The sequence below is a fragment of the Microchirus variegatus genome, assembly GCF_963457635.1.
Source record: "Microchirus variegatus genome assembly, chromosome: 15".
Lineage (NCBI taxonomy): Eukaryota > Metazoa > Chordata > Actinopteri > Pleuronectiformes > Soleidae > Microchirus > Microchirus variegatus.
Genome location: NC_139816.1, coordinates 15,905,568 through 16,049,489, shown reverse-complemented (window position 1 = coordinate 16,049,489; position 143,922 = coordinate 15,905,568). Strand labels below are relative to the sequence as shown.

The window sequence follows — 143,922 nt, the reverse complement described above, 5'->3', positions numbered from 1 at the left end:
TCAATGCGGGCTGTGGTTACACACTAAAAGGACACTGGCATGATTCAACATTTATGCAAAACAACAGCTAAACTGTGGCATAATATCTTGGCTGGTGCCATTCTCACTGTGGAGCCCCATGGCTACTCGAGTGATGAGAATGGATAGAGCTTCCATTCACAGCCATCCATGTGTGCCCAGTCGCTCAAAGCATTGAGGAGTTGCCCAGTCATTCCCCCAAATGTGACAGCACAACTCTGAGCAAGCGGCCGCTGTTCTACAAATGCTGATATAACATCAGCTTTTACCCATGCTGATGATGTGCAGCATCACTTTCAAAAGCTCTTTTGCCTTCCAGGGTGAATGTAAAGCAGCCATAGTTGCAGGGCTACATGGTACAAATCCACGATGGACAGACTTGTTGGTAGAGTTCTGTTTAGTTATTGCTGCTATGTATGTATGAATGCATCAACTTCTCGGTGTAACATAGTCAAGAATTCATTTTATGCACCGAAGACGCCAACTAGTTCACCTAGAGCGCTGAGGAAAGGGGATTTGGCATATTGTGCCTCTGAAAGAATACAGCACTACTCCAAAATTCAGCAGCCAGCTCCTTGCTCTGCTTTGTGCCTGACTGTACCCCATTCACAGGCGGAATCTGTGGGGGCTCCATCAGCCTGATGAAAATTACATTCACGCCCGCCTATATAGCCTACATTATGCAACAGATGAGCACTGGGGCCAGTGTGTCCATGTTTGATAGCATTTCTTAAGCAGGATCAAACTGGAAGCACAGGAGGAGTATTGGCAGTGATGTGAATTTGATGAGTTCAACAGTAAAAAATATTCACTTTCTCTCGAATAATGAGAATGACAAACCCGTTCTGTGCCGGGTTTGACTTTTGGAGGCTTTTTTTTGTGGGGGGTGGCTGGTGGGTTGTGGGATTCTTCATTGCAATATCATTATGTGGGGTAAAATTGATATAAAAATGAACTTTTTGGAATAATTGACTCGATGCTCATAACGAGAGCAGATCCCATCATTTGTTATGAGCCAAATGTATGCTACAATATAGGAAATCCAGTTAGGAGGAAAGTGATGAGTTTCAGGAAGGCACTGAAATCTACATGCAAATGCATAATAATCACACATCTACAATATTGCAGTGTTAAGAAAAAAATACCTTGAATTCAATTATCATGTGGGCTGGAATAATCATAATGTTATTGGAAACTCAATTATGGAGGCAAGCCATGTCTGGAAATTAGCTGAACTTAGCTAAGGCAAGTCAGCCCCTTGAATTCATCAAGTATGGATTATCACAATATTACATGTTCACTTTGATTCTGCTGTCCAAAGACAAACATTCACAGTCACTGCTGCATACTCCCCACGTTTGTTTTATTCATGAACTGCGCTCTGATCTATTATACATACAAAACTGATTCTATGCCGATCGCCTCGGGCTAACAGGCTCAGACATAGAATTAATTATATTATATACACATGCAAGATAATTGTGTATGATTCGGTCAAAAGCAGAGGTATTTCTCTATGTGTGATTACCGAGGGTTGCTTCAGCGGCAATTATTTCATTATTGTTGCTAATATTGTCAATGTTATTGTTTTCTCATTACAGCATTTCTCTGGGCTTATTTTTTAAGATATTAAGATGTATGTGACCGCTACTAAAATAAATCATGGCACTGGATGATGAAGCCCGTGACATTAATACCTATTCTGCATGCTCATACACCAAGAAAATTACTTTGAAATTAAACACAGTGCTACTACAGGTCGGGCACAGGAAATAGAGATAAGGGTACTAATTCATTAAAAATATTAATGAAATATCCTCCTTTATACAGTGTTCTTTGGAGACAACCATTCCTTTGAATATTGCAGCACAAGAAACTATTTCTTCTACCTGATATGAAGAGTAGATCTTTCTCCTATTATTAATAGTATATTGGTTGATAGCCTACTTGTGCTATGTTTTCCATGCCTGAGCACAATTGAAAATATAATTTGGTTCTGGCAGTGTCATGCATGGTTTGGTTATCAAATCCCAGCATACACTGCGAGGTCCAATATGATTCTGCCTCTCACTGTAAATTGTCCAAAGACATTTACAACAAATACACACGGCTTATATTGAGATTTATATGGAGAGAAAAAAAAGTGGTAGATCCATGGAGGTCAATTGCATGCTCAGGTGGCATTTCTAATAAGCATAATGTATTAGGCATAAGGCATGGAGAGTGTAAAAATTGATATTTGCATAAATAAATCCACCTTTACAGTAGGTGATGATGGAGTATAGCAGTGACATGTTTGTATGAACAGTACATGGAGGAAAACGTATATTGTTATTTACAGATTTAGTGTGAAAGGGTGAATTTAAAGATGTGAATGGGACAAAAAAAAAAAGAAGCTCTCCAGCATTCGTGATTCTACTAATTTACAAGCTGCTGCTCGTATTATTCCGTCAACTTTGAGAGTTCCTCTCAGTTCACTCTGTCACCGTGCCTTACCCTTGTTTTCCCCCAGTACCGCTGCCTGCCATGGCTGAGCTGGGGAACATGTAGCCTCGCTCCGAGACGACTTCAATCCCCTATTATCAGAAGCGTGCACATTGCCGCTCACAAGGGTTTAATTTATTTGTGCCTGTTTCAGCCCAAGATTAAAGTTTAATTGGCACTGACTGGCAGCTCCCAAGTTTTGACTAATTCTCCTTATCGGGAATCCTTACCGAGTAGCTCTGGGCAATATGAGGTCTGCTTGCCTGCCTCCCTGTGTGCATGGCAACAGTGCCCACACACACACGAGCACACATGCACTTATACGTATACACAGAGACGTACACTAAGATGCAAAGGTACATGTGCAGTCAACATGGAGTTGGTGTTGTTGATGGGTACCTGTGATATGTATTATAGGTGTGCGCATGAGAGCAAATGTGATTTTGCATTGATATACATGTGTGTTTGTGCTGTAATGTATGTCTAAGATCCATTGTCAAGGCCCCCAAAAGCTTCTAGATTGTTGTGTAATTAGACATGCCTCCTATTATTTATTCCAGACTTCATAATTGATTTGTGAAGGTGGAAACATCATACTATAGAACACACGCCGCTCCTGTGTTTCTAAAACACAAATGGCGCCTTTGTGATTTCACATGCATGTGTGTAAGCAATATTTCCCGGTCACTTTTTTGCAAAACGAGAGAAGAAATGCCAGTTAAAAAACAACAACAACAGCGTTGGATTGTGGCTTGATGCTGCTTGTGTTGCCGTGTTTTCCATGAAGTGTTCTCACATAAATCATTATAAAGTGAATTACTGCAGAGGGATTGCATTTCCATAAGTGCGTCTTTATGCCAGAGCGATACACAAGCATAAATAACGCTGATAATCTCAGCCTGTGTTTCATCAGCCAAATCTGAATCTGAGGATGCAACCATTTGTGACCTGTGATATTAGTAGCAGCTATTAAAAGCTGTGGAGGATTTGCAAAGCTTCATTTAGTCACTCGGGGACATGTGCGTGAAATAGCGTTCCTTTGGTCGTAACTGATGTTTCTAATTCTAATGAGTGGAGCTTCAGCGTTGCAGCCATGCGCTCCTAAACTGGGAGCAAATGGACTCGAGTTCAAAGTCGGTGCCTTTGATCAAGCGGGGTGATGATGAACACACACGGTACAAAAGCTTGTGACGAATGAGTCTGCTGATTTATTTTGAATATGTGGCTCATCAACACACACACTTACTTTCATCCCGCTACAGTAACAAAGATGAACCAGAAATGTTACAACATTTTCATCAGCATTTTCAATCTTATTTTTGTATATGTCACATTTCTCAGAGAGATTTGGAATTAAAAAAAACAAATTAGTAATCTTCAGGTTATGTCCCCTGCAACATTTGTTTGGAAAAAAAAGAAAGAGAGGGGGATGCAGCATAAGAAATAATGATTGTGTTTCTATGAAGAAAGAAAGAAAATAAATAGGAGGGAGGGAAAATATGTCGGTGATTGATTTTGTCATTTGAAAGCACTTCCTCATTGGCCACAGCAAATCTCGGACAATGCCAGAAATCACACGTAACATGAGAACTCTGTCTCTCCAGCTGGACAGACGGCCAGCTCCCCTGTTATCCAAATCATGTGGTAATATATGCTATCCTTCCATCATCCATGTTACTGTGCAGGGATATGTAACGAAACCTGTCACCACTGACTTGATGTGCCACAGACTGCTTCCCACTTCCCCTTGGCCCTCGTCTCCAACTCCTGCTCACTTCTCCCAAGCCATGTCCACCTCTTTGTCTTCCCAGATCTACCATTCAGAGTGTGTCCAGATGTCTCACGACTTTTGTTTTCTTTCTAACTTTACATGGTATTTTGGCTAAATGTGCCTCTCTGCATTCACCTTTGCATCCCAAGCTGTTTCCAGCAACATTACACGATGCCTGTGTGACTAGGGAAGACAGTAAAAACACAATCCTATTTTGAGGGAGTGCCATCTAAAAGCCTGGAATACAGTATTGGCTATAAAGACGATAAAATAAAATAAACAACTTAATTGAGAGTCTAAAACAGCTCTTTAATGTCCCGCTTCTACATTTAGAGCAGTGGTTGTCAAACTTTTTAAACCAAGTTCCACGTGAGATAGTATTGAGCTCTCAAAGTAACAGCATTATCACCAACCTTAAAATACAGTGGTGTAAATATGTCGAGCAAGGCAGCTACAGACTTTTCACATGAGGCAGATTTATTCTCATTACATCTTCATCTTCCTCACATGTACCTTAGACACTGGTATAGTGGATTTAGATTAAGCTGGAGAGAGTGATTATTATTATTTAATTTATTATTACTTTTTTGTTTCACATTCGAAGCACTCCGTTCAGATCCACTCAATCACATACCCTTGTATATACAGGAAGAGTATTTCTGATTCTGAATAGAAGTACCATCAGAGGTATCTTGCGTACCACTCGTGGTACATGGACCACAGTTTGAGAACCATGGGTTTAGAGAATTGCCCTGCTTTTCACTTTAGACCGTTCATTTTGACATGTAACATTTGATGTAGAAGCTGGAAGCTTGAATAACCGTTGTCTCATAAGAAACTGACCCACAATGACTTTTAGAAATGCTGTTGCCATATGATCCGTCACATTTTCAGAGAGCCAAGTGAAATAAATTGTTAAAAATAGTTGCAAACTTCAGATCAGATTAGGGTCAAATTAACATTTACTAGTTTGGGAAATTCTAGTTATTTATTAAGGACATCAGTGATTATAAGATGCTTTATTTTGCTGTGAGTGTATACATTGTTTTTGTCACCTTTGGCACAATATTCAAGCTGTCACTGTTTAGTTAATAGGATGTTCCAAATCGACAATTGAAGAAAATCTCTGTCAAACTGATGAAACCATATTGCTGTGTGCAATATAGTTCATGAAATAGCCATTGCATGGTGGATAATTTTTAGCCACCAAGATCTGCACATTTATTTTTTTTTAGATAAGGATGCCATTGAGCTGTCCTCAAATGTGGAGTGTGTTGAGCCTGTGTCCAGTGCAGCTTCAGATCTATTTTGATGGCGAACAGTGTAAGAGTTAGGCCCCTGCATAATATTCTCATATTTTATGGTGTGAAAAATAACAAATTGCACCATGTGACTTCATGATTGGCTAATTGCATTAATCAAGCAGGAATTCAGGGGTTTCTAATACATTGTAACCCACCATCCCCACTGGAGAGGTTCATACTTTTGACACTTGTACCGTGTACAGAGAGAGGGATACATAAGGCTGTCACACGCATGCACTGATAATACATGTACTTATGAATGTACAGTGGGGGTCATAATTTAGAGCTGCAGGATCAGACAGGGATGACGTGTGTCTGCTGTGTGTGTGTGTTTGTATGAATGCGTGTCAAGGGTGTGAAGGACTGTCAGTGCACTGAGATGGGAGGGGGGAGGTTGTCCCTAATGAATCTTCCAGGTCTGAGGGTCCTTCATTGCTGGTTGCTAATTTCACCTGACACGACAGCCTGGCAACCAATCAGCACACATCAGTCTCAATCAGGGGGAGATGCCCCTTCACCTCCTCTTGGGTGTCCATATTCTCACACAGAAAAACACACCACTTAATTCTAATAAAAGGTCAGGACTGCAGATCACTTCCCCAAGGTCAGCAGTTGAGCTGGAGCAAAAAAAAAAGAAAAAAAGATGACATTGCTGGCTCTGTCTTCACCTGACCTCCTGTGCTAAATACAGACATGACGTGGTCGTCACACCTGAGGCAACAAGAAATGTGTAGAAATGTACGCTCAGGGTCTCTTCTCTCAAATCACCTTTGCTGATTCTGACCTTTTGGGTTTGTGTGTGTGTGTGTTCTTCTATGGGTATCTTTGTGAGGACCAACAAACTTATAAACTTTTGAGAGTGAGGACATTTTGGGAAAGTGAGGACATTCTTTCACCCCTTCTAAATGACTTTTTGCAGGTTATGACTTGTTTTTAGGGTTATGGTTAGAATTGGGTTTAGATTTGGGTTAGGTTAAGGGCGTTAGCTGTGTTGGTTAAGGTCAGGGTAAGGGTAAGGGACTGGGGAATGTATTGTCAATGAGTGTCCTCATTAGGAATTCTGCATGTGTGTGTGTGTGTGTGCGCCACCTGTGGAGTGGCAGAGTGAACTCCTTTCAAGCTGAAGTCGGGCAGCACAAACATCCAGCACCCACTTGACAGATGGTGTCACACTGCTGAGCTGAGGCACAGCTAATGGAGGGTGCCAGCTCTCGTGTAACTCCTTCCACAGAAAGTGTGCACGTCAGTGAGTTTGTGCATGTTTTGTGCACATTAATATTCATAGAGAGTTTCATTTGTCAGAAGAAAATTAACATGCAACATGTCACCAAAATAAAATCCTCACCATTTAATTTTAATGTTGTTTATAGATACATCCCAGAACTACAAGCTAATTTATTTATAATGAAATGTCTTTTTTGAAGAATCAGTTTAAAACAAGTTGTCGATGACGCATTAAATCTCATGTATTGCATGTACCAGTCTTGCAGACACCTCTTTGATTTACTCATGGACTTTATATATTGTTTATTTGTCAGTTAATTTTTTATTTATAATAATTTCCAAAAAATCCTCCAAAGTCGGCCAGAAAGGGACCTTTTTTTTATCTCAAATTCTAAAGCAGGCAGTAGGCTAATACATGTACAAAAGATTTTAAAAGATTTCCATGTCGCAATATTCAGTTTTGTCTGAATTAGAAACTTTAGTGTTTTTTGCAGTGTTTGGGATCATAGTTGTGTCGGAAAACCTCCACCATGTTAGTCTGAGGTAGGTTGATTGTTTTTGTGGCCCTGTGATGGACCAGCGAACTGTCCAGTGTTACCCTGCCCTTCGCCCTACATGTATGAAAGCTGTGACCCTCATGTGGAGGACCCTCATGTGCTCTTGTTTTTGCTTTTATTTTATTCATATAGCCTTAAATGAAATAATAGATCCAATCCAATTTGAGTGTTGACAATGTTGCATTAAGGCTGCACTTTTTGTGTATTTAATGTACTCCATCTCACGCTTTGTTTTTAATTATGAATGAACTCAAACAGTCTACATTTCGATCATAATTCTAAATAAATACTAAATGATGTAGCATAACATTACAATAATAGTTATGGAAGGTGACCTCTATGTTGTTGTGTAAAGTAAGAGACACATGTTGGCAGTCTCTGGTGGTCAGCTGTGCACCAATCGCTCAGCGAGCACATCTTTAATTCATAAATGTTACAAATGCACAACCGTCTTCTGCCTTAATCATCCTGCAACCGCTCAGCTTTTACCTTCCTTTTTTTTTTTTTGTTCCAAGGTTGTTTCTCTGGGGCATGAAAATGTTTCTTTCTGCTGTCCAGTGTTGAGTTATGGTGAACAAGCGAGGCAAGATTTGTTTACAGGAGGAAACAAAACAAGAAACAGTGTTGGGGAAAATGGTTGTATCACTAACAGCTTTTGCAAAACAATTAATGTTGCGTAAGGGGGCAAATGTGTTCATGGCCCAAAAAAAACCATCTCTCTGCCTCTGTGTTATATGTGTAGTCAACAGTCTCATGTTTCTCAGTGTGTCAGAAAAAAGCTATTAAACATTGACTTGTACAGATGAATGTGAAGAACAGTGCTTCATCAACAAAAATGCACCTTTTTGTTGGACTCAAAAGTTGAACGAGTCGTTATTTTCCTTGACTAACGAACCTCGTGAAACGTGAAAACTTCAAGCTCTTGCTATTGCTTCACATTGAGATAAGGATTTATGTAACAAACAAATCTGGGAGCTGCAGGCCAACATGATGCTTTGCTGTAGAGTCATGTTGACAGCACTATTAAGTTGTGAGTTGGACAAATCTTTTCGCTCTAACCTTTTTTGAAACAACTAAATGAAGCTCAAAAGGGTTAAATGGTGACAATGGAACCTGTTGAGGCACTTTTGTACTTTTGTCATCTCATGATTTCCTGTTTGGCTGTATTGCATTATGCTGAAAAACTTATCCTGAGCATAACGACTTCAAATGGCCAAACATCCTAAAGTAATTATGGGCAAAGTTGTATTAAATTGTCGCACACCGAAGCCAAGAGAAATGTCACACTCAAAAAAAAATGTCCAGACACAGCATGAAATAAATGGGCATATTGTAGATTCAAATTAAAAAGCAGGAATATGATGAGCTTGTTTGCAAGTTTTACAATAAATGAAAAGTGCACCAAACTACATAGCCCCAGAAAGGAGCGATAGATAGATAGATAGATAGATAGATAGATAGATAGATAGATAGATAGATAGATAGATAGATAGATAGATAGATAGATAGATAGATAGATAGATAGATAAAGTTAGAAAGATATTCAGAGATGCGAAGGCCCATGATCAATAACATTTTAAAGAAATGTATGAACATTTGAAGGAAACGCATATGATACATTGATATATATGTGTACAGGGACCATGTATTATGAAAATGAGGTTCTAGCTTATGATTCAAAACATGTCTCGCATGTGTTTCAACAATATTTCGGTTAAATGTTATTGATCGCAGAAGTTCATAATTGTGACTATCTTTTCTGACTTAACGTTAGTCTTCAAACGATCGATGCACTCCATTCTCCATTCTTACCCAGTTGTCGAAACCAATGGACTTTTCAATCAAGAGGAGTTGTGCTTGTTAACAATTTAATATCCAAATTAGAATATTACTATAGTAATAACAATGACTACAATAAGTCTGGGGTTCACTAATGTCTTACATAGTCTGAAGTATAGTTTGAAAATGGCCTGCAAAGGTAAAGGTTCTGACATAGTTTTTTTTTTTTTTCAGATTTATTATATGAAATATTTTTTTCTATATTTTGTTTTGGGGATATTACGTGTAATCCAGCCATGAAGCAGTTTCTAGAGGTGAGTCAACTGTCTCCTCTTTTATACACTCGCAGAGAAACACATACATAAGTGCCCCTGTCATTAGTGTTCCGATTACCTCCAACAAGTACGTACCTGACAGCTTCTCCCAACCATGTCTGCAAAGACAACACAACACGCGCTCACACCGCTCGCGCTGAAACGGAGACCCGCAGAAGTTAAGTTCTCCTGCGCCTCGCTCTGGAGCTTGAACTGATGTTGCTTGACACCGTCAAAACAAAGCTCAGCGCTTCTTCCCTGCTACGTTAAGCATGAAGGCTGGCACACAAGGCCTTTACCTGCTTCCTGTTCGGAGGCTCCGTGGAAACCCATTGTGACGACGCCACCTGGTCAGTGTCAGCAGAAGTCAGGGTGAGGAGAAACAGCGATGGGGGAGGAAGGGAGGTTGGGAAGGAAGGCGCACCATATCTTCATCCCGCTTAATCTTACTGTTGTGAAAACTGTTGCTATAATGAAGCAACCATACATATGTTCTGGCTACACTGACATATTTAAAGCATGTTTTTCTTAATCCCAATGGATTGCAACATTAAATAAATGTTCAAATATTTTAATTGCATAATTGCAATACTCCACCCATTAAGATAGATTCTTCTTCTGCGGTCTGATAGTTGCATTTGAGGCAAGTGAGAAATTGCCATGGCTTCGGGTTATTGTTTCTTTTATTTACCATTTTAAAATGTAGCATACATTAAATGTATAAATGTATCCATTGTGTCAGCCCACAATGTATTGATCACAAACATTCTGCTACATGCTTGCATTTTCTTCAAACTTGAGTTAAAATAAGAAACAGCGCATAGGCCTTGGATAATACTCTCTCGTACAGTATGTATATATATATGCAGTAAATATCCAGTAGTGTTTGCTGGTCTTTGAAACAGGGGAAGCTCAGTTATTTAGACATACATTCTTACATAAACATTCTGTCAAACTGAAATGCTATAATTGTGTTTACTCAAAACTGTGAACTAATACAACTGAAAATAAGAAGGACGGGTCATGCAAAACAAGAGTTATAGTGTTATCAGGCTACACTTTTAAGGTCAACACAGTGCAAGGCGATGCAGCGGGTTGCAGAATTCAGCTGGCACTTGCTTCTGGACCTCGTAGATGTTTGTGGCAAGGTCACTGCAGGAAGAGTAAATGGAAGTTGATGGCTCTGTTGTTCCGTGTCATCGGCCGCACTCATTGGTGGAGACGGGACTAGTGAGTGCAGCTGACGTCTTGCACATGTATGATCGCGTATGCTAAAAACAGCGTGGCAAAGAATAGAGCCCAGCTCAACACAAGCTTCATTTATCCCACACAATGGGAGGACGGGATGCAATTGATGCGTTTGCTGTCCTCAACCCGAGAGAGCCTTTCATGCTGGCTTACACATCTTTGTTTCTCACTGCATGTTAGAGCAATATTTTTTATGTTAGTATTTGTCGGCTATTTTTCCCTCCTTTTTTAAATGGAGTGGGATAATGGAAATTCATGATGAGAGGCTAGAGTGGTCCTGATGCTTCACTCGCCCCTTTTTTCTACTCAAGACTTTTTTTTCTCCTTTGCAGATGCATTGTTTTACTGCAAATTATAACCATAAAAAGACTCTGATCACCCATTCTGTTAAATTAATAGAATTACACAAAAAATGTAATGATAGCAATTAAGTCTTGAAAATGCAAATTTTATAGTCAAGGACGATTACCTCATTTATAGCATGTGCTGGAATGATGCCAGACGAAGGTAATTTAGATCCGGGTTGCTCACGGTTACATCATGATGAATATGAGACGAGCGGGGCCTCATCACGCACCTCCAGTCACCCAACTCTCAATCAAATGGGGAGATGGGGGTGGAGTTTAGGGGGAATGAGGGATATGGGAGCTGTCAGGGACAACACTTCTGCAGGAAAGAAAGACATATACCAGGACAGCAGATGTATGTCTGACGCATGTGTTGACGGGACTGAAGGAGTATAAGGATATAAACAGCAGAGATTTTCCAAAAGACGTCCTTTGGAGATTTAAAAGAGCTCCAAAAGTTACTGACCGTAAGCACCTAATGGTCTGTTCTTGATATTCTGGACTGCAAATGTTATGCATCGCAATTCCTTCACACAGAGAAAAGCTGATGAATTTTACATCGAATGCATTCTATCGCAGCCATTCAGGACGATTGCGCGCCACCTCCTTCACCGAATGCCCCGTTAACCTTGCAGTGTTTATTGCCAGGAATTAAAGATTTACATCGAAACTCGATACCCAAATGACATTTAAATGCAAGGATTTTCAAACCATAACTGCGTTTGGCTGAGTTAAATACTCACATTAGTTAATTATTTGAGAAAAAGCAGATGTAATGACATGAATCTTTTATGGGGTCCTGCCTGGTGCCATGATCTCTAATAGCTTAACATTTCACTTTAGCACTCTCTCCATTCTAGTGCAAATGAGGACTCTTCTAATCAACAACTGTTTTACGTGCTGGACTACGATGCAAGGGGGCAGGATGACAGTTTGTTTAAAAAAAAAAAAAAAAAAAATAGGGAAAAGTCATTTGTTTAACTGATAACAAAAAAGGCTAAGTAAAGAAAAAATACTCATTGAGAATCAACATTCGCATGAGCTCTTCATATATATCCTAAAGCGGTCATAAAATGACATATTACATGATTTAGTATGATATCACCTCTGAGGAGATTTAATAGTGCAGAAAGCACCACAATAGAATAAGAGAAATAGCACAAGTATCCCTCTTGTTTCTTTTAAAACTGGAAAGCTATTTAACTAACATTTCACCCCGGCTTGGCTATTACACAGTCTATTGACACATATTGCACCTGGGTTGGACTCTTTCTCAACCCCATCCATCGGTCACACAGATTGTCCCCTGGTAGGCAGAGGCCTGCTACGTTAATGGAAATGGGGCAATGCTGGGAGCATAGAGCCTGGAGAAGCCTGGATGATCCCTCAGGCCATGGCTGCCATGGGATGAAATAGAGAGACTATTACAGTGGAGTTGTAAAACCCCACACGCTCCGCACACTATCATAATAGAATATTGATTCTATCAGATGCCAGGCCCCAGCCTGTCCCTGCAATGAAGAAAAGAGCACTAAAGGTCATTGTGTGAAAGAAGAGAGTGGGGGGAGAGAGAGAAGAGCGGAGAGGAGAGGAACAGAATCGAGTGGACAGGGGGAGAAAGAATATAGTGCTGCTGTGATACCAAATTTCTGTAATAAGAGAACGTATCATGCCGTAAGAGCGCACTACAAAAGTATAAGAAAAACTTGACGACAAGTGGAAATTATTTTAGTACCATATGAATAAAGTTGAGCCAATCTTAACTCATTTTTGCGGTTCAATTAAAGTCTCCTTTTTTTTTTCTTTTTTTTTTTTTTTTGCATTGCTACATCTGTCTCCACAGCCATAAGTAACAGAGAAGCAATTTCAACCATTAATTGTTGATCAAGGCGGTTGGGAAAAGCGCCAAAGGAAAAGGATGACAAATAAGCGCCCACCATGCGAACAGCAGTACAAATTACACCACAAGCAGGATACGTTTATGCTTGATTGGAGCAATTTAATGTTTTCTTACAAAAAAAAAAAAAGCCTCGCAAATCCTGGGAGGACAGTTAAGGAAATGACTTTTTAATCATCCAAGGAGCCGCTGTGCCTTGTCTCCCCTGATAGCCCCATATTGAAGACTTAGAGCCATTAGGAGAAGGAGTTCATTGATGGGGGCCATTCTTCACAACTTTTAGGATGCATCTAGTCCGACCTAAATATGAAGAGTTTCAACTCAGGGATGCAACTGTGAAACAACTTAAGTATTTAATTTAGATACAACAAGCACTACTTACAGATGAAGATATAACTTATTTTAATTACATACATACTGTAAGTGTAAAGAAACTGTAAACCCGCTGCCATTAGGCTTGACTGAAGTATATAAAATAGTAATCAGGCCTGTAAATGGTTTTAAAAGAGACCCACATTTAGTGTAACATAGGAAGTCATTACAGTCTGTCTGCAACCGTCATACTGTGCAACCAGCTCAGGGGGGGCATAATGTTTAACAATGCCACAGTTACATGCACAATACATTACAAGGGATTGACTAATCTTTGCTGTGACATTATGGCCTGTTCAAAAGTCATGATAAATTCAGTTTTTCCAGGGCCTTTGGAAAATATATTCATGAAATTTCAATTCAATGTCCAATGAAACAAGTCATCTTTTTTTTTTTCCCAGAGCTTGACTGCGACATACCATTCATTTCTATTCCAGGAAAGAGGTTTGTTTTAGTCAAATATAAACCCATTTGTCTTGTTGTATTTCTTTTTTTTTTATTATTATTCACACACAGCCTCTGTAATTGAACAGTAGTTGTTGGCGAGGGCCCCAGCAAATGAAACTGCCATTGTAGCATCAAAAATAATCAATTTGATGAGTCTTGTATATACTCCCATACTCAAAGTAATGTGATATTGATTTGGTGCTCTGATTTAGTACTCCTTTCCTGCACCAGAATGATTATTGGCTTTTGACAAATTCCAGCACAATCTCCAACCACCCCCCACCTGCATGCTGCCCGGCCTCCTCTTTTGTCTCCAAGCGCTGGTGCCAGAGCCCTCGACTCCAGTTCCACCTGCAGCCTGACTTGGTGTTTATAATACAAATGAACAGCGAAACAACTCTTTCCTTCAATGCTTAACAGCAGGGAACCTGGTCAGTGTGCATCAGGCTATTTCACAAACTGAATTTGCATCTAACAATAGAAATGAATGTCTTTGTACTATAACTCTTATATTTATAAGGTTGCCATACTGCATTTACTGAAAATACATCCAGACCATTATCCTTAATCCGATAATGAAACGATGATAGTTTCCAGAAATGCTACAATTTATTGTCTTTTTTCTATTTATTACAAACAAAGACATCATTTTTTTTTATACTGCTTATGCCTCCTCTTTTTGCTTTTACTCTCCACGATGCCAATGACCTGAGCAACCACATGGAGTGATAGATGGAGCGTAAGGTGAATGCGAAGGGATAGGGATAGCGATAGGGGAGTGAGGATGCATGGATTGTTGGGTAGATGGAATTCAGGAAGGAACTAAGGAATGATATGATGAAAGAATATGAATGAATAAGTTGGTGGCAGAGAAAAAGGGATGACGGAGGGAAGATGGACAGGTGGCAGGTCTCACAACAGGCCACTCTGTATTGAATAGTGTGTGTAATAAAGAAAGGAATACACTTGGCCCCAGAGAAGACATGGCTCACTTGGTGTCTGCTTTGACAAGTAGAATACTGTTTTGTGTGTGTGCGTGCGTGCGTGCGTGTGTGTGTGTTTGAGATCTAAAGCCACTAAATATGCCGATGCGTGCATTTTACACAAAGAAATGCCTATGGGTGTCTGTGAAAATGAATAAATGATGTATGTGTGTGCACCTGTGTATGTGTCTGTTACATTGTGTCGGACCCTGTACAGAGCAAGTGTGTGTGTGTGCGCGTGCTCACTGCAGGCTGCCTCCCCTATGTGCCTTGCATGAAAACACCTCACACGCACAACGGGGGCCTGCTCATAGAAAAATCAATATGCTGGTGGTAGAAATATGCTAGAATGTTCTCTAGGTGAGAGATTGATCTGAGCTCCACAGAGGATCTGTCCAAAACCAAATAATGGTTAGGGGCCAGCGACCTCCACATCTCCACAGAAAACAATAATTATAACTGGGACTGTGTATGTGAGGACTAAGCATAAAGGCCGAGGTCAATGAAGGCTAAATGCTAACAATGCAATGATATTTCACCATTGGGGAAAAAACTGGAGCTTAAAAAAAAATTTGGTCTACACTGACGTGTGATAAAGCATTTTATTTCCTAAAATGATTTATACAAAAATATATTTTTGTGGATAGTTATTTTAACAATGACTAAGCAACAGAGTTAGTAAAAACTGACTACATAAAGTAAGTAACTGATTATTTAAGCCAAATCATCTGGGGGATCATCTTTACAATAAACTTGCTGCTTTAGCGATATAAATTGAAAGTACCGTCGAGCCCATTTCAGTATTAGTAACAATCAAATACATTCTACAGCTGTATAAGTCTGTAAAGGTCCCAAATATGTGATTAAAATCTTCTGCCGAATATGTTCAGCCAAAGCACGTCATGGTAATTTCCCACCTGAAGCTGTGCGTGGTCATAGAATGAATATTCATTTTGATTGGTTGCATTTCATGTTTGCTGTAGCATCGAGCCACGAGTTAAGTTACTCAATACCTTGCACGCCATCAAAAATAAAGTAGGGCATGTTTTTTTTTTTTTTTATATACAGAAGATGAAAATCTGGCTTAAACCATCAATATGGCCATCATGTGAGTCTTTCCGCATGGATCCATGGTTTCCTTGGTATTATTGTTGGCAGTGCCTGTGTCCAGCTCTGTCCTGGCAGGTGCAGTAATAGCAAGCAAGCAAGCAGCCACACACAGAGAGAGAGAGAGGGAGAGCCAAGCTGAAGCTTTGTGTTTGTGTGAGAAGATTTAATTGCACTGTGCGGCACAAAACTTGGTCCAACAGTCATTATCGGGAGTTGCTGAAAATAAAGTTCTTCAACTTTATTTTGTCATTTTATCAGTAGAGTGGACGAGATGTTTGTCGAACAAAAACACGGTGTTGTTAAATAAACTGCTCACGATAATCCTTCTGGTAAATGGTAGTAAATTTTTAGAGAACAACCTGATAATACCTAGCCAGCTTATCATCTGCACAGCCACAGTTTGAGTGATGAGTCTCCTACAGGAACCAACAGCTGTATGTGCAAATCATGCATATAAATCAATTACTGGGGCCCTATGTACTTTAAATGCACCCATTAATTAAGCAATGTCAGACACAATGAACCGTGAAGTTCATTACATTTTTAGCATTCAAACCCAGGATTATTTGAAGAGTGCATGTGAGAGAGAGAGAGACTGGTTTACCTAATGATTAGCCCCATAGCTCAATGTCAGGCAGACGCCAGCGGAAATTTCAGGAAAGCTGTTGAGAGAGGAGTCGGAACACCAGCAAGCTGTCTCGGCAAACCACAAAACATGAAGGGGCTGATCAAAATGGAAGCCGGAATCATACGACAACAATGAGCTGTGGCTACTTTTGAACTTTAAACTCGGACAAAGATAGATCCAAAGTCTTCACAGCCGTCTAGCTCTACCTGGTGGATTTATAAGAGTCAGTTTAATACAGTCAAATGGTATTTTCCTCAAAAACAGTGCACACACCATTGTGTGTATATACATATATGCATATATGGTGAATAATGACATACAAGAAGTATGTTAACTGACATTAGTGTAAAGACAAATAATACTATATTTAATTTGTCTTTAAATTTCTATAAAGCAAGAGATCCAATAATTATTTCTTAATTTTCTACGTGTGGTGAAATAAAAAATAACCAAAGTGAATCTACAAGGTAGTGTTTGCATGTGTTGCCTCATGCCAGGCTGTAGTTTGGTTCAAGTTTCTGTGAGATGACAGGAGAGGTTGTGTGTGTGTGTGTGTGTGTGTGTGTGTGTGTGTGTGTGTGTGTGTGTGTGTGTGTGTGTGTAGGTGGTGGTGGTGGTGGTGGGTGTGCAGATAGAGGAAGCTGTGCCCAGATGACTGGCATTAAACAATGACCTCTGCATAATGAAAGATGGCGACAACATTTCCCACTCATTACAAGGTTCCACACTGTGACAAAATTTGCATATTCATATATTTTTTGCCCCACTCCGCTCCACCCCCTCCTCCTTCCCCTCTTTTCATCGCAAATTATTATTTTTTTCCCTGTGAGCAGGACATCTGCCTCACTGACACTGCTCTGGAAGAGGGGAAATAAATAAATATGTGCGCAGGGAGGCACATGATCTGTCCAGATGCCACAGAAATATGGCATAATGTTGACATCGCACACCCCGAACCGTGTGTGTTTTTCACGGCTTAAGCACCAGGAAATCCTGTTCGGGGTCAGTGGAGAAGAATACAGCTTGGACAGAAAAACTGACAGAGGTCTGGAATGTATATCTGCTTTGCATATTATTGTTCTGCCACAGTGACATATAAGCTGCTGCCCCTAACACTGGTGCTGCAGGTTACACACAGTTGGGGCCAACTATAATTCATGTCACAGAGGAGAGGATCATTTGATGAGTTGCTGAACTAATTACATCTGCTTTCTGGTTTGGTATCAAGCAAACTTTTAACATTTGTTAACATACCCAAGCTTTTCAAACCACAACATAAGCTGACATAAAGCATAATAACATTTAGATTTAATATTTAAGATGATAGTTTTCTTTAGAAAATGCTCCAGGTGTACACATCAAAAAAAACATCAGAACACCAAGCTCTTCCAGCCACTGCAAGACATAATTACATTTCAACATCAAACACAACAGTGCCATAAATAAGGTTGGGCAACAGACATGTATGCAAAAAACAGTGCATGTATAAACTTTTTCATCAAAAGAAATGCTATTGGTTTCTTGAAAAAAAAAAAAAAGAATTAAAAAAATACAGCCAGAAAAGGTTTGAACAGAAAATAAGCGGCACAGGTGTGATTTTGAAGCCATTTTATTTCGCTGGGTAACTTTAATTCAAATGAATCCGTCTGAGCTGCTCATGCAAACTGTGCCCGAAGAGTTGCCGATCTCAACATGTAGCATAACGATCACCGCAGCACTTCTCCATACAAACTGTTTTATGTGAATACCTCAAGCTGAGGGCTATATAAATATAGAATTAGACAAAATGTTGTTTTTTTTCTTTTTATGTTTTTTTTTTTCTTCTATTCTCACTCTCCAGCAACATCCCCAGGTTGGGTTGGCTCTAAGCAGATGCAGGCACTGCAGTTCCCTTATGATACTTCTGCAAAAAAAAAAAAAGGTTTTCTTTTAACTTAAATCAGCAAATTGTGGAGCAGAGACCTTAGGGCATGTTTCTCTCCCCCAGAAATACTTGCTCCCAGGGATCAATTTGAAATTTAAATTGCGGCGGAGTGGTGTTTGTCATTAACAATCAAATATTTGATCCTTTGAAATACCTTGCCCCTTCTGCATCTGCTCCCTCTGCCCCATTTGGAAAAAAGAAAATTGCACGGGGCATTGTTTTGATGATGTTGAAACCTGTTGAAAAGGTGGTGATGCTCTCAGAAAATGTTGCACAAGAGGGAAAAGCGAGAGAAATGTTAGCCATTCCCTCGATTGTACAGATATATACATCAAAATATTGAAACAATTGGGAGAGCTGTAGAATATTCATGCATTTCAGTTGTGTTGATGTTGCTCTCCAGATCAATGTCGTGTCTCATACTGGAAAAAAAAAGAAGAGCATAAGCAAAAAGAAAGCCAAAGTGTTAGGGTTAAATGAAGGAGTCAGTAAGGTAGAACAAATGGAGAGAGAGAGAAGAGGTTCCTGTCATCTCTGAGAGACAGCGTCTCTGCTTAGTGTTCATTAAAAGGCTGATTGAATTGGGGGGTGTAGCACTGTCACTGTTAATGGAATGATCTCTAATTGGGGCGCATTAGCTCTATAGGATCTGGCTAGTGTCAAAGAGTGTCACAGAGGGGAAGATTGCAACATGAGATCAATTCCGAAAATACACCAAAATAGACCAAATGTCGTTATTTGATGAGCATTAGCATATACTGTTAAATGGGTAATTAATTCTCAGTAGCGTTATGACAACACATGTGTTTTCCTCATTCTATGTCATAGATGGGCTAGAAATGTAAAGTTCCTTTTACTTTTTCCTCTTATTTTTTTTTATGAGGCGCTCAGGGCTGTAAAGAGGCCTCATCAGAGATCAGAAACTTAAGTGTTTGGTGTGTGTGTGTGTGTGTGTGTGTCCATATACACTGTTCACCACACCTCAGGGCTAACCATGGAGGTGAGGTGCAACTTCAAGGCCAAAGTAAGGTGTATTCGTGATAATGACGAGCACAAATGACCGCTATCGCCGTCCAACAAGACCCAGAACTTGATCAGTAATGGCCGCCCATAAAGGAGAATCATCATCAATGAAAATGACAGGTTATTAAGATCCAATTTTAGGAGGGCTACGGCTTTAGTATGATAGGTTAGCCATCTATAAAACCTTTACAGCCTGGCCCTGAACGACATCAGTCCCGATCCCCATCTCCCTACGCCTCGTGCCAGAGACACATGCTAATAAGCTCACAACCTTTAATTAAGCAATATGTGTAAGTTGGTGGTCATTATGACCTGATTTGTGTGCCACTTCATTACACTGAGCACCAGCTAGCAGACACATATTCAATACAAATCAAGCTGGCCTGAATATTATCCTGCTTAATGTGAGGCCAATATTGATATTTTATCACTCGTGTTCTGATTAGTGACTTTTAGAAGCTGCATTTCTCATTGTGTTGGGGGCAGCGCTGAACACCTGCCTTTATTACAAGTGTTACCAAACATTGCTTAGTGTATTACAAAGATCGCTTCACATGTGTTTATTACAGATGCAATTTTATAGCCATCTGATATACTCTACTATTTCTGATGAGTCAACCATTATGTTTCATGTACCCTTTGAATTTTCTCCCAGCCGCTAAACGGTTAAGCTCTCACAAAGTATAATACAAACGGAAAGTATTCGTGGAAAGCAACAGCTACTTCACAAAAAACCGCAGAGTCCTTAAGTCAAACAGACGGTTGACAAAACTTGCATCAGTTTAGGTTTTAACCATATCGGCCTTGGTTTTGATGTCATTGGTTGATGTCTTGCAGTGCAAAGCTGGAGCCACACCCGCTTCCTCCTACTGGCTCAACGCGATGAGACCCTGAGGGAACGAAACACTTGATGAAACTGTAAATTCTGCTAAGCAAACAGGAGGCTGGAAAACTTTGCACAGGTAAGGTGTCACATGAGAGATAAGGGGAACGGGGAGGTTTTAATGTGCGTCCTGATCTGTGTGTGTTCTCAAATAATGGTGAGCTATACGTAAACAAACACAATCAAGGTGGTCAGGGTAACACTCACGGCAAAATAGTTTCTTCCTTTTCCGTAGCTGGTGCGGAGCTCTTGCGCCTTGTTTCCCTTCCCTCTGATTGGCAGAGCTCCGGCCTGGGTATTGAGTCATCCTCGGTGCAGGGTGCACCTCCTCTGTGTCAGCTAACACCTTCAGAAAAACCCAATGCAGTCAGCAATGCTCAGCGAGGCAACATAAATAGGACACTTAGTACATGAGTGATAAAAGCAACAGTTTCAGAGGAGTCTGGGGCGATATGTGTGAGTGTCTCAAAGTACACATTCAACTTGGGTGATAGTGACTGACGCTGGCAAGGGAAATAATAATTCTCCTCAAGGCTTGTGAGTGTTGTTGTCATGCATGGTCTCTGCTTCTGTCCTGGTGCTGAGAGTGAACTTGGAGCAGAGGCAGAAATGGAGACTCACTACCTCCTGTCCCAGAGGGGAAACGGCACTCACAACTCTGAATTGGCCTACTTAGAGTGTGTGCAATGATTGGAAATACAACCTAAATCTCACAGGTACAACCCGTGATGGAATTATCTACAAGGAATTTGGTGATGCCATTAATATACTAAAAACGTATATGTAAAAGAAGATAATATATGTAGTTGTACCGAATGATGAGTGAAGAAAAAAAAAATCCTTAAATTCTGTGTCGTCATAGTGGCATCAAGTCACAAATATTTACACTGGTGTTAAACTTGAAGACACACGGAAAAAGAGGATGAGCCACAGAGTGCTTCTTTGTCTGAAACTAGTACAAACAGGCTATATAATTACATGCGGTATACTTTAGAGGAGTCATCCTCCTACTAAGCAGATATGGCTGCCAGGGAGGCATTAATCTGCTCATGAAACATACTACTCTAGATAGCCAAGGACATCCGCCCCCCCCCCCCCAACACCCACAACCCCTGTCTCTCCCTCTCTCTCCTCTCTCTGTCTCTTTCTGTTTGTCACTCACAGCCACACACATGCCATATGCAGAAAAAGATACACACACACAGCGAACTCACTTCCTGTAAAAATCATATTCATATTTCTGAGGGCTGCCGATGACCTCATGGCAAATGAAGCGTGGGTCCTCGGCTCCGCAACGGCAATCAAAAGTGCGGCAGAGTAATTACAAAAGAGGGGTAGGAGGGAGAATTGATGTGGTTTGTCAATTAATGTTGCTGCAAGGTGTTTTTTTCCAAAGGTTAACTTCTTCATATTCTCTGCATGGTAAATTAGGTCAATATTGGTCCGGCAAAGAGTCATGTGCAACAGGCAAGCCGAGACGAAACGTGGAATATTTGAGAGCATATCATGATGACGGGCTCACTGTCTTTTTCTAACTGTGCACATTTGCTCTCTTTTTTTTGTATTAGTGCGGAATCATCATCAGTATTTGTCAGTTATAAAAATCCACTGCTAATTCTACATGATACAACACAGCCACTCAGTGATATAAAACTCTTCAATGAAAAACAGCTAAGAACTTGCTCTGTGAATAAACTGCATGTCTTTTGTTTCTACAAACAGTTAAGCACATCCCCAAAAAAAAGGGGGGGGAGAGGGGAAAAAAAAAAGCACTGCTGAAATTGCAGAGAAAAGTGTTTTTATTTATAGAAGTCGCTGGAGATGCTCATCATCAGCGTTTTTTCCGAGCCATAAATAATTTGTGGAGAGAGGTAATATTCAAGCTGGCAGAGCCTTAGTTGTGCATCTTTAATGGAAGTTTTACAGAAGCTGAGCCAGTTCTTGCATATGCTGCTGCCTTCCATATGGAGGGAAGGAGACAAAAGGAGCACAGTTGGCTTGTCCTATCTTTTCATAAGTCCATCTACACTTAAATGCTAGCCCGGGAGGAAAAACGACACAGGGGGACATAAACCCACTGTGGTTTTAGGAGGGAAGATAATGACTTTCCCTGCATTAATTTCTTCATCAGCCATCTTGTTTCTCCAGACAGAGCGGTTACGAGGCCCTCTCTGAAGGTCCTAGGTTATATGGATGCATTTTCCTGCGTAATTTCGGCCTGAACAGTTGTTGTCAGCAGTGCATTTTGCGAGTCGGCAGCTGTGGAACATCTGTTTATAGGTAATGAGTGTTTGAAAAGCTGCACCTCGCTCTACCTGTAATGTCTTTTATTGGAGCACACTGATGGGAATGTAGTTTTAACTTTTTTGTATTGTTGCGATTCAGCCAGAAGATTCCTTCAATGTGGTCAATATTACAGATGCCTGCCTCGGGCGACCACGCTGAATGAGAGCACATGATGGCTCATTAATATTAACTTTCTTTAAACCGAATTCAATATGCAAGTCAATAAAGACTTCGTTATCATTACATTTTTTACTGCATACCCACAACATTCAAATTTTACGTCTTCCTCATGCCGAACGATACAACACGCACAAAAAAAACTTTCAGTCAACATAGCTAATTCAATAATAGCTGTTTAAACAACAGAAATACAGTATTTAGTTTCTCGTGACTCTTGTTCTGTGTCTCACTCTCCGGCAAATCAAACAGGACACACCTTGCTGTTCTGTTCCTTCCAAACAGTGTCTAATAGTGTCTATAGCTCAGGGCACTTCTTCCAGGACTTGCTTTTTAAGGTGTTCGTTTAGACAAATTTTGCGTGTAAATGTGTTGGTTTTATGCAAAGCTGTCGTCCCCTGAAGCTGTGGTCATGTTAGTCTAAGGGAGGAGCAACTCCTCGAGGCATTGGTGTCCAGGACACCGCCTGTAAAAACACAGCGCTTTAAAGGAAATAAACCACTTGTCAATATTTCCTCAGTAAATTGAAACAAACTTGTTGAAGTAGCAGGATTACCCTTTTTAGAATGAAGTCACATTATTAAATTCATCTTTTTTTTTTTTTTAGTCAAGTCATTCTCTTTCTCTTTCACCGATGACTAAGATTTCAAGATTGAAAAGGGAAGAACGTGTCTGTCTGCTATACTGCTAATAATAAAAACTGCCTTTTTATAATAACGCATTTACCGTGCATCAGCATTTCTAGCTTCATGTTAAACAAACTACACTCGTTTTTATTACATACACATAATTCAGGCTACATAATACTTGATATAACATAGCAGAGTAACCACATCACCATAAACGGTGCTATTATATGGATACGTAATAAGCCTACATTGGAAAAGACCATAACATTTCTTTAAAATGTCATAAGAACAGAGAGGGAAACAGAGATGAACTTCTTTGCATTAGTGCCTCTTACACTCCAGCATTCTACATTATATTTTAAGCTATTTCATTTTTGTATAAGTGGCCTGCATGGATGTTTTTTTCTCTCTCTCTCTCTGAGGAGCTGTCACCTTACATCTGAAGGCAGTTTGTACACAGCACCCCGTCGCAGTGTGTATGCCGCTGCCAGAATTATATAAAGCACTAATAAAATCAGCTCAAGTGTTCTTCCGAGTACTGGGGATGCCCTTTGGTGATCCCTGGATCTTGCTCTATACATAAAACCAGTCTACATATTCAGGGGAGGATTAGTTTTGAATATGTAAAGTGGGGGTCTCTGTGCTGTGAGGCGAAGGGGATTGGCGTAGTGCTCTCTCGGCGGCTCTGAGCACCGGTGTTATCGCTCCCCACTACCAGCGATTGAAAGAGGATGCCATCGGCATCTTCTGCTACTGGAGGCCCCTGCCTGTTATGTTGCAAGGGACAGGCAGCAACACCCAAGGGACACAGTGGGTGTGAGAAAAGAAAGCAACAGTGAGCTTCGCTGAGAAGGCATGTGTGTGTGTGTGTGTGTGTTTTCCAAGGATAGGGTAAAACCTATATTTCACTTAAGGTGGCCTCGATGATACTCCCTTCACAGATTAAAGAATAGTGAATTGGCAGGAGCAGAAATATCAGGAAGTGACTCACTTTCTCTCGGTAAACTGAGTGTGTGTAGATTATGATAAAATATGTGTAGGCACTGGCATTTGCGTGTCTCTGTGGTGTGTGTGTGTGTGTGTTCTTTTGTCGTAGGTGAAGAGCCCTGTGTGTGTGTCAGTGTGTGTGCATGCTATATAAAACTCCCCAGATGTCTTCTCAGCCATGCACAGGTCTGGAGGCCACACACACATACACACACACACACACACACACACACACACACACACACGCACACACACGCACACAGACAGTAATGAATGTGCCATGCTATGTGTTTACTCACATACGCTCACCATCACTCAAACTGTGATGGAGAACCATTAGAACACAACAGTGCCTCAGAGCTAATTGTTTGTTTCTCCTCTCAAACTTCAAAATATTAATTTTGTTGGGATGATCCAGGTTGCTCTTGGGGGACTGACAAAATGATCGAGGAAAGTGAAGCAGCAATGTTTTTTTTTTTCTCCCCTTCTTCTTTGCCTTCGTAAAATACATTCATCATAAGTTATAACACAACGGAAAAGAGGATTAGTAAATAAAACTTGTTGAGCTTGTTACCAGCTGAAGAGAGAGATTAGATGGCACGTTGTAAAAAGTAATATGTTCATGTTGCATTAATACTAGTTTATTTCTAAATAAGTTACCTGTAAATATTTTGTCTTTCTTTTCTAATAGTGCAATACTTTATTTTTTGTCAGCATTATTACATTGTAGAGAATTTCCCTCTTCAGATTAAATGAAAATAACTTAAGAAAGTAATTTTTTTTTAAACAACACACCTCAATGATAGCTCCATTTGATTGTCGGAGGAAGTGTCTGTGTCTCTGTTTCAGTCCACTCAGGTACAGGGTGGATATTAGCACATGTGTGTTGGTCTCGCCCTCTGGTAGAGGTGCACCTTGTCTTGATGGGTCATCACCGGAGGAGACACAACTTGGAAAAGAATCTTCTGCTGTCCAGATATCATCATAGACTGCCACCTAAAATAGACAAATATATATACAAATATGTGTGAGAGGAATTAAAACATAAAGTCTGGCCTATAACTCACATTCCGTGTAAACACTGTTTTCACCCTTGGCTACAGTGTAAATTGTAATTGAGCGTTTGCCAGTCACTTTCATTTTATTAAGGCTCAGGTGCATCACTGTAAAAATGTGTCTGAACTTGACCATGCTGTTCATTTTAATTACACACAACAGCAGCTATACCAGATAAGCACCACTGGTGTGCAGTACAACAGCACACTAGTTACTAGCAGCGCCTGAGTCCTGTGGGGCCTGATCTGTGGCAGATAAAGACAGGTTGTTTTGGTGATCATGCATACACATGTATAATCCTGGTCGGCTTTGTTCATGTGTGTGTGTGTGTGTGTGCACGCACAGGGGGCTTACACACCTGCAATGTGCTGCCCTTCTCTGTTATGATGAGACACAGGTAGCAAGTGGACCATATAACATGTTATATATAGGTCATGTAACTTGAAGTCATTCATGTATGAAGATCATGGAAGTGCTCTCTCTCCTGCTCCGATACTGTCTGCTGGCAGACACTTTGAATGTTGAATAATCAAATGCATTAGGAGGCGGTACACAGAGAGAAAATAATACATCGACAGAACTGGTTTGCTCTCAATTAATAAACCAAATTCATTTTTGCAGGCTGCTCTGCAAAATGTAGGTCCATCTTGCTTGTTTTAGGATGTGATAATTAGCTGCAAGTCCTCATACACACCGTCGCATCTGTAACCTCTTTAATTTTGCTTTCATTTTTGACTTTCAGACACAATGATGAAGCTGCACACTGTGCCCACATGGGAGCAACCATGACTCTAGTGTGTGTGTGTGTGTTCACTGTAGATGCAACTTTTTAAATGGATTTCTGACATCAGATGTGTGCATGCATATGCATATGGAGGAACATATAGGCCATATTGTTAGCTTGAACTCACACACCACTGACTCAGAATTGCAAAAGGCTTGCTCCCACACACATCAACTCTCTCACACACACACACACACACACACTGATTTGGAGACCGTTTTTCAAGCAGTTTGTAAAACTCAAGGTGACCCTCTAATTGGCTGAGCAATTATGATTCCTGTCTAAAAACACAGGAAAAAGGAAAAGGCAGACTCATTCAGGAGGCTATGAGTGGCAGGGTCAAGCTGAAGGAGAAGTTTAATTTAGTGGTGTACTGTGGATGTCACCTCACACGTATAAACAGTTAGCCAAACACAACTCTAGGCACTTCGGTGTGAAAACAGTGGTAGCCATTATCGCGCATGTAATTAGAGACGTTTGCGTGCACTGCAAACTAGGCACCCCCCATTAGCAGGAAAGACCTCACAGTCCAAATGTCAAAAAGTCACAAAAAAGATTAGCTGAGAACCTGTGTGTGTGTGTGTGTGTGTGTGTGTGTGTGTGTGTGTGTGTGTGTGTGTGTGTGTGTGTGTGTGTGTGTGTGTGTGTGTGTGTGTGTGTGTGTGTGTGTGTGTGTGTGTGTGTGTGTGTGTGTGTGTGTGTGTGTGTGTGTGTGTGTGAATCTGTGTCTGTGTGTATGTGTGTATGTGTGTAAGAGGGGGAGGAGGGGGGCGACATCTCCTTAATGCTAATTCAGCCGCTCATTAGTGAAAATCGCCTCAACTGTGCCGTGCCTCTAGCGCGGCTTTGGTCCATGCTATAGGGGAAAGTGATCACGTGATTTCCGTTAGTAATCAGCACTTTGGCAAGGCAGCAATCAGACTGTTTGGATAGTGTGTGTGTGTATTTTGATTTGCTGCTTTTTTTTATTACTGTTATTATTTATTATTATTTCTTTGAGAAAATTCAAGCAGGAGAGGGCAGAAGAAAACATAGATATTTTCCAATATTGAGGTGCTCAATTTCTTCCTGGTACAGTTTTTTGTTTATTTATGCATTTATTATATGCATTTAAAGTCACAAAAAGGAAGTGTGTTTATCTGGCACCAGTCCCGCATAGAAACTCCATGGGTTCAGCCTGTGTACTCTTGCCCTCTGCATGTGTGCTATGCATGAGTATGAAATTTGGGTTGCATAAAAATATACCTTTTTTTTTTTTTTATGTTCACCAGTGCTGTCATCCTATGCTATTCAGCATGTGAAATCTACTTGACAAGACCAGACAAAAGCCTGAAAAGGTGTTTGTTCATTCACTTTGGTTGATGCCATTTCATGTGATGCACCATGGCTCTCGGGATGCATCACTGCTGAGACACAGAGAGGAAAGAGCATTAGAGGCCCGTCTGCTCTCCGCCGCTCTGTTCTGGTCTGTTGTGTTACGTTATGGTACTAGCCTGGCTTCTCTTAGCTTGAGTGCTCTCTCCACTCCACTATTGTTCCATGCGATAGCACTAAGTGACTGATTTAGCTTCAATGCCTGCATGGAGCAGACAGGCCAGCTGTGGGTTAAGCAGATAGCATTCAACTGAGCTAACCCAATTCAAACCCAATCAAGCTGGGATTTATTGTTGGGGTCTGTATTTAGAAATCTGATAGAGTCTGCATCAGTCCCTTCACTTACATCAGAAGAGACAGGCCTTATGTCTTTTTGCGGATAACTATAAATGGCAAACCATGTTTTCCAGCAGGGATATAAATTTCAGGATTTGAAGACATTACTGCAAATGCACATGGCAAATTGGGAGGGGAGGGACATAGGACAGGAAGTAAGGATGGCACAGCTGCAGACATGGTTCACAAATATAGTCTGTGTCTCTCTCTGGGAGAAGATGCGATTTCACACTTACCAAATCGTACCATGCCACATATGAATGCAGAATGAAAAGAATCGGTGCTTAATACAGATGCCTGTGGAAAGGTTTTGTTTTTAAAATATCCACTGTGACTAGCAATAAAATGGGATAGACCTGTCTATCATTTTAAACAGGTGTGCTCAGTAGGGGTGCACCAATCTGAATTTCTTCAGTCTGATGCTGATAACTAGGCTTTAGTTATCCACTATCACCATGCAAATCCATTATGTTTGTGTGTGTGTAACATGAAACCTATTTTAACTAGTTACCCGTTGATGTTTGCTTCCTCCATGCTACATTAGTTCTTCATAAAGCAGAATGTGCTCGGTCTACCTTCTTGTCACTGTTGTGAGACATAGAGCCTGCATGTAACTAAATCATAACTCTGAATAGAGATCAGCCCTTGTCAGTCCTGATTCAATGACTGTTGAGTCACTGTAAGATAACCAGTTTTGGAATTGAATTCTAGCATAGCGTGCAAATTATGTGTGAATTTGGGAGTTCTGTCACCAAAATTATAGTTTGCGGTTAAAAGAAAATCGGCACCACTGCCTCCGAAATAAGGATTAATGCACTATATTCTAAAAAAAGGATATCCTTTTGTGTTATATTTGAAAACTGACCCATATCCATACCTCAATTAAGATCTAAGTTCCAGCTTAAAAGAGGGCAGACAATTTCTGGGAATTAAATAGTAATTTTCCACTGAGTGACACACTGGTCTACTAAAAGCTAAGTGTGGGAGAGGTACACTATATTTTAGATTTTTGTCCTTGACTGCCACAAATATCAGTGGCTAACATTTTCATCTATTTGTCACATCAGATGATAACAGCTGAGTTTGATTTGACCCCACCCCAACTCATATGACCCCATCCTCCATGTCTCTGGTGACAACCAAAACAGAGCGTACAAGCTTCACTTCTTACAGAAAATGTTGCTATTACAACTTTTCTGAGGGAAGGAATCGCACGGTCTGGAATAGCATTCGAGCAGTAGTCCAAAAAAATGTTTTTTTCTTAAATACTGCCATAAGGCACAGTGCATCACTGATTAATAAACACAACAACAAGGCTCCAGAGTCAGGTATCCATGAGTAATTAATATGGAGCTAAAGTGTGGTTACACGTGTGTTTTCATATCGTTAACGTTTGTTTGCATTTATATATGATATAACAGGTGATACTGTATGCTCCTGTGTGCCTGTGTGAGACTGAGACTGGGGAGAGGAGAGAAGGGGAAGTCTCTGTGGGCAGGCAGGCTGAGCTTGGCTGGCGACTGTCCAGGGCAGGAGCCTTAGGCGTGGGTACAGTACGTACAGGCCCGTCATTCCCCCTGATCCTGAAATGATTGATCCAATCTAGATAACCACCATCACAATTTATGCATCCTCTCCTCCCCTGGTATCTTTTCCTCTGTGTAATTTTACCCCCAATTTTCATGTTCCCATGGACTAATTAAATCTTTCTTTTCTCCCTCTCTTTGTCTCTCTACCTTGCTCTTTTTGCTTTTCTATGACCGTTGGTATGAAAAATAATGCAGCACATTTTCTGGCACATTACTATGTATGTATGAATGTGAGGGCATGATATATATTCCAGTTGGTTGAAGTTCTCGAGACCCTGTCTGTAATGAGCACAACACAAGTAGTCTCATTACAAAGTCACTGTGAATGATATGCCTCCGTTTTCTGCCCACTCTGTCTCCCTTGCTATCTCAAATCTTAAAGACGGAAACGACTGACCTTCCCTCTGTCTGCCCATAAACCTCATATATTTTTTTTCCCCACTTTCTTTCCCACAATTCATACATAGGAGGGCTATGGTTTCTTCCTGCCACTACTATGATCCTTTTGGTTTGTAATTCTGTCCCACTTGGCTTTAATTTACAGTGGGAAAATAATTAGAATCTCACTTTTGCAAAGAGTGGAGTGAAAATGTAAACAATGCTTCCCTGCGGGCGGGTGCTTCATCACTTTGACAGGTGCATTTGAATTTGCCTGGGTGGCGGACAGGCTTGGTTATTTATGTGTCAGTCGCACATGGAAGCCCCGGCTGTGGCTGGGACTATAGTTGGGACTGAGACTAAGGGAGAGACGGGAGTAGAAGGACGAGAGCTTGAATTTCAGATTGGAACAGGGCTGCAGCTGATTCTGGCATAAGGCCACATTGGGAATGAAGCTTGATGTACTCTAGATGTTGTGTTATGATGGAGGAAAGAGCTTGTGCTCCAATGAGGGGAAGAACAACTATTAGTGATACCTATAGGAAACAGGATTTGGAGCATGGGAATGAAATATAGCTGGGCATGGGAATTAGAATGTTGCTAGTGTTCGAGTTGGTTTAGAAATTATAACTATGCATGGGCTTGGCGTCATGGACTGGTATGAGCATGTTATAATAATGAGGAGAACATCCAGTGTAAAATAACTATTTCCAAGCACAGCGTCTTTGAAATGTCTGATAAGCTGCCAAATCACCTGGTTATTAGCCAACTTTTTGAAGAGTCAGGGAATCCAAATATGTGTAGAAACTATCTATAGTTTTTGTGAAATGTGTGTAATTTGTCATCGTTGTTGGTGGTGGGGTGCAAACAGAGATAGCATTGGGAAGTGGGCACTCTCATATTATAGAACTTTTAAGTTTTCATTCCAATCCATAAACTGTGTTCCCATAATTGATCTGCATTTTCTTGCATAAACATGTACTCAAGTTACTCAACTTGTCATGGCAGTGGATTATGTCTAATTGTGTCCTTGATGCCTTTCATTAATGAGTGTACATGGTAAACCCACTTTATTGTGCAGCTTTGAATCGTATTGTTCAGTTAAGTGAAAAGGGCTTAAAGTACAGAACAACACCCGCGAGTCATGTGGCACAACTACTATATAACTATGAGGTGGCGAGAGCTACTGTTGGCATGATGAGCGCAGACGATGGCAAGCACATTTTTTTGTAGTTTTCATGTTTGTCAAATCCTGTGATCATTTGTATTTGCCTTGAAATTATGTGACTCGAAGTGAGGAGTTTACCACGTACAACATGTGTATTTAATGCTCAAGTGTGTCTTGAATAAACCTGTTGTGCTAAAGTAGGACAAACACAGGTTTTACCAGTGAGGCTTTCCACTCCAGTGTTGTTTACTTAAAAGACATCCATGTTTTCCATGTTTCCTGGATGTGTTCCAGTAAAGTGATTGAGAAATAATTATAGTACGGTTATTGTAGAACAACAATTCGAATGGCGGCCTCAAACGTTTGCACAGTAAAGTATATATTTCAAAATATCCTCAACATCCACAGCAAGGCTGCTTGATATGCCCCAAGATACACAAAGTGGCAGCTTCTGCTGAAGCAATAGAGAGACACCTGACACTGAGGTAATCAATGTTCCCATGCAATACAGGGGAAGATGTTCCATTTGTAAAATCTAATGATTCAAGAGGTTGAAGGGGTTAAATCAGGGATTTATTTTGATACCTAATAAAGTAGTAATATGTCCTGACCCAGACTACATAGCTAACTCTGCACCTGGTGGGTGTTGTTGGTGGTATTTGCACTCAAAGTTGTAATGAAGTATAAATTAAGTGGATGCACTTTGTTGTGGTGAGACTCAGCAGTATCACTGCGTGCAGTTGTTGTGCGGCTCCTGGTTGACAGGCTTAGTCAAGCCCAAGGGCCTATGAAAGGATTAAATTGCCCCTGAATAGGTGACTGTATGACAGTTCAAAGGCACTTCAGAATGTAAATGAATTCATCAGCGTTAACGCAGGCCTATGTCTCCAAGTTCAGCAGTTAGTTTGTGGTCCATTATGTTAAGTTCAGTTCTCAACTAAACTCGGTTATACACACACCGCACATAAGGTTAAGAGCTCAGCATCCCCATTATTGATGTAGTTATCACATGATTACTGTTTGTTTGTGGCTTCCCTGGTCTTTCAATATGCATTTCATGAAGAAGTAGCATACTGTGAATCATAGCAGAGACTAAAAATAGGGTCTTAGTCACTCGTGAGAGAAGCAATGTCGGTAATTATAAGGCTTAAATTTACAAAACAGTGCCTCATACAAAGTTTCCCCTAGAAATTAAAAAAGAGACAAGTATTATATTTCTGGCGATTGTTACAGGATTATAATACCATATTAATTATATTTACAGAATACATATTGTATTAGAGAGTGTGATTTGGGTTATTTGCTGTCTCATTCTGTTGCGAGTCAATTCGGTGTAAATATATAAATATAAATATTTATTACTGATAGTAATAAATAGTGTTATTCACTACATGTCATGTAATGTTCAGTTTCAAACATTGCTGAACTGAACGCATTACACTCATAAAAGATTGGTGAAAGAACCATTTTTTTGAACCAAGAAAATATAATGTTCGTCAAATTACACATAAATACCACAATATTGAATAGACAATTCATTCATCATGCCTCATTGAAATGTCTTATTTCCTCATGATAACTTTATCAGCCACTGAATGGAAGCTGTATCTCAAACAGACAAACATTGCTTTCATTTACAGCATTATTAATTTTTTTGTGTGTCTTTTGGAGCCACATTGTCTACGTAATTATATAATGTGTAATTTCCAAAACTATTGGTCATCACAATATTAACATTAAGTGGACATGCAAGGGTGGAAGAAAAAAACATTACTGTGTGAGAGGGTCGACATGGTTAGTTCTTTTGTCCAAAGATTGTCACGTACACACGCGCACACACACTGCAACGCTCATCTACATGCGACACACACACACACACATATATCCACACTCACAAACAGACAAAGCCTCACACAGTGAGGCAACGCATGCATGCATCTCCACCGCCTGCAGGCACTTGGGGCTAGGCAGCAGGGAGAAGGAGGAGGGTTGTGGGGAGATGAGGAGGAGGAGGAGGAGGGAGGAGTGGAGTGTGTACTGTGCAGAGGCTCTCTAAGCTATAGAAGGTCAATCCCTCCTCTCCACCACTACCACCACCACACTGTGTATCGGAGCTGGCCCAGGTTCAAGGCCTGTTTGTTGAGCTTTGGGCTTATACCACAGACGCAGAATTTATGCAGGCACACAAACACGTTTGCCAACTCAGGCTCATAGACACATGACCCATCACATATGCTTGTGGATCACACAATCACATACCAGTTTGAATGAATGGGCATGTACACTGATGTATGGATGCACGGATTACATACATCGTGGGTCACACTGCGCAAGTGAACATGCTCATTCACAGATATGTGGAGGTACAGTATAGACGCACAGTAAAGATCCAGTAATAGCCAATAACTGGCTTCATGAAACACACACGCAAAAAGTCAAGACAGGCCACAGCACATCGCATGGCCGGAAAAAGGACCAAACCACAAAGCATAAAGGACTGAGATATACATGCATGGGTAAGCCAAGCAATGTCAGCCATTAGAATGGAAATAGATATGCTATTATTGTAAATTTGGCCAATATGTGTTCGGTCAGCATGTATATATAATTGGAGCAGCTTGAAAATGGCATGGCTGCACACTGTTTGTGTTGAGCCCGATTTGGCTGAAGCAAAGGTCCGTGTCTGTGTAAATGCACCGCTGGACAAGACAAGCAACCAATTCACATTTGCATGCATGAGCACAAACATACTGTATGCACTGCATACTGACAAAACAAAGCATGCTATAATATTTCCCCTCCACCCTGCCCTTATTACCGTGCATATAAAGCAAAGATCACGCTCTATAAATATCTCAAACTTGTATAATTGCCGTTATAATGTAATAAAACTCTTTATCCAAAAGTAGCACAGGCTGAAAATGAACGTCAAGAGAAGATAAACAAGCAACAATGACTATATTTACAGTCAGAATGAACAGAACAATTTTAAAAGAGATTATCCCGTGATAGTATCTCTGAGTGCCTAAGATAATCCAGAAAATAAGATATGCATAATTCACTGTAACTAATCTCCTTTGCAGAAAATAAAGCCTACTCTCAGCCTATAGAGTAAACAACTCAGACTTGCAACCCATATTTTACTTCTAAGCAAAGTCTGACTCACTCTGGGCCCCAAGGAGATCACTTTTCCAGGTTTGTTCTGAAGCATATTGAAGTTTACCTGCAGCTTCATTTGACAAGGGAAACCAAGTCCAATCCATTTTTTTAATGCGTCTGATGTTGCCTGTTAAGTGAGAGTCAAGGCATCATATACACGGGTGATTAAAACATTGAACACATTAAATTAATGACTACACCTGTAAATATGTAGCCTCAAACCCGCAACACTACACACATACGCTATATTCAAACTAGTGAAGGACTAACACAATTAAACCATGTGCATCCACTGGCATCAAAACACATGTGTCTCTATGAAATTATTCTGTCTGGCAAATAAGTACCTTGTAACCAGGGGCAGTTGAGAAAAAAAAAAAAATAGAGTCCTACACCTTTGTATTATCAAAAGCCAAACCAATCACATCACTTCAGTTTATGTGATCCTTTTGTGGAGGGCAAAAGCTCACTCACTTTCACTCTAGGTGCATGAAAAAACACATTTGGAGATGTCATGCTTTGTGCTAAAAATTTCTGGAGACCAAGCATCGTATTATGATGATGCAGAGAGATGCCAAAGTTGAGCGCTGCCTTTGATATCCAAAATTTGACTTGGGATTAACTTAAATCTAATCAGGCCTTGGAGGCTGAAGGTGACAAGTATCCAAGCCAACTGATGAAATGGTGCTTTCTCTCTCTCACACACACACACATAAGCAGACACACACATACACAGCTTTGTGCAGCTATTCTTCCGAGGACTCTGCATTGACATTCATTTAGACAGCCTAAACAAAGGGTTATCCCTAACCATTTAACGCCTAACCTTACCACAATCCAAATCTTAGCCATAAACCTAATCAGTGTTTAAGACAGAAAAGGTCACACACCTCTCTGTCTCTTTAAGATCATGAGAGAAAACCCTTATTGTAAAAGAAAGAATGAACTTCAAATGTCTATCTCTCCTTGGGATGTCATGTGGGGCTGTTAAGACGCGACACCTGTCACAGTCACCAGACCTTCCTCGTACCCTCCAGGCCACTGGAAAAAGGCAAGGTCAAACTCTTTAAAGGAGAGGATGGGAGAGAAGGGGGAAAGAAGTGACTAGCGACGGACGGACAGTCACAAAGGATCAGACCTGTCAAGTTCAAGCTGTGAGTCAAAGGCTGCATATGCACTTTTGTCCATGGTGGTTCAGTGTCTGAGTGTGTGTCACAAACGGAATCAGACAACAATTTAGTTGTCTCACAGGTCGACACATGTAACCCTGTTGTTCAGACAATATTCTGCACCACAGACACAGACGAGCCAGGTGGTGGTCGTAAAATGACTTAAGATGAGCCGTCTTTGTTGAGTCAGTGGTTGCTGCTGCTGCAATCTGCAACTGACCAATTTGTCACCTCCTGTGTCATTATGGGATGGCAGGTGAACACGTCAGAACGTAGGACTTTGCCTCTGGAAGATGAAGAAGTTATGGGATTTGATGATGATGGGGAAAATGTCAAAGGTGTGAAAACCTGGTGGTTTAATCACCTTCATGTGGACGTGTTGTGACAGAGGATGCGTGAAGCTTTGTGTTGTGACGCTGAAGGAACAAGGGCCTTTTCATTGTTGGATTCATACGAGGTATTGGAGCGATTTCCAAAGATTTTAGCTTGATCCTTAATGTGACACACAAGTTGACCATTTATTGGCTGTTAACCAAGCACCTTTCCTTGTTTTGACTTGCTATTTCCTTATCAATTTCTCATTCCCTCCCTCCTGTCTTTCTAACAGAAATGCCTGCCCAGGCCCATGCTTTGATAGATAATGACATCCTCTCCCTGGATTAATTGTGAGGGACACATTAAGCAATGGGGCTGACACTCCCTGTAATTAAACTGTTCACACCGACGAGTTCATACTGGAACACTTTCTCCTCTCTCTTTATCTACTGTTGGACTAGAAATAGTATATTACTGGGATAGGGATATCGTAGGTGTGTTTGTGAAAATGAATCGCCGTGAAATTTTAAATTAGAGGATATGAAAGGTGTCATGTGCTTATAGAAATAGAAGGATCAAATTATTTTTAATAGAACTGCTATATACAACTAGATAGAATGGACAATCGGATTCATGATAGATTTGAGAGCTTCACCACCATTTCCACTTTTTTTTTTTTTTTTTTTTTTTTAAACAGTACATGTTAACTCTAACTTAACATTATATTAGCATTTAGTGCTTCTAATGATCCGTCCACCTCTAAGTTAACCTTTCAAATGAGCTGTAGACCGTGGCAATAATGCTTTTTGTGTCCATGTCTGCACATGCCCAGGTATCTTGAGGAAGCTACTATGTTTGGGGCAGGATAGGAACATTTTTGCACCAGCAGGTGCTAAACGGAGGTCAAAGAACAAACGCATATATCATGAAGAACAATGCTGAGAAAGAGAGCTAGACTCAGAACAACAGAAAACAGCCTGTCCCCTATAGGTTATTCAAACCAGAGTCCAAAATGAACCCCAAAGCATCCATTAGATGCACTTTCATGAAACAGATAAGCTTATCTAAATGTTAATGCATGACATTGATGATTGTCAAAGAGGTTAAGTGATAACGCTGAAAGGAGCATGTGTGAAATAGTTAAGATTGACCTCATGGTAATTTATTTTATCTACACAATAGTACTTGTTTGATGGGATACAGTTCTTATCCAGTGTTACCAACACTGACACTGGGACAGACATGTGACTTGATGGCATGTTTACAAGTTACTCTCGTCAATTAAATGTTCACTGCTGATTGTCACAGAAGCATTGAAGCCTGAAAGTGGTTTGTTGTATCCCTAGAAATATCATAGTGGTATATTCATATATAATCAGAAAGGATTGCATGTCTGTTTTTTCTTGCTTTCCTTTTTTTTAACCACAATGCACCACTTTCACACATGACTGACCAGCAAAGTCCATGTCCTTTTTTTCGGGAACACAGGCATGTAGCCTTTGCAGTCATATCTCATATTGAGCTGCCTAATGCTCAGCCTGTGGACGCTGGCTTTGCTCTTATGTCACTTCTGTCCTTGCCTGCCAGCTTGTTATTGCCTCAGGCCACTGGGGCCCTCAGCAATGTCCACTAAAAACAAAACCATTTGCTGTAATTGAAGAAGCCACTCTAATGTGACATGCACATGGAGGATGAACACGAGGATGTACACATGTGCACATGGACATACTGTGTGAATAAACTCTGTATGTAGGTTAACAGCCTTGCATTCATCCGCATTCAGTGCAGCACATGAATACAGATCTACGCATGCACGCACACTGACCACTTTGGTAGAGGTGACTGGGGGGTTGGGAAGACTCCGGTGACCTCACACACACACACAGATTTCAGATGACCCCTCCTGTGCCACTGAAGCACTCAGCTCCTCTTCTGCTGTTCCTGTGTTGCTGTTATGGGTTCCTGTTCAGGAGCTGAGGGCTCTATTGTTACGTGACAGCGGTTCCTGTGTATTCTGCCATGGCCCGCTGCTCCCTCTGTCCACCTTCCTCTCAGAGCTCCATCTTTCTTTGCACAACTTTAGACATGTGTCTCAGGTGGCCTGAAACTCACTTTACTGTATTATTTGCACAGCAAGACTGTTGCATAAACTAGATGTATGCCGTTTTATAGTGTGTATTGTCAGGGAACTTTAGGGTCAACCAGAGTTTATGCCAGTAAATATTTTTGACGGCCCATTATGGCCGTTAACATGTAAAAGATTCAGCCATGCATATTTAATGTGCTACATACAGTATCCTTAAATAGACACACACATGCATTCACACCCAAAACCCTGCACGCAATCTAAGATTTTTTGAACAAGGTCTTTTTATTTAAGACTTTCACAACACATAAAACACACTTACAATACAAACAATAACTAATCCCTAATCACCACCCACCCACCCACCCACCCACCAAACCTGTACCACGAAATCAAAATACAGTCATTATGCATATTTGTTGACAAGGCAAAAATAATAAATAAATAAAAATGAATAAGAAAAAACACATGTACCAACACAAATAGGAGAATCTGTATTATAGAGCCAAATTTTCTGTTTCCATTTGCTCCACAAATGTCAGGAAGGGCTGCCATATTGCATAAAATTTCGACACAGACCCTTGCAGAGAGTATCTTATTTTTTCCAGCTTCAGATATTGCATAGTCTCTTTAATCCAGTGGGAGTACAAAGGAGGAAGAGGGTCTTTCCATCCGAACAGAATCAGTCGTCTGGCCAGCAGTGTACAAAAGGCCACCATATTGGATTTGCTACCTAAATTCACAACCTGTGGAGTGACACCAAATAAAGCAGTAAGAGGGGATGGATCTACTGGTTGCATTAATATTTTAGAGAGAGTGTCGAAAATGGACTGCCAGAAGTGGTGTAATTTTGGACAAGTCCAAAACATGTGTAATAGAGTCGCGGGGCCTTGCTTACATCGATCACAGATAGGGTCAAGCTCTGGTCTGAATTTAGACAGCCTAACTTTCGACCAGTGAAGTCGGTGTACTATCTTAAATTGTATAACACAATGTCGTTGACAAACAGATGATGTGTGGATCCTCCTGATAACTTTCTGCCATACTGCATCTGGAATCTGTTCGTTTAGATCCTCCTCCCATTTGTGTTTAAGACCATCTAGAGTCGATAACTGAAACAAATTGAGAAGGCCATATAGCTTCCCTATAACCTGCTTCAAGTCCTTCCCTAGCTTAAAAATAGACTCCAACAAAGATACCGAGGGGCAGAGGGGAAAGCAGTTGGAATGTGAGGCTATAAAACTCCGCAATTGCAAATACCTAAAGAAGTGGGATCTGGGGATATGAAATATATTAACCAGTTGTTCAAAAGACGCAAAGTTTTTATCTACATAAAGATCCTGTAATGAATGTATCCCACTACTGAGCCACACACCAAAGGCTCCATCCGACATTGAAGGAGGAAACATATGATTTTTCGTTATCGGAGCAAAAAGGGAGAGGCTGTTAAGAGCAAATGATCTTCTGAACTGAGTCCAGATTTTAACCGAATATGCCACAACAGGGTTAGCGGTGTAATAAGACATGGGTTTTACTAGTGGGAGCTCAGTGCACAGTAAAGCTGACAAGGAAGAGGGTCCACAAGAAGTATGCTCCAAAGTTAGCCATTTAGGAGTATTTGAGTTGTCAACATCTGACATCCAAAACAAGAGCGCTCTAATATTGGCTGCCCAATAATAAAACAAAAAATTGGGAAGTGCCATGCCACCCTGGAGACGCGGTCTATGCAATATGCATTTCCGTATGCGTGGATTTTTATTGTTCCAGATAAAGGCTGATATGAGTTTATCTACGGAGTTGAAGAAGAACTTAGTCAGAAATATGGGAAGGTTCTGAAACAGATACAAGAACTTTGGCAATACATTCATTTTGATGGTATTGATCCTTCCACTTAAGGAGAGAGACAGCAGATCCCAACGTTTAATATCCTGTTTCAGATTATCTAACAGGGGCAGAAAATTTGCCTTAAATAAATCTTTAAAGTTACGTGTAACCCAGATTCCCAGATATTTGAACTTTTTTGCATTTGTTTTAAAAGGGGTTGAATTAAAAGAGATGTCCTCTGCAGATGTGTTGACTGGCACTAATTCACTTTTCTGAAGATTTATTTTATAACCTGATATTTTGCCAAAAGCTTTCAATGTGCCCAGCAGAGTAGGGAGACTTGACGAAGGGTCTGAAATATATAACAACATATCATCTGCGTAAAGCGATACCTTACACTCTAATCCCCCTCTGATAATTCCCTTAATAGTAATATCCTGTCGGATAGCTAATGCCAACGGTTCAATTGCAATGGCAAATAAAAGCGGGGACATTGGGCAGCCTTGCCTAGTGCCTCTTTGCAGTTTAAAATAGGGAGAGAGATTATTGTTGGTACGTACTGCTGCCATCGGAGAGGAGTAGAGAGCTTTAATCCAGGATACAAATTTTGGACCGAAGCCAAATTTCCTAAGTGTGTAAAAAAGGTAGTCCCACTCCACTCGGTCGAAGGCTTTCTCAGCATCAAGAGATAATAAAATCTCTGGAGTGTCGGATGGAGAGGGACTATACAGGATGTTAAGAAGGCATCTAATATTAAAAAATGAATATCGGTCTTTCATGAAACCTGTCTGATCAGGTGAAATAATTAAAGGGAGTGCCATCTCAAGACGTTGAGCCAGGAGCTTCGCAAGAATCTTTACATCTGTATTTAAAAGGGAAATTGGGCGATATGAACTACAGTGGAGGGAATTTTTATCTCTTTTTAAAATAAGGGAAATGGTTGCCTCACGCATTGTTGAAGGAAGTGAATTTAAAGAAAATGACTCCTCGAAGACAGATATAAGGAGAGGGGCAAGCACTGCTGAAAATGTCTTAAAAAACTCTGACGGGTAGCCATCAGGCCCCGGAGATTTGCCCCCTTGCAACTTCTTAATCGCCTCTGTAACCTCTGCAATGGAGATTTCATCCTCTAGCACAGTGGCTAGCTCTGGGTCTATTCTGGGAACATCGAGATTGCAGAAAAACTCGTCTAATGTCGACTCATCCTCTAGTGATTCAGAGGTATAGAGGCCGGAATAGTAGCGAAAGAAGCAAGAATTAATCTCCAAATGATCTGTATGTCTTAGATCATTTTCATCGCTTACCTCGGATATGTACTGACTAGCAGTCTTCTGACGTAATTGGTGTGCTAGAATTTTCCCCGCCTTTTCTCCGTGCTCATACGAGCTATGTCTGCACTTTAAAATTTGATTTTCTGCTTGGCGCGTCGAGAGGAGGTCAAACTCTGTTTTAAGCAATAGGCGTTGTTTAAGTATATCATCCGAGGGCGAGTGACTATATACCATATCCAATTTCAGAATATCATCTGTCAGCTGCTTAAGACGCTTGGTGTTGGCTTTCTTCCGCATTGCACAATAAGAAATAATCTGCCCCCTTAAGTATGCCTTCAGCGACTCCCACACCATAGAAAATGACATTCCCGGTGTCTGATTGTGGGTGAGATAGAATTTAATTTCTGTGTTGATAAAGTTTACAAAAGTGTCTTCTGAAAGGAGTAGCGGGTTAAGTCTCCATGGACGATAGCCACAATCCGCAGCGGGAATGCGTAACTTCATATTCAAGGGAGCATGGTCAGAAATAACTATGGACTGATATTCGCAAGCAGCTACTATTGGAAGGAGTTTCTTATCAATAAAAAAATAATCTATCCGTGAGAACGTTTTATGTACAGGGGAGAAGAATGAATAGCCCCTAGACTTAGGATTGAGGAAACGCCAGACATCGGCTACACCATAAGTCTGGAGAAAGAGCTTGATTGTTCGAGCTGACTTTGATTCAAACGAAGTTTTAGAGGAGCTACGGTCCAATTTTGGGGAAAGTACACAATTTGTATCCCCACCTAGAATTAAATGATGTGAATCCATGTTAGGGATGCGAGAGAAGGTATTAATAAAAAAGGCATGATCATCCCAATTTGGGGCATAGATATTAGCTAAAATAACTGGGAATCCGTACAGTCTGCCCGTCACTATAACATATCGCCCTGCAGGGTCCGATACTGTGCCAGACGCTACAAATGGAATATTCTTACTAATCAGGATTGCTGCTCCCCTTGCTTTAGAGCCAAAATTGGAGTGATACGATTGTCCTATCCAACCACCTCTCAGTCTATGTATATCAGTAGTGCGGAGGTGAGTCTCCTGGAGGAATGCAATGTCAGCTTTAAGATGACTAAGATGTGTTAATACCTTCCTGCGTTTTACAGGATGGTTCAAAGATTTCACATTCCAACTTATAAAGTTAACCATGCACCCCGAAATCGTTCCTACGTTACTCGTATTAACCATTAGTGTTCATAAAGGACAGTATTCCAGTAATACACCTCGAAACGTCAACAAGACAGAGTTTAAAACACAGAAGACAGTCAAAAATACAATAAAATAGCACAGGTCTGGTGAGTTCCCACCCCCTGCCGCCTAACTGAACATGGCGGCTGCAATACCCTTCGTAAACAAGACCACACATTAAGTGGTGGTAATGGGGAACAACTTAGTGTAGTAGGCCGCTTCCTGCCTAACCTCGTATTTAGTAATGGAGCTAGATAGCGCAATGAGTCTATAGTGACTTTTTAACATCCCTGAAGCAATATATCGTGCAATAAAATTAAACAGATAAGTAAACAAATAATAATCAAAAAAAAAATAATAATAATAATAATAATAATAATTATACGAAAATATATGAAAAAATATTCACCATGAATAAATAAACCTATGCTTCTTGGCACGTATCTGTGTACATAAAACTGAACAGAAATATATGTGGGTACCACTTAACTGAGAGATTGTCTGTACTAAAACAAACATTAACAAGTAAAAAAAGAAAGAAAAAGGTATTCGAGTGGGATTAACAAACCTTCCACAATATAGTATCCGACCATAGGAAAAGAGATGAGAGCAAAACCGAAAAAGGTGTCCTCACTTCGCAACTTCCGCTGCTGGGATGACAGTCTTAACGTAAGCCATTGCCTTCTCCGGGTCCAGGAAGTCTTTGTTATCTCCATTGTAGGAGATGCGGAGTCGAGCTGGGAACATAATCCCATAGCGGATGCCTTGTCGACCACGTAGTAGGTTCCTGACGTTGTTGAACGCAGCCCGGGCCTTTGCGACGCTCGCGGTGTAGTCCGGAAATACGGCCACTGGATCTCCCCTGTACCTGAGTGGGCCTCTCTCTCTGGCTCGACGCAGCACATCGACGCAATCTTGATAGTAGTGCAGTTTAGCAACAATCACACGTGGTTTTCCATTAGGCTTCCTCTGTGCAGGGCCTCTGTGGGAACGATCCACCAGAATGTCTTTATCCAGATGCAGAACTTCCTTCAGTAGTTTAGAAACTGAAGCAGTGGAGCTCGAGTCAGGCTCCTCTGCAATCCCCACAATACGAATATTGCACCTTCTCATCCGTCCCTCCATGTCCTCAGCCTTCTCCCTTAAATCAGCCAGCTCCGTTTTAAGGTCAGCCACCGTAATCTGCAGCGCGGTAACTTCACCTGAGCACGCTGATAAACCTCCCTCCACGTCGCTGATGGCGGCCTTCATGCTGTCTATGTCAGAGCGGATAGCTGCAGCGCTGTTAGCGATTTCAGACTTAACTTCTTTCAGCTCATTCCTAATGAAGTCAAAGTCATCACTGAGTGCAGACTTTAGTTCGGCTCTAATAATAGCAGATATGTCCGCTCCCAGCGAGGAGATAATGTCCGCTTTCAGGTCCGCGGGGTTCATTTCTGCCGCCGGCTGTGTGGGCGTCTGCTCACCGCTGTTCTTGTCACCTCGAGTCGCGGAGGCTTCGGGCCTAGCGCTCGAGGGGCCGCTGAACTTATATTTACGGAGTTTGGACGTCATTAAAGTAGCGTGTGAAGCTCAAACTTGCTCCAGGGTATTTTGGTCGCGATAGTCAGGGTTTTTTAGCAACAAATATGCAGAAAACGCGCTTTGAAATAGTATTTTTGAAAAAGTTAGGCAGGAGCTCAGCACAACAGGTCTTACTCCATCGCCAGCTCACTAGCGCCCCCCCACGCAATCTAAGATTTAACAAGTTTTCATTGCATCCTGTAAAACAAACCGTAAACTACTTTACATGCTTATCACTTGCATAAACTTCGAAATAAATTATGAAAATTGGGGACACCTATGAAAACACATGGCTCGGTCCAAATGTCATGATCTTCCCCAGCTTTGCACAGCCCTGGATTTCCCTAAAATCCTTTATGACTGTTTCAGAAGCAGTATGGAAATTCAACCCTCCAGACCCACACAGAACTGTCATCAGTGGCACTATCCAGCCATTCACTAGGATTGACCTAGCACAATGACTCTGTAGTCAGTACCTGGTGATATCTTTGGATATTGTGGGTCAACATGTTTACTATATTTGTGACTTACTATGTTAGATAACCATTTTTGTAATCCAAAATGTAATCCGGTTTATAACTTTGTGTTTTTCACAAACTATATCGAAAAAATCGCTTTCAGGAGACAGAGTTTGGTGAGAAAGAAGGCTCCCCTTGACAACCCAAACTTTTTTGTACTTTACTCAAATATGTTTGTCTCAAAGAAAATAAAGAACAGTTTAAAATTAACTATTGTAATGAAACTAAAAGTATGCTTTATTATGTCCTTGGGTAGTAAGAAGAAGAAAAATGACTATGATATCTGTGTCTGGTCAGGTAAATACCATTATGCCACTCTTGCAGTTTAAAATTAGAACACATTTTATATGATTAACAGCCAGACGCGCAGGCTGATCATCAACACTCCAATCTGTGCTGTTTGACTCTCAACAGGTTTACTCCCCACCAACCACGCTGCTGTTGCAAAGCACCTTGGGTGTTCCCAAACTTACCCGCTGGTAACCCATTACCCAGACATATGGAGACAAACAGCACGAAGGTACGCAAATGTTCAGGTTGCGAAAACATCTCCAGGGCCACCATACCAGCCCCCTCTCTCCTCTCTCCTTCCTTCACCACATCTTTTAATCGCTCCCTCTCTCTTTCAATTATCACAATGTCACCACCACCACTGGGAAAGTTTCCTTTTGGTGAATTAACGGCATTTTCAGAGGGTAAGCTGGCACTCTGTCATTGTCATAGTGGTGGCTCTGACAAAACAGTTTGCATACCTGCTTAAGTATTACAGAAATTAACACCTCCCTTCCAGGTACAGTAATCAAGAGGGTGACAGGAGACAATTAATTAGGTCTATCTGCATCACTGCCTTTACATAATTAATGGGGCTCATTACTGAACCCCTAGTATGAGGTGGAGCATGCTATCACTGGCTCAGAGCACCATGGCACTATAAGCAGGAATAACATGAATGATTTTTGTTATTTGTTTTATTTCAGCGGATTTGGCCTCAAACTCTTAAGTCATTTTCAGTTGCTCATTAAAATCCTTTTTGCTTTTCACTGGGATTTCCCACATGTTTCGTAGCCTTTAAGTGAAACCTGTAAAACCGTGACACAAACAATCAGTTAGCCCAACAAAGCCCCCTCAAGTTTAACACATTTTGCTTGTCTAGACCCTTGGATATAAGCCATGAGTGCACACCAGTGACAGGTGAACTGGACCTTTGTTTTCATAGTAACTACTTAAAACACAGTAGAGTAACACTGACAGTTTTTTGGCTCAAACTTTCAAACTGAAGGCATATTGTAATGGCAATAGAAAGTGGCACAATTTTTGTTGATCTTGATCCTTGCTACGCTCAATTTGCATCTGTTTTTCTTCGGTAAAGCTTTGCCCGATACTTTGCCAAGATACATAGTGTGACGTTGTACCAAGTACGCCAACAACGTAAAATGACATTGAATGCGATACAACAGACAACAGTTTTTTTTCTGCTCAGTTTTTAGCCGTTTCACAAGATGTCAAGCTTTGTATGAGAATAAACGGAAGAAACACCGGTCGCAAGGTAGTGACGCTTTTCTGTCGCCTGTACCATTACTATGGTAACAGTTGGGGCTGGTTAATTTGGTACTATTCCTAATGTAAACACAAAAAATATGTAACATAGAGGACCTTTCCTCACACCATTACATTGTCTGCTGTCTCTTTAAGTCTTGGTTTGGTGAGGTTCTGTCACAGAAACTACTTGGTTAAGTTTAGGAAGAGATTATAGTTTTGGTTGACTAATTTCTTCAGGACTGTTTTCACACTACTTTCCATTGTCAATATATCTCTGCATGTTTTTTACCATATTGGCAAATTCACAAGCTATACAGGAAATTGTGAGGTCATGCTTTTGGAAGAAGCTATAACTGCTCCATAAACCAGTCCCCTTCTCTCAGCTTTTCACCTGATCGCAGGAACAACATTTGCCGCTAATGGTTTTGGATGGAAACATAGGTTGTTTTCCTTCCTTCCTTCCTGAAATTAAAATTAAATTAAAGGGGACACGGATACATCTTTGAATGGTACATCCGCTTTGCAGAGCAAGAAAACTGCACTGCTACAATCTTAACCTGAGTGCAACATTTAAACCTTGAAGCAACTCAAATAATCACATGGCATTGAGGAAACTCTAATATAAAGTTAATTGGTGAGAAAGTAAAAATTAGATTATGTTTAATGACCACCTTGTGAAAATTACAAGTTTGATAATAATAGGCCATTTGCAGGTTAGTTATTGAATGTGGATTCTTTTTTATTTTATTTTATTGTTTTAGTGCTGGAGGGAGATGCAGCTTTAGAGCTTCTTTGCTTGGTACCACAACACATCCAGAAAACTAGTGATAATGTAATTGATCATCTCTAATTGTGTTTCAATTGCTTTAACTTTCGCTGAAGTAAAACTCGGTAATATACACATTAGGGAAATCTGTGATGCTCCACTGAAAATACATTTCCTCCATTAATGTTACATGTTATAACCTGTTTCGCTATGTTGTCATGTTATTAAAATCTGTTCCGTGTTACTGTGTAAATATAATGAATAGTCGGGTTGCTCCATTAGCTTGTCTTCTTTGAATAGTAAACAGTGGAGGTGATGATGGTGATGATTCCAGATATTGAAACTTAGGGGACTTACAAACACAACACTTTTATACAGTCTTACAAAAGAGGTTTTAAAATGACTACTGCATGTTATAGTCTACCTTAAGCATTAGATTAACCTTTTGCTTGAGATTCTCCAAATGATTTTCCATTTTCAGTTGCCCTGTCTGGCACCTGACATACAACTGGTATCAAATTAGGTTAAAACACACACAAGAGATTTGCAGTTCCTGTTTACCCCAGATCTGATTTGTTGAAAGTGTCATTCCGTATTCTACTGTTCAATAACTTTCCAAAATTGGCTCAGTATCACACCGCTGCTGTCCCTGTGAGTGGCTTGTTTTTCGACATCACCATTCCTTCTTTTTTCTTACTCTGCTAATGAAGGCCTAGTGGTCCACTGTTATTAAAATTACGCCCTTGCCTCTGATATTAATTGGGTCCATAATAAGGAAAGCGTCAGATTCATTATTTAATTGCAAGGGCACATTTGGAATACAGTTTCTGAAATGTATTTTTAATGAAAAACACTACATCCTGACCTAATCATATCAACCTTATTCTATCTAATTAAGGATGCAAAAAATCATTAGAGTTGCAAAATATTAGTTTCAGCTCTGTCAGGCTGCTGCTTTGCTTTCCTTCATGAATATATATTTTTTTCCTGTCTTTGATAAATAGTTAATGAGGGAAAAATGACAAAAATTTGCATGTAGGCAAATTAGTCTAATCAGGGTATGTCTTTGCTGAGTTAGGAAAGTGACCCTTTTTACAGGAGAAAGTGTTACAATAATTATTAATTAATGGCAAGAGCTATCTTATTGTGATGACAAATGGCCCATTTGAATAATGTGGAAACTGCAAGAATGCAATAAACTTTCATCATGCTGGAGTACAATAATAAATCTGTTAACATTATATCAGTTTTAACAATACCAAATAGGGACATCTTGGTTTGTGCTGCAGTTGTTGCTGTGGAGGCAGTTATGCAGTAATGCATGAGCAGTGTCACCACAGCAACAGGCCATTAACACTTAAATCGAGCATTTTCTTAATCACAAACTTTGGTATAGTTTCTTTCGGAGTCTACAAACTTCATGAGATTCAATTTTCTTCCAATAAACGGGTCCATCTCCTGCCTATTACATACAAGTTTAGTCACTATCCAGGGTTGCAGTTGATTAAAGCTTAAAAGACAAAAAAGGTCCCTTGGAAAAAAGAAGCCAGTGTCTTTATGTAAGTGTTACTTTTGTGAACAAAAATTAATTGAGGATATTTGACAGGCTCTAACTTTGTGACTTGAAAACAATGTTTGAGATTGAAAAGTTTCTGGGTAGAATTTGATGTTGGAAGAAGGCTGGACTTATAGGCACCGAGTTCAAATGGGGACTGAATTTACAAAATGTAATTTATGTGTTGTTAATAGGGGTGTCACGATTCTCCAAATATTCGATGAAATTAGATTTTGGATTTTAAGATCACGACTCCATTTGCACTCATTCTCATTTTCTCTCTTTGTCTTTTTTTTTAAATATTATTGTCAATTAAAATTGTCTACATGGTGTCATGACTGATTTAATGTTATTTTAATAATGTATTCACAATATGAATGGAACAATAACCAGTCAATTTGAAACTGTAAAAAATAAGAGAAGTCAGAGAGTCATGCACATCTGTGTTGTTCTGTAAGACCAGTAATCTGTTGTTAAGGTCACTAAATCTGCACTGACCTCCAATTATATTTTGCTTGACATTATCATTATGATACATGTAAGGCAACACCTTTGTGGTCATATGCGACCTGTTTGGCATTTCGTAGCATGGTTGTGGTACGCTAATTAAATGTTTAAATCCAGGGTGTGTGTGTGTGTTTTGCTCCAAATGAGGACGGAAGAGTTGTCTGTGTTAACGGAATTGTTGTCGTAGTTATGTCAACGTCCTTATGGTGCAAGCGGAGGTGTCCTGTGCTTTGCTATACACGCATATATGCATCGCTCACACACTGTGAACAACGCAAACAATGTTGACAAGAAATAGAAATACTAGCAGCTTCAAGTTAGGGGGACAAGTAACGTGTAGTTGTGCTACAGTGGCTACAAGCACAACACTGTGTTTTTAACTTTTTTTAAATCATTTTAACTCTGAACATTAATGTGTTTTGCCAAGTGTGATGTAGAATTAGATTTTCCCAATTAGCAGCTCATCACACATAAGTGAAAAATACTTTAAATGTGCCTTTATTGTTTGGGCTAATGAGGTGTTGTTGGTTGGTGACGGCCCAGTGGCATTTTGTTTTTTCTCTGAACTGAACTGTTTGAGCCTACCTGACCAAATTCTAAAATAAGAGCCAATGATATGATGTAAAGTATGTTCGGTTAAAATAACAGTTGGTATTTTAGCAATAGAGATAATGATACATCGTACGGAGAGCTAATGGCAGAGCAGATCAACCCCCAAGCAAAACCAACTTGCACACACGGTTGAACTGTGATCATTATTTCCAGTTTTGTGAATGATACATGAACAACACATACCGCTGTTCATGTCTATCAGTCAATCGATCAATGTGCATAGACTGTGTGTCACTTTCACTTGTTCACACACATTATTTACACACTGTATCGTGATGTCTTGCTGTCTTGAGGAGCCAGAATTGACTCACGGACATTGCAAATACCAGAGAAATGCTGGACTTCCTTCGCCTTGACACTCTACCAACTCGTTTGGATCGATTGCTTTCCTTTCAGTTAAGTTGTGTAGAGTAGACTTCAGTGTAAAGACTCATCTGCTTAAATGTTGAGGTTTCACAGGAGATTGAAGTCATTTGGAAATCGTGCAAATGTTTTTTAACTGCAGAAAGCTTGTGTTGGTGCTGGTCTTCACACACCCGTAAAACAACATGGTGCATCAGTTCCTGGCATTCATGTCCATCTTTCAGCAGAAATAGAGAGCATTATGTCATTTCAGATTAAATTTTTTTCTCTTTGGCTGCACAAAAACAAAAGTGCAAGGAAGTTAATGAACACCGAGTGATGTGTGCTACTAACAAATCCAAATGAAGTGGTTAATAGTGATTTAAAAAGGGATATAGAATGCAACTAAGCAAAGATTTAACATCACAACTGACCTACACGGGGCAACCTCTCCTGAGCGATAGTAATTTCACGGCAAGATGCATTTATGCTTATTTGAACCCTGCTTCCACCGAAAATGAAAGCCTCCAAGATGAGAAGCTGTCTCTAGAGAGACGGGAAAGGCTACTGCACAGTGCCATGCTTACCTTGCGCCTCTCCCCATTAAAGCCTCTCCACTGTTCTGCCTTCTTGACAATGTAGCTCAGTTCCTGATTGGACAGCTCCAGATCTTGAGGCAGGAAGTACATCCCTTCTTTGGCCGTCAGCCGCTGAAAGACGTCCAGCATGCAGCCGTCGTTGTGGAATCTTGAAGGCACAGGGTGAAGAATAAAGTGAGCAGAGTTTAAGTGGAAGCAGGAGTGTTGTATATTGATTGACTGTCTCTGCCATGTAAAGCTTGTGAGGGGTTAAATGCCAAAGCAAAGACAAACTTGCAGTGCTGCCTCGTGTCAAAGATGCTAACTGGAGACGAATGTGTCCATGGCTACCTTTGTGCCAAAGAGCCTCATTCTCTGTTTTTTTTTTTTTTTTAATGTTGGTTGGCTCTTGTGGAACACGCAACCCTATACAAATCTAATATGAGAATTCAAAGACAATGAAAGAGGAAAAAAGAATCAAACAAATTGGCCTGTGAGGGGGAAGCATTTTGCAAACACAAGCTGAGAGTAGACATGTCTGTCTATACTGGTGCATCTGTGTGGTTTTACAATTGTTAATGTGTGGGAGTCTGATCCTGGGATGTTTTTTTATCCCGTTAATGTTGAGCTTCAAAGATGGCAGATGCAATGGACAGGCAGGATGCAGATGTGTCTAGAGAGACCAAACTGAGTCACAAGTAAAGGTTCAGCACAGCAGAAAGCATATCGATTCACACCACCAGATGAGTGCACATCACCAAAGTGTTATTTTTCTTTTGCCACACAAGGGTGCATGCAGCCAACCTCTTAAAAAAAATCAACATGTCTGTAAACAAATTCCTTGGCTGGCCATCAAATCCAGCAGACCTTGTGCCCTTCCATAGAGATTCTAGCCTGTCAGAGGGTAATCAACTCTCAAATAAAACCAACATCAAGGAGACAGCGATTTACAGAAGAAGCTGGTACAGAGCTTTGAACTCAGCATCATTCCCATCGCTCCTGGGAGAGGAATGTTTGTAGAATCCTGACCTCAGACACAGGAATAGCACGCATTCATTTTCATCCTACATTTGAATTGTGCTTCTCATTCATTTATGCTGCTTTTCTATTGAAGAAATTCACCATCTTTGCATCTCTGTGCTTAAAAGCAGGCTCATTTCTTTGGTGTAAATGTGAGCTTTGACCTTCATGATGAGGCCCAAATAATTTCTTTTAAGTATAGGGGTCACCGTAGCAACATGTATAAACTTACAGAATACATTAAACGGAATATGTATGACGATATGATCATGGTGGGTAAAATGTAAAAAGGAAAACCACATTATGCATATAACTAAAGTAAATGTGGTTATACAGTGCATATCATTTCATTCATTGGTATTTAAAAATAGTAAATCAATGTTTTATTTATAAACAAACGTAAACAAAGAACTGCAGTGATTTCATGCATGATACTCTCGTATCAGTGTGAATAAGCATATACAGTGTAAATAGCTGTGTCTGTTTGTGTGTACGCCTCTGATATATATTTATTTTCGTCAAGCTTTGAATCGTTTGGTTTTGAACCACACAGTGACGTTGGTGTTTATTAAGTTTCTAAGAGGACAGAGGTGTAACACACAGCACACGTATATGTATTTTGCAGCCAATGAATAAAGACTTCCTAAAATGTAATTAAAAAAGGATAACAGTCCATTCTATCTATACATATAGCCCAGGGCATTTTTTATTTTTTTTTTTGAAAATAGGTCACGCTCTGTGTCGGAGACCCTTCCTTGCAGCCAATAGGAAACTGTAACCCATAAAATTATCATCCTTGCTTCAGCCTCGTGGCCTACATTCAATTCAAACCCGAGTGGCGCTTGAGTGGCAGAAGTCATTATTACGAGCTGCTGTTTTAATATTGTCCATTTAGCCGGAGCCCGATAAGCGTCCCGCTTACTGAAATTAGATGGCGCCCTCTCATCTGCCGCCAATCTCAAACTGATTAATTCAATAAGGCTTTTCTTACATTTTGAGCCATTAATGGAATTTTGTCTCATATCGAGTGAGAGAACACACCTTTGATAAATGCTGAGTTACATTGTGCAGTCATTTACTACCCACACTTCTACTTTTCACTTCCATGACACAAAAACTGCTTTCCTTTTGACGTATTTTGATGATATACCAGGTCTAGGTGCTATATAAATACCGTGAAAATGAATAAATGCATGTATTTTGTACTGCATTTTAAAATGAGCTGATAGAATTTGCATAACTTTTGAGACAAAATGGAACGTGACATATATTGTATTCTTTTTTCAGAATGAATCTATCTTATTATTGAAGTTAACTATATTACTTATCTATTTGATAGTGTTTTATTTGTTCTCAGCCTTTAAACATATTTCACTTGTTTCATCATGATCAGTGATTGGGGTGATGGCGTATGGGGTACGCAAAGTGACAACGGGTGTACGCCAAAAAAAGAAAACATGAATTTGAAAACTGGATTCATAACTAAATATATTCTAGACACGTTCGGTAGATTTAAAAAGTGAATAATTGACGTTGCTCACTGAAAATGCTTGTATATAACAGATTAATAGATAGAATTTCTGAATTTGAATTTGAGTATTTCTTCAGCTAATTTCAGCCCGAACCACTCTGTGACATTTGCTAAGATACAGTTTTACCAAGATACAGGAGGCTAAAATTAGTTGTAGTTGCATGTAGATGATCTGGCTGTGCTTCACTCCAAAAACAATCAGGCTTTGGGTTCTTAGAGATGTAAAAGTGAATTTATTTATTTTCTTTAGAAACTACAAATATATATCTGGTTGCATTTCCATCTGGATAGAAATTAAAACACAAGTAAACGGGCAACCTTTAAGCTGCAAATGTGTGGAATCTACACAATAGTGTTGTTAAAGTCTGTCCTCATGTTGCAATGCAGTGCCATTTCCTTGTGTTCAATAAAATGGAGAGAAAAACATTAGCTGTCTGTGTAACATCACAATACAGAACCTCACAAGTAAAATGCTCCAGCATGGTTGAACTTAATCTGCAAGACACGAGTGGAACACACAGCATATTAAGATAGAGTGTGTGCATTCAGCACCACATATATGCAGTCCATTTCAGTATGTATGAAACCTGTAGTGACACCAACCATGCAAAACATTCAGCCTAATCGGATAATGTAAGGGGGTTAGATGTTCACGCTATATCCAAACACATATAACTTTTGAATTCGAAACGCTTTCGATTTTCAGAGCAGTTTTACGAGTATGCCGTGTTGCAAAAGAAACAGTGTGGTGCATTTGTGCTTTTCTGCTCGTCTAATAACTCTGCACTGCGTGTGTAGGTGTGTGTGTGGTTTGTGCATAACTGCAAAAGTAATGCCGTGCCACTAAAAATCATCAAAATGGATTAACGTGTGTTTTTATTTTCTGTTGTTTTATGCTTTTTTTGTGGACAGATGAGGAATAAAGAGATGATGGATGTTGTGGAATGGGCACAAGTCTGTGGGGGTGGAGGGAGGTATTGCTGAACGGGCGTCTGACAACGGTTGGCTGGTGAGAGCCAGATTGATCCTCACTGACAGACTGTCCCTACAGGCCCCGTCGATTAGCTAAAAACAAATATGAATTTATCACCTTTGCAGCATGAGCTGGGCCACAATGAAGGTCAGACGCAGCATCAGAGGTTAAAAAGTAATATTACATAATAAAGAAAGAAAATAACCACATGTACTTTTAATGGGAGAATGCAACTCTTTTGCCTCACCAATTGACTATACAAAGTAGGGTAGTGTTATGTGCTGCTTTGTATCTTGTCCCAACAAATTCGTCATTTGTTATCTTAAAGCTCTAGTGTGTAACTTCTGTCACCAAAACACTGCTCGTGTCACTCGCTTTACTAGCGTGGCCTCTGCCTTCTCTCCATCTGTCATGACATCATTCTGTGTCACAGAAGTGAAAACACAGAAAGAGTATAGTGTGGAGCTTGTAGGCTTAATTGTGCAAACTCATTTGTCAGTGGTTTGACTATAATGGACATATGTTTATATTCTAAAGGTACACACTACAGCTTTAAGATTAACAACCAACACAGATGCTTGACAGCTGACGATTGGTTACATACACACAATACAAATACAGCTACAGCTCCTCTTTACAGTCAAACCTTTCACTTCTTTGTCGCTCAGCAAAGTCTTGGATATGTGTAGCTTCTTTGCCATTTCTGTTATATACACTCAACGTAGCCACATGACTGAGTACACATGAGGTATTAGAGGTAAGAGCTTGTCTACAGGTGCAAGCCTGCTTTGACACCTTGATAATCCACTGTGAGAAGTTCATAGGAACCCATGACCGCGTGCCACCGAATGCTACGTAAGCTTCTAAGAACTTTTCACTCAAAAATGATGTTTACCTGTTGTGGTACTCGACCTTTACTGCCCTGAGTTGTAATGTTAAAACACCTTCACCCCAATCTCATTCTTAGTAGTCAAGCCTTAATCATAAATCAGGTCTCAGACAAGACTTTGATAATGTGACAAAATGGGTAAATATTAACATGCACTGACTGGTTCTAGACAAGTAAAGTGACATTAATATTGGAATAAATACTACAAATCCAGTCTATCTTATGTTCTTTCTTCTGTCACATTACTTGTGTGCATTGAAGGCACTTTGGTTTCCTTAACCAGCTTATCACAATTACAAGTAATGTGATTTATATCAGCAAGAGAGTTGTTGGGACACTGGAGTAATATCTTAGGGTTCCTTGAAGGGTTTTTCCTAGATTAAATGTACGGTAGGAAATCACTTCCTGAAAGTAATACTCTTTTTGGGTATGTGACTTTAAATGTAATCCTGCTAAGCTGCAAATATTGTAAATATTGTGATATATTTCGGTCAGTCAATTATGGATTGTGATGCTTTCTAGATGTGAAAGAAATCTTATTACACATGCGTTATTCATAGATGTTTATGTGACTTAGTGAGACATTTTATTTATTTATGTATACTCTAAATCTTTCATGGTAAAGTAGCAAAATGAAATGTGTTTTAAAGTGTGCCTCCCGTTTGACCAATGACCTCTGTCAAGGATCTTCGCCACTTGATAGTACTGCTTTGTGTGTGGCTACTGTTTGACTATGGATGGAACTTAACCACTGGTGTAGAATTTACTGAAAAACATATATGTGTAACAGAATCACTGTTAACCTTTTGTAATAACCCACAAGCATCGCTGTAACCTTTGACACCAGAAGACTGTCTCCGCATCTGTGAGAAACTCAATGAAAACTATTTTTACAGAAATTTGCTATTCAAAGAAGAGACTGTCTGTGACCTTGGCCTCATTGCAGTTATATAGTATGCTGGCGGAGGAAGGGATGGATAAGCAGAAACGTACTATACTGTTTCTCGTGTGTGCAGTCTGTTTCCTATTTGAGACAACGCAGTGTCTCTTTATTCAAGAGCCTCCGTCTTTCCGTTTTGTCTCACCTGAGCATGTAAATGGAGAGGATGGTGACGGAGAGCAAAAAAATGACAGCGTAAAGGAAGAGAGTGAGGATTACTCCCGCTGCACCGGATTGGTCAGCTCGATAGAAGTGCCAGTAAAGCTTGGCTGCGTCACCCACTGGTGTGTCAGGGCTGTAGATGAGATGCTGAGGAGACAGAACGATTAAAACGTATGAAATCTGATATGTAAAAAAAGAAATATACAATAGTGAAGATACGTTATGACACGTTATGCTGCAAAGATCCAGTTTTAAATGGTGGTCCCATCACTTCTTACTTAAAAAAAATGAATAACAGACAAACAAATTGATTGATTTCTTCATAATTAGCACAAATTCAAGCCATTTCAATGAGATTTTATTCGATCAGAACTGCGAGCAAAACATTTCAGTCCTCCACTTTGACACAAAAGACACCCATCTATCCTTGCATATTCTTTCCACCCCCCCTTTTTTTTGTGGTTTAAAGTCACTTTGCCAAGATAAAGTGAACTCCTATTTAAAGTGCACAAGTGTCCAAGCTATTTTTAAGTGACTTACCCCAAGGACGGCGTCCACTGCAAAGACTGCCAGAGGGTCGAGGACTGTCCACACTCCCTGAGCCATGATAAACTTTGACGTGAAGGAAGGGAGTGAGCCAAATATCTGTTGACAGCCCCATCTGATCAGAACCAGCAGGAACGTTAATGCGTTCAAGGTCAGGGGACCCACCACCAGCATCGCCAGCTCCTCCCAGATGTGGAGCAAGGAACTCTGGTACACAAGCTCCACTGTGTGTGCGTGGAATTGGAACCTGGCGAGAGAGGGAACACAGGCAAGAGATGTTGCATGTGGGCAGACTGTGGGAATTGTGTGCATGTGTCAATGTGGGTGACGCATATTTGTGTTCGTGATGCTTTGCAGCTCAAGGGCAGCCATATCCAGCAATTCTCACACTATGTTATATCGTTAATGGTTGATTCAATCACATTTAATTAGTTGAATGACGATAAACATTATAATTGGTTGTTTTACCAGTTTGTGCTTCCTTATTTATGACATTGGTTTCATTTAATATGTATTAGAAGCTAATTTATAATTTGTATACATATTAATTAATGGAAAATGGAAAAAATAAAGTCGCAAAATCAGTCTGACAGACCGACAACTCTAACCCTAACCCACAAGTAATTGTATTAACACCTATGCTGTTCAGTGACGGAGCTCTCTCAGGCCCCCTGTTGTATGTTAGGCTCCCCATTCACAGCAAGCCTCATGAATTTCTTAATCTTGCCATCAGTCAAGAGGAGGTAAAGCCAGTGGTGGGAGAGGAAAGGTCCAGTTTTTGCTCATTAATTTCCATCTGATTTGCTCCAACAGTCGAGCATCTCAGATTCTGTCCATTAATCTGACAGTAAAGGTCCATTGCTTTTTTATCTCAGGCAAATCTGTTAAATGTTCCACATGTAAGAATGTGAAGCAATTTACATGTGTTAATCTCCTCTTTAGTGACTATGTGTGAACGTGGTCCGCTCTGATTGGTTAGAAAACACCTGAGCAGGGATATACGACCAACTTCATGCTGTGTTTGCCTTATTTCACATCAGCTCCACTGGGGAATCCTTACAGCCAGGAGAAAGAAAAAAAAAATCGACTGAGTTTGGATATCCAGAGAGGAGCACTGCCTAACCAAAAACAAGACAGATGCTTTAATCAGCAGTTTGCTGAAAAGTTGCAGTGATCGGGGAAAAAAAAAAAAACGTTATATTGTGCAGAATTACAGGGATTAGTTGATTTTATATAGTTGCAGTTGCCTACTTAGTTCAATATTTCTTACAGTTCAATTACAAAGAAAAAAAAGAAGATCCCTTGGAGAGATACACGAGCTAGAAGATTTGGCTGAGCCATAATGACTGTATGAGGCCCAGTGTGTGCACCTTCAGGACAGATTTGCTAAGTTGTCACTGATTTTAGTCGATATAGTTTTGGGTGGAGCTTAAATACAGGCTTAAATTCATCTCAATGGCTGCATAATTCCATATATGTATTATGTAGTATCTGAATCACGTTTCTGACGTGAAGAATCCGTGTAGTTAAAGTGATGTTTCTCATAATTCACTCGCTTATGAATAACCTTAAAGAACAAGGGCCTTTCTGCATGGAGTTTCCATGTTCTCCCATGTGTGTGTGTGTGTATGGGTTTTCTCCCACACATCAAAAACATGCAATATGGGGATTAGGTAAATTGAGAGTGGTGGTTTGTCTCTATGTGGCCCTGCGATGGACTGACGACCTGTCCAGGGTGTACCCTACATATCACCCTATGTTGGCTGAGATTGGCACAGTGCCCCTGTGACCCTCATGTACAGGATAAAGCAATAGAAAATGGATTGATGAATAACCTTAAAGTATGTGAGCATGCGACACATTCAGTGCAGGTGCGTTTCTCCCGCTGTAACTTCTCCTCTCCTCTGACCAAAACCGACGCTTGTAATTCATTGTAGTTTTATGTGTCAAGATTTGTGGCACGTATGCTTCTACTGTAGGTTGGTTTATTACATCTCAGTAATGCAGAATATTGATAGTCTCTGAACAAAATGACCTGCACCCTGACGTGCAGTTTGGCGGAGTCACAATAAGGCAATAATTTTGAACACTACACTCGTTAGACTGTTGAGTTACTACTTTTACTTGTTTCAAAGAAAAAGAAAAAGAAATGTAAAGTTACTGCAACAACATGGGGACGGATACTCCAAAAGACTGAAGTGGTGTCTGTTGATGCATCACAGGAATATTAAGAGACTGAGGTGGAGAGACAGTGAAATAAGAGAGGAGGGCGGCTGCCCTCACATCAGCCACTCTTAATGTCACTTGGTCTCTCTCTCTCTTTCTCTGTCACTGGGGACCATCAGTTCTGGCTATTGTGTGGAGAGAGAGAGAGAGAGAGAGAAATGCTCGAAGGGAGAGCAGCAGATTCGGACATGTGGAACATGTCATCCAACGTTGACCCCCTCTGTTTTCGCATTTTCATTTTTTTTTCCACCTCCCATCCACCCCCTCAGTCCATCCCCTTTTTTTCTTTCAATTTGGCCATTGTCTTCTTCTATCTGCCTTCCTCTATCACTTTTCCGTGATTTAATGTGTGATGTTTGCACCCCACATGTTATCGTAATAAAAACCTGCCCGCATGCATGTTTGCAGCCAGCTCGTTTTATAGTGATGAATTAAATCGGCACCATATGCTAGGCTGCAATGTGATTTAACAGTTCTGTAGTATTTTATTGCCATTTATTATCAATGCTGTGTACCAAATAATAACAATAAATTCCTTCCAAATAATGTAGCCTTTTGGGGCTTTCGGCCGTGTGGTGAAATCAACAAACTCCTCCAAACAATGGTTTGTTGATATCAAGAGAGTCTTGTAAAAATGTTAACGGGGGATTCCAAACCGATGATTTGGGCGTATATATCTATTGTGTGTGTGTGTGCGCGCGATGGACACCCTTTTCCTCTCCTTGCCCCACTCCTCTCCACGTCCCATTTCACCTCCTCCATAGTTGGCGTTTATGTGTTTCTGAGCTTGCATGTAGGTCTGCTGAGGTGCGTGTGTGTAAATGGAATTTGCCTCTATGCTTCAACAATCTACGTATGTGTCTGTCCTGCATGTAAAGGGATTTATGTCAGCTCTAATGGGGCCTATGTACAAGACAGTCCGCTCTGTATTCGTGCATGTGTGTCCATATGCTCCCCACCACCCATATGTACGTGTGTGTGCGTGCGTGTGTGTGTGTAGGGCGATATCAAAGGAAGCAAACTCACTTGTTGACAGGAACTGCTATGGCCTGGAGGTAGAGCCACTGGCTGCAGTAATGCAGGTAGAGCCTCACAAACCACATCAAAGCCATCAGCAGCATAATGAGGCTGAGCTTTCGAACACAGCCACGCCAGCTAGTACGCGGCTGTTGCCCCAGCAACGGCAGGCCAAGGTCGAACGACAGCATGTGGAGGGCCAAGCGGGCTCGATCGGACAGACACGGGGCACGGGAACCAGGTCCCGTCAGTGCTGCTCTGTTTAAGGACATGATATTTTTTCTTTTAACAGTTTTATTTAAATCCACACGTTTTCAGTTATAAAACCAGATTAAATTGACACACAAACACTTGCATTGTATTTACATTAAATACACCCTGGCAGGCATAACCGTGAGACACCACACTAGATCTAATGACAAGATTTAAGGATTTATCGTTCAGGTCTTTGTATTACATGTAGTATTTAAATTGATGAATGAATCACATTCACATTAAAGGTGGGGAAGTGCAGTATTCAAACTGACACACACACACACACACACACACACACATAGCACACACACAGATAGGAATCCCTTCCAGCAGTATTCGGCTTCCCTTAGCACCTCTGCCTCCTCTGTGCCGCCCTTTGTCAGGTCTGCTCAACTATTCTCTTTCATACAGAGGGTACAGATGGAAGAGTGGAGGAAAGGAGCGAGAAGAGTTTAAGAAAATGAATGTTCATATCCAAAAACCTGTTTTGCATATATTACTGTACAACTGCAATACAGTGTGTGAAGCAAATTAAAATGCGCAGATAGTGTTACAATGTGCGTGGACCTATATGCGCATTATGTTTTGCACACATTAACGCAAGCTGACACCGATGACCCCTATCCTCTGGCTGACAATAATTAGACCACGGCTGTAAAATAGGTGTATACAGTAGAGATTTGCTTAGTATCACAGACAGTGACTTAAGGCCGTTGCCTGTGGACATCCCAGTGTCTTACCACTGTGTCCCAGAACAAAGTTATAATTCACTTTGTAGTGTGTGTCTAGGGAAAATGATACACTGCCTAAAGACAGAAAACAAGCAAAAGGAAAGAAAAACAGAATCAGTTGTATTGCTTTCTCCTCCTCTGTCCAAATAATTAGGCTAGACTTGCATCAAAATGCAGCATTGTGTTTTTTTGTTTTTTTTTCCTGCCGTGCTTGTATCGCTGCTGAAATACAAACAGTCCCATAGTTGCATTTTTTTTAAAAACACGAAAAAAACCACTAACAGATAATAATAATTGTTCTCTCTGTGAGGTGAGCACAATCTGTGAAGTGTTAAATTATTTGAAGTTGTAATCTCGCTGGGTGGATGCATGCACATAGTTCAGGTGTCATGTCATCACTACATATTTTATATTCATTTTCTGTATGAGGTCAGTGAGATACTCTCTCTTTATCTTGTTGTCTGGATTATTTAACATTGTCTCTGTGATCTACTCTTTATGAGATGGTATATACAGGACTGAAAACTGAAAAAAGACATGTTTACCACTGCGTTGTATATTTTCTGTATGAGCTCAGTGAGACACGAGGTCAGGAGAAATACTTTGCATCAATTTATTTCTCATTTCACATTAGCTCAGCTGAGGACACGGCCATTTTTTTATATGCTATACTATTAATAATCTGTTACTATTAGCGAGCAGTGTGTGGTGTGAAAACAAACTATAAACTGAACAATGCTTCCTTATTAAAGACATCTTAATATAAATGATTGCAATGGGGAAATAGGCTGCTTTTTATTTAACTTACAATATTTATTAAAACACAAGAAATACAGTTAATTAGCCTATGTAATGTCCATTTTGCACTTTTAACTATATATCATGTCCATAGAATTTGCAGTATTAATTCTGTAGCAAAGGATTGACAGATAATATAATTCCTTATAACTTTCAGACAGATTTCACTATATTTTGTCATTCTGTCTCTTTATCTTGCAGTCTGGATGTTACCTTTTCCAACTTAGTATTTCCATTGCATCAGTGATAGACTCTTTTTCAGATGGTTTATACAGAGCTTAAGACTGTCAAGAAATGTGTTGTTTTTCCCTCAGATTACTGCGAAAAAGAAAAAGCTAATTTTACTGTGATAGTGTGTTAAGTGCATTGTTCCAGTGTTGCATCGGCCCGATGTAAAACCTAAATGTGTTCCCGCATCTGTCATGATTGTGACAAAGGCACTTCCCTTCTGTTCCGAGCTTTATCGCGACTTGTTTCATTGTGGGGCATAAAAACTGCTTTCCGCTTGTCTGCAAAAGTGGAATTTCCGAGTAGACAAAAAAGCAGTGTGTCACAGACGGAGACAAGATGCTCTCCTGTCAAGTGGCATTAAAAGAAAAAAAGCAAATCCAACGTGATGCCCCTCTCTCATATAATGAAGATATTGATGATGCATGAAAGAGGAATATTTTTAGATATCTTCACGTGGTGTCCTCTTCCAAAGTAACATGATGTGAAATCTGTTATCACCACTGAATTGATTTCATTATGGCTCCTGCAATTACAAAAGTACAATACAGGGAAAGGCTGCGGGTGAAGTTGTGTTTTTTTTTTTTTTTTATCTTCCAGGAAAGGAGGATATTTCATTCCAATATCACAGTTTGTCTCCTGCACAGCTGATTGCATGTGACATGGCGACCCAGAGATTAAACTCATAATGTCAATAGGCATGCATTATACTGACACATAAAACTACATTTTAACTTCAGTTGATTTTTGTGTAATCCAGGCCAGAAGCTGTTGCCTCACACTTTTAGTTCTGTAATTTATTTGTGCTTATTCTCATGTCATCATAGCATGACAAAAAAAAGACTCATCACCCACTTTAAACCTAAGTAGACTGCGCCAAGGCCTGTTAATCGGTTTTAACTAGTGTATATCTGTCACCCATTGGTGCAAGAACCATCTTCTGGACTGCGTTTCCCACACTGTGTCCCAAAATGTTGTGAACCATGACAACAAATAGCTGTGCTCTTAAAAGAAAACACACCAATGAATAGCAACCCCTGAACTGTATTAAACCTTTACGATGGCATGGGTAATGAGAGGCAGGGGGCAGGGGGAGAGGAGAAGTAACGTGGAATGTTACATTTTAAATAGCAGATTTACTGTGAGAAGGCTCTAGGGCCGATGAGAGTGAAGGTAACTCTCTGAATCCCTCTGCATAGCCCTAATGGCTTAAACCCTCCAGATTAAGGCCACTTAAAGTATTGGATTTATCCCTTTATTTGGAGGATTATTTTCTGTCACTTTCTTATTTTGAGAGCCACCGGCATTGTTTATAAATGTGCCAAAACCACATATCATGTCCCACATAGTGAGAGAACGGCTTGCTGTTGGGGAAATAGAGAAAGAAAACAAATAGAGGGAGAAAATAGTCTTAAAAGATTGACAGATAACATGACTGTTTCCTCAGTGGCCCAGATGCACAGAGTGTTGTGGTGATTATGCATGTTTGATTGTCTTAGGTGTCGAGAGATAGAGCTGAAGATTCTTTGTGTGCATGTCATTTTGGAGAATGCTGATTAGGCTTTTGTTTTGGATTGAAGTCGTATTTGTCTCTTTTTTTTTTGTTATGAAGTCATAAATTATGTAAACTTTGCAGTAACAAATGTGCACAAACTGCACGGTTATGTCATTCCTTAAAGGTGCATTATGTAATTAATCTAAAGCAATCGGCCACAAAATCCTCCTAATGTCACAGAGACTCAGGAATAATGTTCATATAACAAACTGAACTCACCAACAACAAGAGTACAGCCAAAATATTTGCATTAAAAAAAAATATTTTGCAGACTGCAAATCATGCTTATGTTTTGAAAATTAGGTTTTGGAATGTGGCGCCACCAGTCTCAGCTGCCGAACTGGCTTGCCAGTTACATTCAGAAAACGAAACCTAAAAGACAGGTATTTTGAATTTGAATGTAGTAACAGTTTTTGGCCACTTTCTTACATATGGCACCTTTAAAGCAGGAGTGTGTAACTTTGAACCTTCTTATGACCATCACAATAATGAGGCTGTCTGGATCTATATTGATTTTATGGCAGTAGTATTGTGTATATATATATATATATATATATATATATGTGTGTATATATATATATGTGTGTATATATATATATATATACACATATATATATATATATGTGTATATATATATATACATATATAATATATATGTATATATATATATACATATTATATATGTGTATATATATACATATATATGTGTATATATATATATATATATATATATATATATATGTATGTTTACATTTTTCAAGATAACTTTCACTTTTGATATTTGGCAATTATTCAACCAGTAAGGAATTACAGTGCTGAGAAACTGACATCACAAAGGTGTGACGTGCTGCTGAGTCCAGTAATGACAAGTATATGGACGCAGAGCTCTATTTCTCTGCTTTCCAGTGTCCATCCATTTGTCTTCTACATGAGGGTCGCGGGGGGTGCTGTGCCAATATTAGTTGACATAGGACTGCAAGGTGGGGTCACACCCTGTACAGATTGCCAGTCCGCGATGACAGGATGGTCGCAGACAGGTTAAATTGTGAACCATTTCATTCAAACCATTGCAAGAAGAGTTCACACATTGCTGATTAAGCCTATCAGCTCCACGTGACCCTCTTTCTGTTTCTCAGTAAAGCAGTGTTTTGGTTTTGTTTCTGTGCGTTTTTTATCAGGACTGATTACGCTAGTAAAGTAAGAGGACGGCAAACTTTCAGTTAAGGAATTAAGTGATGTAGTGTGATACTGGGATGAACGTTGAAAGAGAATGGTTGGAATATGGACCTAAAGTTGTCCTTTCAGAAAGCCCTTCACGAGGCATGGAGCGGTAGCAACATTTGCAGTAGTTACATACTGCAGCTTTAATCACAGATTAGAACTTTGCATTGGAGTTTTGATGTAGGAAATATAATCCACATCACTGTTATAATGTCATGTACACTATATATTGTATATATGACAACAGGTGCATGTATAGAGTCGAGGCAGTAACAGGTCATCCAGTGATGACCTACACATTTGATGATGCCTCTAGAAAGCAGTTGGATGCACTGCAAGACTCCAGTGCATAAACTTCTTCATAAACTCTCACACACAGACTGAGTGATATATGAACACACCTGACTGACCTTTACAGAGCTGCTCACAATCACTACATTCAACGTTTTACCATGTGCATTGTCTCGAATTGTCGTTAGGAATATATGTGCGTCTCAGTTTTGCATATACTGCTCTGATTACCAGTCTGTATGTATTCTTTTACAGACACGGTCTGCAGGTTTCTGCTTGTGTATTCATACATTTAACTTTAACTGCCTTTTTGTTGCCGTTACAAAGGGACTGGCATGCAAGCAGGGTTTTAAACACTTGGGGCAAATACAATGCAGGGATATTTCACACAAGTGGAAACCACAAAAACCTGCTTCTGCGAGATGTAATAAATGATAATCGCCGGTCATTGTGCTGGTCTGATTTTCCAAAGCACCCCTGAATGTGTGTATGTGCAAAGAAACAAGTGGGCAAGAGCCTTATGTTATGCCTCCAAGACATTCAGAATTTGTGTTGCTATTAGTTCTATTTCTATTGTGCACTCCCTCCTCACCGTCACCTCATTTTTTTGGTTCAAAATCATAATTGTTCCAGGAACAATTACCTCACCATTCGAGGGCTTTAAAAGCACTGTTGTTTACAGAGACCCTGGCGAAGCACGAAGACACATAAATGAGTTTTACTGATGATATGGGAGTAGAGTGGCAGGTATTTGGAGTGCAGTTAAAAGAGAGTTATGGAATTGTGACTCAGCTGCGCGACCAAAGTCCATCAGCATGTAATTAAACTCGTATAACAATGCATGGCCAAATGATCAGAATTATTTGCTGACAGGGAGTGGAGGAGAAGCATAATAATAATCAGAGGCAGTGAAAAAAAAATATGTTCCACTTAATTAGGAATCCATGCTTGACTAATAGTTGGCTGCTCATTTTTACAACGCTTCTCGTACGCAGGAAGGCACGGGGAAAAGGCCACGAGTGCTCTGTTGTTGATCAGCTCGCCGTGCGTGAGATGCAGTTGTTGCACTGAATCTCGGCCGGATATAAATAAATTGATGGCTACGTAACATTTAACCACAAATCAAGTGATAGATGGATGGACATTAAGGTCAGCACTGGTTGGGTGTTTTACGTAGTCTACCAAACCAAAGGTCATTAATGCAAGATGATGATAAGATAATGCTTAAAAATTGTGCATTTTTTAATAGCTTTTGCTTTTAATATTAAATAGAATACCATTTGTTAACGGTAGTATGAGTTCTATCTTTGGACAGCAGTTAAGTTACTTCCTGTTTTTTTTCTGGCTGAGCTAATCAGCTGCCGACTGTAATGTTATACTTTACTGCACTGATATGAAAGTGATATTGATTTATCCCTGTAGTAAATTGTGAACATTTTCAATCGGGCAACAAGCTCATGACTCATTACTCTGCCTATTACCATATGGCCAAGAACAAGCATATTATCATGATACAAAAGTCAGAGACGATGATGAAATACAGACTAGTCCATTCTCATATCCAAACGCATGGTTATGAATGAAATTTCTCCAATACAATAATTTTTTCTCTATTCATTGTTTGAGCCGTCGGCCAAAGAGCCGTCCGTCGTCCAGCAAAGCTCTGGCCAAACAAATCCCTCTTGCAAAATGTTTGCTGGCCTTCTCACACACCTTGGAATAGTTTAAATGAATACATGAGGTAGCTGTATCACTGCCGTGCAACATGTGGTGTTTTTATGGAGCGCCTGACTTAGCACAAGAGGGGATTAAAACATGGAAATGGCAGGTCCCTTGGTGCACCATAAACTAGGGTGGAAACAATTCAAATGCAGATGCACCTGGGATCAGCAAACACACGGGGACTTCCCAAGCACTCATTACACAAACTGTTACTTCAACTACTCCTTAACAATAAAGAACAGGTTGTTTTCTTCTCCATAAACCTTTTTTTTTTTTTCTCTGGGCACTGAGAAAAACAAAAACATTGTGCAAGTAAACCTGCAACAGTTGAATGTTGAGTGCAGGACAAATAATAGGTGTTCAAGGGGAAATCTATCCATTCATCAATTTGGGTGAGGCGTACAGGGAAGAGTGCTGCACAGGCTGCAGAGTATGGGCCTCCAGAGAGTTGCATCAGTATTTAAATGGATTTCACTTCTCTGACCTTGCCTCATTACTGCAGGACATTGTCACCAGAGAGATAGAGACACAGGGAGAATGAGGGAAGGATGGAAAGAGAAAGATGGAGAAAATTACACGCAGAGAAAGTGAGATAAGGCAAAATTAACTGGTGGGAAAGAGCCAGTAATTATGAGCCATAGAGGCCACATGTTACATTTATATATGTATGTAGAGAGCAATTAAAAGAGTTATGGATAAAAAAGAAAGGTGGGAAAAAAACAGGAAGAAAGTCACAAATCCAATGTCACATAGAAAACATGGTATCTGCAGCTCCTGAATCCATGTTACTGTTTCTGTTCTACCAGTAAATGCAGAATGTCATGAGCCTCTTCTTGTTTTCTTTAAAGGCGTTGACATCTTAAACATATTCTATATGTTAATACGCTCAGATACATTTCTGCTGTATCACTGTGTTCGTCTACAATCACAGTAATTCTGCTGAGGTCTGGGAAAACACTGTGAAGTATGGGTTTGTTTTAACACTTATGTTAAAAAGTCCTGCAAACAAAATGACCTCATATAGGTCACTTGTCCCTGTACCTCTTGATATGACCTCTAAGGGCGTAACAAAGGCACAGGCGGACCAGATATGTGTTGTCATGGTAACACTAATTTGACCTGTATGAGTGTAGCTACCAGCAGCGGGTGTACTGGACCTCTGTACCTCTGTACTACTGGTGACAACAATAAACACATGATGTTATGTTGATGTTAATCTGATGAAATGAACAAAAGATCGTGGTTTGGGTTCATTTTGCTTTGTTGTTGTGGTTACAATAATAGAAGATGTGACATGGATCACGCGGCGCTTGTGTAAATAAACATTGTAACTCATCAGCGACATTATTAGAGCCGTCTGTGATATTTTCACAAAAGTTCATATTTATTTGCACAAGGCACAGTATATTAGTGAATGTTTGTACTAAAGTGCATTAGCTAATATGTATCTGCATGTGCAAATCGACGTCTGAAATGTCGGGGAGTTGTTTATTGACGTTTGCCTTCTTTTTCAGATGTTTATGTCAGGGTGATTACAGCTAAAAAAAAAAGAGGAGTGTGAGGGAAGTGTCACCTCTGGCCTGTGTCTCCAACACACACACAGACACAGTATCTCACGCACGAATCACACACTCACTCATATGTTCTCTCACACAGTTGCTGTCAGTTTTTTTTTTTTTTCTCTATCCTAACCTCTCAAATGATACATAAGGGTGGGAAAGACATTTGTTTGACCCGGACCACCAATGGGACCGCAGTCAGCTCTGACTGACACCCATATCACTGTAGATTAACCAGTCATATTGCAATGTTAGCCTGTCAGGGAGCTGACAGCTCTGATTTCCATAAAGGAAGCAACACGTTGATTGTGTATGTGTGTGTCTGCGAGATCAGAAGTGACCTAGGGCGCGTCTGGCCACACAAAACCCTAACATGTGCACTCGGTTGCGGTAGCCAGGGGCCTCTCTTTCAAACATGCACGCACTCACGCTGCATGCACACACACACATTCCTTCTCCTTCCTTCAGAACAGGAAAGAGCCCTGGGAAGCACTGGAGACCAAGGGGTGACCAGCACTGCCATCTCCACCCACCTCTCCTACCAGCATTACATCAGAATTGATTGACCCTTGCACTGAGTTGTGATTCGGAGCTGCAGTGTGCAGGGGATTGACAGTCTGGAACTAGCTGTTATTTCAGGTGCTTTTCTCTTTTTGCAACTTCTTCTGCAGGCTAACCTCGGTTTCTTTCCGTGGCGGTCTCTCTGTAGCACAAGGAATGTCTTTGCAGGGCATATGGTATCAACGATTTATCGAGAAAATCCCGTGCAGTGTTCGACCCTGCGTAGACAAGCGGCCCCCCGAATAATCTAACTAACTGCTAATCTCGCTCCTGCGCATGTATGCAGACTGAAACAGATGGAGGGCACAGAGAGATAGAGAGATAGAGACACACACACAGTGAGTGAATGCTCTGATAGGCTTGGCTGGGGGAAATGGGTGCAGAGGAACGTTAGTCCCCAACGAGGCGAGCTAACTGGGGGAAATTAGGTCAGTGTGTTCCCACTGATGCCACAGCAAGACAGACTGTGTGAGTTGTGTGTGTGTGTGGTAGCATGTGTTCATGTATGTGTATTGCATGCACTTTAGTAACATACTGTGCATGTCGATGCATATTTGTGTACAGTGTTTGCAAATATTAGAATGCAGATGATGATAACTTTTTACCGGTTACTTTGATCCAAACTCCAACAAAAGTGATGATAGCTCACTTTAACCTGATTTCTAAAACTGTGTCTATTTTGACATATCACTATTCTCATTTAAACACCAGGGTGTAACAATTATGACATCATAATCAATAACAAAACACTTCTGAGTATAAAACAAATTGGTAAAGGTTAAGTGATGAATCCCCAAATGGCCCCACACTCTGAACACTTTGGGGACACATGGGATCAGTCCTACAGTCTGTGGCCTCAGGAGGATGAGTTTACTTTGCTGTTCTACCTCCACACAAAGCTTTGTCTTAACTCTTTATCTCTTAGGCTCTCCTGATCAGGACAAGTCAAACATCCTATAATTGATATGAGATTTAGGGGGTATATTTCAGTGTAATTAGAATCTTGATAATTGGACTAATTAGACCTAATTGCTGTGTGAGAATGACTTTGATTAAAACACTTTTCTCTCTTCAATATCAGAGTAGAAAAAAAAATACATAGGTGACATTGATGAGACAAAATGCTGAGGGTAATTGACAAGGATCATAGATGCATGAACAGGCGCAACACAGGATGAACGGTTTTCCTACAAAAAACAAGAATACCAATTGCTTAAAATTTGATGGGGTGCCTCGTGTAGAGAACCTCTCTATACCTTTATAGTGTAAAACTAATTTATTTTGAGTATAGGCCATGTTTGCTGGAAGTGAACACATGATCCAAAGGCATTAAATTGGCCCTATCGAATTACAAAACCCATATTGAATCAGGTGCTTTGATTTAGCTCGGTGTTGCTCTGTGAGGGGGGAAAAAAAAGCGGTAAAGATTACGTTGACATCAAAAACGCTGGAACGGCAAGAGACTTTCATGCATGTTCAAACAGACAGACAGCAGCATCGGAAGTCTGCAAGAAAGTAAGAAAAAGAAAGAAAGAATCTCTGTTTTTTTTTGCACAGAATAGGTTCACAGTTGCCAATTCTTGCAGTAATGGAGTTATTTGATATTCCTCTTGTTTTGACATTATAGAGCGTTAAGTGCTTTAAATGGAGTGAAAAGTAGAATAAATGAAGAGAAATTGATCCTGGCAACAGAAGCAAAAGACATTCAATATACATTGATGGCTACATATGAATGAATACTTTTGAATAAGTGTTTTATATTTTGATAAACAAGGATTTCATCTATTTATGATAATATTTTTCATCTATTATTTCATCTTCTAAGGAACCCCCCCTTTCCGAAAACAGATGCATGTGCTTGTCCTAACATGGAACTTATTGATCTTGTGAGTACATAATGTGGAGTATGAAATCGGTTTCAATACATCCATTTATTTAGACTTTGAATAAAGTTCTCTTAAGAGTGACGTGCCGTGGACATAAATACATTCATACACATCTATCTGTATGATCATCAGACTATTGTAGAGTTGTTCATCTTATTGATTCAGACTGTCTGCTGCATCTGATTTGTACGTTTGTGTTTAAATACCCTGTAACAAATCTCAATGAGCTCAGTCTCTCGTGACTCAATAGATGGCAGTAATATCCCCCAATCACAGCAGTATGAATACAGAACGTACATAGAGATGGCACGGTCATTACAAATAAAAAAGTCAAAGCCAAAATGCAGACCGTATCATACTAATGATTTCTTTCTGATTAGGTGAGAGCACAGAAGCAACCTTTTAGCCTAGAGATACTGGAAAGCATGTTTTTGTTAAGATGTACAAGAACAACTCTCTAACTCAAACACAGTCCTTGCCTTGAACTGACAGAAACCCGACAACTGCTCCGAAAGTGAAAAGTCCCACTATGAATAATCGTGAAAACCATTTAATTATGTCCCTTTTGTGTGCAGCCTACATGGGTTCTGTGTTTCGTTTTGTATTCACTTTCCCTCCAGACTCAGTCTCTGTGTCGTCATTTATTGGCAGGATACGCTGGTAATCATTTGAATTCCCCAAGTATGTTCAGAAGATGTCAGGGAGTAGTCTCTGATCTTGTTTAATATGTGACCAGCAGCTATAAATTACCAACTCCCAGAAATGAGGAAACATGGGTTCTTTTAAGTCTCCGGGGAGAGACTCTCTCACACATAGACTCCCTCTCTTTACTCCCCCAGCTACCATGCAGTAGTGTCCATGTCCCCTCCCCTTAATTTAGTTGATGCTCAAATAAAAACAAACGTGTGACTTTTTCTTTGGGGAAGAGGGGTGGGGGGGGTTGAAATAAGCAATTTTGCTTTCAGCCTATTCTGATGCTCCGTGGGCAGACGATGTTGTACCTTGTTACATTTATGCTTTTTAACAAATTTGGCCAAGGTGTCTGGAGTCCTGTTCTTCCTTCTTTGTTTATATTTCACACTTTCATTTTTCTCATTATAAATCAAATGCTGTAAGCCATGCTGAGGCAGGGGGACAAAAATAAATTCTTCTAACAAATTTCTTTTGTTTGATTTAGTTTTGGTACTTTGTGTGATGTTTTATTTTTCAAAAATATTACTAAATATGATTTTTTTATATATATATATAATGTAATCCGTGCAGTCCAAAGGGCTGAAAGGGGGACAGTGACCTTTTTAATTATAAAATATAAAATGAATAAGATAATGTCTGGGAGAAATTACCTTCTTTCCCTGAAACTTTTATATTATGTCCCATTTTTCATGACATGCAGCTCTGGAAACGACTTTACTTGAGTGACTTGCTTGTCAACACATTAACATTAAGCTGTATAAAATTAAAGCCGTAGCAAATACAATCTTGATTTCCCTTGAACGTTGTGCGACTGCTGCATCTGCGCACGTTGTTGTCAGCGTCTGTCTGGTTGATGCCATGCACATCCGAGTATAACCGCTTGTCGCCCAGGTCTTTCCCGTTTGAATTTTGCAAGGCTGAGGCAGGATAATGAGTGGTGAGACTTACTGTAGGGAGAACGTATACTCCTCCATCTCCTCAGTGGAGAGGTTCTCCACTGAATGCTGCATCTTCTGTTTGTCTGCCTGCCGAGGCGCTACGCTGCTGCTGCTCATGCTGGGGCCGCAGCTATTTGTCTTCTTGATTGGCTTCTTCTGTGAGGGGCAGAAATCGGGGGAGAACACATGCGGATGTCATTTGTAATCAAAGCAGGAAACGGGCCTGTGAATTTATCTTGGGGGATGCACACGGTGACAGTGACAGTGTGCGTGGCACTTTGGCGCCTCTCCTATATCTCAGCCGCGCCTCAATTGACACGAGACAAGAATGACGGCAAAATCACATACGGCACGCCATCATTCAAGCTGAGTTCATTTGGGAAAATGTGTGTACAGTGACGGTGGTGTTAAATATGTGATATTTGAGCAGCTGGCTCTGTTTTTTTTTCCCACACAAGTCGTTTACTGTCATCATTCTAAACACAGTCAAATGGAGTTAGGAAGTGGGGTTTTAAATATTTCACCAAGGTACTCGGGTGCAGATATTATTTGTTAAGCCGCCAACATGTTAACGGCTTGCTTTCCCTGGCCCTGTCAGTCCCGCGTGTGTTGCCCTTGGGTGGGCTTAGTGCCTTTCTGCTTGAAGTTGTGAAATACTCACTGATGTATGTTAATGAGTTCCACAGTTGGAATAAGCAACCTTTCTCTTTCTTCCGCCCCTATGTCACTCTAATTCTCTCATTTATTCTTCTTTTTTTTCCCCTCCCTCCTTGCCTTCTCCTCCGTCTCTCTCGCTCCTTGTCTCTCTGAGATAAACTAGGCCTAAGAAGTAGTAAATGGGCAGAGCTCCATAAAGGCTCCATCAGTTTTCATAGGGCAATCTTTGCCAAAGCAAGCTTGGATTCCAGAGTGATGATCACAATAAAAAGGTGGAAAGGAGAGGGAGCGAAAGCAGGGAGAAAAAATGCCCGAGATATATAAACTGCAAAGTTCTCCGGTGTCTCCCCACAATAAATTTAATGCAATACCTTAAGAGCAGATTCTGTATATAGCTGGATTCCTGCCCTGTGGGCAAAGTGGTCGCCTGGAGAAAATTCATTTTAATTAGGCCTGCACTGCAGGTTGAAGGGTTGAAATCTGATCCCTAGCACTCCCAGGCTGGGGCAGGTTGGAGATCACTCCACTTAATCATTAGACAACTGGGTTTCACACCACGACATTTGACAGATTTAGCAAGGTTTTAAAGATAGGGCCAAGAGGAGATGAAAGGGGGGGGGGGAGACATGGTCTACAGAGGCTGCAGAGAAATAAAACCTCATATCAACAAACTCATTTATTTAACAGGTCATTCACTGATTAATGGCGGTGTGAAGAGGGAAGTTAGGAAGAATAAAGACTGGGAGGGACAGAGGAGAGAGGCAGGAAGAGAGGAGGTCTATATGTGTGTGAGACTCGCTGTTGTTCACAGGCTTTTGAATACCTCAAGAGTCAAACCACAACAAAAGGCCACAGAGGAAGCACAATGGCAGGGACAGACTAGGAGGCAACGATGTCAGATCATCAGCGTGCAGAGTCATTTTGTAATTATTACTTCAAAGTATGGCAGGTAACATGCAGACTTTGATTAATTTGGCTTAAGTCCTCTGTAGCACAGGAAGTGGCGTGTTTAAAGTTACTTGGAGAAAAAAGAAAGGAGGCCTGCTGGCATCACTGATTTCATAGAATTCGAGCTGCTTTTGGCTTGACAAGCAGATCAAAACGGGCTTTGAAGGCTAAAAAATACCTGTTAGTGTGAAATGTATTTTGACAAATCTTAGATAATAAGCCAGCGAGGTGCGAGATGGGGCTGTAGAGAGGGCACAAAAAAGGGAAGGCAAAGGGGGAAGCATTCTAAAAAGGGTGGGAACACTTCCCAGGAAATCAAACTGTTACCTTGCAGTGAGTCCGACCCTCTGCTTTCACTCTGCACGGTTCACCCTTCTCTCTTGTATTTCCAGAAATCGCTCCTGAAGAGGAATTTTTCCCTGCATCACAAAAAAAAAGATAGAAGTGATGTCTTGTGAGTGAAAGACAGACAGTTGAATAATATGTACACCATGATATCCACATGTACTGTTGTGTCATATATAAAACAACTGTTACATTGAAATCATTATTTTGAAATATGGAAAATATGAAACAATTCTATATTATAAAATTATATAACAGAAAATCTAAATTGACCTGGAAAATCTGGGTTTGTAATAACAGACATAACAGATCAATTCAAACTGAATCAGGAATATATTATTGATATATATATATATATATATATGTATATGCCGGTACCTTTGAAGTGCTTATTTTTTTAAATCCTCAACCTCATTTTATTTTTTTTCTCTTCTTTTTTCATCTCTATCTGTCTCGTTTTTTTTTTTATTATTATTTTGCTGTAATTTAAATGGTAAGCGGCCAGATGTGTGTCTCATGCTTGACGAGTCAGGGATCTGCATTATTTAGCATATTAACATTCCCAGAATTTAAAAAAGGGTTCCTGCGTTGCCTGAAGGTTGTAATTAAGTAAACCTTAGCTTGATACATGGAGAGAGAAAAAAATCTCACCGTGTGAAACTTTGTTTCCCCCCGTGGAATGAGTCACTTCTATAGAATACATATGAAAAATCTTTGCTGTAATAAAAAAAATGTCCTCTTCCTTTGGAATTTTGTTATTAAGAACATGGAAATCAGAAAGACATTTCAAATATTTTTAGTGTGGTCACTGGTGTGAGATCAAATGTGTTTTGTTTTTTTTGTTCACCCCTTCCTTGATGGTAAACTTGCAATATAAAGCAATATTTCCTATTGCACTTTCAACACAATTTGCTGGCAGTGTTTAGATTCTTGTAATTATTTTGTGCAGATTACTATAAAAATAAACATGCAGTCAGTTGGGGATGCAGTCAGTTTAAGTTTTTTAGTCACCTTTATAAATTCAATTTAAGGGATTCTGATATATATATATATATATATATATATATATATATTTTTTTTTAAATATTGAATCATTTAAGTTTAAATACATTGTTGAATTTATTGCTACAATTGTATGTAAAAGTAAATTTGAGCAGATATTACATTGGAAAGTTTTTTTTTTTGCAAACATTCAGACAAACAAAGCCTTTGTGCCAGCCGCATTTGCACATACACACACACACACAGACACTCGCAAGTGCACACAGATGCACACACACACACACACACACACACACACACACACACACACACACACACACACACACACACACACCCCACTTCTATTAACAACAACTCAGACTTGGACCACCATGCTTTCTTAGACTGTATCGCAACACACACACACACATACACACACACACACACACACACACACACACACACACACACACACACACACACACAATCATTACACAGGCCTCGCTTGCTAATGGGCAGACCACTGTGGAACCACAATGAGCGCGGAGGCAGCATCGACAGCTTCGACAGCTGAGGGCTACGTCCGTGAACTGAGAGCGCTAGAGCTGCCACGACTCCAGCCTCTCCGGGCACTCAAGGCCAACAACAAACTCCTTGTTATCCCCTGCGCTCTGAGCTGTGTTCAGACCAGCGCGCACACACACACACACATACTCATCCAGTGCGTACACAGCATTGATGCACCCACACATAGAAAGGCATAAAAACTAAAAAAAAAATTAATATTGCATACATGCACAAGCATTTTCCAGAGAGTGAGTGTAGAGTGTATACCTCGCAAATGCATAACCTAACAACTCAACACATCTCTTCTTTCTTTTTTTTCTCCTGCATACACGCAAAAACAGGCCAAGGAAGGAGAAAAGCCTGAGGGCTGTAACACTGTTGAGATCCTACCCACGGGATACTTGTGAGATGCAACTGAGCTGAGATGGCGGTTCTTGCTCACCTAGGTCCCTAATTGCCTGATGACTGGTCAAAAGTTCCCGAGGAATCAAAGGTCAGTGACTCACAGTTTACCTCTAAGCCCATTTCCTGTGTTAGATTCTTGCATTGCGGTTACTCTAATCCACTGGATATTAATGACAATAACAGACACACAAGTTGGTTGAATTTTGAAAATCAATAGTAACCTTTTATCTTTGTATGCAACCAACTCCCATATTTGTTTGACTTGTTCACTACTTTCGCTGTGAGGGTTCACATGTGTATCTCTGCAAACGGGCTTCAAAAGGTTGAATCTGGACATTGTGGAATTAATTGGCAGAGTGCAGAGAGTGACTGATTGAGAGGGGATGATGTAACACTGTGGTTTGAAACTGATGACTAGGACCAGCCTAGAGGGGATGACATCGGGAAAGTGCAGGGCGGCGCTCCGAAGAAGATATTTGATGAGGAATCCTCCAAATCACCATCTGTGCCCAAGGGATGGATGTAAAAAAAAAAAAAAAAAAAAAAGGATATACGTGAAGCAGTGATACAGTATGGCATCTGTGATCATGGTGATCCAGCAGTAACTGGATCATTCATTCGATGTAAAAGGTCACTTAGCCCAGCCTGCCTTAAGCAAATTCAAAAAGCCAAACAGGCCAATTGCATTGGACAAGTCAACTCAGGTAATTCTGAATTATTATCACCCAATGTTCAGGTAATTTGAAACACTAAAACATCAATGCACCTTCATTAAAGAACCTGTCAGTTATTATCTCGGATTGGGATGTCAGATTTTGTCCTGTAATAGACACCTCACCATTCACTGAGAGTTTTCAATGGAGATTAATTAACTTAAGGCCTCAGGAATACAAACTTCCAGCCTTACTGTCAAACTCCGCTGTGTGTACACCGTTGCAGTGACAAGAAGTCTCCATGTACTTGTCCCGATTCCGAGACAAATGGGTAGTGACGAAAATCCTGCCACCACACGCACAGAGAAAACAATCTCCACACAGCACACATTAGAAACAGAGGGGCATAAAATGGGAAGGAAATGCCTGAAACCCTCAGACTTGACGGAGCACTGAGGAAAAGGGGATAATTTGCTCTTCTTTTCCTCGCTGAATTGGATTTCCATTTTTGGCTAAGTTAAGGTTGTCTGTCCAATCCCTCGCTTCAACCTTCCCATAATCTCCTCATCTGAACACCATAATTCACTCCAGAAGTAATGCAACACGAATGGATCTGTATGCAAATGAGGCACAGACGTCAAGTTGGCTTAGGGAACAGCATGGATGAGGTGTTCTGCAGGACACCTTTTGATCCATTATTTCACCTACGGATCAGGTTCGCTTCCCCAGCAACCTCCTCACCTGGCTGCGATGATGTGTGTCCATGACGTCGTCGACTGCGTGGGAGCCTGAGCGTGCAGCCTTGTGTGTGTGTTAAAGAGACCTGGTACCTTTTTGCCTTGTGTGGCAGAACATAAATCTCCCAATTGTGAGTGACTCCCTCCCTCGCTCTGTTTCTCTCTGGAAAGGCAGTCAGTTTGTTGGGGACACTTCCCTTGTGGGCGTAAGGATCTCTATGGGGGGTCACAGGTCAGCCGGCGGAGGAAGCGACAAGCTGTGAAATGTAAAAGACCAATTTCTTCCACATGTTTCAGAGCTGGGAGAACACTGCCAAGCTGTCAGCCGGCATCATGTTTAAAATGGGCCAGGGTGCTACCCAGCAGACCTGTCACAACTCATTTGTAATTAAAAAGCCTGTGTGATGTTTAAAGCAGAGCACCCCAGAAACTTTTGAGGGCTGTTAAATAAAGATGAGCTGTGCATGCAGGAAAAAAGAAAGAAAAGAAAAGGAAAAAAGGGGTGAAGTATTAATAACAAAGTCAGTCGTCGTTGCAGTAGATCAATGCCGAATAAGACTGTATTTGATTTCTGGCTGTGGATATGAAATGGGATTCTCAAAACCTATATGTGTTTTTTAAAACGTACATGCAATGATGATTAACAGAAGTCATTAGCCAGCTCCAGATGTGGTTAAGGTTGTGGCGTGACCTTTGCGTGGCAACGTCATCACAATCTTTCTTCTGAGCATCTGATGGCCTATTCTGGATGAAGGAGTTTATCCCAGCATTCACTGGAAGGAAAACAAGGGAGCACCGGTCCATGACAGGACAAAGATTGTATGATATAATCAGATTCACTCCTGAGAACGAAACCAAAACACTTTGAGACACACACATGCCTTTGGATTCTAGAGGGAAAAACAGACGATCCGAAGGACAGCTTCGCAGTCTGGCCTGAATTCTTCCACCATAGCCATGTTAACAGATGTCCGAATCAGCATTTGAACTGCTGTTTGTCTTGTGCATCACACTTCATATAACCATTACTAATAATGAGACACAGCCAGGGCTAACAGCTTAGCCGTCATGTTACTGCTGAAGGGCTCCATGCCAGTCAGAAACTAAAGGGGAGAACTCAAAACAGGACAAAACTGCTCTGTATGAGGATACAAAATAACTATTGTATCTCTGAAATTCATATAATCCGTCAACCTGATGCTTGCAATATTTTACAATATGTATCATACAACTATTTGTGACAGTCAAGTCAACATATAAGTTTAGCTTTGACACTAAATATGTCAAAATTAATACAGGTACACGGAGTACTTGGCTAGAATTTCTAAAAATAACCCAAAGTACCCACTGCCTATGTACACTTTTATAAAAGCAGTGCTGTATATGATGGCGGTTATGCACATTAAAAACATAAATAAAAGGCATTCATTTTATCAGCAGGATGATGGATTTGTGTAAAGGTGGTGGTGCTGTTTGTGGTATCATTGAAATCAAAAAAGTCTATCAGTTGGCTCCTTCAGTGTTTGTACTTGCTGTTCAAATATTTGCCTTAACCAGCACGCATGTCACGGTGTATCTGTTTTTGTTTTTTTACATTTAATCAAACTGAGGAACATCCCGTTTGTTTGATGTAACTTCTGTCTGACAAAGCTAGACCCATTGTCTCTTACCAAACCTCCCCTCGAGCACGTTCACCTCAGTGGAGAACTGCTCTAAGTGACACCTGCCATTCTTTTCATCCCAACGCTTGTGACATTCGGGTGACATTTTCTCCCCACTGTGTCATAGTTGGGGGTTTAAACAGTGGACCCCTACCTGGCAGAGATGAGGAAGAGCAAGCAGAGTCAGCTGACAGGTGGAGAGGAGACCCCCGTTGAGAATATGCCACACTGGGCTCTCCTGCTCTGCTGCTGGGGCCTGCGTGTGGCTGCGGTTGGGGGTATAACTGGGACTGAGGATGAATGGACTGAGCACAGAACTGAGGTGGTGACGATGGAGACTGCAGTGGCAATTGGCTCTGGAGTTGGTCATGACGTCCCTCAGGTTGGGGCATGACAAGAGGGTTTGCAGGGGGCATTGTCATAGTGTTGCTTTCCTCTGACCTTTTGGACACCCCAGATGGGAGCCTTTTTACCTGAAACACAACAAACAAGGAAGGGGGTATGGTTGTCTATGTGTGTTAGATGGCCACATATGGGTTCAGTAAACATTAATATAACCTATGCATGTTAATGTCATCAGTAGTTATGTTCATAATATTCCAGTGGATCACCGTTGTTTGTAGGAGAACAGCATGTGTGCACAATTAGACTGCAGGTGTTAGTGATCAAACTGCAGACAAAGCCAACTATTAGTAGCTGTCATAGTGTGTCATAATGACATAAAATAATCCAATTAAGACCACAAATGTGACTAGTATACACGGTGCACATGTTATTCAGAAAAGATGTTCAAAAATACGGTTGTTTACATGCATCAGAAATCAAAGCAACTGCAGACAACTGTGATGATAATACAAACAATATGTCACAGTCAGAGGGACAAATAAAGAGACAAACCTAAGACAGAGAGCTTTGTTCTGGCTTTTAATTCAATTAAGATGTTTACTAATCTAATCAATGCATCCGGTCAAATGCATCCAGAATGGCTGGGGAAAGATGTGTTTCTTGTTTGCTCTTGTTTGCTGTTTGCTCTCTGGGACCAATTTTCAATTTCTCTGTGAAAGCTTTGGGACATAGAAAATCCAACTCCCATCTACCATTCTGCCTCCCATAGGGAAGGGTCAGAGTGAGGGAAAACAAACACACACATACACATGGATACTCAGAAACATGCACACAATCATGAACATAAATGCACAATCCACAGATGACAATCTCAAAAGGGACATGCATGCACACCCCACAACCACACAAACAAAGACACACCTGAAAGTACATGTTGCAGAGCCAGTGGTCGAGATCAGAGGAGATGAGGCCTTCGATTTTTTTAAACTGGTCCAGTTGTGTGTTCGGCTCACCCCTCAGGAGAGGGGTTTTAAACCTGGTTTGGTGACACATGACCAGTAGTTTTCACAGTATGACCGTTTTTTTTTTTTTTGTTACTTCTAAATCTTAAAGGATTTAATTGGAAATTAATCATATATATATATATATATATATATTCTTTTTTTTTTTCTTTCTTTGGGTTGAATAGATCCCTGATGTGCTACTAACCCACCTGCCCTGGACAAGGCCGAGGCTTGGGCCACAAACAGGAAAAGCCCCCCAGGCCACCACAGAGCTGATGTAACTGCTGGTTCCTCCTTGTGCGATCAGTTGAAAAACCAGGACCATGGAAGGGAGAACCTCACAGGCTGCAGGTAAGATCTGCCGACACACGGAAAGACACCAACATATTATAAGCCACATTCAATGTGTGTGCAGTTTGTGACGGGTGCATCGCAGATCTGCTGCGTCTTGCGCTCCTCTGTTGTTCACACAGACAGTGTGACTGCACAGGTGCTGCTATGTTTTACAAAGCATTTACCATAAATATAATTATTCATATGGCTGTAATTACCTCAACAAAAAGCCAAAACTCCACAGCATGAAGCTGTATATTTACCGTCCCTGCAAATATTTCACAAAAAAAAGCCTTACTGAGAAAAAAAAAAAAATAGAGAATAGATTCTGGGGAACAAAAGCTAAAGTTGTTTTCATTTTGAAACGGTCAAAGTGTTTTGTGTTTGACATATTCATGAACACTGAGATGTATATCTCACTCAGGTGGTGTTGCCGCTGTACTTGGATGACTTTGGGTGTCTGGGTTGGAACTACTTGGGCCTGCCATTGTTGTCGTCTGTGGTCCTACAGTTATGATGTGATGAAGTGAGGTCACGGCAAAGTAAACTTTTGATGATGTGTCTTTGATGAGGTGTAACGTGTCAGTGGTCCCAGGCTCAAGACATCACAGTCACTGAGGTACAACAAGTACAAGATGATTAAACGTGCATAGACTTGTTCACAACCATGGAGCCAAAGACAAACAGGACAGGAGCCCTCAGGGAGCCGCTTAATTACATCCTAGACTTGAATCCTCCTTTGAATGATTTCCGTGTTCTTTTTAGAGCTTTCTTAACTGTCATTCTAACGCGTCCAAATCAACAAATTGTCTAAAAGGAAATGTTAGAGTGATAAAGACTGTTGGCAACAGAAATAGGGTGGAGGGACCTGGGACTACCGTTTAGTCAATGGGCTTACAGCCATTCTTATCCATCCAAATCACAAAAATTGCCTCAAAGCAGATTTTGAAGTGATAAAGACTGTCAGCACCAAATGTGAGGAGTAGAAACCTGGGACTGCCGTTGTAATTTAGCGCCCTACAGTTATTGAATATGTGATGCATGAAGCAGAGAGTGTTGGTGGTTAGCAGTTGATGGCAAACATTCGTATTTACCCAGAGAGGGTTTGCTTAAAAATGAACTGACAGTGAGGTGCGTGCCACTCCATCCATCACTTGCTGGAAATATTTTATCCCTTTATTAGTTGTCATGGATAAAGCAGAGGGGTTGTTTTAACACATAAATCATGTCTATCCCTCCCACCCTCATGCTAATCTGCTTTTGGTATGCACCTGAGAAATAATGGGTTGCAGCGTATGACTCAAATTTATGGCATAATATCACAGATTATGAATATTGAGTATATTTTATATTAATCATTTACTGTAAGAAATATGACCTGCATGAATAGTAATTTGTGTGCATGTACTAGTGCTTATGTATGAAGTGCCTGCCTGCACGTATGTTTGCATTATGTGTATGTGGGAGGTAATGTTTTACGCTGAGGTTTGGGAGTCGGGATCATCAGTGGGCTTTCTCGCTGTCTATTGGATGAGCCTCTTAAATCATTAGAAATACCATGTTTATTTCAAAACATGGTATTCAGTAAGGTTACACGCACAGTTTAATCAAGCTTAGGCTGTAGTCTGGCTAAGACAGGCAATGGGACAACTTGCCGAGTACAGGTATACATGTGGAGGAGAAAATAGATTTATTGGCCATGTATGTCTGCCTCCACCTCTCTAGGTGGCGATGTATTTCTCTATAAGCTTGTACATACTGAAACAGTTTCCTGTTGACCTTTAAAAAGCAAACATCAAATGCCGAGATGCACCGCGCTGTGGTTCTTTACATTTCATACTGCTTTGTTTATCTTCCGGCAACAGTACTGCAGTTCATACATTGTATCCTTCCACTTTTGGGTCAAAAACCGGGGAGAACACCAAAATCAAGTCTCAAGTCCGACTAAGCGTATACATGCGGGAGTAATCTGACTATGAATCAAATTATCCAGCTGTATGTATGTTAGACTGCCTAAGACTAGCTCGATTTAGTCAGACTAATGTGTGCACATGACATTAAGAAAACCAAATTATTGTTTTAGTCTGACTAAAATCAGACTAAAGGAGTAAAAGGAGTAAGGAAGAAATCAGTCATCAAATTTAAATTAAAACACACGACAAAAGAAGGCCACAAAGGTTGCTGGTTCGCGGCCCAGTCTGGACCTTTCTGTGTGGGGTTTGCATGTTCTCTCTGTGGGTGTGTCGGTTTTCTCCAGGTACTCGGTACTTGTTTCCTCCCGCAGAGGTTGTTTGAACACAGCTTGCCCATAGGTACGAGTGTGTGAGTAAATGGTTGTTGGTCTCTGTGTTGGCTCTGTGATGCACTGGTGATCTGTCCACGGTGTACCCTGCCTTTTGCCCTATGCTAGCTGGGATTGGCACCAACAGCCCCGCGACCCTCATGTGGAGGATAAAAGCGGTAGACGGTGAATGAATGTACAAAACAGAAGAATAAACCTGAACAAAAGACAAGGGTCAAATCTTCATCATCATCATGACAGAATTACCAGAACATGTTATAATGTTACCTAATATCTCCTTCCTTTTAATATTAATACAGTTTGGAATTTCATGCATCATTGCATTTCTGTAAAAACTGTGCAGAAACAATAGACCCAGCCCTTCAAAAGCCCCATTGCCACACGCCATCCCCACTCCTTGCTAGTACATCCAACTGATCTCCATCTGAACTGCACAGTTTCTGTCTAAATCCAAACCCAAACACACAAAGGGTGAATGAAAAAAGAGCAAGAAAGAGAGAGAGGGAGGGAGGGAGGAAAGGAAAATAAGCTCCTGGCTTCCTCCTACCATCAATAATTCCTCATTTCCTCCTCAAAAGCAATGTGAGCACTCCCGAAATCTCCCGAATGTGGGCAAGAGAGAAAGAAAAACATCCAAGCTCGTCCTGATAGTCTCAGACAAATCTGATCAGCGTTTTCACGACTATCTTTGAGGACAACAACAACAACAACAACAACAGGTTTGTCTATAAAGTGCAGCTGAAGGTTTGTGGGGGGAAGTAAGAGTGACACGAGGTATTTATAATGCTGTATTTAAACCTTTTTTTTTTCTTTTTACCCCTGAATCAGATCCCAGGTCTGCATTCAGTTTATGCCAGGTTTTACCCCATCCTTTATGTTTGATGGGAGCTGGAGACAATATTATCTAGATGCTTTAGTTTGTTGAATACGCCCACCCACACATTGACAGTGTCCACATGTGCTGAATGCTCCAGCTGTAAGGAGTTGCCATCAGAGCACTGACAGAACCCACTCTGAGCCTGTACACAACTCTATGGGATCAGGAGGGACAGTGGATTAAGTGTCTTGTGTTTGAAGGTTTCTCTTTTGTAATACATGGCACACATCAATGAATGAGCGTAAACAAAGACATTTAATCCACTGGTCAATATCAACCATCCAAAATGTGTATTTGGTTTTCAAGATTACTGCAAATCTGTGAAGGTTTGCCTTCTTATGAAGAGGTTTAGGAATGGGGTTGGACAATGTGCAGTGATTTTATTCAACTCCATCCACATGAATCCATATGAAAACATGTTTATTTCTTCATATTGCGTTGAACAGAGCGGTTGATTTTTAGTTTACTTTTCTTTGCAAATATTATACTATATATGCATGAGTCGATATCTCTTTTTGCTCACAAACTCCTACCCAGGATCCAGCTCAGCTACGTTACAGATGCTCAAAGACAAGACGACACTAAATTTTTTACTGCATTTGTACTTGATTTTCATTCCAATAAAACATTACTTCCTTATATAAATGAATAATTGATCTGGGGTTTGATTTACATGCATGGATTAAATGTCATGTTTGAAAAGTTGTTGTTTTATTCATATGGAGATCTCTGGATGGAAACCTAGAGGCTGCGTGTGGCATATTTTCATATGCCATCTTTTACAGCAATATAACTTCTCATAACCCGTTCAATCTAGAGTCTGCTCCGTCCTCACCGCAGCTGATGAAACCATGGGAAACAGAGAGTGGAAGACGTATTTAAAAACACTGTGGTTTTGTCGTATCAGCAGAGAATGTTTTATTGTTTGCTTTTATCTGAAGGGACAGTTTTTCTTTTTGTTTTTTTTGTTTTTTTGACGTTTTACTCCATCAAACTTAACAGTGCAGGCTTAAACCATGCCATTGGAAGACGGTCTGTTTTCATTCAAGTTCCCTCAATTTCAAAATTGCTTTCACATGGCATGTTTATACATTACATAAATAGGGTATTTTTACATAGCACAGTCACAAATCACAACTGGATCATGTTCTATCTCACTTCTTTATTGTTAATGTCAATGTAGAAAAGTATTATCTGAGCTTTATCACTTGTTTAATTTACAATGTTGAGCCAAAGTGCCTGTGATGACCTGTGGAAAATGAAACCTTCTCCATTTTGCTGTAGCATCATAATCAATAGATCATTTCCTTTTTTTTAGATCCATCTATTAGCTCCACCTGTGGAGGTGCTGGAGCCAATCCTCGCTGACAACAGGCAACATGTGGTTTACACGCTGAACAGAAGGTCAGTCTGCTATGACAAGGGTCACACAGAGAGACCAACAAGCATTCATACCTATAAACAATTTCAAATTCCCTAATCGACTTAACTTGGGGAAACTCATGCTGGCACAAGGGAGGTGAAAACATGCCCCACACAGAAAGAAACCAAGAATTTTGAACCAACAACCACTGTGGCTCCCTTTGTCCAACATCTCATTAAACATTCCTTACCATGACCAGATTCTGGTTAATGTAGAGGTCAGTGTCATAGACGCGGCCCCGATGCTCAATCGGCTCAGTGGACACAGCCCATTGTTGCTGCTCTTTGTTGCTGCACCAAGTTAGGGCTGAGCCCCCTAGACGGCTATGAAGGGACACACTGACAGAATAGAGGCCTCTGGGTAATTTGTCTCTGGTGGCTCTCAGGCAGCGCACGCACACTTCCACAGGCTGTGGTTTTGCCCTCTTGTTACCCTGGAACACACAAAGTGTAGAACATGTGACTCCAAAATGTAATGTACTTTTTTTCCCTTGTACTCAAATGTAAGGGAACTAGGTAACATCGGCAACATCGCTTATCAAATGTTGCCGTTATGTCTGCTGTTTGTTGCAGTTGAATCCAAACGACTACCGTGTCACACATCTGTCGAGGTAAACACTTCCCCGACCTCTAAGACAAACAAAGTTGTTGACAACTTGTAGGTTAATTAAACACATACAGTTGCATTACCTAAGTTACTTGTTTGTGGTTAAACTTAGACAACAAAAGCAGTTTGGTTAATATTAGTGAAAGATGGTCCTGATGAAGTAAATAAACATGGTCTGTACAGTCACTGTAGATTCTCAAACCACGACCCCCCCCCCCCTTAACCTAATAATCTGAATGCGTAAAAAAGTAAATAAACTAACCTTGTTAAAATAGTGACTACAACAGATTTGCACATTCTGGCATAAAACCACCTTTTAATGCATTCAGTATCAGTATGCAGTATTTGCATCATGTCTTCATAAATAATAAATAAACAGCATATGCCTCATCTCATGTTTAGAAAACAGAATCAAGTTTCAATTAAATTTCCGACATATAATTCTGAATTTGGACACGTGGTACTCGGCCTACGTCAGCCAGTGTGATGTTGCTTTGGATGAGGGTAAACTGGCTTCAATAACACATGTTGTATGTGTGGATCAGTACTGAATGAAAAGCCAAACGCAAGCTGGAATGTTTTGTTGAATTAGGTCTATATTTAACTGTCTACCAATGACTAATAGTTGCCATGTAACTATTATGTCCTATTCCACCGTATCCCAAACAAATCCCTTTCTCTGCAACCTTGCCCTTCCAAACCTTCACATACTTCATCCTATTTCATCGTTTTATTTCTTGTTCCATCCCATTCCAACCCATCCCATACCATGTCCTATCTCTATCCTATCCTTTATAATACCTTATGTCCAATCCTATCCTAATGATAATGTATTTATTGGAGTCAGATTTACACTTTGTTGACTCTCTGTGTGGCAATTTAAGCCCAAACAATGCACTCAAAGGCTACATTTGGACAAGCACATTTTGTTTTACAGTGTCGTTGTCACAGACTCCCCTCACACACACAGAGCAGCTGGTGGTGCCCATTATTCTACCACTCCATGTGTGGGTGTGGAGGTGCGCGCTGAGCCCTGCGGTGTTTGCCCTCTGTCTCCCCACTGTAAGCGTCTTTGCGAGCCAAAACAACTAAAATATTGTAAGCAAAAGTGAAATTTGTATAACTGGTGGCTGAGGAGCGGAGCGCACACATCCCACATTTGAGTGGAGGTGAAGAAAAGGAAGTGGAGGAAGAAAAAAAAAGCCAAGAAATAAAAAAAAAATGATAATATTACAATATGTATTATATATGATTTTGAAGATGTATTGTTATTACCGCACTGGCGCGCTCGCATAGGCATCGTAGACAGTCAAGACAGCAAGGTGGCGGTAAAAGGTGAAGTGAGCCAATTTTCCATAACAGAGGTGGTTTGTTTGCCCCAAGCCTGAGTTGTGCCTAAAGTGCCATAACATTACAGCACTCCTACAGATGAGATCAAAGGCTTGCGCGAGGGATCCTCCGTGGTTTTTGCTGGCAAGCAGCCGTCCTTTTCGTCTGAATATCTTTTCAGGGCTTTCCACACATTGACTGATCACACAAAATGTGTTCTTAATAGAGACAGGAAATGCCACATACAAAAACTTCCTTTCTTTCTAAGTATGGGCTAATATTCAGAGATTAAGCTTTCTTGTTAATTATTTTCATTTTAATTAGTAAATCTTAATTAACAATGAACATTTACCCTTAAAATTTTTTGGCTTCAGAATGAGGGGGGGTGGGGGGGTTGGGGGGGGTGAAGAAAGGAGAGAATAAATATGACAATCTTTTTGGGACCTCCAGGCAGGATTACTGATGCAGGCTGCCTTAGTTATTAAACACATTCTAAATTAAATGCCTTCATGAATTTTGCACAGAAATATATTTTCATAGTTTTGCATGCCAAATGTGACATTTTATATTTCAGATTCATCTCGCCGCAGTAATTTCAGGAAAATGTCATATAAACAAAGATTTTGTCATTTACCAAAGGAAATTACTATGCGTGGCAGGTTTGGCCATTGGTTTCTCTCTCTTCCTCTTTCTCTCTTTCCCTCTCCCTCTTTTTGCCCCTTATTCTGCCTGCGCCGGTTGTTTCAAGTCAGCAAGCCATAAAAAATCTTTATCTCAGTGAAACACAGCAATTTGGGAGATAATCGAATGGTGACTGGGGGGCACAAATGCCAGTCTGAGGAATTATACCACAATCTCCCCTGCATTTACAACCTTCCTCAAAGCCAGTTGTCACCCTGGAAGGAAAGCCCCCGACTGAAGATTCATTACATCTTTAAGCCAGCACGGTGGCATGGCAGCCTCATCCCCAGATGCAACACAACAACACACTCCTCCCACAGCTGGAGATGCTACCGCTAAAACTGCTGCTTCCTTCGTTCCCCGCTTTCCTCTCCATCCCCTAGTATCGCTCTCCGTTTAACCTCTCTTCTGCTTAAATCCAGAAAACTACAAGTACCATCCACACGAGGCAAGAAAGCATCTTTATATACCATATAGAAATAATGGGATTGAATATGAAGCATGTTGCATTGGCAAGTCTATCGCTCCGTGCTGTGCAGTGCCGCCGTGTGACTGCGAGTGTCTTTGTTAAGCGTGCGCATACAAGAGTCACCGGTGTAATGAAAGGAATGAAAGAAAACTCTATAATAAGGCAGATAATTTTCCCATTTCTTAAACGGGTCCCATTCATGATAGCATTTCACAACATTTCATCATTTGATATGTTTTTGAATCACCAACCCTTCTTTTTTGGTTTGGATTTATAAACACTAATACCTTCTCCTGTGGATATGTCACTTCCTATTTGTGTGCTTTCTGTTTCTCAGTCCACAAACACGCCGCTTAGTAGACCTTACGTACCTGCCACATGTGCTGTGATGCTGAAGAGGAGAATACTGGGAGCTCTGTCATCTGTTCAAATTTGGCCACCGCTTCCTCTTGGCCTTCCCCCAGCGCTCTGAGTGACGGGCTTTACATATTCACACACACAAACACTGCAAATGAACCCTTTTAACTGCCACCTGAATTTTGAACTCTCGGTTGTTCCATCCTGTATCAGCTGAATCTAATAACACCACAACACCCCTCCACACACACACACACACCACTGCCCCCCAACCGCCACCACCCCCTGTTCCTCGGCCTTTCAATCTTATCAGTGGTAATGTAATAAGCGGTTGCTTCGCTCTGTCTCCTCGCCACCTCTCTTAATTCCTCAAAATAAAGCAATATCACAGGGGCCCCGGTCTGCCTGTGACTGGGGATAAGATGCTTGTAAAAGGAAGGATAATTCAGCAAATAAATGCTCAGCATCAAAGGCAGGCACGGAGTCTTTCTTTCCCTGTTCTCCCTCCTCTGTGTTCGCCTATCAAAAATATTACATGTGCTTTCATCAGTTCACAACAAGGCTCTGTGTGCTTCCTAATGCAATTACTCGACCTCCATTAAATCAGAAACAGTGGAAACAAATGAATTACACTTTTGTTACAAAACTACAAGTCAGCTCCGTGTCTCTCGTCTTTATTTCTCTCTCTTTTCTCAGGCTTGGGGAGAGAAAAAGTGAAATCATTTCTCATTCAATTTCAGGCAAATGTAGCCCTAGGTGATGCATAGAAAGTCTCCCATGTCTAATAGCCACCCACCATTGATATCAGAAGGAATTTGCAGGGTTCAAGGCTGTCGAGAGGAGGTCATCTTGCCAAACTCGGAACCACATTCATCTGACAGGGCTGGTGTCTGACAACCACCCACCCATAAAGCAGCCAAACACAAGACAAGATACTGATGCGTACGGTACTTTCTTGATTTTATCATGCCAGCCAGCATGGTAGTCCATAATTACTAAAAACTTAAACATGCTAAGCGAAATTGCCTGCAGGGCTCCCGCTATGAGATGTGATGTGTGATTCCTAAAGTGGATGGACCAAGAATTGATGCGCCTCCAAGCCCAATGACATGGACAGATTTCTGTGCCCTCGAGCCAAACTACCCACAATGCAATTGATGCCGACAGGAGAAACCATGCAGAGGATATACAGTATGAATTACATTCCTTCTCGAATGTCAGTGGGAATACAAATGGTTTTCACACAAGTAATGATTACAGTCATGTGGCATAAATTGTACATATGGAAAGAAATATGAAATGGGCTGAACGTACCAGTGAAGCAGTGTGTTCAGTCTGGGTTGCGGTGCTTCTTCTGCTTTGGCAGAATCTCTCTGTGAACGAGAACGCTCCTTTGAAATATTAAAGTGCATGCGATGTAATAACAAGCAGAGTTACTGTGTAAAAAATATCGATACGATCGGCTAATTGACAGTTTCAATTTAAACCACATTACTTATTTTATTAGATTCATTTCTGAGAATGACGGCAATTATATATCTTCAAGTTAAGTCAAGGGTGTAAACAGGATATGAATAAATAGAACGACAGAGAATATGATTGAATTAGTGCAAAGTTCTGGTCCTGATGACAGTTACACCTAAAGACATATATTTGTACAATATAGAGGACATGGATCTTTACCTCAACATTCCCAGTAAAGAAAGCTATTAGTCTCTTTCCTCTCTTTGCCCACTCTCGACTCGTCACAGGGTTCTTCTGAGCCTGAATATACATGCAAATACACAGGCACACTTTGTTTCTATGCAGCTTTATGAAACAGTGCAGTGCACCAGAATGGCAGAATTAAGCACAAGGAGCAATTGCAATCTGCAGGCAATCTATACTGAGCCAGACCCTAAAGACATGAAGCATTTGATGAGTATTTCTGCCGGATTTCACATTCAGTCAGCACATTCACTCTCCCCATTCAGACACGTCGACGCCGCTAAGTGACAGCGCGTTGCTCTGTAGAGGCTTTGTGCGGCAGAATAGAGGAAGAAGAAAAACATTATTATTTTAAAATAGATGTGAAATCTTTTGATGGATAATGTATTTTCAAATGGAGGTGGGTGTGGAAACAGTAGGAGAGTGCACACATAATTGTCGGGGATAACATAAGATCTCAATCCTGATACAGTACCCGTTGCCACTGATTATCCAGTATGGGCGGATGAGTCAACTGTTGCTTTGGTTTCCTATTGAGGGTAAAACATTGTTGAATCATTTTCCTCCAATTACATTTACTTTCTATTCATATAATTTGTTACTCCTCCTCTCCTTTCAAGTGAGATTAACTAAAAATACTGTGGATAGATGTATTCTCTCTCGATGTTTGGGTTCCTAATCTAGATTTGCCTACTTGTATTTTGTAACAGTGTTGAAAGACACTAAATGTCCTAGTGCTTTTTCATAAAATCCCTGCTCCCCAGCTGAAAGTAGTCACATTTTTTTTTCCTGAAAACACCCTGAAGATAAAAAAAAGCAAAGTCCAAAGATGAAGTGACTTCGTAAAGATCCATGAACAGAGTTCTAAAATCTCTGAATTCCCTTGACCATATTGACATGAGTGCATTTAGCAGAGATACATTAATGTGAATTGAGTGAAAAGCAGATATTTTGTGAAGGTGATGGAGGAAAAACAGGTTTTACGGACAAATCAAACAGCCAAATACAGAAAGAAGGAAAAATAAGCCACACGCATACACAGGACACACAGGGTTCCAGCCAAAACACAAATAAATGTGCATGCACACATGCACACACACACACTCTGTGTCCATTAGCCAAAGCGGGTGATACACAGTATAATGGACATGGCTGATGTGTTGGTGAGTATGGGATGATGACACAGATATTCCTCTTTGTAGCCCTGACCTGCTGCAGTGAAAGGCTGCCAGGCGTGATCATGTCAGGTTGCACATGCTCCCTCAGCTGCTGGGTGTAGCGGGGAATCACCTCCTCCTCCACCCTCACTACAAGAAATAATACAGTGGCACCGATAATGTCAAATTCTGTTCAGAAAAATAACAAAAAACGCAGCATTTTACATGTTTTTTTTGGGTCACATAATCCGCAGCAAAATACTGTCCAGAACAAAGAATGTAACAACAATGTATTTAATGTCTAGAAATGATTGATTTCATACTCAAATACTTGAGTATACTTAATCTATGTTGTCACCTAATTGTGTCAAACAAGTCACCTTGTCGCACAAAAAAACATTAAAAATGTAATAAGTTGAAGAAAAAGGATAAAGAGAATAATATGTGCATTACTTTTTACAGTGGTCTCGCTGCCCATTACCATCCTCCCTGCATTGAGTCCAGCCTCCTCTTGCAGCCCAGCATCAGCCCCAACCTGGTTTTTGGCACTCGTATGGGGCTGGGAAGGTCTGGTGCCCGAGGCATGACCACCACTGTGGAGCATCAGTCGCCGCTGAAGCACCGGATCACCTGACTTCACCTCCAACACCTCTTCATCCCTGGAGGCTTGCAGCGTACCTGGAGAGATATGCATCAGTAGGCAAGCAAGAACACACACACACACACACACACACACACACACACACACACACACACACACACACACACACGAATCAGTACACATAAACATCAGAGTATTCATACACAAGCTGATGGATGCTGACACACACACTCACAGATTTTAGGCCTTCACCTGTCTCACACACGAGAATTGCATCATTACTTACAATATGACAAACTCTTCTTTTTTAACTGCTACACTAAAATATTTTTTTTTGGAATTAAATCACTGGTGAGATTAGTTTAGGAGGGAATACATTAACTATGACAGTTATTATAAATCAGCAACGTCACCAGGAGGTGGCTGTGTGTGTGCAAGGTGCACAGTTGTCACTGTAGAGACCAGAGTTTGAGTCCTGATTCCAATCAGTGGTTAGATATAGGAAACAAAACACTGTCTTGGGAAAGGTTGTGGTTGGTGTGACAATTGTGTGTCTACGTGTGTGTGTGTGCGAAGTATTTCCTTATATCAACCCCGGCCGTTATATTTCCCCTGGTGTCTAAAGATAACCACAGAAAGATAATACTACTTAATATTGTACTGCAAAACTTGACATACTTTTATTTTCCGTATCAACATAGTTCCAAGTTGCCACAAACTTAATATTTCTTTAATTAAAAAGTTAACTTTCCCACTCAGCCTCCACAAAACACAGGATTTGAAACACCCAACAAACATTTGATGAAAGCCTTCCTCTGCGTGGTGTGTGAACTAGTTTAGTTAATAACCTAGAATTCATGTCTGGATACAGAGAGGAATCATCTACTGTAGCTAACATGCTCGCTGCGTGTCTTAACAGTTTTGCTGTACCGCCTTGTTGGTACAAAGTATTTAGGTATTCTTTGAGATTCTGTGCATTCATCGTGTGCAGTCTGATATGTGCAGCAGCCAAATCTATTATCACTGCCTAATGCTTCTCACAGTGAAGATGATATCAGTGCCTAATGTCTTACAGAGAACCAGGATGAACAGAATGCCAGTTCTGTGGTCTTTCATCTCCAAGCCAAAGCAATAGAATTTATTCAGATAAAAAGAGGAAACTGAAGAAGAGAGAGGCAAGGGATTCTCGAGGATTTTCTTTCTGAAAAAAAAAAAAAAAGTCTACAGCACTGGCCACTGTCCATTTCATTAATACTTTGTCTTAGTCCTGCTCTTTTCTTGTAAAATCTGTAAGGTGCTTTGTGACAGACTGTAAAAACAAAGACAAAAGCCTGAGACGCAGTCACAAAATGTCAGTCTAACGTACACTGAGCTGGCTCTACAGTTGCAAAGACTTGCAGCCTACACCAGTGGGAGGCATCCATACAACAGCATAAGCGTAAGGTGATTGTCTTCAATTCTGTTGTAGCTCAGTGAAGTGCTAACTGGCAGTCACTGCAGTTGGAATCCAACAGTACAGAAGTATGAGCTGTCTCTTCCCTGGCTCTCAGTCTATTGCATGGAGAAACTGTTAATCCAAGATCCTCTTTACTTTTTTTTTTCTGTGGGATTTCATGAACATTCCAGGACAATGGATGAGGCTGCTAATCTCGCTGGTACAGCTAAATCCGAGACAATGGGAAATAATATGAGTCGGCTAAATTCCATCATGTTGAAGCGGGCCTAAACCCATCACTTGTGCTTTGGAATTACAAGGGAAATGTGCGTTATGTCAACGGGATCTGGTGCGACTGTCTTCACCCGGAACAAAACAAAGCTTAAACCACCTCTATGTTGCCTGGATGATACACACTGAAATGAAACTGAGCTAATGGGAAAAGACACGCCTACTATGAAACAATGGCCGTGCTTGGAAAGCACTGACTTCTGTGAAGGTTCATTTCTAGTCATGTTCTTTGTTCTGTCTGAGGGCTGCATGCTTTTGGCATTAGTGGAAGATGTAGCATCTTATATTTGTCTGGGTTGTTTATGATTTCACCGTCTTCAGCTTTTCTTGATTATAATGTACCTTAAAACTGTGGCAGCATTGCTCTTTCAGTTTCTTGGTAACTCTGGTTAATTGATTTCATACATTTCAATTTTTTTTTTTATCAGGACATCACCGTGTAAAATTAAAATCAAAGGTGATTAGTAAAGTTGAAAACACTAGAGCTCGACAACCTTAATCAGGTTGTCGAGCTCTGGTCGACAACCTGATTTTCTGTGACCAGATTTGGAAAAATGTTACTTTAAGTCAGTGTATTCATTCACAATCAACATCAAATCAATTTCAAATAGGTGTACAACGATTTTAAATTAACGCATTTAAATAATTGCTTCCAAAATACTGTGATACAGTTATACAAGAAAACATACCAGGTATATCTACAAAGGTATCGTCTTCGTCCAACAGTGCAGTCACTCTTTGAGACGGTCTGCTTTCATCTGCGTTTAATGATGCTGCAAGTGAAAACAATTATAAAACGAATACGGCATCAGTTGTGCCGGCAAATTACATGCACTCGCGCGCTTCAAATTTACATCCTACTTATCATACAATCTAAACCACATCTTAACATACAAACCAGAAATATTAGACGTGGCTGGAGAGGGGTGAGCATCACGTGTATGCAGATGAGTAATGAAATAGGAGCATTAACATGCCTGTTAGCCAGCCTGTCATCATGTGATGAGATTTGGTTTGGCGAATCCTTTGATATTACAAGGCAATGATATCCAAAAGATACAGGTGAAATGGCTTCTCCATTAATAGCCATGTTTCATTATAACATGCATATTACTTGGCTCCCAAGAGCTCACTTTTAATAGGCCTACTTCAGGAGGGGGCTGCAAACTATTGATGTGGCTCCACGTGTGTCACTCCACAGTAGGGAGAAAACGCCGTGGTAAAATGAAAACTGACCAAAGATACCTGACCTTCAACAATGACAGCAAGTTGGGAAGCCCATCGAGTGATGCCATCACTTAGTGTATTTACATAGACTGTCTTGTCGCCTCAAATGGCAGTCTGCTACCAGTGATCTCTCTCACCTCACTTTAATGAACCGAGGAGAACTATTATGACAGAGAATGGCATACTTAATTCCAGCTCATCTTCAGTGCCGGCCTCCACCGTCCTGCAATGTCTTGGGTCTGTCTGTGGTGCCGATGGTGGGTCAAAGTAATTTTGGGCATGTTCATCTCCTGTGTAAAGTGCGAGAGGGGAGAGAGTTAGAGGAAAGGGTGGGGGTGGTGGTGGGGTTGGCGTAGTGGGGAAGGGAAGAGCAGAGTTGTCCAGGTTCAGGTTAGTGGTTATTAGAAGCACATGAAGCGAAATGTTAATTTTGAAACCCACACTGTCGAAGGGCAGGGGCAGCGGCTGCTACCAGATAAGGCTGAGCCAAAATGAGTCAGGAGCACAGAGGCGGAGAGAGAGAGAGAACTGGGAGAGAGACTGCTGGGTTTCTCAGTGCACCACTCTATGGCCTGCGGTGCTCTGGGGCCTAATTAGCATGCTGCAAAAGGTCACGGCAGGCAATCTCTTAAATACGACCGCCATATGTTTGCCATGTTCAAAAGGAACTAATGAGAAAGTCTACCAGCTCAAAAGTACCTGGAATTTCAAAGACAATACCTTCTAAATACTCCAAGGTCAGTGGCCTAGAGGACTGGGCAAGTTTGGAGGAGCAGATCCAAAGGAAAATAACCTGAGCCAATGTCTCATTGACTTCTTATTAGCAATCACTGACCTATGGGTATCAAGCTGTTCCACTGAGTTTATGGGAATCCAATGGCTCCGGGGCCACCAAGCAGCTTTCTTAACCCCAAATCATTCTCATTACAGGCCTTGAATATTTCACTCCAATCTAAATTGCATTACTTGTATTTCTAAGGTTGTGGGGCAAAAAAAAATACATGGTACATTAAGTCATGTTACATATTCCACACAAGGATTGCCTTTATAGAGGTCTGACAGTATTGGTGCTTGGACACATGGAAATGTAAGCACATTTGCATGAGCCCAATAAGCCACTATCCACATACTGTAGGTTCCCCTGTGATTTTTCATGCTCATATAAAATTAGGTTTTTACACTCTATCCTTATCCTCTAATTGAAGATCTACACTGAAATTCTTATTAAACAAGGAGCAGCTGTGTGACTCTTCAATAGCACCACAAATTGACAGGGAAATTTCATATGCTAAATCCTTCTACGTCGTTAACAGAGTTTGAACTATTTCTACCCAAATAGCAGTGAGCTTATGAAACCCTTTTTTCAAACACAAATTTGCATAATTGTAGTAGCTCTGTGGATCTCCCTTTGAATCATATCTGTGATTTACCTAAATGGGCCTCCTGTCTCCCAGTTCATCTCTCTAATGAAAACATGAACTCCTTGTTCTAACATGTGCAATATCAGTAACTAGCTCTTGGTTCCAGTCAGTTACAGTTGCTAAAGATTGAGCTATAACTTTTGGTAAAGGCCAAATAGAAGTGTCACAAACAAGGAAAGGTTTTTTTTGATCACGTCACTAAACTATATATTCTTACTGCCCAATAAAAATGTTGCCGTTTTTATGATGCTAGCTTTGGAACTTTGGAGTTATTGTTTATGTAAGTATTACACATGATTACAGTTACAGTTACAGTTAAACCTAAATAATGCCCATTCAGACAAGAATTTGATGCTGCAACTGGACTTGACACATAAATATGTCAAATTCTCTTGGATTGCAATATTGATTGATTATCATAGAACTAAAGATAAAATACAACCAGGAGATCATGATTCATCTAATCTTAACACAGCAGTATAATAATGTGTACAGTACTTATTTGCATAGAAGCATGTTTGAAGATTATACTGCATATAAATGAGAAAATAATACTATATATGTACTTCTGTTTATATTCAAAGGTAGAATATTTCTCCAAATGAATCCCATTCTTTCAGTGATGTTCCTGGAATAAAGTGTTTCTGCCCTTTCAAAATGCAGTAAGCCCATTTGGGGCTGATCACACCATATGTTTTTCTGTTCAGCAACCTAACTAACTATACAGATCCTCTCATTTGTGCCACAGGCACCTTGTAGTCATTTCTGTTGGTGGCACTGCGAATGGCTGTGCTGTACCTCTCTCCCCTGATCCCCAAATTGCAAATCCCCTGTATCTAATCTCAACTGGTAGACAGCCAAAAGTCCATCCTGATCACAGTTCTTGACCAGTTGTAGAGTTTCCCCTTCCAAGTAATGTTGTCATGGGACTTACTCCATGGTTAATACATATTTGGATGGATTTACCGAGATGAGAATTTGGGCTTGGATTTCTAAAGCTCAGTTCAGGTCCCAACTGCACTGACATCTTGTCCAAGCTTCTTGTCAATTGCTTTCCACCACCTTGCAGGCCCACATCTCAATTCACTGCTGTTCTCACCTCCTCCTGAACTAGGTGGAATCTATTTTTCCCCTCTGGTGTTGTTCATTTATGACACCCTTTTACCTTTGCTCACTGAAAACCTCCCTCTGCCCTCCACTTCCCGCCTCATCTCACTTGGATGTCGCACTGTCACCGATCTCGTCCTCTTGTCTTGTGTGAACAGAGCAGTTTCCTACTCCGTTTATGATTCAGCAACTCTTTGGTTAATTGGTAGGGCTGGGTAATCAAGGCAGCACATTTTCAGGCTGTTCACAATGCTGCCACAGATATTGCTCTGCCTGTTGGAGGTCCCTGATCTCCTTATGTACGTATGTATGTAGAAGTATGATGCACATTTGCCGGGCCAAGCCAATTTGCTCCTGTTCTTGTGATTCTTTGAACTGGAATTCCAGTGATTTGTCAACCTGTATGATGGTGTGCATCTTCATGAAGTGTTCAGGAGTTTTTCCTCCTCGTTTTTGTGGCACTATAGCGTAACGCAGGAGGTTCAAAGAGTGACTTCCTGTTTTTCATCAGGTCTGAACCTTGCCAAAGTGATGCTTTTTGCTCAGTCATTTTAACATTACCTATGTCCGATGTTGTTATCCATCAATACATCTAGAGTTTCCAATTACAACTGAGTCACAGACTCTCTTTACATCCTCCAGAGAGTCACTTCCTCAGTCTCTTATATTTACAACTTCACCTTAATGTTGTAACGAACAGCAAATAATTGTTCATCTTCGTGACAAAATAAAAAATATCTTCTCTTGTGCTTGTTAGCCATTATCATTTATTTTGAGATACATTTTTTTATTTGCTGGCCAACTCAAAGTACCAATTGCTATGTGATTGAAACACATTGGAAATGAAAGCTAATAATTACTAGCTGTGCACTGCTAAAGCAAAATGAACCACATTAAATCAAAAATCCATGGTGACTCATCCCTGTGAAAACTGGCATGCTTGCAGCCTTGAACACATCCTAATTTACCATCCCATTCCTCAAGAGTTCTCCCTGACATACTGAATTATAAGGGGCCACATTTGTATGCCTGATTGGCCTTAAGCTGTGTTTCGGGGGCGTTGTGAGTACACCATAGACAGTGGATCGGCGTGGTAACGTAGTAGCATATGTAAATGAACTCTCCTATGACTCCAGCCCACCACAAGGCACATGGTCGAGAGTGGGAGTTAAAGCTGATTGTGTCGAGGGTACTTCTAGATTGAGATAGAACACCCACTACTGTAGCGTTCTCCAGCAGAGGAAGAACTTGTACGAGGGTTGCCTGTTAGGACACGCTTGCATTGGAATGCGAGGACCAAGGGCCTCTCGAATGGAGAGAAAAGGAGAGACAGAGAAAGGTTAGATCAGGAACACATCTACTGTCAACAGATTTGAGGCTAATGAAGAATGAAGCTTCACCTCTTTCTTTGGCAGGGGCTTGCAGCTCCATATTTTTTTGGTGAGCTGCAAGGGTGCTATCTGGCCTGTCACCTCGAATTTCTCTTCCCAGCCAAACCAGAGGAACAGAGAGCTTGCCGCTTCCTCCTCCATCAAAGGCTGGGTTTTCCATGCCTTCCACAGCAGCTCTCTCTTCTTTCCCTGATTAAAAATAAGTGTAAACATAAATAAAATACAATTAGTGACATGAGAGCGCAATACCATACTTTGGTCAAAGTGACTTGTAAAAAAAAAAAAAAAAAAACACAAACAATATTTAACTGCAACATTTTTTTTTCCTCTTGGTGATTTCTCTGTTTTAAAATGTTCAAGTTCATCCTGCTCAAGTGACACTAAAACAGATTTAGGTTAAAATTAAATCAGAATCTTGCAGGAGGAGGAGGGAAAAAAAAAGAAGAGAAGAAGAAATGATTAAAATAATTACAAATTGCGCCCTGACAAGCAAGAGCAAAATTTAGCCCAAAGCCATTTGTCTGTAATTAGTTAATTAATCCTTACACAAATTATGAGCAATAACTCATCAAGCAGGACTCACCCATCAGAAATTCAGCCGACTTGGATTTCTTCTGCTTAGGTTGCTTCAGAGCCTTCTGCTTTAACTTCTGGAGGGAAATTGTTAAATGAATAAATTAGCTGCAGAGTGAAGATCATCATTTATGATCCGCAACTAACACAGTATTTTAAATATGGGATGACACTGAAATGTCATTTAATTTACATCGCCGCTAAAGGGGTCAAGCACTAATTGAACAACAGGAGTGGAAAAAAAATGTAATCATAAATAGATAAGAAAAGTTGACATGAATGTGTAATGAAGGTCACATTAAAATACTTCCTCCTTGTTTTGAAAAACCAATGGGCATCAAAACTATCTCCTGGAAAAGAATGCATTTTTACACGCGAGATTACAGGGACTTGTGTAAATAAATATGGAAGCCCAGACACACTTCCTATTGCTTTCATTCACATGAACTCGACTTAAAGAGACTTGAAGGAGAGAGAAAACCGGCTCCATTATATTCAGTAAAGAATATATACAGTACTCCACCACTATAATTCTGTAAACTGCTGTTGTAGGTGGTCTAGAAAAAAAACAAAAAAAGCAGAACGTATGTAAGCAAGTATGGGTTTCTTTGAAATCAACTGTATGTGGAACAAACTCTGCAGTCCCACATTTCTCTCATTTCTGCGGACAGGCAGAACAATAAGAAAGCTGAGGAAAAAGGGCATAAGTAGTTGTTTTCGTTATGGATATGTTTACATAAAAATGCACCGTATAAAAGAGCTCAGTTGCTCAAAGCGTATGGAGCTTTTTAAGCATCATTTTATGCAGATTTCAGTGATGAACTGCGTTCATGCCCATGAACAGCATGTATTTGTATACAATATTTAATTTCAAAGACAAAATCAAGGGAGAGAATGAGTGGGGGCTTATTTCAACTCTAAATGACAGAGCAATTAAAATAGAGGAGGACTACTTCCAGACCAATCTGGTAAGAGGAGTTTTTGTAAATCTGTTTTTACATTCAACAAGCCCTACAGCAAGACATTCATTTATACCACTGAGATTAATGCTTATCTAATTGTAACTTATTTAAAAACCATTTTCTTTTCGACTGGGTACCAATCAGTTTTTCTGCATTCCCCATAATGTGGAGTATTAGACTGGCAAATGCTGCTCCAACAGTGATTGTTACTTTGCACTTTATATTATTTTCATTTCATCAGACACAGACACGTTTCTGCAAAACGGATATTGTTTGGGGTTTGTGTACAGTATGCAAAATTGAGAATCTCTCTGACACAATTACAGGGAAATTAATCTGGTTATTTTGCCAATAAAGAAATTGCACACAATTATCATTTATCCAGAGCACTTAAACAATATTGCATTGCAAACTAAAACAGCCCTTTAAATGAGCTACATGATATTTGCATTTATTATATGGTGCTGAAATTCTGATTGTTACTTGAACCTCACAGCTAATTTTGAAACCCTTATTTACAATAATGTCCCGAGACAGTTTGTCCTATTTTTACACTGAATGCTGTTGTTCAGTCTTTGAACAGAAAGCTGTTAAGGTTGATATTGTGTTTGCAAATGTAATTAATCATCAAATTAGAACAATGGAGGATAACACTCCTTTATTTCTCAGATCACTGTGTTTGCCTCGAGGGCTAAAATCAGATTTTTGAAAAGATGTAAAAACCAATGAAGAAATTCCATTAAATTTTATCTTCAGCCAAGCAAATGTATTTTGTTTATCACCTGCATTACTGCTCTGAATAATCTAGAATATCATCTCCCTCATCGCTGCTTTTATATAACACACATACACTGCTGCATCAGCGTTTTCAGATTTTTTTTTTTTCTTTTCCTCGAAAAATGTTGTACAGTTCATTTCCCATTAGATCGTACTGGTTCTCCTCTGGGCATATTTAATTTTTGATATATCTACCACAGACATCTTTCACACCATGCAAAGTGAATTAGGTCCATGTCCTGTAAATGTCAATAAGTCTTCTGATTACCAAGAATTATTATTGCCTTAAGTTCAGTGGGGAAATAGCTTAGTAAACACACCAGTGAAAGTACACAGAAGGAGTACAGTACATGCTCCCCGGGCCTAATGCTTTGGGTCATTGTCACTAAAAATCTAATCTACACAGTCCCATGTAAGCCTCTCTGTCTAGAGAGCTAAGAAAAATGCCTGGTTCTCATCTTGCTCCCTAGACCCCACTGACATTGACAGCATGCTCTTTGTAATAAAAGGACCGTTGTTTAATGTGCCATAACTGGATGGAACAGCAGAAGATGCATTTCCAAAACCATAAACAACAATTCAATCCTAGGGAGGGGAAAAAGGTATCACAATTGTTTTTGAAATACAGTGGATTTTTTTAAGGTAATAATGGCCATTTAATATCTAAAAACCTTGTAGGAAGGACAGTAAACCGGCTCAGTGGAGGCTTAGTTTCTTGAAATTTGCTGTCACTTTGCACAGGCATTTGCTGAGATGATGGTGCTGCTTTAAATTCATGTGCAAAGAAATTTGGATATATTACAGCATACATGGTATAGACCTCTGACTTTTTTCTCACATCAGCTGAAGGCATTTCAACAGTGAAGGTTTCACTGATTTCTTCATTTCACTGTGTTGCGCACTATGCTTACTTTGCAGTGAACATGAGGGGAAAAAAAAACAATTTACTGTATAACTGGTGACAAAAAAAAAAAAAAATCCATGACTTTTTGACTGTTGTCAAAAGGAATTGAACACAACAATCCCTTGTTCACTTCTTGCTGCAGTCACAGGCATCGCTAGAAGGGCTTAGGGAAGACCGCTTGCTGCTAGGGGCTGGTGGGCACAGACAAGCTAGAAAGTGAATTTTGCATACTGTACGGATCATCGCCCAGTTCAGCCCAGTCACATTGAATCTGCCATCAACCAATTGTGCTTCATGAAACCGTCAACCCTCATTTACGTCTGCCTGTTTTCTTCCCCACGCTGCTGTAAACAAGGCCCCAGCTTTGAGCTGTCTCTCTCTCTCTGTCCCTGTGTGCGCTGCTTGCCAGGGGAGTGGAGACAACATTGTCCTCACGGAGCAAACTTCAAGCTCCAATTTCTCAACAAGGCAGAGAATTCAAGAACAAGAGTGTTTCTAGAAATGACATGGATTTTAAGAGCTTCACACTGAGATCCCTGCATATATCTTGTTTATTCATTGAGTTCATATTTATACTTAAATTCTTACTTTAGAGTGTTAAATTTAAAAAGGGGTATATGTTGAAACGCATATGGACAGCTGGGTATAATATAAATATAATAATAAAAATGATAAATATAATTGATATTCTTCCTATATTAATAAGACATAAAAGTAGATTTTGTCTCATTTAATCTGTCAATATAATTCAATATGGTAATCACAATAAAATGTAATTAAAATAATGAAAACTTTGTATGTATTTAAATAATAAAAGATAAGATTAGCATTTTCTTTCAAAGACATACAAAGCCCATTTCTACCCTTAAAACGTGAAACCGTCTTAATTCATTAAGACGCCTTATATATGCACAGTAATTCTGACCCACCAACAGTTCCTTATTAAACAACAACCGCGTCAGTTGGTGTAGACAGAAAACATAATTAGTATTCAAGCTTTAATTAATATACGCTGGCCCCCCTTTAAGTGAATTGCTCAATTATTTATGCATGTGTGCTCCTTTGATGCTAACAGATTATGTATGTTACTGGGGAAAACCTTGAAAAATGACTTTGAAAACTTTCCAGCATGAAATGTCACGACAAGCTTCTGCACTGACTGAAAAATATCTGTGAAGACCATGAATGCTGAATTGTAATGAAGAAAAATAAGTTCAAACATTCCAAACTTCTATATTGTGTTTATTTCTGTCAAATCACCTCACCAGACTTTTTTTTTAGTGCCAGCTAAGAAAAACATTGCACTCACTGTCGAAAATCCAGTGCAAAAGAGAAAATAAATTAGCCAAATATGTATTTTCTGTGTGCCCTAATGCGTGGAATGGAAATCTAACACAGGTCGGATCAAGGTCTTTCCTGGGATCATGGGAACTCTTTGGGATTTTCAAGAGCCTTTTTGTTTTTACCCTTGAGAACCAGGCACTGGCCTCTGCACCCCTCAATCCCCTATTGAGAACCCAGAGGCAGCGCGGAGGAATGCTAAATGTCAATGGTCAGCCTGCACCAGCACCTTTAGAGAGAGCAAGCTCGAGGTAGCCTATTTGGCCTGATCCCTTTGTGCTAAGCTATGCTGCTGTGAGAGGCCAGAAGTGAAATTATACTCACACTGCCAAAGGTGTCCATCGCCACAATCCACAAAAGATCATCAGTGGGTGACTCTGATCTCGCAACAACAGCACGGACTGTAGAACAAAATGTGTGAAAACCTAGTAGGAAAAAAAAAAAAAAACATGCCTTATAATTCACATTTGAGATATCGGAGCTAAAATGTGCAGAGGGCGTGTTTTAATGGGCTACTGTGCAGCACAAAGTTCTTCATTCCACACAGTGTCACACTATCTCTCTGCTGCTTGTGTGTTTAAAAGTGTTAACTCTGCGATGCATCTCGGAGAATAAAGGACAATAAACAATGTTTATTATCACAGATAAATTATTTGCCCTGATTACTCCAATAGTTTATTCATTTTTATCTGATACAATACTATTTGGTTTTTTTTTTTATCATCTTTTCCTATGGTAATTCACATGGCTTGCTCAACTTTCTGCTGAAATAGCAAAACAAACCCCGGGCAAAATGTGAAAGATTATCCCATACCATGCAAGCTAGGATGAAATGCTACACTTTTTCACACTGAACACTGCTCCACTGGGTGTGATTGAAAAACATGTAAAGCTATTGAATCTGTGGTTTGTCTATGTGAGGGGAAAATGAGTGTTGTAACAAGTGGGCCAATGTTTTTGTAATTGTTTCAAATTACACTTGGTGTAATAACTCAGCGAGAGCAGAGCCAGTGTGCGGTCCGTACACATTAACCAGGCAAAGACCACAGGATATTCACGCACCTTATCGTGGCCCACGGAAAAAATGAGAACAAAATACTTTAGCTACGGTTTCAGCTGTGTCTATTTTTATCCAATAGCACTTATCATTAACTACACAGAAGAGGCACAATGTGTTCAGCTAAAGAGGTACTCTGCTGCATTTCCTTTACATGTGTATTTTATTGACTTAAAGACACCCAAGACATTTCTGCTTTTAATTTGCGGCACTGTTTTTTGGAATTACTAATAGCATGGGTGTATGTTCTTGAACGGCTATCTTTGTGAGGACCAACAAACTTAGAAACCATAGAGAGTGAGGACATTTTGGGAAAGTGAGGACATTTTGGCTGGTACTCATGTTCTCTCAATACTTGCTTTGAGGTTTAGGTTAGGGTTTGGTATTTAGTTGTGATGGTTAAGGTTAAGATAACAAGCTAGGGAACGCATTTCTGTTAAATACACTGACCTTGTCAGGACCATTACTCCTCATGGAGACAAAAACCTGAACCTAATGAGGCTAGGTTTGTACCTATTTCTCTAAACCTCATGTGGTTAGGTTAAAGTTAGGGTTTAGCATTAACTGCTTATGGTTAAGGTTATACCACTTTGTAGGCTGTCCAAATGATTGGAAGTCAGTGCAGTGTCCTAAGAAGAATAGCCATCCAACATGTGTGTATGTGTGTGTTAATGTTTTATGCAGGCTGTAAAAGTGTGGTGTTGTGAGAAAAATACATCCATTAGTTGTTAAGACTCCAAGCCTCCTGCCAAATACTGGCTCCCTAACCAATGAGAGTGCCAACCCAATTGTTAACCACAAAAATTACTGATTCACTTTTCTGCTCGAGGTTCAAGCTTTCTGTCAAAAGCCATGTGCGGAAATATTACAGTAGGCTACGCGCAGCAAATCCCCAAAGTCCTACGAGTGCATTGTACTCTCTGATGAGTATAATGTCCGAGCGGCTCGTTGTGTTGGAGTTTACTGCGTTGCATTTCGGTTTGCTAAGTGTACAGACACACCCATTAAAACAGCCACTGCCAACACCTGCCAGCATGCAACTTGATTAGCCACACACTGTTTCCTTGCAAATGTATTTGTTTTTAATCCTTACACCACAGAACTATTTCCCTGTTTAATCACAGCAGCATGTCTGGAATGAACAAACTCTGGTCAGAGTTTAACAGCAAAAAAAAAAAGCAACACTGCTGTCAGTTGAATGCTGTTTTGAATTTTAGAGCAGGCTTTTTAAGTTGCCTCTGCATGACATTTCTCAGATGTTTTGTTGCCCCTTACTGCTAATGCAATAATTATGTATGAAGCCTCTTTTTCCTCAGTTTCTGATGTTTTTTTTTTTTAGTTTATATGCATTTGAAAAATAGGTTGTGTTTAATTGATGAATAAAACCCTGTCTTGTGGCTTAACTCACACACAATAGTGGAACAATGACATCTAAAATGACATGGTACTACATTCGAACTGTTACCCTTTTTTTCCCTTTCCCCTCTCCTGCCCTGAGAATGACCATCCCCTTTGTCATCTACCTACCTAAGCTCAATCAACCCCTAATCCACAATGACAGTGCAGCCTGTGTTGCTCGAGACAAGCCACTTCCCCTTTTCAATAGCATGCGACCTGAATTTTTTTTTTGCTTGACATTCTTTTTTTTTTTTTACCCCACGAATACAGATAAGGGATGTAATTTAATAGTCACTGAGGGACAAGGCACCATGCACCACGGAATATTTAGTTTGCTTGTGGACACGGACCTTTTCTCAGTGTTTAACAACAGTCAAAGTAGAAACAGGGCAGTTTTTCTAAGACATTTTACACTTATGGTACATGTCTGCACTGGCATACAAGACAAAACGTTGTTGTGTATTATGTTTGAGTGAAATCTATTACATTTAATTATAATACATTTGGATACATGGGTTATTTGAACATGCTTTCAAATAAACTATGTTTCTTCTGGATTATCGCATGTCATTAATTTACCACAATACATTAGTAAAAGTTTGCATGCATAGGTTACCTCATCAAGCCCGAATTCTTCCTCCCCATGGTTAGCTGTCTGCCACAGTCGTCTAGGTGATGATGACGCAGTCCCCAACAACACACAGTCATGCACTCACGCATGCATACATGCATACATTATCTCAGGTAACCTCCTCGTTTTCACTTTCACTCAGTGAAAGGGAAAGTGCCAGCAGAAAGTCCTAGATAAAGTTTCAATACAGTTCTCTACTGCGTATGACAATTAAAAAAAATATATACCCCATAATTCTGTGTTATTTAACACCAAAACTGTAATCATACCAAAGGCAACCTCTTGTGTGTATATGTATTTTTAGACCTTGACGTCCTGCTTTGGAGAGGACAGTCTCAAACTGAGTTGTGCCAAGATAAGGTTTCATTCCTTTCCGCCACATGGCATCGCTGTTTCTGTGTTTAAATGATGTTTCATTATTAATGGAGAGTGTGGCGTACTCTGGCAACCTTTGTCCTTTCAGTGCCAACAAAAAAAACAAAAAAACAACAAACTCCTATGGACAGAAAGTAAAAGTACCCACACTGCTTTGTAAACATCCATTATGTAGTATATGATCATTCCTACAAAAGTTACCCCCATGCATTATTTAGAAGGAACGCCAGATAAACGTGTTTCTCGGGCCAAAGACAACACGGTGAGTGTTACAGCTGCTGTGAAGAATAGGTACACAGCTCCCCGAGGATAGGTATGCTCATGTTGAGAATACAGCATATTAACACTAATGTCCCCCTTAGAACAGAACATGAACTATAGCTAATGATTCCCTCCAAACCAACAGTCAGACTGTGCTTTACTTATGACTGCAAAGCCATCGGGCCATTGGTGGCCTTTTCAACTGAGGAAGAGAGATTGCTCATACAGTATGTATCAGCAATGAATAGACCTCATTTGTTTTGTCAATGTGCATCATGGTGAATGTTTCATCTTAAGTTCACGGCGGCCGTGGACGTGTGTTTTGTTCAGTCAAGAGACAGCGTTGCGATTCTTTCCGTGACTATGCCTGAAACAATTAGGAGTCAACAAGGCACAAAAATACCCAATTAATGTTCATTTTAATCAATAGGATTCATGCAAAGGGGGACTGTTGCCGCACCTACGTGACAAACAAATGGGATCCCTTTTGCTCATTAGGCTGGTTAAATGTGATCTAAATAAGATGCCCACTGATTTGGACTTTCTTGTCTGAGCTGTCGTTGATCATTTATGCGATTAAATTTAGACCTAAATCTCCATCTTATCCAATTAATTCTCTGTGCAGGCATGAGAGTGGCTAATGATGTTATCTTACCTAATTAACCTGTATAGGGATTCAACTCCAGGACAGGGGATTGTTCATCCTTCAACCGAGTGTTCATTATTATCATTACAATCATTATCATAAAGGGGCTAACTTATGATGTTGGCCATTCCACCACTATTAATCGAGATTGAGTCTCTTTTTTTTTTTTTTTTTTTCTTTTAGAGAAGGGGAATCCTTGGGGTCATTTTTAATTATCACTAAAAGGATGGGAATCCTAAGCCAAATAAGTTCAGTTGTGGTCACAGCAATCACTGGAATCCCGTGAGACCACATTACATGAATGTGACTTGACTGATTATGTCTGAAGGGAGATTTCTGGTTTGTGTAGGATTCAGGAGCTTCTTTGCAGTGATGTGAAACTGTCCTGTTCTGTGTTCTGTCACAGCTTTCCCACAAGTGATGGCTTCAACCTATTAACACGGCAGACTCGCAGCAGATCAATAGCCCTCATTGGGCCATGTGTCATTAGTTAATCGGATATTGATGAGGGTATTGACATCCACCTAATTAATCTCAGGCCCCGTGCTGGCTTTCATATGTATCCTTAATTATGCACTTTGTTTGAGTTCTTACACATCAGCAGACTGCCACTTCCTGTGTGACACTGAGTAAAAGTTAGCTGTCTTGTCTCGCTCCCGTTTCCCTGTTCTTTGCTCTTTTCACACTGATTTGTGTTCCAGCAGCGGAACAGCAAACATGCTTGGTAAGCAACATTAAGTTTGCACTCTACACATTCACTCGACTTGGCGTTACAATAACATTCAAATATTAACGTGGAATCCTTTGTACCATTAAATATATATATATATATATATATATATATATATATATATATATATATATATATATATATATATATTCTTGTACTTTTTCAGACACTAAAAAAATTGAGTGGCACAAACTATTACTTTCCATATGATCATTAGACAAGGGCCACATGTTGAAATTGAAAGTAGTGAATCTCACTTCAATCTTAGAATTCAGATTTTTTTTCCCCTCAGAATTCTGACTTTAATCTCAGAATCCATGCTTTTTTATTTTTTTGACATATGGGCCTAATACTCTGCCGTCAAATAGTAAGCACTTACTATAAGATTACACACTAAAACAAACAATTATACATAGTAAGAGGACTTATGTCAGTCACTTTGCATTATAATCACCTTTAAGTTTGCCTTGCTACATCACATATTTGATATTGTTATTGTTCCTTGTTTTGTCCTTGTGTGTGTTTTTTTTGTTACCTTTTAGTGCACTACAAATGTAAATTAGCCAAAGGCTATAATCTAACATATTTACATGTAATTTACATGTTCATTGATGTGCAATGTCCCTACTTAATAAATAAACACGTCTTACCCACATACAAAATACATTTAAAAATACAGGTTTCAAGCTACAGCAGGATCTCACACAGTCTTGCTGACATTCAAAAATTTATTTGGCAGTATTGTCTCGCAGTGCCCTTATCTGCCGTGGTGTGTATGTACACAGCTTGTTGTATGTACAGTATGCACTGATGACGTATGCATGTAACACCATCATGTCTTTGTGTGTGTGTGTTGCCACGCACAGTGTGATCAATAGGGCTGTGCTAATGCACAGTGGAGCACAGATGAGAGAGAGCACCTGAAGGTGACCCTGACTCCTGGCATCACCACAGGGCTCCAATAAGCTGCTCTTCAGCCGCCGCTCGGCAAACCACAAATCTCTAACTTTTAGCCTTCTGCTGTTGGTTTGATTATTGTTTATAGATACAGCCGAGAATTAAAGTATGGCCTGCAGGCAGCATAATTATTTACAGCTGAAAACTCATATCATTACCAGCATGCTCCTAATTGCCAGAAGTAATATCAATGTTAGTTGATTAAGTGTATTTTTTTTCATCTTCAGTCTCCATAATGTGCAGATTGTTTTCCCTCAGCATATGGGGTGACGGTTTATCTCAATACAGCTGTTCATCTGGCTTGACTTCTGTTTTTTTCAGTCCCACTGTTAATTCCAAAATACAGTGTTGTTTGCGTCTTCAGAGGATGGCGATCAATCGCTTCCTTTTCGCAGTTTGCTCACAAGGTCAAAGAAAGCCTATTCATCCTTCGTTTCTGCAAAAATAATTGATATTTGCGAAAGATTCTTGCCTCAATAGATACTGTTGTGACTTAGAGGTTTAAGATTCAGGCCGATGTCAGAGCTACAGAGAAGTTCATGTGCTGTAAAGCTATCTCAAAATTCTGAATTATAGATTAATTGAAACAAATGTTTATTTAGCCTTGGCCTCTTTCCCTTTGTTATGAACATGTCAAAATATTTAATTCTGTATTTAAGGCGACAAGAAAGATGAGGCTATAAATAATACTGCCTGTGAAAGGGGGGGGGGGGGAATACATAAACCTTGAAGGCTACTTTATTATTCACATATAGATTACTCAAACATGAATGAACTGCAGCACAAGAACTCTGTTTCTTAGATCTGTACTCTCGTCACAGAGGCAAGACGTCGAGTCCCTGCTAACTTTAGAATTTTATTTTAAAAGTGCAAAGGCTGAATAGTCCTTACATCGCAGAGTCACTTGTTTCATGTAAATATTCCATTTGTCATTGTACCTTTCCATATATTCAAAGATGATATACTTTTGACGCATATTTGATGTTTTTATTTGGTTACATTTTACATTACAGTACAGTAACAATGGTAGACAATGGTTTATTACAGCGGTAATATGGTCATTCCATCTTGTTTCCATAATAATCAGCCAATGATAGCTCAGCGATAGCAATGGAAAATGTTTGTGGGCAACATGTGAGGAGGAACTCTATTATGGTAATTATCAGCGTTAACTCACAGCGTTTTTTTGTGTTGTAATTTCTTACATTGGACTATTTTTTAACTATTCACAGGTTATTACTGTACTACTATTGTTATTACAGAGCTTGAAACTGCATTAGAAATACCATAATATTCCCATTCATTCATCGCTTCATGCCACTTTTTGTGTCTGATACCAACAATACTCAGTGAGATACAATCAGTAAAATGCACTCATCTGTTTTGCTTTTTTCCCCCTCCCTTTTATCTTAAAACAAGTCCATATGACTCACATGATTACTGCATCTCCTACTCAAATTCTGGTCACATGATATTGGTCCCTCTGTGCTTAATAAACCATTAACATGTTATGTAGGGTTTTTGAAGCACACTTCTTTTACAGATATCCAATTCACTGATTATCAACATCATTGCTAGATATAGTGTTCCAAAATAGGACACAAGATTTAGAGTATTTTAGTCACTGTGTCATTCAGGTAACTTATAGTTTTTTATTTGCTAATGTCTTCATATTTCTATTAAACCTATTTTTCTCTCTCTCTCTCTCTTTATCTGCGATTGTCTTTAAAAAATAAAAGAAGAAGAAAAGACTCAGACTCAACTTTGCTTCAATCAAACTTGGGATCAAATGCTGTGGGAGTACGCTTCCGTTTCCACGATACAGCATAAGTAATAGGAAAACTCACAGATGACAATAGTTCTCCTAAATTTTTCACCATTTCCTTTGAAAGCATTGTGTCTTGTGGAGGAAAGAAACTGACGTGGCCCCAAAAGACGGGAATCCATCTCATGCTTCCAGAGTTGAAATTGTGCAGAGAAGTGGAATAACTGTTTAAAGGGCACTGCAAATAGTGATTAAAAGTGGGCCCAGGGTCATCATTAGGGCATGATCTCAGATAAATTGAGAGCGGGGGGGGGGCTTTTCAGAGACCTCTTGACCAACAAGGGGATCTTGCATGCGATTGACTTTGCCCCATTCTGCCCCTCTGATGAGCACACACTGTATCCATGAACAAAAAAAAACACTCGAGGGAATACAACCGTTGCCGGAATGAAACTTTGTGCTTCAAATCCACTACATTGTTTTCCCGGTCTTTGTTATTCATTCTCAGATGCGGTGATGTCATCGCACGGTGACGGCCTTGTGATCTGCTAAAGATCAAGAGGCCACAGGCGATGGTGAGCCAGTGCCAGTTAAAGGATATGGTATGAAACACAGCCTAACATCTATCATGAGGCAACCACAATTTGATGACTCATAAAAGAAGAATGTAAAAACTGGGTGATGCTGTTCTGAATGCAGATCAGTTGCTGATCTTATCAATCTCCTCATATGATGTCTATAAATGGTTATTATCATATTGGGTCAGAAATGAAGGAAGAAAGCCTTTTACGCATATGAAGACTATTATAGGCAGTTTGGAAAACACTTTGTTGTGAAGTTTCAGTGTTTATATATAAGTAATTTACACTTAAATTTTATTCTGTTACTTCTTGGTGGTCTTTGACTTGACAATTCCTACATACTACATATTAACTGAAGGTTTAATGACGAATAATGTGAGATTGTTGCTGCTATAACAGTGGCGGTAGTAGGAGGAAAAGTTTCCAAAACAACCTTTGGAGCGATTTGTATTCTTGCACAATAATTCAGGCCATCTCGTAATGATCAGATATACTGAGGATGATGATGAAAATGGGTGATCATGCAACTGCATCTGCCACGTAAACCTTTGCATTCAGCATCACGTTGTGGCAAAGTAGGTTTACGTTAACTGCATTAATTAACCCACCAGATTTACAAACACTGTAATTCCCTCTTGTTGTTGCCCTCAACATTTTAATCATGGCCATATATTTTATATCAGCGTTTTAGATTTATATCTACAACACATTCATTTGGTTTTATCTGAATAATAATGTCAAGAGGAATAAAAGGAATGGAGTATGTATTTAATCCTTAGCAAAATCTTATCGCTCTCTTTAATCTAATTAGTGCTTGTTGACCAAACTGCTTGCCAAAATAATGAAAGTCTTTTGCCAGCACTCAGTCACTGGAAGAATAAATCCACTTATTTTTGTTCCTCTCAAAGTGCGACCTGTCAGCTGAGATGCTGATTTAATAATTTCCTTAATTAAAAAATACAGGCAGCCTATACGTGTCAATACATCTCACCCTTTCTTCACTTCTTATCACTCTCCATTCTCATGTTGACACTGCAAAAGCAAATATGATCCCTTTGTATAAACTTTGTTGGGGTCAAATGTGTATTCATGACAGCAGCAGTGCCGCACCACTGTATCTACTGCTGTTGTTTTAATCCTTTAACACAGAGCGTATCGCAGGCGACGCGTTTGCGCATTTTGCATTACTGTAATTACGTGAAGGGAATCAGCGTCTTTGTCACCAGAGATTACCATTTTTGGCCTGTTTTTGGACATTGAGACAAAAATATGTGTAATACTGTTCAAATTTCAAATTTAACAAGCAAAATCTTGTTTTAAAAAAATAAGTTATTAAAACACTATTTTAACATGCAGTAAATTGCAAATATCTGCCAGATATTGAAAGTTATTCTGGAAAAATGGGCAAAAGCACTTAAATAGGCAGACAAAAAAAAGTCCAGATGGACATTTTGAGGGTTAATGATATAAGGGTTAACAAGATTTAAAGCTTCAGTTAATGAGGAATAAAGAAAAAGTTCCTTTATTTGATATAAATAAATACATGCATAAACATTAAGTCCTTATAGAGCTGCTTTATGAGCTTGAAACGGTCATTTATTGATGGGCTCACAAGGATGTAAGCCTGTTTGAAACATTAACATACCAGGAACTAGTTTGTCCACGTTAAACTCCTGCTGTAACAGCAGCTGCTCACCTGAAATGAGTCGACCCCGGTCTCCCAGGTCACTGGCTAACCCACGCATCTGTCTGAATATCTGTGAGACTGTTTGAAATGTAAATGTCTTCAATGACCAACTGCACTCAGCTTGTCTTCAATGGACACGCATCGCTGACCCTGAGGGCAGTAGCAAGCTCATTGGACTATTCATAGACTGTGTCCTCTGCCTCTTGCCTTTTAAGTTTTTTAAAGGGTATAATGTTCCCTCTGTGAGTTTAACCTAGATCTCTTTTTAACTTTTAATGATCTATTTCCTACAGTTAATGATTCAACACAAAGTTTACTACTGTGTGTGTGCATTGACATATTAAGCTGTAAAAGTTCAGTGAGGGAACACTGTATTTGCGACTGTTTCCGTCATTCCTGAGCCCACTCTGTGTTTTCTATTTGTATTCGAGTCATGTCATTTATGTAAGCATGAGACGTATATGTCATTTTTTGTAATTTTACCAAGAAAAAGTCCAGTTAAGATTAAGAACTTCTTTCTTAGGTGAGACCTGGTATTTCTATCATGGGACTGCAAATCCTTTATAGCAGAGGACTCCCAAAAACCTTGTCTTCTATGAGCATCTTTTTAAAAATATATAAATAGTTATTATCATAAATACTGATAGGTTAAATTGTTAAGATGCAAAAAAAACACTCAACCATTACAAAAGTGCAAAATAATCAAGAGGTAAAAGTAGTACAATGATTCTTCACTTTTAGATGGTTCTGTTATGCTAAGGAAAGACCAGCATAATTACTACTCGACATAAGAATCACTTCACATTCATGTCTGCAACCTATTTTGCTCAGCGTTTTGTAAAAGACTGACTACATGAAAAAAATATGCAACTTAATTGGAAAAAAAAATAATTGCAATGCCTTATTCACCACAGTGCCATGAGATCAACCAAGTTGACAATTCAAGGTAAATATATTTGTGACATCCTGTTTTTTTGAAAGATCTCTTTTAAGTTCACGTCATGTTATTTATTACCAGCTAAGCGTAATTTCTGTTAATCCATTTAGCATGTAAAGTAAAACATTTTAATCCACCATAACAAAACTCATAATTTGAGTGTTTTGTGACATTAAGTTAAGTTTTGAGCGCTCATACCCAAAACTCACTACGAGTGTGACTTAAAAAAAGCTTAAAGCCACGGTAATCCAGAGACTTTTGATTGTTTGCTGAGCTATGTAGAGCATTAGCATTCGTGCTGTGGAAGTTGTTTAACCAGACATGAAAAGTACATAGAAGGTGGGAGTCATTGTTAATGCAGTTGAGGCATGTTGTCAGCATAGGCCCGGGCTGCTAATTCTTAAATTGCTTGCACCTTTGTCCATGTTTTAGCTCAACATCCTCAGAAATCTTTTGTGTCAAGACTGCAACTCTCAGGCTGGGTTGTGTGTTGAGTATTATTTTGTGTTTGTGTTGTCTGTCAAGTGCATTGGTTATAATTGACCGTGTGACGTATATTTTGACTGAAAACCAGAGTAGTATTTTTTATTTAGATTGTATGTTAGAAAATCTGTATCATAAAGTTCAAATCATTTGGTCCTCATTGAATTATATATCGAATCTCAGTTGAAGGCGTCTTTTACAGCATTATCATTGCAGAATAACTTATAGTGACAACTGATGTTCAACTGAATACTTTCCCTTTGATGTTCTTATACATGTCTACCTCTCTTTTTCTCCATAGGATAAAAAAAAAAATTGCAGCCAAAGACAATGTCGTCAAAGCCAAAGGCACTCGCAGTTCCATTTTCACATAAGCGAGTGTTAGATGTGCGCCTGTGTGGGCCAAGTCTAAGAGCTCAATATCTCCAGCACATGAAGTTATAAAGAAGACAGAACCAAAGCATCCTCTGTTGTATAAAAGTCATACATCGCTCGCAGGCACCGAAACACAAAAGAAGTTGAGTCGTGAACGTATTATCAAACAAGATTGGAGAGTGGCAAATTGGTAATTAGCCCCTACGTTGCAAACGAGCATTACAGTCTTGCTTATGTCTTTCCTCTCTGGTCCCCAAAGCCTCTTCTATTAATTTAGCTCTGAGCGGCCATCTATAAACAGGCTAAATAAGCTGTTAGCCTAAACGACGAGTGCAAATGAAGGGCTGGCTAAATATGCTGAAGGTAAAAAGAGATAGCGAAACATCCTGCTTTCAAATTACAGTGACTGGAGAGAAGCTGTAGGAATTAATAAGTCACACTATTTTGTGTGCAGTTCCTCTAAAAAGGACTAATATGTGTTTGGAAAGTAACTAGACATCCATTTGCAAATTTATATTTTCTAATTATTTGAATCTCACAGACAGAAACACATTTTTTTTTATTGTCAAATATAGTCAGAGACTGAGTTTCCTTCTATCACTAGATCTGCAGAGATCTTTTTAAACTTGTGTTTTTTATTATTTATATATTTTTATTTATTTTATCTGTTTTAATAGTTTTAATAATTTGCTGTGTGTAGTCTCGTTTTTATGTAATACTGTTTTTATGCATTTTTATTGTAAAGCACTTGTGATTTTACCCGTGAAAAGCACTATATAAATAAAATGACTTACTTAATTCAATCTAAAAAAAATATATTTACTAAATGTTTGTTTTATGTGTTACAAACCCAATGTCATAGGACACAACAATAATTTAAATAGTAAAATGCAGAATAATATTTATTTCCATTGCATAAAACAGAAGTGACTCTTCATTTATTTGTGCACGTTGGAACTGCCCTCTTAATCATTTTATCATACAAATTCACTGAATGCAATTTATTAAACCAGACATCAAATATAGTCTTTGAAATAAAATACAGAGCAGTGTCAATAGAGAGACATTTTCATTCTAATTCACTCATTCTTTTATTTCTGCATTTACCACCCCGTCTGGCGTCGTTCGTCACAGATCCGTCTGCCTCTCAGCGTTAATAGCATTAATTGAATTGCTCTGAACTCTTGAAATTCCGCCTCCCTGCCTCATGAGGTCAGTTTCTTGTTTTCAGAATTCATTCCACCCTCTGGTTGTCTTGCACAAGAACAAGTAACAGCTCATTACTACAAAATGAAAAGGAAGCAAGGCAGAAACTTTCAAATTAATTTACAATAGAACACACCTCACAGGTAGCCGACTCAAGTTTGAAGTAATTACTGTAGAAACCATAAATGGCTGTAATTGAGAAAAAGCCTTACAGCATACAAGGATAACAAATGGCAAGATAATGGAAGCAGTGAACGTCATCGCCAGTCAGGTTGATGGTGAGAGTGAGAAATATCTGGCTTCTCGCAAATTCTTGCCACACTGGTAGCCCTGCTGCCCTGTACTTGTCTCCCCATTCAGTATGGCGCTTATATTCAGATGAGGCAGCCATTAGCTCTAAGTGGTCTTTACCTCTAAATTCTGCCATTTCACAAATGAGCCAATTTTCAACATTAGACATTAGCCAGTGGCCAAGGTCAAAGGGTCAGCAGTGGTAAATAAGAGGCGCAAACCTGCAGTTAAGGGGATTAATAAGGGTTCAAAAGATCTTTAGTGGTGAGTTTTGCTGAAAAGGAATATGCATACTGGTTGTTCAGGATGACATTCACATATCAGCTTTTAAAATGTTTGGAGTGTTTCACTGACATTTGAACACTGCTCTGAACTTCCCTATGGACAGCAGGGTTTGAAGGCATTTCTTTCTGACTACGTCATAGGATGAAACTTTTTGAAAAAAAACCTTTTTGAATAAGAAACTATCCACAGTAACAGAATGAATCGTTTTCCGTATGAACACATCATAAACTGCATACCGTGTGACCATTTATGTGCGCTGGGCATGTTTCAGGAAGTACTGTGGGTCATTGTGTCATTGTTTTCAAAGGTCCCTGTTTCTGTTCATCCAGAACTAAACTGCTCAAATGAAAATGGAGCCAGCAATGTTTTCAAACTTGCACATTTTTATGAATTGATCAATTAAAGGGACACTGCGTGGTATTTATGGGTTTATATAACCCAAAATCCACTTTTTTATACATATTATGTGCTCCTGCATTGTCTAGTCGCTGTATAATAGTTTTTGTTTCATTTTCGTAGTGTTTCAAAAAGTCATGTAAAATAACATGGTCGCGGGCCGCGGTTGCATTGCCACTGTTAGCAGCGAGATGCCATGTTTCTACGGGAGCCTGTAAGGACAAACGCGAGAGAACAAATCAAGCGTCGCTTTACTTGTAGCGGAAGTCCCGCCTCCTCTCTCTCCGCTTCGTCTGCTACGGCCGCGGTAGCTCGCCCTCTCCTTTGCCTCACGAACCTGCTGACACGGAGAAAGACAACGAGGACGACATTTGACCGGCTGCTGATACCGTAGCGTTTAGGGAAGGGAGGGGGTGAGCAGAGGAGCAGTTCGTTGTTGTAGATTTCAGCCTCTCCTCTAGATGGCACTATAAACTACTTACTTCACCTTTAAGTTGATTCCTGTGTCAGACACCGCGCGCATGACACTTCCAGTGATGACGCTCTCTGACCAATCTGTGGATTACAGTCTGTTGACGTCACGTTACTAAAGAAAGCACCAGGTACCATCCCTAATGAAAAAGCAAAATAAACCGAGTAGATTGTGCTCAAACTGTATAGTGGAAAAGCGACTACATTTAGCATTTAGCTTTTTCTCTGCACCAGATTGGGAAGGAAGGCTTGTCAGCAAACTAAACTGGAAACCGAGCGAGCGAGAGAGAGAAAGGGTGCAAGCACTCTCGCATCCCTGCCCTTCCACTCCATCGATATGCACCAGGGCAGACGGACATATGGGCGATGCTACATTTTATAAAGAGTGGAAACATATTCCAGATTAACCCCTCCCACCCTCATTGCTCTTCACTCTCCCCCTGCCCCGTCACTCACAAACGTCAGTCCTTCTCTTTATCAAACCATTGTATTCCAATTCATGGGCACAGACGAGAAGAGACGAGCAAACTCTGGAGCATGTGTGTGTGTGTGTGTTTGTTAGTAGTGCAGCTTTGGTAAAATGGGGGCACACAATCAGACACACAGCCCCAAAAAAAAAAAAAATCAATACAGCTTTGCCTGTGACTGACCCACATACAGTGAGGCCAGTAGCTGCCCAGTTGAGATTGTGTTGGAACATGTCTATATGACCTTACATGTATGCCAGGATGTGCATTATGCATGTGAATCTATGGGCAGGTGAGCACAATTGTTTGTACGTGTACTTTCTTGTGTCCTCATGTGAGATATGTGGCTGTCGGCTTAAGTCAAACTGTGCACATACACAAATTTACATGTATGCATGTGTTAAACTTGGTGCAGTCGGCTTCAGTAATGTTTGGGTATTTTACTCATTTGGATGATTGCGGATTGAGGAGTAAAGGGCTTGGAAATATGGTATGTCAATGACTGATCCCCACAGCAATAGGTGTACGAGGGTATGTGTACATATGTGTGCGTGTGTGTATTGAGCCTGAGTGGGTGTTGCGTTCACACAAGCCCTTCCTGCTGCCTGACTTCACTGTCACTGATTGCAAGCGACGCAGAGCTAATAAAAGAGCAAAGCTGACTGTCAGCAGCGATTAGGCTGGCTACAAAGACAAGACAAAGAGAGGGCAGAGCACAGCGGCATTAGCTATGGTCATTAAACAACTTGAGTCAAGGAGATTTTCAGACTAACCTGGTTTATTAAAGGGGAGGAGGGCGGCTGTTTGGAGCGGTTTGCAAACGCATTATGAAGCAAAAACCTCAGCTGCACGCTTTTGAGTTTAGACAGCGGTGATGACTTGAAGTTCATGGATTTTTTCAACGACATTAATATACTTTCCAGATGACTTTCACTATCCCTATTCCTACTGTATCATCTGCGAAACAAAATCTAAACCTTGGCATGACATTAAATACATAATAGTTGTTATATTGCATGTTATTATTATTTAAAGCTCTATCCATTCACACTTATTAACTATACCCTTTGATTGCACAATAGGAAAAGCAGTTAATTTAAGGCCCACTTAACTGCAGCTTACGTCATTTGTATTGTTTTGTTGTACATTAAATTTGAGTGAAGTCATTGGCAGCATTAATTTAATTTACATGTATAGTGTATATGAAATATCTGATATGGCTTTATTGTGTGATAGTCACTGCTCGGGTAGCAATGTTTCTTGAGGTTCTGTAGGACTAGTTGTATTATATATTTGTATTTACACACTTGCCTGTCCAAGTCTGCAAACATACCCAAACACGTGTGAAAACGCATAGATTTTCTTCTTCTCATTCTATAGCAGGTACCTGTGGATCTCCTGACAGGCAGGGGGAATTAGTCAATTGCCTGTCTCTGCCTTTGAGCAATGTTAGCTCTCTGGATGGCTGGTTCACTGGCTGACTGGCTGGCAGCAAGGTTACTTCACCTTCTTTGCCTTTTCTAATCCCCCTTCCCCTTAACGCCATGCATACTAATATAACATATAGTTATATCATAACAGATATATATATATATATATATAGAATATTAAATCTGAAAGCAACCTATTTGCTTTTTATTCCTACGTTGGCAACGCTACTTCCGCGAATGTGAGTAGTAATGAAGTGTGTATGTGTGACTCCTCCTGGCACATCTGCACTTACTGAGACATTTATGTAGAAAAACGTTTCATTTACAGGTCTTTAGAATGAAGTGGAAGCCCAGAGGTGAACGCACTGATCTGATGGTGGTATGTACTGTATAAAACCTTACCTAAGAGAAATAGAGACAGAGGACGAGTGTGTTAACAGCAGTGATGGTGTGTGGGGGGAAGTTACTGTGCAAATAACATTTAGATCACAGACAAAGAAACTGTAAATGATTCTATCTTCATAAACTCTCTGGATCAAGACGATAACAACTCAAGTTAAGCACCCCGTTCTTTCCTTGCCTGCACATTTGTTACGATGACTGCTACATTTTAATATAAAATGATTAACAGCAATTGTCAGAGGTCTTGTTTCTTATTTTATCAAGTTGATAATATGGTTCCGATTATAATTCTGGGGTGTTAGGGTTCAGAAAAATGTTAATTCTGTATTTAACATCTGACTGAGCACTATAAGCTGCTGCAAGTGAAACACATTTGTTAAATATGTTGAGTGTTTTGTCACTAACATGGGATTCTTGGTCTCTGGAGTCTGAAAGTTAATACAGGATCAACTTAGGAGTCATTGTTTTTGTTAGAGGTTGTTTTTTTTTCAGTACCTGAATCATTATTTGGTCAACTTCAAGTTTCTGTCATTTGTAAAAACCCACCTTGTTCTTGTTGTGACTGAAGAGGAAGCTGGACGAATGAAGATGGATGTTGGGAGGCAGTGAGGGATGGAGTGAAGTAATTAAAGTAAGAAGTGACCTGAAAGCCCAGACAGGAGGCAGTAAAAGATGTAGTTAGGACTACATGTGGGAGGTCTTAGGGCAACTTGTAAGTAAAATGTAAACGGATATCTTTCTGTGGAGCGTGTTGTAAACTTTACCTCTGAAACAATATCATTACCCCCATCATTTTAAACAAATTGACATATGCATTTCGATGCATATTTGAATCTTTAATACACGGGCAGACTCAGAATAACTCAGATATATAAAAAAAGATTTTTATTTTTTTTTTGCCCCTGAAGCAGTTTAGCCCAAATAAAATGAAAGAAATGAACACTCTTAAAATTTAAATTCTGTCATTTATACATTCACATATAAATCTATCTCATATAAAATTTCTGTTTCACTTTGATTAAAAAATGAAGAAGCAACAAAAAAAAAAACCTCCTACATTAAAACATTGTGAAATCCTTTTGTTCCGTGTACAAAAAGTCAAGGGAGGGTTGATAAATTTTTCAGAAATCATGCATATCCCGTCTTGTTCTCTGTCTCTTCACATATTCGTAACCAATTTCCCATTGTCTCCACTTCTATCTATTTAGAGATATTTTTTTTTTTTTGCATATTATCAATCCATACACATTAGAATAAGAGCACACGCACACGCATGCATGCACACATGAGTCACTGAATCAAAGAAACAAAAGCATATCAAATGCACATGCCTGAGATTCGGGCGCTCTCACAAAAATACACTCACACTCGTATAAAAACAAAAAACACACTCGCATGCGGAGTGAGTCAGAGGAAAAGACACACACACACACACACACACACACACACACACACACACACACACACACAACCATTGGCTTGTTTATCCAGCTTGTGTTAGAAATCACTGCCAAGAAGCAGGGGTATCCCACAAGCCCTGTAGCCAAGAGACCAAGGCTGATAACCAGATTGAAACTTTCTCCCTCTCGGTGTGTGTGTGTGTAAGTTCTTGTTTGTGTATATTTGTGAGGACCGAACAAAACATATAAACCATAGGGAGTAAGGACATTTTTGGGAAAGTGAGGACATTTTTGGGAAAGTGAGGACATTTTTGGGAAAGTGAGGACATTTTGTCTGATCCTCACAAATTTAAAGTACCTATTGGAGGTAAGACCTGATTTTAGTGTTAGGGTTAGTATTAGGTTTGGTTAGAAAGTGATAGAATCTTGATACTTATGATTTTTGCACCTTATTTGTTTCCCATGAGTGATTATGTGACTATGTACACACATGACATGTTTCCAACAAGAAGAACAGTTCAGTTTGGTATGGTACTTTATGCATTTTTTTGTATTTCATTAGGATTAGTACCAAAATAATTGGCCCGAACCATCCATTTTTCAGTACCCTATTTTGGGGTACCAGAGTAATGGTATGGTACAGGTGGAGCAAGACCCACGGCAATCAGCTGATTGGGCGACAGAAAAGCACTGCTCCCTTGCGACCAGTGTTTCTTCAACGCCTGCAATCTATTTTCACACAAAGCTTGACGTCTTGTTGTGTAAAACTGAGCAGAGAGCTGCTGGATGACCTCCTTTGTTGTCTGTTGAGTCGCTTTCAATGTCTTTGTTTATTGTCGTCGCTACACGTCGCGCTACATACATTATCTTGCTGACACGGCCATCGGGGACAGCCCACACCACGCCACGCAAATAAAAGTTATCTACTTCTTATACTGTTCTCAGTCAAAATGCAAGCCTGACCATTCCAAAATGTAGCCTACTGTACCAAACCATACCATGACGGAAAACACGTCTTCAAATGCAGCAAGTGTTCTGCCTGTTTTCATGAGCATGTGGGTTTGCTATTAAAATACAGTAAACTTGGGGTCGTCTTCCCTGCTTTAATCCCTTTGCCTGACCTGCCTTTGAAGGCCAGGTCTTATGGCTCGTCTTTCCCTCTGCAGGTCACTCTCCCTGGAAAGAGGTTAGTAGGTTGCACCCCCCTAAAAAAAGATCTTGCCTCCCCAATGGTCTCTTCCAAACGCACTTGAATGCTCTGTGACAATCATATTTATATTATTTGAACATTTTTGTTCCTGCAAATGAATGTTTCATGTTGTTGCACGGATCTCATTGTGCGAGATTTTTATGTAGCCTTTCATCAACTGCTTTAATAAAATATTTAGAAGGGAAATTTATTGCAGATGGTGAGGTGAGAAAGCAGTAGTTATTACTCATTGCTATGAAAAAGAAACTGGATATGCTTAAGGATTTTTTTTTTTTTCATCATTACTATTATTATTAATAGTATTGCTTGAGTACACTTCATCACTACCAGATCTCAGAAACACAAAACACATCACAGAAGTTTCCTGCTACAGTAAACACTAACTCACAGGCCAAAGAAAAGCTATGGGGCAAAGGAATTTTCACTGTTACTTTGCAACAGCTGTGTCTTGCAGAGAAAATATGTAAAACAGTCAGATTCATATACCAAGCTGCGCTGCTTCAAACACCAAAGAAAGAGGCACATTAGTACAAAACGAAGCAACAAACTAATAACAAACCACTGCAGAGCAAGAAAGACGCTTAACAAAAGGACTCGAAACATTTAAGACGCTGCTCGAAAGAAAGATGTTTTATGTAAAAGGGGAATATTATTTGGGATCTGAAGAAAAGGTTTAATGTCATGATGGGTATACTCGTATTTTTTACAGGGAAAATACAGTATATTTAAAAACTGACCAAGTCTATAAAGTATATGTATATTTTCAATAAAAGTACATGTAGCCCCTTAATTGTAATATTTTGTAATACTGAAACTCTCTTTGACCTGTAATATATGGTCAGTATGTAGGTCATCTAACATGGATATCTATTTCCATTTCTTTTTTGGCTGTGCAGTGATTTGTTTTTACATTCATATGTTTAAATAACTTAAATTCTGGTTGGAGCACTCAGCAAATAAACTAGAAGCACACTGCCTTAGATTTTCTATCGAAGTTAAAAACCTTCAGAGAATGAGTCAGATCAACTTTAGGCTATCACTCTGTCACACCCTTATTTACACCATCAGCACTTAAACGATGCTGGTACAGCACACCCACCTCGTGAATGAGTCCATTGTTGTTTGCCGTAATCGCTTTTACTTTCATCTTTGTTTTTAAACTTCATTTTTCAAAACACAGTGATCCATTTTGTGTCTGAAAGTCAGTGTTGGCGAGGTCAATTCGACATACACAAACTGTTACAACCAGAAACTCAAGTAAACTACACACATGCATGCATGAAAATACACTCATCCGTTCTCAGCACTCAAAAAAAAAAAAAAAAATTACCAACAGGCGCTTTTTTAACTGCTCCACATGCTCAACAAATCAATACAATTATCTTTTGTTCTTGGGATGTGTTTTCTTTCCCAATAAAAATCGAAATGTATTTTTATATTCCTAATACACATCTGCAAAATGTTCAATGACAACACAGCATCTGGGGAATGAGGTAAGTCTTTGTCCCGGCAAACAAATATGCGCATGCTATTTTCTGCTCTGCCAAGATCAGATATTTGGGGCAAGGTGTTCGTAGATTCCTCATGGGTCTCTCTTGGGATTCATGTTTTGTGCTTCGTCTTCGGTCTGAGATAAATCAAAAACCTTTTGACTTTCCCTCCAAGGAGAGAGTGCAGGCAGGGAGGAACTGTGAGCTATGCTGAGGAGAATGCGGGATGCCTCTAACTGAGAGAAAAAGAGACAGAAGACGGGAAAACATAAATAAAGCTATTTCTTCTCATTATAATGCTGTTCGGGTTTCTATTTTTATGTTGCGATGAGGAACTTCCATGTCACTTTAACCGAGAATGATTTGACACAGCAGCCTTTTCCGCGTTATAATATTGCATGTTTTTGTTATTACTCAATGTGACTTTATTGTGACATTCCATAATGTCTTGTTTGCCTGTTGAAATAAGCGGCAATTTCACCAGTGTTTATTGTTCTATAACTTGTCAGTGTCAGACTTAATGGTACCCTTTTTTATAAACATTCGTAGCTGTGCTCTTGTCAGTTTGGCATGAATATTTCCTACAGTAGTAGTAGTGGTATTTCCAAGCTATTCCTTAGGGACATGGTAAAAGCAAAGTGCTTTTTACGTTTGCTATGTGGTCCTTAAAGTCCATTTGAACTCTTTTATGATCTATTTATCTTGACTGCCCATTAATCTATATGATGCATCACTGACTTGACTGCATTTATGACAAGGGAATGACTCACCAACTTGACATTTGTGCATCTTACTCTTACAGTAATCCCCCTCTCTGTCTGTGTGGCGAGCTGGTTCGCAGGGTGCTGATAAAACTTTGGCAATGAAGCAGTATTGGACTTGGATTTGTAATCCATGGAAATACTACCAAATGTTTCTTTGGGTATGATGGCTGAAATAAAGTGGACATGTCATAAATGTGCAGATGTAGCGAGAAGAACAGTTTATAACCAGTGGCCATCTACTAGACAGATGTCTGGCAGACTACATGAGATTTAATATAATGTACTGCACATGTAATGCATTTAACGGGTTTTATGTCTTTTTTTTTGTTGTTGTTGTATTTTCCCTGCAAAAAATCTAATGCTTCACAAATACTGCTTTGCAAATTTAAGCGACCAAAGTTTGAAACCTTCAGATATTTAGTGTTTATATATATATATATATATATATATATACAGTACAGTACCAACTCTGTTGTTTTTTTCTGTCTGTCAAATTCTGTAATCATTGGAATTTGGAATGAAGTGATGGGACTTAAAGTTGGTCTTATATATTAGCGAGCTGTCAATGAGTTTAACCCATGCAGATAGCAGCAGATATTTCTTTAAATGAAATAGTAGGACAAACACAGGATTTACTAGAAACATTAATAAAGGTTCCACTCCAGTAGAGCTGTGTTATTGTTCAAGTGTAAGGGTAGATCACGCTAAATACTTGCGACATGTAGAGGATGTTTTTTTCTTTTTTTTTTTTTAATTCTCAAGCTGGAACCAGAGGACGGACTCCAAAAGTATACCTTAGTAAATGCACTTGTAGATAGTTACACAGTAAGTGTACATATTCTTCCACCAGTGTTCGACCAGTTTGCAAATATTTGTAGGTGACAGGTATTTTACCTTCATCTCCAAAAGGATGGAAGAGCAGGGGCGTTTACATTCATACGCAGCACCTTATATGTGAACATCATACATAATTAAACAAATATGTACACAGTTGCCCATCATGAAAGACCAATTGAACTATATATTGAGTTTTTTTACTCACTCTTCTCTTGCATGAGCCCTTCTTTATTGTGTTTTCTCCTCTCTTTATAGATCTGAACCTGTTGTTGGATGAAGGTAGGATTTGACTGTGCTGTTAATCTAACACAAGATGTAATAAGATGAGATGTATGACAAATATTAATCCAAAAAATCTGCTGCCACTCTTTGTTACTCGTGGTTTATGCTGTGTGTGTCGGTGTTTGTGTAGGTGTGGTGTCAAGGGTGGGGTGGGGTGCAAATTTAAGGTGTGGCATTGTCAACCGGCTTGTTTCCACCTGCCAGAATCACATATGAGTAGTACTGAGCCATACCTGAGTGTGTTTCCTGACACTGGGGCTAAATTAATGAAAAGAGTGACAGTTGACCTTAAACCAAAAAAAAAACTTTGGAGTAATCTTCCCACGGTGGAGGATGCACACACTTGTGGGCATAGACAAAACTTTGCTGAATCTGTCTCCACCTTTGATTTTATTTGTTTTCGTTCATCCTTTTTTTTTCCCACAGTAGGTTAATGTCACCACATTTTTGTCAGCAAATCAACATAATGCTTTATGTGGCGTTGGATCTGTGAATAATGCTTGTCTTTAGAATGAGAAATCAGCATCTTTTTTCTCTTTACTGCTGCAATGTGCAGGATTTATTAAGAAAGAGATACTTACGTCGTCTACTGCTGTGAAAAGAAGAAGCTTATGGCCATCTGTTTTCTGTTTTTTTTTCGCTTACCCAGCAACCCCACCTTCATCAGTGTCCTTAACCACGTGTTGAGAGGAGAGAAATCCTTTAAACTTGCTCAAGTGGAGGTGTACGTTCAACTTAAGGCAGGGCAAAAACAGCATTAAAAAAGCTCAATGTTCCCCAGTAATCCAATCGCATCACACCAGTCCCTAAATCTTTGTCAACAAAATGCAATTGTTATAATGTGTTTATTGAAACTTGGGCAAGGTTTTATTTAATCATGCCGTGCTCTAACAGCACTGGTGGTAGATGAGAAAAACACACAATCTTTCATCACACCATCATCATTGGGAAATCCAATTTGTTGCTATTCCTCTCACCCTGGTGCACACCGTGCATGTGATTGCTATGTGGTATCACGTCAAAAAAAAAAAAAAAAAAAAAAAAACATGGAGTAAACTCCATCACCAATGTGTGTTGCACGTGTCATAGGGGTTTAATTTATCTGGTGATCATCGGAGTAATGCTGCGTGTTGGGAAGGCAGGTCCCTGCAGAGGAAGTGTGCATGCGTGGCTATATGTGTGTGTAAACATGACTGCTTCTATTCTATACGGATTCACAAATGCAGAAGCTGATAAATTCGGAAATTTTAGATATGGGACTGACCCCAGCCTGTCATCCAGTGTCAGCTGGGATTGGCTCCAGCTCTCGCCACAACCATGGATGGATGGATGGATGAATGAATGATAGAGATTGTGCCCAAGGAAGAATGTGTTTGGTGTCAGAATGACATTTCACAGTTTGCATGTTTCAGGACCTGCAGCAGTCGCACAAACCTGATTACACTCTGCTTCATTGTCATTGTCAAGCCAGAATCAGCTGTTAAATCAAGGTCAAAATCCATAAAATAATTCATAGTTAATGTTCTGATTCCTGTGTGTAGCCCGGTGTACAACGTTTCGTGGTGTAACCTCACCACTGTTATAATGTGGTTATTGTTTTACAAAGCACATGTAGCCTGCAGTTCTCATACGTTTCTTTTACAGGTTTATAAAGCTACTTAAATATTTCTGAACCCTTCACTTCACAAGCTGAAATCCTTTACCCAAACACAAACATCACCACAAACACAACCATACAACTACAGTAGGTTGCATAAGACCATTTACACTCAGACCTTTTGACCCCTTTATACACAGAGCCACAATCCAGCAATGTAGAAGTTTACGTGTGAATTAATTTCATTGTGAAACAGTGTTAGGCCAAGTGTGTGTTCATTCAAATCTGTTTAAACAGTCACATTATGGGGATGTGTCTTCCTTATGGGGACAAAGAGAAAGTCCCCATAACATAAATTATTACATTTTAAGGTGAAGACACGTTGTATGGTTAGGATGAGGTTAGGGTTTCGGGTTAGGCCAGTTGTTATTGTTAAAGTTTGAGTAAGTCTTCAGGAAATGAGTGCAAGTCAATGTAATGTCCTCTGAAGTGATGGAAAATAGACTGTGTGTGTGTGTTTGAGAGAGAGAGCGAGAGAGAGCGAGTGAGAGAAAAAGAGAGAGAGGGAGGTGCATTAAGGTGCTTCTGATGTTCTAGAGGCTCGGCCCCTCTGGCTCCAGGCAGCTGGAGCTCTCCAAATTAGCCTAGCACTTCATTATGCATCTCTTCCACCATTACCCAACATCTATCCTCATCTCATCCTCTTTACTGAAGCTAAACTCTCTCTCTTACCACCGTGTCCTTTTTCATCAACTTGTTTTTTACCAAGTAAAATGATCGACAAATGCAAATAATTCCGTATTCATCCACGCAACGGGTGCAACCAACCACCTGCTTTCCCCTCTCCTCGCCCTGCTCTACCCCTCCTCTCTTGTCCTCGTACCCCTTTCTCCCCATCCATCTCTCTTCCCCTTCCACACCCCCCTCACCTCTCTAACTCCCCTCTGCTTCACATATTTAGCTCCAGGTAAAACAGTGAACCAACCCTTATGTTGCCTCTGTCTGTGAAGCTTTTGTCCTCATCCTTATAATTGCACCGAGGATCGATAAAGAGGGAGAGAGAGAGTGTGTGTGTGTGCTGCGTGTGTTGGTGTCTGTGAATGTGTGTGTGTCAGACAGAAAGACAAAATATGGAGGAAGAGGATGGGGGGTGTTGGGAGTGCGCTGGTTTGTTTAAGTATGTGTGTATGTGTTTCTATCATTGTGAGGACCAGGTGAACTTAGCGACCTTATTTTTGAAGTGAAGACATCTTAGTTGGTCCCCACTGTTTCAAATGTGTTTTGGGTTTTTTTGAGGGTTAAAACCTGGTTTAGGATATGATTGGATGAAAGCGCTAGGAAATGCATTAATTGAATGACTGTCCTCGCAAAGATAGACATACAAGTGTGTGTGTGTGTGTGTGTGTGTGTGTGTGTGTGTGTGTGTGTGTGTGTGTGTGTGTGTGTGTGTGTGTGTGTGTGTGTGTGTGTGTGTGTGTGTGTGTGTGTGTGTGTGTGTGTGTGTGTGTGTGTGTGCGCATTGGTGTTTGCGAGTTTCCCTCCTTTGCTTTGTATCTGTTGCCTACGGTGCAATACACTCACAACTGGGTTTCCATTGTGCACACACACACAGAGACACACGCAGACACACTCATCGCCCTGCAGTGAGGTTGTTGGCAGGTGTGTTAAGCTTATGTTAGCATTAGCCGCGTTAGCTTAGCCGCCGCCACTGTGCCCCGCAGTGGGTTACAGTGGAAGCCAGGGATTTCTCGTTGTTTCAGGGCTGAGGGGAGGGCCTCCGTAGTGAGTGCATACACACATGCAGACATATTGGGGGCCTGAGGGAGGGCCAGTAACTGAGCCACCAGCCAAGGGAGCTGGACCAATTACATTGTTAGGATAAATGTAGCGCCGGCTATGCATGGATTGTGGTACTTAACAGCTGGCGCGAAAAAGAAAAACCCTCCCTTCTTCCCTTGCCTTGCCTTCTGCTTTTCGCCTGGGCACTTTTAAATGGAGGGGAATTTAAAAACAGATTTATGGGTCAGTTAAATATAGTAGGCATAACTGATTCCCTTACCAACCACCCCTCCTCCATAACTCCCTCCATCCATCCCTCCCTTGTATCCCCGACACCCTTCCATTCCCCAGTTTTTGTCTCTTTTTCCCTCCCTTTGGTCTTTTATAAAATGATATATCTCTTAAAAAGAAGAGAACACTTCTCCCAGTGGAACGCTCAAACACAAATTGACAATCCAGGCCTTGTGGTTTAATAGGCACCCTGTATCAGTCTTCTCAGCCTCCCCTCCTTTTTTCCTTCCTTATATCTGTGGCTCCCTCCCACCTCCCTCTTTCTCTCCTGTCTCTTATTCTCCTGACCAACAAGGACTTATTAGATGAAGCCTTAACTAAATTTGAGTTAATGAATTATTCTAACACCTACAATGTGATTATTGTAATTAATGGGCCACCGACGTACTTACCTTCTCACCAGGTTTTTCAAAATGAACATCTTGCACAGGTCTTTCTTTTTGACGCAGATTTAATGCTTCCCGTCTGCCTTTTAATCCAATAACCGCACATGCATTGTGGAATAGAAATCTGGGTCTGATAATCAGTTTTTCTCTTGAGTATTTATGTCTCTTTTTTTCATTCAGAGCAAGGGTGCGAGGATTCCATGACTTCATTGAGACAATTTAATGTCAGAACTACTTTCTGAAGTAAAATTATTTGTTCATTTTGTCAGCAACCTTAGGTCCATGCGAATCAGACAACGTTTGCATTTGGATGACAAGCATCATTTCATAATTTGGCCTAGTTTTTAGAGGCAAACAGAAACTCTCTTTAGTAGAATTGCTATTTTGTTGATATTCCTTTTTTTAAGCATTTCCTTTAAAATTCTTCTTGCGCGGGATGGGGGGGGGGGGTTCACTAAAAATGTGTTTACCTCACCATACTGAGACTTGTAAATGCAATGGTTAGCAGGTTTTCAGCAGCGTGCATGGAGGTGCGAATCTCCCTTCTTACCACACGCTAGCCTCAAGCACCAACACTCAGACATGCACAAATACTTTCTTCATACACACACACACACACACACACACTAACACACACACACTGCTGGCTGCTTCCTTCTTCTAATCCACCGCACCAGCACAATCCACTTTCAGGGCTTTGCTGCTGCAACCCTGCCAAACAGGCCACAAGTTTGGTTCCTTCTCCAAGACATACAGTTCCAGGCCATGTTTGAGATTCTGTTTCAGGAGCAAAGACACAGACCAGCACTGTTCGAAGTCCTCACAGTATAAAAGCAGATAATGTAGACAAAAAACCTTGGTGTCACTGCTAGTTCACAAACTCAGCCAAGCCTTTCATTCCGAAGCCAATGTGAAGGGGGCAAACATTCAGTATACTTTGATTTTCAAACCACTTAAGAAGATTCAGTCATGCTTAATCCAGTTTCTCAGTCAAATTCCCCTCCAAGCTGCTAGTTGTGGCTGAATAAAGTGTAAACTCGAGCTACTGCTGTTGCTGCTATTGTTGTAGATCCTGCACTGGGTGTTGTACCCCTCTTGTTAACCCACCCAACCTGAGCAAAAATATTTTTTTTGCCACACTCATAAATACCAGAAAAAAATCATTTTAAAAGTATGTGTGAGAGTACAGTAGAAACATATGACGCTATAAGTATTTTTCTGCTCAGCACCAAAATAATGTATTTATGAACCATACAGATACAGTACTGAGACCAGTATTCATTTATATTCTAGTCAGTTACATCTGCACGTTTCTAACTAAACCTGGACAGATGCATGACCTTCAGGTTGCGTTTATTGTTACAACCGAACCTAAATTTGTAGGATAAGGGTTGGTGGAACTACGAGCATTTCTAACTGGCACCGACCACATGGGCACCAGATTTTGACCACTTGGTTTGCAGATGTTTTGCCTCACTCACCAGGTGCCCTATTTACTTTCCTTTTATGGCTGAAAGGAGGGCTGTACAAATTGCAGGCTTCATTTAAAGGAATCAATTAGCTGTGTTCTAAGTTGTTTACAGCTTGTGCAACGTGCCCCTCAATAGATGACATTGCTGTAGAACTGGAATGGATGAATGCTAATGTGTTTTGTATCTCAAAATAATATTTATTTGGAATCCTTTAGCTTAAATATGTCAGCAGAAAATCTCATAACCACTGCTTTTGTCATATGTTTGCAGTCCTGCATTAGCTATCAATACTTTATACTCGAGAATATATCCATCTGAAATATTGTTGTTTTGTTTATTTTTTAACAGAGGAAGTTTAGAGGTTAAGGATATGAATTCTCTGGTTCCGTTTGCAGCGATTCCTTCAACTTATATTACATATATGTTTTAGTCATGTTTCCTGGAACATGTTTGGCCTCTTCTTGTGTTACTTTCAATGCTTTAGTCTTCGTGTCACTGTTTAATACATAATGCCCCACGTAGTTACATGTTTTGCATCATTTTTTTTGTCTTTCCTACACGGGATCTGCCAAACCAGCCGACCTATACTAAATCTCCCAGGTATGATCATTGTGTAGAGATGTGAGGAGTATGGGTTTGACCTAGGTGGACCCGCAGCTGGTCTGTGTGCTCCGTGCCTCCAGGAAAAATGCAGCCCAGCACTGATGAGAATCCCTATAATTGGCCCAAACCTGCACACAGGGCCTCAAGGTCCTCCATTCTACATTGCCAATGAGAGAGCGAAGCAAACGGGTCGAGAGAGTAAAACAGAGAAAGAGTGTTCACCTGACTGAAGATGCAGCTACATGTTTGTCTCTGTGAAAAGATGCTGTTTGGGTAAAAGAGTAATGAGGCAGTTCATTTCAGTTTCATGATGACTTTTATGGAGAATCAATCCGCTACCAAGTAGACCCTGACAACTCACTTCCAGTTATTTCTTTATTATCTGTTGTTCTTTTCATTATATTTTCTTTTTTTTGCACAACTTCTCTTTGTCACCTCGATCCATGCGTGCTCCATCTCCTCATTTTCACCTCCAGTGCATGTGTGTCCTGTATGCCTGTGTGTATTGTTCACCACTGCACGTGAGCTTGCTATCTCGTAGCCACAATTCTGGGGTTGGCTGTGGGACAGAACAACCGGAGGGCACTAACTTTCCCCAGTTCCCCAACCCCTCCCTCCTGTTTCTCTTTCCCTGTCTGTTAGCCATCCAAGAATATGCCAGTCAGGTCCTGGGCAATCTGCATGCTGCCCTCCTGCCATCCTACACCTCCTCTCTCATCCTCCATTACTCTGTTCTGTGCATCCATTCCCAATTTTGCATTTCCCTTTTCTCCTCCTTTACCATATCTTTGCATCTTTCTGTCCCAATTTTTTCTTGCCATGCATGCTCTCTCTTCTTGTCCTCTGTGGCCTTTGGCGGGCACTGGAAACCCACTGCATGTACTGGTGTTTCATACATAGCTCAGTCCAAAATGTGGTGTGGTGACTTCCTCTGGACATGCTGCCATTCTTGCGGACAACTTGATTTTTGTCCAGCGTTGCAAAGAAAGGTAGACTACAATTTGAGAGATTATACAGTAAATGATGCATCACAACAATGCTAAGATGCTTGTATATATTTAACCACGTATGTGTCTGTGTGTGTATTATTTGGTAATCCTTTTATCAATAAATTAAGCCATGCACCAGTTCATGCAGGATCATAGTCATATGCCCCAGCTGTAATCAGCAGACAGACAGCTGACTGCAATCTATTCATCACAACCCAAGCACAGCACAGTCGCAGACTAGAACAGGTTTGGGTGTGCAGTGCAACTGACTGTTTATGCAACAATCACTGGTCTGTATTGTTTATTCATGTAAAAAATTAGTTTATTTCTTTATTTTACTTTATTTTAATTTAACACTTTTGTTCACCTTCACCTCCTGTATTAATTTGCTATGATATCTAGCGTCTTTTCGGGCTGACTTAAATCTCCAAACACAAGAGAATGAATGAAAGCGCAAACGAGAGATGGGAATATGGCGTCATTGTTTTCTTAAAGTAGCGTATTCTCTGTAGACACAGAAACGCGAGGCCAGCAGCTTTTTGAGATTTTCCCACTCTGGGTTGTGTGTTAAAAAATAGTTACAGGTCCCTTAAAATACCGTTTCTGTTGACTTAGCATGTTGCTTAGCCATTCAAGGGAGCATCTGAAGAGCAGACGCGTCAACACCAGCTCTAATTGCATTTCATTTGGTGAAATAGTTTAAATAAGAATGTTCCAGACTGAAATAGACTTACAATTTGAATCAAACTGTGACTCATAATTTCTTAAAACTTTACAGATCATTAGCCACAAATTAGCTTGTCTTTGCAGCAAGAAGACCCGGGTCCATGACCCGGTCGGTACCCGTGTTTGCATGAGATTGCATGCAAAACATGCAGATTTGAGTATTATGCAAATTGGACACTATGGGTGTGAGAGTGAATGGTGGTTTGTCTCTATGTGGCCCTGTGACTAGCAATCGTCTAGGGTGTACCCTGCCTTTCGCCCGATGGGATTTGCCCCACAAACCCCTCATGTGGTGGATAAGATGAATGAATGAATGAATGAATGAATGAATGAATGAATAATCACAAGTTGATTTCCTTTGGTTGGCTATTTGTCCTGACTTGACTTTTCCCTGGCAAATAAGAGATCCACAGTGCTCCATAGATGTGGTAATTGGTCAGAATTAGCTCTTGAGGATCCATGGGAGAGAAAAACAAGCCAGAGCTTTAGTGTTATTCAATATAAACTACATTAAATAATACAGACCAAAGTAATACTGTAGTTAAATCGAACAATTATTTACAGTTAATGCTACATAATTCTATTTCTATTTTGTATGTGTGTATTATGTCTGGCCACACAGATATAAATGGTAGTCCTTTGTGTCTTCGTGAGTCATATCAAGGTGTCGATAAGTCATGCTTGAGGGGCAGTTTCTCGTTTTGGATCTCAGTTCATGGAAGTCTGGAAGAGCTGCATTTATTCTGTGCAGTCTGTTCACACCTGAGTGAACGTGAAAAGTAACACGTGAGTAAATAAATAAATAAATATATTAAGAGATTCCAGACTCAGATTTGACCATTTTAACACCCAACACAAAGAGGGACATTTTTTCATCCCTTGCTAAAACGAAGATATGAAAGTATATTTGACTAGATACCACTTTTTGTTTGTTGTACTTGTACTAGATGCTACATATTTTTGGCTTCATTTTAGGCTTCCGTGGGAATCTTTCTCAATGCGGTGCATAAACCATCCAGCTTATTTATACAAACTAGGGGCTATTGTCAGTGGGTGGGATGAAAGAGTGAACAGACCAATGGGCAAATGTCCTGTTGTTATTGAATGTTATTGACTGACTGTGTAATCACACTGTATAAGGATTGATGGGACTTCACTGTAGGCCACATCTGCATGGTAACAAATGAGAGGAAGCACAGAAGCTATACTGTAGCAAGACCTCCCTGGAAAAGGACTGATTAATGCAGACTCCTCCAGGGGTAAGGATGGAGGGATGGATGGATTGATGCTAAAGAGGAGAACCTGGCAGCTGGTTCTTAATGCTACAGGGAGAGTGACGATAGGGAGGGAGGGAGAGGAGGAGAGAGAACGTCCGGGGGCAGGCATGCAGGAATGAATACACATAAACTACACACACGTGGGGAGGATTTTGACTCTTTAATCTTGCCCTGTGTTGCTTTGATAAGGAGAGAACCCCCCCCCCCCCCCTTGCAACGAAGATAGAGCTGTTCATCTTTTGTCTTAAAGTTATGGGCATATTTATGCATGAGCTGTTTATTTGTGCCAGGCTTACAAATTAATTTCTCAGAGTTCTAGAAAAAAAAAAATTGTTGTGTCTCCCAAGTTAAATGTGACTTTGCAGAGTTTGGGGACATATATGTGTATCGATTGTGTTGCATCTGCTGATAATGAATTGCTTCCTTGGCTGTAAGTGTTTTGCGCAAACCAAAAGACCGCACAGTGTCACATCACTTTGAGTCCTCCAATCAACTTTCTCAAGAGTCTCCAGTTGTTAAGTGCAACACAGCTCTCCAAAATGAATTCTACACATGCTGAAATTGGGACACGAGCTCTGACAAAAATGACTGCTGTCAAAAGGAAGGGAAAACTTTACCCGTCCACTGATGGGAATGTATGATTATCAAAGTGTTTTCAGTGTTGACAGAAAACACTTTGATAATCAGAAACTGTTATTTTGGCAGGCTTCAATTTAAAAATTCCCCTTCTCTCTCTCTCTCTCTCACACACACACACACACACACACACACACACACACACACACACACACACACTCACACACACACACACACACACACGCTCTGTTTACTTCCAGGCTTTGATGTCCCTGACCTTTTTATTATAGCTTGTCACAAACCAGTGCAGAACCAGACTGTCAACTTGCCATTGCCTCCTGCCACATTCCGCAGTGACTGCAACCAGGAAGCCATTTTTTTTTTTTTTTGAATTACCTTTGTGTCACTGGCACACACTCAGAACAGTCAAAAGTCATGCACTGGAGCATACATGCATGCTGTCAACTTCAAAGATGTGCACAGGCTGGTGTGTGCAAATAAGAAGCAACAGATTGCATAACAAACGAATTAACAGGTGACTCCAAGAGTGCTGCTTAAAATCATAAGATGAGGAGCAGTAGCTATACTAATATACGTGTAGTTTTGGGTGGTCTTCTATTGTCCTTCATATAAACCATGTAATGCTGCCATTTTGTTGTACAGTACAGTTAATACTTACCTATTTACCCCTACAAACAGTACTAACTCCAGTAGTAACACTGCTAGGTTAGCCAGTGTGCTTGTGTGTGTGAAGGATACCTTCATGCATCTGTTTATGATCGTGTCTGCTGGCTTTTTCTGTTTCTTTGGACTGTTCTACCTCTCTCCTTCTAGACAGTTACTCATGCACTTAATTTATGGCACACCTGCAGTGTGTGTGTGTGTGTGTGTGCATGTGTGTGTACATGCCTGTGGATCTGACTGTGTGGTAACTCTCAGGCTCACCATGGAGCTGTTGACGAAGGAATGCTGCTCCCTCTGACTCACCTGATGATTTGTATCTTACTTTGTGATCAGCACAGCGGGCAAATCCCACACAATAGGAAGGTGATGACTAATGCACAACAGCAGTGTTTTTGTTTTTTTTTGGTTTTTTTTCAATTCAGAGCTCGCGATGGAAACATGGAAGTAGGTCCCTAAACAATGCTGGATAATGGTGGTGTGGTCTGGAAGGAGTTTAAGGGAAAAAACAACAAGCAGTTTAAATTCCCAAAAGCTGGAATAAAGCAGTTGAACCTGTTTTACAATATCGACAATTTACCACATATGAGGTGAACAGTAGTCGATCGCACATACAAGTATATCAGACATTACACCTACTCTGACAAACCCACATGTAGTCCATCACGTCCTGCAGAAGAACCTGGCTCCTCATGAGACATGCTACAGAAGGACATTAGATATGGACTAAGCCCGGCATAATCACATAATCAATGACTAAAGAGTTCAGTCCGCTGCCCTTTCTTAAGACAGACACTGACAGACGGGCAATGGGAAAGAGCTGGGTGGGTGGTATTTAAAGTTCACATGTGTAAAAGCTTTGAGTGCAGCCTTGGATGGATGGACGCACTCATTTACATTTCTACTTCTTTACTCTCATGTCTGTCTTCTAAAGTGTGGTCTACAGACGATCACTCCAGCATGCTGCCATCTCCCACTCTCTCTCTCTTTCTCGTTTGCTCGCTCCCTCTCTTTCTCAACTGTCAGATGTGTAAATACGAGCCATGCTTCCAGTAAAGCCTTTAGGCTAGCTAGACTACAGCCTAATTATGTGCAGTATTATTTAGAGGACACAGTTGTTAGAACGGTTACTGTTACTTGGCTGAGGTAAGGAAGACAGATCTCCACAGGGGTAACATATCCTATGTGCATATAAGTCAGCTGTAGAAACGGCTGCGATTCCACTCATGTTAGGCAGAGTAAACTAACAGAGTATTGTCACAAAATCATTGTTTATAATAATATATTTCAATCAAATTTCTTTATAAAGCTGCAGAAAATAAAAAAAACAGTCTTGTCAAATAATCACTTTTAAGAGGTTGAGTCAATCAGCGAAATTCAAGTCATGTCACTTAAGTTATATGGCGCAACGCCAAAACTCACAAATGTGCCTTAAAGCCCTTGCTCACTTTGTGCTACATGTGACAACTTTTTTACACAGTTTCCTGCCCGTACGAGCAGCGGGCTCGGTGTCGTTACACTTACCTGTACAAGTTTCACTGTTTGATAATGATGTGTGAGAGAAGTGTATTGACAAGTGGAGTCAAAAGGTGTCGGCTGTAATTATTCAACCACAGCAATGGGAACGTGTAAAGTTTGCACAATGGGATCCCTATAAAATTCCTCTGAGGCTAATAAAAATGCCTGATATGTTAAGTCATGATTAAGACAGACTGTTGATTGTTGTTCAACACTTCTTGAACAGAGAATTCGCTGCACCCACTCACTTGTATGGATTAAGACTGATTTGCATATTAAAACGACTGAATTATATCAGCTCAAGCATTCAATGCTTTATTGAAGCACATTTGGCTAATTACAGCCTTGTCTTTTTGGGGATGATGCAACAGACTTTGCACATCTGAATTTAGGGGTTTTTGCTATTCTGGAATGAATGAGCATCAGTGGTAGAGATATTAGATTTGGCTGAAGTCTCTTAACAGTGTGAGAGTAAAAACTCCTGCACTTTCATGTGTCTTTTACTGCTCTGCCATAAAGCACAGATTGGTGCAGTGGTGATTGTCCTTCTGCAAGGTTGTCCCATCTCCACTCATGATCTGTGGAGCAATGCAGGCAGTTCCTTTGACCTCATAACATGCTCTCGCTCTGATATACATTATCGACTTATATAGGCCATGTGTGTGCCATCATTTCAATTACATTTACCACATCTGGACTCCAATCCAGGTGTAAAAAAAAGAAACTTAAAGGTGACCAAGGACAAATGAGAGACATCTGAGACATTTTCAATAAGAAAAAAAAAAAAAATCAGAATTCACTTTGTAAGCATGGTGCATGAAGGGTAGAGTAGATCATGAGGTCACAGCATGTGAAAACTTAGTCTTAAAACTGTTAAACTTGTTAAACTTTTGAGTGATTAAATACCAGTTTATGGTTACATTTGTTTTATAAAATGATTTCAAAAGTGAAAGTTCAGAAGAAAAAGGCTACAGTATGCAGATGTTTGCCTGTGTTTGCTGTTATGTCTGCATGCAGTCTGCCGTCTGCCGACATTAAACCATATGTTTGTGATAAGTAACAACACATGGCAGTAGTGTGGGATCCTGGGAAAGAGAGGAGAGAGATGAGGCCCATACATCCTGGGCTGGGAAGGAAACAGGAAAAAAAAATAATAGAGACGACAGAACAGATCCCATCTTTATTAGCAGGACTTGGACAGCAGGGCTACGTGTCCTTTTGAGCTCAAGTCATAGCTTATTAAAGGAATAAAAGTTTATCTTTTCCATTTTTTTTTTACTTTGCAGCATTTTTTTAACCATACTGTCTGACAAGGTGATGAGAGCATGAAACTACCTAAAGGGGATCAGCATTAAGAAATGGCCAGCGGCGGGTGACAGTGAGCAGTTTAGTGGCAGAGCTGCTACTCCAGGCCCCGCGGCCATGTGACAGTGATTTGGTCTAGTTCAAATAACAGCTGTTTGTGATTCCAGGGGAAATTAGAAGCAAGATTCCTCTTGAGATGACAGCCGCTCACAACTTCATTTATCTAAGTGAGGTGTCCTCATATCTCAGACTTGATCATCTTGTGGAAACAAACTACCTTCTTCACACAGGTTTCCGATGAGTGATGCTGTCACATGACTCAATCTCTTAGACTCTCTCTTTTGTCTCTGTTGGATCAAAAGAAGTGTTTTTCTTTGTAGTTCTTTACTTTCTTCATTTCACTCCTTTTTATCTTCGTATTTTTTTTCCTGACTGTGTCACGTCAGGTTGCACGAGTATCACCTGTAGCTGTCCTCCTGCTGTACTGAAATACGATTATTGGGCCATCCCTGCTCTCTGGGCACGTGAGTACTTGCACAGGACCGAGCTTCTCTCCATCCCCCAGCCTTCCCCTCCAGCTATCCCTGCCCAGTCCCGTAAAAATAATGCAGTCGACCTGATTTAAAGAGGCTGAGATAATCTGTAAATGTAGCGGTATTATGCCTTTAAATGACTTAATTTGTGTAATCCATCACATTTACGGTACTTTGCAAAAGTCTGAGGCCAAAAGTAGTATTGTTGTTTTTGCAATGCTATAATGACCATGCAGTATAATTATTTCTCATTGGAACACATCCAGAAAATATGGGGAACATGTATTATTATTGTTTTTTGGGGTTGAAAAAACTGCTTCTTAAAGTCAAAGTGTCAAGTATTTTGTGTAACCTAGCCTTACACTTGAACAATAGCACATTAGAAACCTAACTAATGCTCCTGGTGAAACTAATGTGAGTATTTGTTGTAAAAAAAAATACCTGCTGTGAAAAAGATGCAGGTATATCCTGGACATGCTTGAGCATTACATACACCTGTTACTGTATATGAGGTTGTTAACATACAGTAAAAGACCAGTTCTCAGTCACATCATTCCAAACTAAATGCCAACAATCACTGAATAATATAAATAATGGCTTATGTCATGTCTTACGGAGCATTATCCACTACATTTCAGCTCAAATCCTTTGTAAAATGCTTGGAAATATGTTAATATTTAATACAGTTGCCTGTCAAAAATACGATAATACAGTAACTTGTGAGGAAAATTATATATAATACATTCCAAGAACTTCAAGAACTTTTATGCACATTACTTTTAATTTTAAATTGCACTGAAATTAACCTTTCCTGCCCCCCTGTTTTTTGGGGACACAGAGTATTCCAGCTCAGCCTCGACCGTTCCCAGCCTCCTTCCTCTCCGGCTGCATGTCTTTAAGGTCATAATGTTGTTGCTGTTCTCGTACCAGCTGACAAATGGGTGTGTTTAATTAAAATTATATAGCCACCATAAATGGAGCTGCCATTATGGATAAGGAACCTTTATGGGGACCCAGAAAATTAAGCAGCTTCTTTGAAGTATGGACCGCATTGTGGCTACAAATAGTAAAAGTTGTGGAGTAAAACGCATTCAGATAATATTTCCTTCTTTCCATAAAACACCTGGGTTTGATGTCAAACTTTATTGTCCTAGTAGAAGTATTAATTGGTTATTTTAAAAAGATTATATTGGCCAAGTTAAGAGTTTTATAAACTAAAAGGCACATTGGCAGCACATGTGTCTCTCTGTACGGGAAAGGGACATCGTGAAACACAGCCTGAAATACTTTGGGCTAAGTCACCTGACCTCGAGGGAAGATGCTATAAAAGCCGACTTCTCAGTCTGTCTTCTTTTAAGTCAGCAGCTGACCACAAAATGTAAAGATTCTCTTTAAGAAGCAGGTGATATTTTGTGTTGGTGTTGTTAAATTAACATTTCGGGTAATGTGCGTATATTTTTAATAGCATGAATTGCAAGGAAACATTGAATACTTGCTTCAATGTAAATGAAATGTCGGGGCTAAGAGACATTTTGTCCTCAAGTCGGCGTGAAATAAAACAGCATCTACACTCGCCATTCAGTGAACTATGATTCTCGTAGCCGGTGCTTAAAGCAAAAAAAAGGCTTTGTTGTCAAGTTATAACCACAAAAATAACTTCTCGCACCAGACTGCACATTGGCCACCAGTACTCCCACAAATATGCACTCATTCATCAAATCAATGCATTCCCCTCCCATTCACAGAGATCTCCTCCAGCAGAGAACAGCACAGCCCAGCGCAGCAGCAAGCTAGACATGTCTGTTGGAGACTTCACAATGGTTCAGCAAGCAAACATACTTCCCTTAAGGCCCTTGGGACAAACACAGCATCAAGCAGAGGGACTCAAGGAGTGGTTGCTGCTGTTTTTTTTTTTTTTTGTGTATGTGTTCGTTTGTGGGTGTGTGTGTGTATCTCTATGTGTGTTACTGCACCGTTGCATCTGTATGTTTCCTTATCAAGAGATCACCCAGATAGTACAATAGGCCTCCACTCTGCCAGATTGCTCATCATTGTTATCAGCTTTTGGATAAACCAAAAATAATGTATTTACGATAATAATATATGTACGGCCCTGTGTACGGTTGCTTGTGTCGCACACATCTGCAGCCTGAACGAGTGAAGCACACGCTTTTTTTGTTTTGGAGAAAAGGCATCACCACAGGGTTGGCTGAATGACACGATTTTATCCCTAGGCGGTGTTGCATATATTAATGTGACTGTAGTGAAAAATGAAATAGATGAAATACAACAGATGAGATTTTTTTTTTCACTTTTTTTAATTTCACTTTTTTTTTATATAGCCTTTGCTGATCTGTCTTCACTTAAACTACCAACTCCTGTGGGCATCAATTATCTTTTTTTTGTTGATAACTAATCATCAATTATGTAATGCACTGTGGTCATAGCTTATGGAAGGGAAGTCAGGCGCAGTGATAGTTAGACACGTCTTGCAATCAAATCCAAGTTAATTTACTGGAGTTTCTCTTTGTGAAACAGTGTTTTTGATCCCGAATCTGAACGTGCTCTCAGTGTAGCGGACGTGCAGTCATGTATGGGTTGGCATAAATCACTGAGCGGTGGGGGTGGGGTGTGAGGTGGGGGGTCCACCCAGGTTGGCACCCCACACTGGATCTGTCAGTGCAAACAGGAGGGGCAGACGTTCTTAACATTCCACAGAATGGCACCTTCCAAAGCGGATCCCCTGTCTACCCACTCCCCAGGCCCCAGATAAGAAGCTCATCCGTCATCTACTGGAGCATTAAATTTTAACTCTGGTTACCAAGTGTGGCCATTCAAACTTTTATCTCAAACCTTCTTTATCTTCTTTTCATTAAGTTCTCAAGCACTAATAGCCCTGCGAGTCTCCGCCGGGGTAAGGATGATGTTCTGAATAATGAAAGCTCATTATTTCTCCACAGAATGCTTGTTAATTCAAATGATGATATTAAAACTATAGTAGCCCTCAGCAGTCGAGTGATTTCTAGCATACTTTATCATGTATCAATATATACTCTGTTTGTCAAAACTGCCCCAAGCCTGGGCTGACATTCTCCTCCCATGGAGTGGAGTGCTTCAGCAGGGCCTGCAATACTCTAAGGTGACAACTGGCAGAGTTTGTGCCTTTAGGAAAGTGGGGGAAGGAGGGATTAAGGCAGTGATGGGGAGAAGGATGAAACTCAAAGAGCCGTCATTGTGCTCCCATGTCTATTCAACATTTTTCCATCATGCACATGAGAATCCCCACTACCACCCACCCAACGTACATGTCACACACACACACTCACGCGAAATAAAAAAACACTCACATCTGTCATCCTCGTCTCTCTCGCCTGATTCGTGCACGTGTGAGCAGGCATTTGCATTTCATACTGTACACACACACACATGAACATGAACACCCGTGGCCATTAACCTTAACCCTTATCTCTAAGACATGGCATATGCCCAGGGATGTTAGTATAATGATTCAGAATGAATTTTGATATCTTCCTCCTTTTTTTTCCATGTCATCATACTTCCACCATTTCATGGACAGTATCTGCATGGCAAGTGCAGCTCTAGATCAGGACTGTTTGTCCAGATGTTGAATTGTTTTTAATTTTTAGAGGAAAATTTGCTGGATCAAAATGCCAACATGCTGTATGTGTTGTTGGATTATGCAGTGTCTCGTTTGCTCAGCGCACTGCGCCGTAGAGTTCTCTAAACAAATCTCACACACAAGATAAGTGTGAGTTTGACCTTTAGCCATGAAAACAGAATGGATTTGTTGTGCTCCGCTTTTCCCAACTGTGTTTATTACGGTTAAATTAGCTTGTCGCTTTCAAAAGAACCCACTATCTGTGCAGATGGCCTGGGTTTTAGGTGACCTGGAACCAAATAGTCTATGACACATTAAAATTA

The 143,922-nt window shown here is 40.2% G+C and overlaps 1 protein-coding gene across 1 annotated transcript; it reads right to left on the bottom strand.

The window, feature by feature from the left end:
• Positions 1–23,191: 23,191 nt before the first annotated feature.
• Positions 23,192–103,775, bottom strand: ofcc1 (orofacial cleft 1 candidate 1; the record flags this gene model as incomplete). Its single annotated transcript, XM_083901781.1, has 19 exons — positions 23,192–23,242; positions 25,188–25,388; positions 50,127–50,286; positions 55,616–55,779; positions 56,173–56,425; positions 59,431–59,679; positions 71,870–72,015; positions 78,968–79,103; positions 79,255–79,286; positions 80,080–80,194; positions 80,372–80,520; positions 85,288–85,530; positions 90,223–90,303; positions 91,456–91,592; positions 91,857–92,081; positions 95,143–95,247; positions 98,886–99,065; positions 99,460–99,526; positions 103,758–103,775. 19 exons carry the CDS (start codon positions 103,773–103,775, stop codon positions 23,192–23,194), a joined length of 2,712 nt encoding a protein of 903 aa, XP_083757907.1.
• Positions 103,776–143,922: the final 40,147 nt, after the last annotated feature.